The following is a 144179-nucleotide window of genomic DNA, read 5'->3' on the forward strand; positions in this document are numbered from 1 at the left end:
ACTCCTTATCATTACTTAGGGCATCTTATGTAATCTGGTCCCAAGCTAACCAGCTCTGACCTATCCTGTATCACATTCCTCCATGCTCTCGTGGTCCACCATAATAGCTTTCTTTCTTTGCCTGAAACTTCCCAAGCTCAAGGCCATCTTACTTGCTGTTCCTTCTGCCAGGTTCTGTTCATCCTCTAGGTCATCCTAGGATGGGCTTCACCTTATCATCAGGCTTCACTCAAATGCTCCCTCTTCAGGGAGGTCTTCTCTGACCACTTCTAAGAAGTAGTCCTTTGCATGCACCCAACATCATTCTGCCTTGTAGTCTCTATAACAGTTGCTAACATTGAAAAATGTCTCTTGTTTGTTTAGATTCTATCTTCTCCTCCACCAGAATTTTTCCTTTTTTCACCTTCTTACTATTATTTCCTTTATTCAGCTTTCCCACTCTCATTTCTCTTCTCCCCACCTCAGGCAAATATTTTAATGTGCTTACTAAGTATCTTTTTATTTTTATGTTTTTATAAAATGTGTATTGTTCTATTGTATGTATATGTATGCAAAGGGTATTGTGTTACATGTACATTATTTCATTATATTTCTTGCATTTTCCACTTGATACTGTATTTTGAGGTACATTATTTTGCTTTATCAGCATCTAATTCATTGCACCGTGTTGTAGAATATTCTGTGGTATATATTGACCAATGATTTATATAAGCAACTGTCAGAGATGGACACCCAAGTATCCTCTAACTCCTAATCATGACAACCCCAAAGAAGTTGCAGTAAACATCCTTGTACATACCATCTAATGGATCATTTGAGCATTTCTTTAGGATACAGGATACACTCAGAAGTGGAATTGGCGATGGACTCTAAGTATTCTGAGTTTGAGTAAACAGTGTCAGATGGCTATCTAGAATGACTTTGTCAATCTAATCTCCTACCATTGATCCAGAATTTTAAGTTGTATGAGAAAAGGGCCTTTATCTACCTATATCTACTTTGTTTCACTGTGTCTTAGGAAAGTCAGTGCCTGGCACATAACAGATGCTTAATAAATATTTGTTGAATGAATATAAGATTTTGTCTACCAGCACTCATTGCCAAGCTACAGAAGACAGAAGATGAGAAGTTGACTTCTTCCAAAATGGCTTAGTCTGGCTATTGCAAGGATTTAATTTTTGGTCAAGGTATGAAGAGTGTGAAATGATGCACAGCATACTAAACTGTGTGAGAAGCAGGGTAAAGACAGAGAGGAAGGAAACAGAGATTCAAGGAACTATAGGTCACTGTAAGGTAAAAAAAATACATGAAGAGAAAGTAAATGAGCAAATAAATTTGAAGGATGGAAAGCTGTGGTCACTGAGCGTGATGCTTTATCTTAGCCTGGGTGCTCCACAAAACAGAGACTGAGGCAAATTTCACATGCTATTATTTTGTTAGGGGGTGCTTTCTTAAGGGAGGCAGGAGTGAGGCAAAAAGAGAAATGAGGTAGAGAAGGAGAAAAAAATTCAAAGTACTGTATTACTAGCTGCGCACAGCTTCTTGAGAAAAAGCTGGCTGCTGAGTCATGCTAGAAAAGTGATGCATGCAACTATTTAATTTCTGAACAGTTTCTGAATGGGCAGGAAGACTGAGCAATTTATCTGCTTGTTTTTTCTTGCCTCATGTCTCTCAATGGTGAAAGGTGGCTCTACAGGATATTAGTTTCCCTGTGCTTCTGGGTTGTGTTTCCTGGTGCCCCAGGTCATCGCTTGGGAAGCCTGTGTAGATGCAGTTCATTTGGTCTGAGGCTCCCTCTAGGTCCATGTTACTGAGGCCATGCGAGTCTGACCCTCATTCCAGGGGAGGCTGGCTGGGTTTGTTCACAGTGGCAGCCTGGGCTTTACAACCACAGGAACAGCATGAATCATTTATGGGGCTACTTTGGCTGGCGGGGAAGGCAAAGGGCTGAAGACTGAAGGATAGGCAGGGCTGAGTTGATCTGGGGTGGCACATATACTAACTGAATCAGTGATTTTAGAAGGGATTCCAGGCATGACTATGAGAGTATATGACTGAAGCTGGGTGGAGATGGAGACAAGGGCATTGGATATGAGGAGCTACTAAGGAGTGGCAAGTTGAAGTTTTAGATGGCTGGTCCATATTGACTTTGAAATAGCACAGGATGGTGAGGTGACAAAGACTTTGGGCCTGGTGCATACTTAGTGTACACTGGCCATATTCTCAAATGAGCACCCACATCTAGAAAAAAAATCACTATTTAGGAAAGTCAGTGTGCTATGGATTGAAACTCAGTATATACATATAAAAAAATTAAATTTCTTTGTATTTTGGCCCTTCGTGATAAAATTTACCATTACCTCATTGCTCATTAGTTAGATTACTAATTTCTAAATTAAGTGCCATTATTCCAAGGGACTGTCATTATTTCAGAAGGAAAATCAAGAACATGCTTCCAATTCATTCTACAGTATTTCAGTTAATTCTTCTGGGTAGCAAGGTATGACTCTGGACAAGCCCTAGGATTTAGGCCTGTTGTGGGTTCTGTGGGGGTTACAGCAAAGATAAATCAGCTGTAAGCCATGACCTCCAGGTGTTTATAGTCTGGTCTGGTAATTGGCAGAAAAGAAATGTAGATAAATAACAATAAAACAAAGCAGAAAGTGATAAATACCAGCAAAAAGTCTGATAAAGAGATAAAGTGCAGTGCTGTGGGAATTCTGATGAAAGGGCAGGCATTGAGAAGTAATGATTGAAGCTATGAGAAGGGAGAAATAGATAGATGGAGGAGAGAGAGAGGGAGGGAGATATTGAGAGAATATGAATTGAATTGGAAAGGAGCTGAACACAGAATATTGGGAAAATTTAGAATAGGGTGGGACAGTGTGGGTAGAAAAGGAAGGACATTCAAGGAAAGGATGGGCAAGACTGAGACTGGTCAGTTCAAAATGTGGGACCCCACAGGGGCTCTCGTTGCTGCTGGAAGGAACCGGACACTGCCTGAGTGTGATGGGAGTTAATGTCCCTGGGGCTTGCCCTTCCTCCTCACCAAGGAGCAGTGGGGAGGGGGTTGATAAATGCGGGGCCACTGTTCTCTTGGAGAGAGAAGAGTGGAATGGAGATTTGTGCTCCCAGCAATGAGCCTGGAAGATTGTGTGACGTTAGTAGCGAGCGCCCACCAAGGAAGTAGAGACATCAAGTACAGGCTGCTCTCTCAAGTCTCTCAGAACTTGGTAAACATTTTTCTTTTTTAATAAAGACATTGGATTGAAGAGTGGAATTTTTGTTTTTGTTTATTTATTTTTTTAATGATGAAGGGACTTGAGAGTATGTATGTTCTGGGGATGTAAGAATAAATACATCAAAGCCCCTGTTCCGAAGCCTGATAAGGGAGAGAGACAAGTTAACACGTATTTATAACTTGAGGCAACACATTCTCTGGGATGATGGGTAAGAACCACTATCCTTACCCATACAGAGAGACTCCATGGAAAAAAGAATGGCTTTGAGGTGAATAAAGGGAAGTTAGATAACATGTGGTAAGATATGCAAATCAGAAGATAAATGAAAAAATAAGGGAGGGAGGAGAGCAAACCTGAAGAGGCGGTGAGAAATGAGTGTGGACCACCAGGATGGTGGTTTTGTCCGCCCACGTCCTCAGGAGAGCTTCCTCTGGTGATAACTATAGGGGAGCTCAGCTTGAGCCTCCATATGTCCCATGCTGAAGTTCAAACATTGTGAGCACAAAAGCTGATCTGATGCAGATGATCTGTGCAAGGGGAACCACAGAGTCTCTCCCTCTGAAAAGAAAGGTTCAGGCTACATTAGCACGAATCTGAAACCAACCCTTCATCATATAGGGGTTTGGGAGTCTGAGTCCAGCATGGAATCAACACTGGACTAGATCTCTGGCCCAGCCTCTTGGATGCAGGTCCCTGTCAGAATGAGAAAACTGTAAGCAAAACTCAGAAATTTCTGGAAAGTGCTGGAGCTGCTTGGGGACCAGCCTAAATGTGTATAACACAAGGAGGAGATAGGCGTTTTACCCTTGTCCCTACGTCCTCACCCATATCTCCACAGTGTACCTCTGAGCTTTGACATCATAAGAAAACCTAGTTTTGGAGAGAGTGGGTGGCAGAGACCAGGATGCCCAATAGAGCAGAGGCATACCAGGTGGGAGAGGGCTTATTCATGAACATGGTCCTGTGCTACAGGGGAACAGTGCAGAAAGGCTTGGAAAGGGGTGTTTTTCAGGCAATGGTGGGGAAAGGCCAGTGAATCCGGATTTTTCCCTGTCTCCATAGAGGCAGAAGCAGTCAATATTTTTTTTTTTTTTTTTTTTTTACATGGGCAGGCACCGGGAATCGAACCCGGGTCCTCAGGCATGGCAGGTAAGCATTCTTACCTGCTGAGCCACCGTGGCCCAGCAGTCAATATTTTACACTCTGGAATTAGATGGATTGGCTTTGCAACTTATTAGTTCTATAAACATGATCAAATTATTAAATTCTTTGAGCTTGTTTTCTCAGTTACACTTATCCCGTTGGGTTGATATGGTAAATGAGAAAATGGATGTAAAGCCTTTAACATCCATTGCAATCTCCTCTGCCTGAAGCAATTCCTTCTTACTCCTTGTCTAATTCTTACTCACTTAAATTTTTTTTTTTTTTTCTCATGGGCAGGCACTGGCAATCGAAGCTGGGTCTCTGGCATGGCAGGCAAGAACTCTGCCTGCTGAGCCACAGTGGCCCACCCTCACAAGTTTAAATGTCACTTTCTTCAGAGAAGTCACTCCTGACACCTGTAGCAGACCCTGGGTTACCTACCTAACATCCATTTCCACTTTCTTGTTCGAGTAATCATTGTTCAAAAAATGCAATACTGAAGAGTCAGGGCAAATCCTGAAGAGTCTAAACTGCTCACTGTAATCCCTTCCTAGCATTTAGGGATGAGCATGTGACTCTGTTTTGACTAATGACAAGTGAGAAGAAATCTGTGGAAACTTCTGAGAAATATTTCCCCACTCTCAAAGAATCACTGTGTGCTACCATTAGACATTGTAAAGGCTGTCTGTAATAACTGTAGCTGCTCCAGTTAATAACTAACAGTTATTACAGACAGCCTTTACAATGTCCTAGCACCATGGGTGGGGCAGCTCCAGGAATAAAATTGGCATGCTGGAGGTGGCAGAGGGAATAACGGTCACTACTGGGGTCCTTTTTCACACCACTGAACAGCTGAATTAAAAAACTGGAGCCTCCTGACCTTGGGACTTCTTATGATGCTATGAAACAATAAATTTCCTTATCATTTAAGACATTTTGAGCTGGGTTAATCATTAATTATAGTCTCCCATATCTAAATCATGAGCCCTATTTTTCTTTCCTCATATCGTATCATATGACGTTTCATGGCACATGTCATATGTGTAGTTACTTTTGTGTTTATTTGCCTAATACCTGTTTACTCCATTGGATTGTAAATTCTAAGTTGGAAGAGATCCCATGTTAATTTTGTTCACCATTGAATTCCAGCTTTTAGCACTGGGCCTGGAATATAGAAGCTGCTCTAAGCACATTTATTGAATGAATGAATATAGGTTTCAAAAATGGTTATGTTCTCCTCCTTCTCCTTCCCCTCCTCCTCGTTCTCCATAACTCAGTATTGTAGAGTTGACAGAGTAGAGGATTGCTGGGTGGGAACCCACATTTCTACTTAAACTCTGATTAACTGGTAGATTCTGGGCTGACATCAGTGCCTTTCAAGCTTTTATTTCAATGAACAGTAAGAAAATGCATATTTACATGGTCAACCCAGTACACATAGATACATGTATTTGGTGGACACCAAAGGTTTATAAAACACATTGACTATTGTGATGCACCTGCTATTTTTTATTCTAATCTACTATATTTCATTTAAAAAATGCTAACTTTGACCTGCTACATCAATTCTGTGTTCCATTAATTAGCAAGCAACCCATGGTTCAATGAAACAGGACTAAATGATCCTTAAGGATCTTGAAAATCTCTGATCTTCAACTCTTTGCGATTAAACTGGGTACAGAAATCCAGTCTATTATTATGGTGGCTTAGCAATGAATTAATTATTTTTTCTTTTCCTGTGGAATTCTCACACAACCCATCTCCTCTAAGTTGGCCTTTTTGGAGGCCTACATAAAATGTAGAGACTCTGGCAAAAGATCATGAAAAAGTACTTTATTCTTTTTTCTTTTCAGTGAGCACATAAACAAGACTGCGTTCTTCCTTCCCTGAAACTTAATGGCTCCATTCAACATGTCTTACATGCACCTCATTTCTGTATAAGTTTATGCACGTTATAATGCACACTAGCATTACACGAGCCTTACTGCCACTACGTGGTTTGAATCCCAAGAAGGGTGGTTTCCAACGTTCTCTAGATGAACACTGAAGAATAGACCCTCACTGTATTTCCCATTCCTCAACACAGAAACTGCCCTTGAACTCGGTGGATTTGCCAGTGGAATCCCTCTGGGTGCAGGAGGCAAGAGGGGTGGGGGGAAGCCACACGAACATCGCACAACTCCAGAGCACAGCAAACAATGCGGTGGGGTATATATATATATTTGGAAAACCATAATGCAAGCCTCAGGAAAAAAAAACAAGCAAACACATGTAATCAAAAAGCAACAGGGAGAGCATTACCTGTTTGGGTGATCAAGAAAGTTCTATGTTAAGACACCTACAGATTCGAAAGGTCTAACCTGTCCCTTAAAACACGGTTGAACCACTGCCCCAGGCATCACGAGAACTGGCAAATGACGCAAGTGATGGCTGCAGAGTCCCAGAAGACAATATCGCCAAGCTGCTCCGGGGTTACATGTCTTCTAGAAGGACACTGCTGTGACAGAGAAAAGCATGTCCAGGATACCTGCGCCTGTTTGCGCTCTGGAAGAAAAGGCAAGGTGTAGAAAACTCGCAGTGAAAAGGGACAAGAGGGGTAGAGGGAAGGAGGGAGGGAAGGAAAAATGAACACCTCCCTGAACTTTCCTCTCCCTTCTTCCCACACGCTCGAAATAGAAATAATAACAACATTAAGAAAAAAAAATGCTTACAGCCACGATGTTATCTCTCTACTTAAATTGCCTCACTTTAGAAGGTATGGGGTGTAAAGTGCAGACTGTCACTGCAGCCTTGTCTCAGGAGTAAAGGTTCGGTCTGGCGTGGGTGCGCACGCGGGTGACCCCACCTCCAGAGAACCCAGGTTCCCTGCTCCTTCACGCCATAGCCCCACTGACCCACGCCCTCTTCCTTCTCTGTCTCTCCTCCCTCCCTCCGTCGTTGCGCGCCTCCTCTGCACCGGCCCCCGCGGAGGAGCGAGGCGGCACTACCGACGCCGCCGCAGCTCCTGCCCGCAGCGCGCTCGCCCGCGCCCCTGGCTCCCACGTAGCCTCGGTGCCGGCAGTCCCCGGCCCGCGCTGCGCATTGCGAGCTTGGCCGGGGCTCGCTGAGCAGACCTGCGCTGGGATCGGGCGCCGCAGGCGGCGGGGGAAGGCGGCGTGGGAGAGGACGTGGGGACGCAGAGGCGGCTGCAAAGAGGTGACAAGCTGCGCACCTGGAAAGTTACCCGGCTGTTTGGTGAGGTTCGCGTGCGGTGGGCTTGGGAGCCGGGGGTGACGGGTTCTGGTCGCACGCGAGTTCCTGCTGAGCGTGCCATGCTTGGGCTGTGCCGTGTGCGCCTGTAATCCACACCCTCTCTTGCATGTGCTGTTGGCGTGTGGACGTGTGCTCGCGTTGCGTTTCCTTGGTGTGGTAGCTTTTCGTGAGCTCCTGGAGAAAGGGAGAGTCTACCTGTTTATGAGAAGCTTGATTGGGGGTAGCGGGGACGACCTCGTCTCCAGCGGGGAGCCCTCTGGGTTCTTAGAACATTAGCCGGGAGCAGCCGCGGAGGCAGTTGCTCCCGGCTGGGGACTAGGCGGTGCTGTCCATGTGTGCGTTCCCAGCTTCTTTTCGTTCGCCTAGTTTTGGGTAGCTGCTAGGAAAGGACTTTTACGAGTCCTTGTAAACTTGTGTTGGTGTCTTATGTCACTTTCTGTGCTGTGCGGTGCTTCTATGTTTCGGGCTCTGTATTTCCTGGGCATAATAAATATACAAGATAACCAAATAAAAACAACGTAGCCACATTGGGAGCGAGAGAAAAATAAATGGGTTCAAATTTGAGAAAAACTAAGGTGCAAAATCAGTAGTTGAAGCCAGTGAGAGAATGGAAACAATCTAGACTGAATTAACATGACAAATGGTTTTGTGCTTGATCTCTGCCTTGTTCCGGAAGTTCTCAGGGGCTTTATTATTGTTGCTGTTTACTATTATTATGATTATTGAAGAAAGCAACATATACCTACTCCCCCCATCCACTCATTTCCTTAGAAATATTGTCCCTTTCCTTGTCAATTTTCTGTTTAATTCATAGGGATGGCGATCATTCCGCACAACATATAGTAGCTGCTAAACTTCTTTAATTCTACGTATAGACATGAGGATAAGAGCTAATAATATGGTGGAGAATTTTCTTTGGAAAATTAGAGCATTGGAACATTGTGTGGTCAAGAATAAGAGACGTACTAAGAGGGTGCACAGCGATGACTCTCTTTTACGTGAAATAGTTAACTCCATTCCTCTGAAATCATTACAAGCGAGGCTAATGAGAATCTTTACAGTGGAGGCCTGGATCTGCCCATATCCTTAATCACTTTTTGTCCTGCTTCCTCTAGGCCGTTTTTCCTATCAGTTATCCCCTCTTCTGTTTTCAGTTTCTTTATCTTTACTGTTTCATTATCCTTGGCTTACGAATACTCGCAAGTTTCCATGATTCTAAAAGTCGTTTCCACGAACCATGATACAATCTTGAAATACTCACTCTCAGCAGCAACTCTTTCCATTGTCATTTGTACTTGTGTTTCTATCTTCACTCTTCCGTGAAAGGCTAAATTCAGTAATTTTCCCGCTGGTCTCATCTGCTTTGATATATCTGTGGGATGTGATATTGAAGCCTGCTCTTGAAAATCCTGTCTCCATAGTCTTTGATACTTTCTCAGATTTCTTACTTCTGCAGCTATTCCTCCTCGTTTTTGTTTGCTGCTCCTCCTCCTTGTAATACCAGGCATTACCTATACGTACATATATAACAAGAGAGGCGTTCCTTTCTTTTCATCCTTAGTGAGCTCTACAAAAAGTATTTCAGTTCTCATCTCTGTGAAGAAGTCTCTAGCATTGACTTTTCTTCTTTGCTACCGTCTGCCAGACATTTTCACCTGGAAGATGCACAGGCACTTCAAATTTAACATATTTAGATCCAGACTCATTACCGTCTCCATAAACCTTGCTCATTTTCCTGACATGGGCCAGTGCCACAGTGCTTAGCCTGTAGATGGTGTTCTGTGGGTCATTTTTGAATGAATTAACCAGTGAGCAAATAGTACTACCTTCCTCCAAGCATTCCAACATCAAAATATTGGAGTTATTTTCTACATTTCTCGTGTGTACACCCATTTAATTACCAATTTAGAAATTCTTCCTCTGCAATGTTGTTCCCACCCATTCTCACCTTTTAATGTAATTCCTTCTCTGTTCAGACTCCATTCGCTGTTCCCTTAACCAAAGCATTAGCTTCTTCTTACCATGTTCTTATGTTTCTTCCAAATCTTTTATAGACCCAAATACTCTGTTTTCAGACTAAACTACCCATATCATGAAAGATGATCGATTCTGCTTTTCAAGATTTACTAAAGGGAAGGAACATGCAGCTTTTCCTGTACCCATGGCTTCTCTTCTGGGTACCGTGGATATAGTCCATTTTTTAAGATTGAGTTCAAGGAGTTCAAAAAATTTCAAGACATTAGAGTAGATTTGGGGTTATTCTCTCATTCTCTTCATCCCATCCCACTTACATAAGTGTTCCTTGAATCCAGTTCTTCTGTTCTATTTCTGGCCTAGACTTCATCCTGTACTCATCACCTCTTCCTCAGATTGATGCAGTAGCCTTTTACTCTGCTGTACTTTCTCTGGGCTCTTTTACTCTATTCCATACTGATCGCCACAAAAATAGTTTTTTCTAAAGGACACACCTGCCATATATATGTGTGCCATATACATATATATGTAACATATGTATATATAGTCATATACATATATATATGTCATATACATATATATGTCATATACATATATATATATATGTAACAGAAAAAATGCCGCCCACATTAAAATTCAGATGCCATTATATGGCATATAAAGTCTTTCGGTATCTTCCTTTAAGCTGCTTTTTTAGACTCGTTTCTCATCATCCCCCTTCATCTATCATGTATTTCAGCCTCTTCCTTTACTGCGTTATCAGCTCTACCCTATTTATTCCTTAGCAGATGTTTTAGATGATTTTTTGGTCAATGAGCTTTTCTACTAAAGATGAGTTATTTTGTTTGGTAAATAATATTAATCATGATAATAGTAGTAATAATCATTTATTAAACTATACTATATGCCAGGCACTATGCTAAATTCTTATCATAGGTTGTTTCACTTAACTCTTCTAACAACTCTAAATAATATGCAACATTATTTTGTTTATTGTTGATCAATGTATTTGTCTATCTTTTTTATCATGCTTATTATATTATACTCTCTCTTCTATTAATATTCAAGGCCAGTATCTTGCCCAAGAGCACATAAGCACTAAGTAAAACCTTTGCTCTTAGCTAGTACTATACCATGCCCCACACTTCCAGACATATGTGTAGCTACCCATCTATATGTATACGTAAATGTGTGTGTATGTGTAAGGGTATTTATATCAGACTCCAGATGGATAGAGAGAGAAATAGATATTATGTAGACCAGAGCCAAGATTTTGGTTTCAAATTACTTTTAGCTGGAGGAAAAACAGACAACAAAACCTTATTTCTCTTACATTGGCTGGCAGGTGTTAATCTGCTTGCAAGAGCTTTCACAGTCAGTTTTACTTTTCTTGTATCTCTTCTAGTTTCCTCTTGGTAGATGATATTCTCTAAATGATGATTCAGTTAATGTAATAATGATTTATAGGATTATATGGTTTTCCTCCCTTCTTCCTAAATGCCACTACTCACTCTATTCTTCTGTCCTATCCCTGCCTACAGAAGATGACCATCTTCCCTTTGAACCATGTTTTCTTGTTGCCTTCAAAGATAATTAGGCATGCCCTTTTGGTTTAAGGATTTCACTGCAATAGGAGAAAATAGAGACGGGTCTGCATGAGGGAAATTAGAAAGCTTGAGGAGTCCTTGGATTCCTGGGACTAGGAGTGTGTCATTCATAATGGTTTTGTTTTGCTTTGGGTACATGGTCTGGGAATCAAACCCGGGTCTCCTGCATGGAAGGTGAGCATTCAACCACTGAACTACTCATGATGGCTCTGATCTTCCTGTTATAGAGAAAGTTTCCCAGGCTCTTTGTTCTAGGATACTCTCTTTTCTCAATGGAAGGTGTAATCCAGGCAGAATAAATCTTTTTTTCCCCCTTAAGGGAATAGTTTGCATCTCTAAAAATTCTTGTCTGAGGCATCCGATTTACTAGACTCTGTCCCATCCGGAAATGATCCTGCCTGGGCATTGTAATAAAAACAACCACTTATTTATGCCTGTCACACACCAGACATTGTGCTGGGTGCCTTCAAACACAATTCTCATAATAACCCTGGGAGATGAAGTCAATTATATCTGTTTTATAGATAAGAAAATTAGGACCAGGGATTCTAAGTAATTTATAGAAAGTCTACCCTGACTGCCCAGACTCTGCTGTTCATGGTTAATCCTGGTCTTTAATCCTGACTCATTTCTTGTTATATCATGTGAATATAAGAATGATTTTAATAATCAATAGTTGCTAGATTGATGCAGCAACATCCTGTGGTTCAATTCTCCTTGTGACCAGCAATTCATATTTGAGAGCTATTTTGGTATTAAGAAGCAGAATGAAGCTAATTAGGTTTTATGAAGTCAGGTTTGAAATCTTGGCCTGAGGGACAACTAAATTCAAAATTAAATAGGTGAACTAAGTAAGCAAGACTAGCATGATCTGTTCAATCAGTTACCTACATGGCTTAAATTAGTGACTAGAAAGATGATTTAGTTACTCTCGTTTCACTCACTTTGGAATTTTGAGTAGCTTAAAAGATTAATACTTCTAAAATGGTTTCATTAAAACCGAAGAACGGTTAGTATTTTGGGAAGAAGTAACATCCTCCATTTATTTGTGCTTCAGGTTTGTAAAATTATTGGATTGGTACAGGATGCTTTGAAAACCACGCATAGAACAAAATGATTCTGAACTTTTTCGTACTTGGAATGCTAGGACTGTTTCCTTTGTCCAATTGGACATCAAACTCAGAAAGGCCTCTGATGTAGTAAAAGATACTTACTAGGTCTTAGTAACTGAATTTAATAAAGAATTTAACATTTGGGGGCTTGCTTTTGTTCTTTATAGAGCAATTCCTTCTCCTTCTTCCCGCTTCTACTCTTCCCACTACCTCGGCCATGGTCTAGGTATGCTTGCCATGAACCAAAGGGCCTGTCTAGAAGATGGCTTGGTGCAGCATATTAAAACTTGTGCACACATAATTTAAGAATACCTTTGGCGGCACCTTTCTCATGCCTCTAACTCAGAATTTCATTGGAGTTCCTGCTCATCTCCCAATCTAACAGATTCTGAATTATGTATTCAGAATACAAGGATGTTGAGGGGCATTTCCTTGAATTCTCGTTTCTGCAACAACAGTCATATATGTTCTTTATATATGAGAATAATGTTGCCAAGTTAACAGATTCTTAAAGGTCATACTTGCCACATCTCCGCAACATATCAAAGGTAATTATCTGGATACGAATCTTTATTCATGACTACGTAGAATATGCATTCTATTAGGACTATCTGGGGGATGCAAGATCATCACTTTTATAAGTACATTTATTTTCTGTTTGTACTATACAGGTTAGGTGACCGGCATTGGCTATTTGGTTGCATCTGGTTGAAACTTTTGAGGCTGTTTTACAGCCATGCCTTTGTTTTTGTAGACGTCACAATTACCATGGTAGATATCATGAAAACAGTGTAAACATTTCATTGTGCTCTGAATTTGACATTTGGAGGGAAAGAGGGGCAAGGATGGGTGAATTACATGACTTCAAAGCTTCCTCTATTTCTTCTGATTTATGTAATGACAAGTAACTCAAGCTTAGTTTACAAGAATTTTAATGTTTCTAGGGTTATGGCAGTCAGAAATTGTAGAGGTAAAAGTATGATGTTTAAATATGTGGCCTAAAAAGATTTAAACTTACGAGAATTGATCAAAATGGCATTTACCAAATGTTCACTCATTCAACTTCTAGCTTTATCATTTTTCTTATGTGTACAATTACCTACAGATGGTCCATTTTCTATTTTCATTGAATTACTACAGCAACCTAAATACCTAATTTAGCTTCCACTTAAACAATATCAGTGAACTTACAGTTTTGTGGTGCAATTATCTATATTTCTCATAAATGTTAAAATGAATGAATACATAGCTTTTGAACTAAAAAATGTTTCTGAATCAACTAAAATCATCTCTCATTTTCCTTAATCTGCATATCACATCCCAAGGCTCACTGGATTTGTGATTACTTTGGGGCCTATAACTAGGATATTCTCAACAGAAAAAGAATGAAGGCCTGCACAGTAGGGCATTATTTTTTTGGACAACCTCAGCTTTTGGATATGAGGTAAAGGATGGTCAAGAATATCTACACCTCTATTTTTCCTTCTAGTGACTGCAATCCAGAAGCTTTTGAAAGTGAGCTTTGTCAGAAATCCAAAACTTAATAGATACCTAGGATAAGAGAAAAGTGCTAATAAACCAACACCAACTCTGCCTCCTCCTCCCAAGAAATGCAGATGTGTTATTTCTTACATCAGGGAAAGGTTTCTTACTGTAGCCGCACAGGGAGCTGTGAGAGTTGTGACATTCGCAAGCCTCTGCTGCTATAGCTGCTTGTTTGCCTCTTTTCTTTGCCATGCTGAAACCCAAATCACACTTTTGGTATAATACTTTTGACAGTTGTCCAGAGAGAATGAATAGAGAGAACAGCAAGTAATCCAGGCTGTTTGTGCAAAATGCTTAGGTATGATATTTATGCCGGTAAAGGAATGGTGATGAATGAATCCGGGTGATAACTCTCATTCATAGGGGGATAAAGGAAATCAATCAATAGCTTTCCTTCTAGAAGCATGGGAGATGCATTGCTTATCAAATGAAACAGATTGGGATGTGAGGGGTGGTGGAGACTTTTGGAAAATGAAACTGCACTAAATAATTCCCAATTCTGTGCTCTCTCAGACCCCTGAGCAAAATGGGAAATGGTTCGGTGAAACCCAGACATTCCAAGCATCCAGATGGCCTCACGGGGAACCTCACCACCGATGCCCTGCGGAGCAAGGTGACAGAGCTGGAAAGAGAGCTGAGGAGGAAGGACGCTGAAATCCAGGAGCGGGAGTACCATTTGAAGGAGCTGAGGGAGCAGCTGTCAAAGCAGACGGTGGCCATTGCTGAGCTCACTGAGGAGCTCCAGAACAAGTGCATCCAGCTGAACAAGCTTCAGGATGTGGTGCATGTGCAGGGAGGAAGCCCGCTGCAGGCCTGTCCAGATAAAGTGCCTCTTGAGGTCCACCGCAAGACCTCGGGGTTGGTCTCTCTTCATAGCAGGAGAGGAGCGAAGGCTGGTGTATCTGCCGAGCCGACAACCAGAACCTATGACCTTAACAAACCTCCTGAGTTTTCCTTTGAGAAAGCAAGAGTCAGGAAGGACTCCAGGTAAGAAGTCCTCACACGTTCTTTAACTTGACTGCCCCATTACTATGATAGAGTTATAGTTCTTAAGCCTCCTTTGTGATAAACAGCATATCAACCCTTTCAGATTTTAGAATATGGCAGCTTCTTAAATGGTTTTGTTTTTCAGAAGGATCTTCCACTATGTAAAACTTTTCTTTAAGGTGGGAATTTTGTTTTATCTGGCCTTTTGCTTCGTGATGTATAGAACTGAAGTGCTGGAGTAATGAAAATCATTTCCATTATCTTGAAAACCCTAGGAGTGTGAAAAGGTAGTTTTAGGAAGCCTGCCCTTTCTTTCTATAGGAGTAGACTCACAAATACACACAAATCATGATGATGTATTAATATGTATAATAAAGAAACAGTTCGTGGAAGTTAGTCTGCAAGTGTCATGAAAAAGGAATAAAATGGAACGTCAAAGGGGGTTGAATTCATTCATTTATTCTACATTTGATGTTGAGCCATCTGCCTTCTGCCAGACGCTGTGCTAGATGCCCAGTATACCTTATTGAATAAATAGACACAGAGCCTATCTCTTGAGGGAGATAGACAGTATACATGGAAAGAAGTAAAAAGTGTGTAATTATTAATTGGGATAAATGATATAAGGAAACCATCTGTAAGTGGGTGGTGCCTGGGGTTAGCAGGAGAGAAGGGCAAGGAGGCAAACAAAGCAGGTTTGTCATGAAGGTCTGTCGAGGTAGTGATCTTTAAGATGAGAACTGAAGGAGGTAAAGGAGCATAGACTAGGAAGAGAGGATTTCAGGCAGAGGGAACAACTAAAAGCTAGAATTATTTTTTTAGATGAGAAGTTTTAAGAGATCGTGTAAATATTTACCACCGTATCTTTTTGTGCATGTATTCAGGTGTGTGTGTGTGCATTTCTTTCTGGATTGAGGTTCGAATTTACTGAGCAGGAAACATTATTTAGAAAATCATAAATTAGAGTTCCCTTTCTGCATTATTTTTAAATGAGTAAGTGTGGATTAATGGACCTGGATTTCCATTGTAAATGGCGAGAACTCTGAAATTAAAACAAAATTTTAATCACTTCACAGACACAGCAATATAATCAAGATAAAACATGTGACTTAACCAAATAAATTATTAATTTTGATAAAATTATGCAGGGAGGTTTAAGTCATCAATTTGTTGACAGTGCTTGACATATAGTAGACAATCAGTAAATATTTTTTAAGGGAATTAGTCATGTTGGATTATTAATCATTGATATTCTGTGGCTGAAATAAATCTCATTAATATTGGACCTCTTAAGACAAAGCCAGAAGTTTTATTAGTTGATTTACAAAGGTTTTACCAGTTGAAAACTATTAATTATTTACTTCTACTGGCATCAATTCAGAAATTATTAATATTATAAACCATGCCTTTTTTTTTTTTTACAAAAATTGAATATCATACAGTGATTTTTGGTATGTCATATATATCTACATGTGGTAAGTTTATATACTATGACTGTATTACCATAAATATACTTATAATGTGTTTTTTATTCACAAAAACTTTTCAAATATCCACATTCTTTTTTTTTTTGCCATGGACACGCTCTGGGAATCAAACCTGGGTCTCTGGTGTGGCAGGTAAGAATTCTGCCACTGAGCCACCATTGTACCACCCATCCATATTCTTTTATATCTAGGAATTTTTATAATGGAATTTAAGAACAATTCATCTTCTTTGAACCTCTCTTTGCATATTCCTTTGCAGATTATTTTCCCCTGGCACAAAGGTTATTTAACATTACTTTATTCCATATCCTTATACCTATCTTGAAGCAAACACCGTTCTTTTGGTGCTAGGTATCTGGAAGTCTGAGTTAAGCATATTCCTTTGGATTCTTCATTAGTCCTGTTAAAACCAAAAAAAAGAAAATGAGAATTTATGCAAGTCAATTTCCAGGGCAAACCACACTCCTTTTTTCTGTCTGTAATGAGTTGGGACCCAGGAGAGTGGAGAGGCGTTCTGTCTCCTACATACATGTTAGTGATGATTTCCCTCACCATAAAGGCAAGCTAAATAGGTGCAAGTCTGTGTAGATGACATGATGCAGAGACTTAGAGACCAAATGAAATCATTCATGCCATGATAATCCTCATCAGCATTTTACAGAGCCATAATTGTGTTCTAAATAGAAAAATTAAATAGATTATGGAAACCACTCTTATTTCATTGACTGATTTGTGCCTCAGTTTTTCTTGCAAAAGTGCAAAATATACCTCTCCTTAAGTCTGGAATAACCAGCTAAACACAGATAGCTAGTATCATCAACTCAAAGTTTTTTAAAGAAACTTTCCAGTTGTTTCAAAGATGCTCAATTGTATAATTCATTCTCCATTTCCAAATAGTTACAGTTTTAGAGAAAATCTGCAAGCAAACTTTAGATATATCTCCCTATGTATTATATAGCCCATCAGAAAATTGGAGGAATTAATTTTCCTGAGGTTAAAACATTAGAAATGATAGGAGTGTCATTTACTGATGAAAGGATGATGTATGGTGTCCATTGGTTTGGCTACTTTTTCAGGCAGTCTCCACTAAATTTCAAAGAATTTAATATGTCAGTCAAGATTGTTCCTCTGTTTATCCTTAGCTTCTGGCGATTCTTTGTTGGACTTTTATAGAGTTTACTAGCTGCATTTACTACTAAATTTATTTCTACTAATACCTGATAACTAGATTTTGGATATAGTTCACCCTGCATACTGCATTAGAAAGCAATGGAGTGACTTTTCAGTCTTTTTATTGAATAGAAGTTGTGATGGGTATTTATTTAACCATGATCAAGAAAATGAGGGAAAATTCCCAGTCCTCCTACAATCAACAAAATCAGGGAAATATGAAATATTGGCAGAAACCAGTGAATACAATTTGGTGGAATGATAGAGTTGGAATGGAAGATTTATTTTCAGTAATTCATGAGCAGCTCTAAAACCCGTGACATGGTGGCCTGTAGTTTTTCTGAGGCTCCTATGTTCAAGTGCAGTATAAATGGTAAGTGGGTCACTTTAACTTCCATGCAGCCCCAGCTCATAGCAGCTGTGGTGTCCTCTACTTGTTGAGTATGCCTTTGGGATGCACCGCCATGATTCATGTGGAGGAACTCATATAATCTAATGGTATTGGGGGACTCTTGAAATTTGCCTCTTTTGAAGTTCAAGGGTGTACATTTTAAGGATCAGGTTCTAGAATAATTCAGTGCTGCCCAAGAGAACTTTATGCTGTGATAGAAACAGTATATAATCTGTGATGTCCATTATGGTAGCTTCTCGGCAAACATGGTCATTGAACACTTGAAATTCAATATAAAATTAATTAGGCACAAGTGTCTACCGTATTGCATATCATTGTACTGACTGTAACCACTGTTTCCTGATACAGGAATCATGATCAAGTGACATTTGAGTGAATTTAGAAACAAAGTAAGACCCATGTTTGGTTTTCGGACAAAGCCACAGAAAATACGAATGTTCTTGTCAAATAGAAGAAGGCACAAAGTGGACTCTCTCTTATACTGCACCAAATCTGCAGTTTATCATAGTACTTTTTAGTGACTTGGCTTGGTGTCCACTGACCATTTTAGATCTTCAAAAGCATAAATTACGTGGGCCCATAGCCTATTTGAATTGCAGCCGTTCTGAAGCATCATAAATCACATGGGGAGTCTGAGTACTCTAGTATCTTAAGTACTCTGCTCTCTGATTTAAATTTAATATGATAAGCATCAGAATAGAGCCAGAAGGTCCTCAGAAATTGTTTCCTGCTACCCCACTTATTGGAGAAGTGAGGAAACAGGTATTGGGAAGTTGAAGAATAAACCATGGTAAGTGGCAGAGCTGAGATTAGAATGCATGACTCTTCACTTTGAGACCAGTTCTTTCCCTTTGCAGTCCTGCTTGTAGTCTCCACTGAACTACCCCCAAGGCTGAAAGGCCTCATATCAGACCAGGTTGGGCACCAGCTGGCCTCATGACATGCCCCTTGATTGGTATTAAGAACGATGGTGCTTCCTGGTGCCAGGGCCTCTCCCATGCAGAGTGAGCAGAAATACCCAGTGCCTCAGTGTTTACCAAGTGCTAGACCCACAGAGCCTGTATGAAAAGGACACGGAGAATAAGTGTGGTCCATCTGATTGCACAGCCTGTGGAATAGTATATGGAGGGGCACATATACATTCCCGAATGAGTATAGTACTTCTTAAAGCTGAGAACTGAATTTCTGCAGTGAAGGAGGGTAAGGAGGAGCTCAGGTACCGTTTGTGCCCATGTCTTACCCCGTTGAGCACCAAGATAACCATGGATCTAGAGATCTGATCTTTTACTGAAATTAAATTTTCTGTTTACATAGATGTTGTTTAGTAGCAAACTTCAGCTCTGGCAGAGCAAAATTAGAAGCTTATGCTGAATGTCTGGTGGAACACAGGCAAATTAATCAGAGACATCTGGCAAGTTGCTGGTATGACTGCCTTTCTCTAAGAAAGCTTAAACTATCATTTGAAACTATTGTTTTTTTCATGAAAAGGAAAGATAAAACAAAGACTTGCCATCTGACTTCAGATGTTGACTCCAGTTTTAGGGGGGACAATTAGTCTCATTTGTCACTCCCACCCCAGGAGCAGAATAGGTAAAAGTGGAAAATGCTAGTGAGTCATCTATTTAATTAAGACAGGGAACAGGAGTGAGGAAGAGTATGCTTCTTATTATCTGTGCTTCCATTCTAAAACAGTACTCAGCATTTGAATGTGATGAAGAGTAACTTAGCAGTGCATTGTACAAATGTGGCTCCTTTATTAAATAGGAATTTTTCTATGGAAGAAATGAAACTATTAACAGTAATAACATATGTCACCACTAATTAAGTGTCTGTTCTCCTAACCATGTCTACATACCACTTTTTATTATTATTATTATTACATGAGCAGGCACCAGGAATCAAACCCGGGTCCTCTGGCATGGCAGGCAAGCATTCTTGCCTGCTGAGCCACCATGGCCCACCCTACATACCACTTTTTCAGGATAAAATTGAGAGGAGGATTCTTGATATTTCAGTTGAAAACCCTTGTAAAAACTAAATATATAATCAGAAATAGATATTCTTAAATGCTATAATTAGAAACAGTTCCCCTGTTTTTGTTATTTCTCCCTGAAATTTTTGCTTCCAGAAAGTGCTGCTCTATTACCAATTTTCAGTAGAAGGAAAATTTTTCTGGGGAAAGAAAGCTTGTTTTTTTTTTTTTAAACTTTCTTCCAGGAAATAGGGTTTTATCTGTGATGATGTTAGAGGTTCTATAACTAGATTTTACATAGAAAGATTATTAAAAGTTTTTAAGTGTATGTAAAGGCTCTGTTAATCATCAGTTATTTACAAATATTGGTACATATGCTTAGAAATACTATTGCTTTTAACTGGGTCTTCAGAAAAGCAAAATGACACTCTCTGTATAAAGCAAGAAAGAGAAAAGGCCAGTGGTGTGGTCATCTGAGAGCCAGAAACATGGGTGCATGCAGCTGGTTGTTTCTGATGAAAGTTGTTAGAAGGTTTGAAAATGGAAGGTTATGCTTTATAGCAGTCATTTGAAGTGGACATTCAGATCAGGGAAACCCAAGTACCTTAGTTTTTCAGTGCTACATAAAATATTTCCACAAACTCAGCAGCTTAAAACAACACATATTTGTCATCTTCGTGGGTCAGGAGTCCAGGCACGCACGGTTCAGCAGGGTCCTCGGCTCAGGGTCTCACAAGGTTGCAGCCGTGGTGGCCATTGGTCTACAGTTTTCTTCCAAGTTCCCATGGTCATGGGCAGAATTCATTTTCCTTGTGGTTGTAGGACTGAGGTCCACATTTTCTTATTGGCTGTCACCCGGGGGCTGCTCTGAGCTCCTAGAGCCCAGCTGTTTTATATTTTTCTGATGTTAGGTATGATTGTAGAGAGTTTGGATGGAGGGAGATAATCTGTATACAACACTCAGATTGGGTGAAAAGCAGAAATCTTTATTTCTTACAGCTCCAAATGAGAGAAGGCCACCTGGCAGGGCCGCACAGGGGGTTGGTTGTGTCTGGGGAGAGGGTTACAGAAAGCTGGAGCTGCAGGACACAGCTCAAGTATGAAAGACAGGTGGAGTTAGCTGGGTTTCATGGGAGCCCTGTGGATTGGCTGATTTGAATAATTTCCTGGGCTCTGGGGCATAGAGGCTGCTCCTAATTAAGGAAGTGGCCCTCAAGGGTAAGAGCCCAATAAAGGGAGTGGTGGGATGTGAACTTAATCAGCTGCTCAAGAAGCGGGATTTGCTTCAGAACTGGGCCTTGAAGAACTGACAGGACTCTAGCCAGAACCTCGAAACTGTCGAGACATCATCTCAAGGAAAATTCTATGACACCACCTGCAATTCCTTGCCACATGGCTCTCTAACAGGCCTCACAGATGCTCTTATGACATGGCAGCATGCCTCTTCAAGGCCAGTAGGAGAATCTCTAAAGTCTGCCAAGATGTTAATATAAATATAACTAAGATGTTAATGTAAGTAGCTATCCTACCACCTTCCCCATATAACATAACCTCACCAAGGGAATCCCTCTCCCTTCACCATGGCTATACTCTGTTGGCTAGAAGACAGGTAGAGGTTCCATCCTATGCTAGTGGCTGGAGACCAAGTGAGCATCTTAGAATTCCGCCTGCCACACCAGGCCCTGTTGCTTCTCTGGTATGCGATTCCTTGGATAGTAATGTTGGCTTCTCTGGGTAGGTAAAGCCATGATGGGGAACTCCAGAGTCCTGGGGCCCCTAAGGGCCAGGCCGAGTTTCAGCTTCCACAAAGGATGCTTGTAGAAGAGAGAAAAGAGTAATGCTTTCCTCGTTTCTGTATTTTTTGTTATATTGCAGAGAAGAATATGTCAAAGTCTTGTGACAAACACATATTAATTAGTATTATTAATTAATCAATCTGTTAATTATTTAATATTAATTGATCACTTGCTTGATGACCCTTCAATGGAGACCTGCTCCCAGCTCTGTGGAAAAATAAAAGGAAGGGGCAATTTCAAACTCTTCCTTACCCTTTTCTTGTTTATACTGTAATTCTTAACCATAACAGCACTTTGTAATCATCTGCAGAGAGAGTTTAATTTAATTAGTTTGAAGTGAGTGCCGGGCATCAGGATTTGTGAAAACGCCCTGAATAACCTGATGTGCAGCCAAGATTGAGAACTATCGTATTAGAGGAACAGGTTTCCCTGCAGCAGACTCCCAAAATATTCAGCTTGACTACCTAAGAGTAATACTAATTACAGACATTTCAGGGAGCTGTTTACCATTTATACCTAATTACATGTAGCACAATGACATGAAGCACAATGATGTTTATGCGTATCATTGAGTATGTCAGATAAACTTCTTTGTGAGTTTTGGTTGTTTTCAACATTTCATTATTAAACTCTGTACTCTGATGTTCATGGGAATAGGCTCATCTGCACAAATTTAAAAAAAAAAAAGAGAGAGAGAATTGTTTGTTGTGAATGTGAAGCATCAGTAAACATGATTAGATTACAACTGTACTTGATTATATGGGCAAAAGAGAAAGAGACTTGACAGGAAAAAGTCATGCTAATGTTCTGATCACCCGTGCAATTTTCTCATCTTCTTCATGCTTGTTTCTCAAATTATAAGCTTATGCATTTGTATTAGCTAGGGTTCTTTAGAGAAACAGAATGAGCAGGAGATATCTATAGATATAAAATTTATAAAAGTGTCTCACGTAACTGTGGGACAAGGTCCATAGGGCAGGCCCCAAGCTGGTGACTCTGAAGAAGGTCTTCAGTGAACTCTTAGGAGAGGCTGGCTGGACAAATGTGGGGATGGAAAAGTTCAAATCCGTAGGGCAGGCTGTGGAGCTGGCAGCTCCAATGAAGGGTCTGGATGAACTCCACAGGGGTTCACAGGCTGAAGCAGGAAGAGTCAGAAGTTTCTTCTGAATCCTCCTTAAAAGCCTTAAAAGCCTTCTGCTGATTTGATTAAGCATCACTTATTGCAGAAGACACTCCCCTTGACTGATTACAAATGCAATCAGCTGTGGATACAGCTGCTGTAATCATGATTTAAGTCCATGAAATGTCCTTATAGCAACAGACAGTCCAGCACTTGCCCAACCAGATGACCGGGCACCACCACCTGGCCAAGTTGACACATGAACCTGACCATGCCAGCATTTATTAGGTATTTTTTTTCCTGTGGGCAATTCATAACTCAGAAAATCTTGGTGGTGGTGGTGGGGTTGTTCTCCTTATTATCTGTGCCTTGTTTATTAGGTGACTGACATTTTCCATCTCTACTCTTGCCCCCGTACCCATCATTTTTAAGTTTGGAGAAAGAATTTGAGTGCTCTTTAGCATTTTTAATTGCATTTAGTTCTTACTGTGTGCTGGGCACAATGCTAGGTGTTAGAATAAAAGGACAAAGAAAACGTAGTCCATATCCTGGCAGTTTGCAGTCTTTTTGAAGCATTTAAAAATTTTTGCAGTCCCGTGTGATTAATATTTTAAGAGACATGGATACAAAGGAAGGAACGAATGTACTTTGCTTGGTGGAATCAGGGAACCTCCATAGAGGAAAAGATCTTGGTTTTGAAGGAGGAAATAGATTGCAGAGACGTGAAGTGGCCTGGCACCTTTTGGGAGTAGCACATTTGGGGAACTGCAGGTAGTTTGGTAGGCCTGGGAAACCCAGAGTGCAGGGGGACTGGACACTTGCCCATGTTGGGAAAGGGTCTCCCTAATGGATGGGAAAGCATGGGCTTATTCTTTGGTCCTGTCATTACTACTACCATACACCAACAAGAAGGCGAGTTCTAATTAAGTCAATCTCATGCTTTCCTTAGTCACATCCTGTGTAGTTGTTCCTGAGCCTGTGGCTTCCCAATTGTGACTTCAAGGCTGACACGGTTGCTGGAGAGACGTAGACCAGACACCAAGAGTGGCCAGCCCTCTCTTGGTTAAAATGGAATTATTTTTTTATTGCTGTTTTCCTTTAGCTTGTTAGTGGAGAGATGGAGGAAGTTTGTTAGAATACGCAAGTAGATGCCTAGTGTTTGCGCAGAAGTGTAGGTGAATTGAAAAGATTTCTGGTCTCCACTGTATTCCTTGGAATCAGTGCTAGCTGTCACGTTTGATATTTTAGCCCAGTACAGATTAAGGAGGACCTTGTATGGTGAACAAAGGAGTTTTGAAGCTAAGAAAAGAAACTGAGATTCTCTTAGAGCAGTGCCTGTGTGCTTCACAGTACCAGGTACCGAAAACAGGGTCCGGAGGCCCACGATACCACCGGCAGGGGTGTGTCAGAGTCAAGCTTACTTTACTCGACGTTGGTGTGTGTTGGTCACCTGCAAACCAAAGCAGACACCTTAATTTTCTGTGATCTGCGAGGTTCCATTTTTGTTGTTGTTTCATTCTTCCTTTATGTTAAAGCAGGCTTTAAGAATGCAGTATAGAGCTGTCCTAACTTAAAGGCTTATAAGTTGCTGGTAACTTGCCGCTTTTGTAGTGGTAATAGCTAATCCTTATGTAACACATTTTACGTGCCAGGCATGTTCTTACTGCTTCATATAGTTAATTGCTTTTATGATTATAGAAACCTTGTGACCTCTGGACTGGGTTTATTGTCATTTTACAGCCGAGGAAACTTAGGCATGGAGAGATTAAGTGACTTTCCCAGGTTTTTCACAGTAAGTGGCAGGACTGGAGATCAATCCCTGGCATCCTCGCATCAGCTCTTGCATTCTAAACAAATATGCTTTCTGCTTGTATGTATATTTAAGCAGTGAAATGCTGCACAGGTAAAGTGGCTGAGGCCCCTTGATAAGTAAGAAATTCGGGAGAAATCTTTGATAGATAAGAAAGAGCTTCATGCAATGAAAGTTGCAAGACACATGCTTTGGTCTGGCAAAAACGAACAGTGAGAACATAGGCCAAGAGGGAAACTTGAGGGCCCAGAATGATGAGAGAGCTGTCAGTGGACTTTGACCATTTAAACTTCCTGAAGCAACTTAGGGGACAAGAATTTATTACTTCAAGGAATGTTGATTATTTAAGCTGCAGGTATAAAATACTAAAACCACGAGGCTCATACATGCTACCTTTGACAGGCTTGAGTTAGAGATCCAGGCTGACTGGAGGAACTTTGAACTGAGCACAGGGTTTTGGCAGTGCTTCTGTTTCCCTCTGGTTTCTGGATCACTTCTCATCCAACTCTTCCCCCAAAGCAGCACACTATATTATCATTGCCAACGAATAGTACTGCATTTAATATGAATTTGTATTTATATTATCTGAGTTAATATAGATGATATTCCTATGAAATAGGTATGATTACAGATGACGAGTCTGAGATTCAGAGAAGTTAAAATAACTTGCTCAAGGTCACAGCTAGGAAGTGGCAGGGTTGAGATTTGCAATTAGGATTTTCTGACTCCAAAGTATTACACTCTTTTTTTAAATGAATGTATTGAAGTATCCAAATCGTGAGTGAGCCGCTTGATGAATTTTCACACCAAGTAACCCACCAAACGGATTAGGAAGTAGAAAATCACCAGCCTTCCAGACACCCCTTCATCTTCTCTTCCAGGCTCTGCCACTTACTGACTGAAAAGATAGCCATTACCTGGATTACTGTACTATCGTGGATTACATTTTGTCTATTTTCAAACTTTATATTAATGGAATTGTAGAGTATGTATTCTACTGAATTTGGTTACTGAAAAGATAGCCATTACCTGGATTACTGTACTATCGTGGATTACATTTTGTCTATTTTCAAACTTTATATTAATGGAATTGTAGAGTATGTATTCTACTGAATTTGGTTTCTTCTGCTCAGTATTTGTTTGTGACATTCCTGTGTGCTATTGTGTATAACTGTGGTTTATTACTCTCTGTTGCTATGTAGTATTTCATTGTATGACAGTATGACAATCTGTTTCTCCATTCTACCTTTGATGGGCATTTGGTTGTTCTCGTATTTAGCAAAAACCTAGAAGTGGCATTGCTGAGTGTTACACTGTATGTATATTCAAATTTAACATAGATTGCCAACTAATTTTCCAAAGTATTTGAACAAATTTATACTCTTAACATCAGTGTATGATTATTAAGTTGTTTCACATCCTTCATAATGTCAATCGTTTTCATTTTAGCCATTCTGGTATGTTGTGGTGTATCACTGTGGCCTTAGTTTGCTTTTCCTTTATGATGAACAAGGGTGAGCATTTTTTAATGTCTTTTTTCTGTTCCCCACCCCCATACCTCTAGAATGCAACTCTTGTCATAAATCAAGAATCCATGTATGTGTAGGTTGGTTTTTGAACTTTCTATTCTATTCCAAAGATTTTTTTGGTCCAATCCTGTGCCGATAAATGATATCATGTAGTTTTCTGTATAGAGGGCATATACATCTTTGTTACATAAATAATTCTCAATAGTTAATATTTGTCATTCTCTTGTGAATTATTTCAAATATTTAATTTCTCTTGTTTGATGCTGGAATACAGAAACACTATTGAATTTGTATATTGAACTTGTATTCAGTGAGATTCTTGAAATCACTTATTAGTTTGAAAGCTTACTTGTACTTTCTTGTGAATTTTCACATACCCAGCCACATCTTCTGAAAGGAATGGTGGTTTCATTTCTTGTTTTCCTATATTTATGTCTTCTTATTTGTCTTCATCTCTCTTTGCTTTTTTCTTTCTTTATTTCTTTTCATTTTCACCTTACTAAATTTGCTTGTCCCTCTGGGTCAGTGTCTCACTGAACTGTCCAATTTTTGACCTCTGTAGAAAAGCTGTCAGTATCTAACCATGTAATACGATTTTTGCTGGTGAAAAGTGCTGAATACCAAATTGTGTAATGTTGATTTCCTTCTATAAGCAAAAGGGTTTTTCACAGTACTTCCATAGATTAATAGATGTTAAGCAAACAAACAAACAAGCAAACAAAAAAATCATAAAAAAGGCGTTAACGTTTGGTAAACATTGGTTTAAACAGATTTATTTACTGCAAGACTTCTTTGATACTTTAAATTGTATTCTGTGAATTTCCAAAATGGCTTAAACTCAGTCCACTTTTATATATAAAGAAATTGCATCTCTTGGAACATACTTTTAGAAATTGGGATATGTAGACATTGAGGAAACAATGGATAAAATGTTATGTTATCATGAAAAGTTAAAAGTGCTGAGGCAATTTTTTGGGTATTGTTCACTGCCCTACCACTTCTATCACTGCATCAAGAACAGTACCTAACAACGATATGCCCTTATATATGTATTAGTTGAATAAATTGTCTTTTAGTGGATGAAAGAAGAATGGGGTCAGTTTTGTAGCACAATAATCTGCTAGTATATCAGGAGGAATTGTGGTAATATCCCTGACAATGGAAAATAAAATGGATAATAATGTTTCATTAAGAGAATTGACAAAGGAAAGAAGGAATCCTTGTGTTCAAGTGTTGAGTGTGTTTCATGTAGTTTAATGATTTGAGAGATGGCGTCAGGAAGGAAGTATCTGATGCATTGAAATTTTATCTTGTGTTTGAAAACCTTTTGTATTGAAAAAGATGACCAGTTTTCAAAGTGTAAAGCTACTGATGGGAGAAATTTGAATGGAAAACAGAAAGAAAAAACACCTCATTATACAGAATCATGCTGAAATTATGAGTGAGAGTAAATGTATTTTGCAAAAATTCTCACTTGGCCTGTTGGACTACAAGGCATCTTTTCTTCCAGCTCAATAATTCTATGAGATCAACATATAAAGGTGGTTAATTAAAATATTTGAAATGCATTATAATGAAAAGTGACTGCGGAAAGCATTCTTTCTAGGATTATCAACAAGGTAGTCCTTGGATTTGAAGAATGAATACCCTTGCTAGCACCATCACCCTTTATGTCTCATCCAGACCTAATAAGCTCCAAGTGAGCCGACTTCACCTTTGGAGAGGCGGTGGAGTGAAATGGAAACAACACAGACCTCAGAATCACAGACTTAGATTTAATTCCCATGATAAATAATTAGCTTCTTACCTCTTAGTCTACTTATCCGTAAAATAGGAATAGTAATTATTTCATAGGAGATTAGTGAGGCTTAAGATAAGTTATAAAATAGCTAGTACCATAGGCGCTATGCCTGGAAGCATATATCAATGAATGAGTACTTTTGCAGTTCCTTAACACAATTTCTTTCCATCAACTAAATTTATTTTCCATCTGGAAATCATGTATCTGTTTTTAAGGGCATCTGGGGAACTTGATTTGTGATGATGAAAATTAGAAATGATAGCAATATCTGTGTAATAAGGATGACCAGAAAAATATTTTAAATGTTTTCAAATGTTTTACATGTAAACTATGGTAACAATAAGGGTAAAGCATTTGGTCGATCTAGAAAAACTGCTTGCCCTTACGGAAAGTAGTAAGAATGCATGGAGTAATATCAAGAATCAAAATGAAGTTGATCTAAATAGCAAAGTAAGTTTTTCATTAATTGTAACTAACATCTCTTTGCCTTTACACCAGTGAAAAGAAACTCATTACGGATGCCCTTAATAAAAATCAGTTTCTGAAGAGACTGGATCCTCAGCAGATCAAAGACATGGTAGAATGCATGTATGGAAGAAACTACCAGCAAGGGAGTTACATTATTAAGCAAGGAGAACCAGGAAACCATATCTTTGTGCTGGCAGGTGGGTTTCACAGATTTTCCCAGTTATCATGTAACAAATATTTTGCCTATTGTCTTACATGTTTTTCCCAAACATTTATAAAACACACCACCGGCTTAACAGATTGAATTCATGAAATAGAGAAACATTGCTGATCTAATCATGATGATGATAGTACTTAATATTTACTGAATGCTTTCTGTATTCGAGTCATCCTGTTGGCGCCTTAGTTAATGTATCTCATTTTATCTCACCAACCCTGTGAGGCTGGCACAGTTAGTATCTCCATATTACTCCACGTGTCACAGAGAGGTAAAGTAACTTACCCAAGGGCACGCAGCTTATAACTGATGGAGGTAAAATGCACACTTTTTACAGTCTGACTTGAGTCCACACTTTTAATTACAGTGTCCCTTACTCAATGACTGCCAAAAGTTGTTTCCATTCAAAATACTATTGTTTCTATTGACATTTTTGGTAGTTGTATCAAGAACAAAACAGTTATTTTGGTGGTTCTGTAGAATATTTCGGTTGTATGCCAATGACTTCAAAAGATAATTTAAGTATATTTTAACTAATAGACGCATCAAGTGAAATGCCCTGAGTTTGAAACTGATGCTTTTAGAATCACTTAAATGATTTTCTCCATTTATGATAACTTGAACATGCTTACATGCTGGGAAGATAATAATGGTCAGAAAGGCAAAGGATTTGCTTCTCAAATGCATGTCAGATGTGCAGATCTTATATGGAATAGTCATTTTCTTCTTTTTAAGATTTCAAAGCAAGAACTTATGTGAACAGGGTCTAAGGTTATTGAACTCTTTCTCAAAATATGAATGTTACAGCTTTTTGAGTTTTAGGGAAAAAAGTTAAAATGGCTCACCCAAATGGAGTGATAACCTGAGATGTGCTGTGGCCTTTTGTTTTGCATTTTCTTTCCTTGTGCTTTAAGCAATGCTTTGATTATTTTTGTCTCCTTGGGCCTTAAGTGTGTGTAGGGCAAAAATTGCCAATCGAAATCAATAAACATGTACTACTCTATTTATAGCATATAAAAGATCATTTTCATATACTGTGTGATTCTTTATATATTCCAGCTTTGTAGTTATTAGTATATAATTTGCCATATACAACTTGGTAGGAACCTTTTAAATTATACAGTCACTCCCAAGTAGTTATTATACCCAAGTAGTGAATTAATTTAGCCAGCCTTCCAATTTTTAGGGACAGATGATCCAAAGCAATTTTCCCTCTTGCAGATTGTCTCTTAGCCATTTCATTTCCACTTTAGCAACACTAGAGCATTCTGACAAAAAAAAGATAGGGCATTAAGACAATAAATATTTATTGAACCTTCTAGGAGAGAATGAGAAACTCCTATCAGCCTGTATTGCTTCTAGAGTAGAGAAAGGGTCAACAGAAGTCAGCATCACTTTAGCCGTTGGAACCAGGGATATAGCAAATATAGAAAATGAAAATTGAATAAGTTCTTATTTTAATTAATTATGGTGTTGACTAAAGACTGAATTTCCTGGTTTAATTATCTGACTGAGTAAATTAATTTGATAGTTATAAATGTCTCCTTTATAAGACATGAATGTGAATAGCAAATAGTAAAAGCATATTTAGCCTAAACGTTTTATGTGCCATACAGTTTTTCAGTACAGCTCAAGAACCATGAGCCACAACCAATTAGAAAAAAACTTGAAATATATTAAGATCCATGATATTAACTCAACAGTACCATGAAGTAGGTTTTGATGAATAGGATTTAGTTGTAGTGAGAAATTTTAAATTGCATCTCTTATCTATAGGACTTGGAGCTTTATCAGGGTTTGTTATTTCCTAAACTATAAGTTTTAAGAATAGGTATCGTTTTTGTCTTGTCCATTCTGTCTTTCTGATAATTGGAACAGTTCTTGCCACTGTGTAGATATTCAGATTAGATTTGTTGAATGAATGAATGAATGAATGAATGGAGAGAGATGACCCAGTAGTGGTAAATTAAGAGGAGAGAAGACTAGTCTTCAAAGAAGTTGAAGAAGTAAACCATTGTTTTTCTTTTAACTATTTAAGACCTTTTTGAATATGATTTTGGTTAGGTCAGATTTTGCATGCATTCACTGGAAGGGAAGAAAGAAGAGAGTTGCTAGGACAAAAGAATTGTGAAGAAGTTGCTTGATGTTCTGCTTTCCCATATCTTAGCCTTAAGATTAGTGCCAAACTCTGATCACTCATTTAGTGATTTCTGTTTATTTATTCAGTGCTCTAAAAGGATCAGATAGCAACTGAGACAGCGTGAAGTAACATGTCCCAAGATCACACAGCCAGTGACTAGAGGATCTAGAACTCAGAGGCAGGCAATCTGACTCTAGAGGCAGTGTGTTATCAGTTATGACGGGTTGTCCTTCACTCAATGTCAACAGCTGTGCTGTGTTTCAGGCTATGCAGTCATTCAGTGCATTCCATTTTTAATGGAATAGAATGAATTCTAAACAAAATGCTATCCACTGTTTTGAGGAAAGAGCTTTGTAACAATGATAATTTTAACAATTGCTGACCCATATGGCATTTACTATGTCCTAGACGTTATTCTAAGTTCTTTACCTGTGTTGTCTCATTTAATTCTCGCAACAGCTGTATGAAGTGGATATTATTATCTGCACTTATCCATGAGGAACCTCAGGTGCAGAAGTAACTTTTCAGGTGATGCAACAAGGAGTGGGTTAAGTGGCATAACTAGGATTTGAATCCAAGCAGCCTGGTGTCAAAGTTTGCATTCTTAGATGCTGCATTATAATGAGAAGCATAAGATATTTTACCTGGATGCTCTGCGTGCTTTCTGATTGTTTTATTTTTTTTTTAGTTTGTGAAATGTAGGCACGTTTTGATTATCTGTGATCTTCTTCTTCTTGATAGAGGGCCGACTAGAGGTGTTCCAAGGGGAGAAATTGTTGTCATCCATCCCTATGTGGACCACATTTGGGGAGCTAGCCATTTTATACAATTGTACAAGGACCGCCTCTGTGAAAGGTAACTGCAGATGAAGTGCTCTATCTTTGAATTGTTATATTAGTTAAGTTACTATTGCATCCCGATGTAGAGTCTTTTTGTCTTCTATTTTGCCTGGTATGCTCTTATTAACAGAAAGGCTATGCTTATAAAAGATAGTTTATATTGAAGCATTTGTCTACATAATTCCAATTTAAAAGAACTTTCCATCGGATACTGGAATAGAAAATATGAAAATGGATTTAAACTGAGTAATTTCAGTATTGCTTTAACCACTACTTTACTTTTTATTATGTAGACATCTCCCTTTGCTTCATCTAGAATGTTTGCTTTCTAGTCTCCACAAGGTTCTAACCATAGTATAAGCTAGAAATATTAATTAAACTAATAAACATGTATAAATATCAAAGGGGATATGAATAGTGAGCACTTATTTCCATTAATGACTTCCAGGATTTTCTTTGGGTTTCCTATTTTTATTGACCTTATTTATAGAGATGACCATAAGAACATTTTTCTTAGTTTTCTTATGAATTATTTAGATATGTCATTTCTCAGTAGGTGGGTCTGGGTTATGTCTGTCAGCATTGCTGAGGTACTTGATAAAAATTCAGGTTACCGGATGCTACTCCAGCCTAGAATCAGAATCTCTGGGGATAGGATACAGAGATTTGTATTTTTAACAAGAATGTCAAGATTATTCTAATTCACTCTAAAGTTTGATATAGAAGTGCTTTGCATTTTGATGTATTTTGAAGGTTCTCATTTTGCCCTTTTTTATCTTACAACCATAATTTCATCTAGACCATTTAGAGCTGCTCCTTTTGCTCCTCTGCCTTTCCTAATGTCTGTGCTTTCCTTTAAAAAAATTCCTTTCAAAAAGAGCTTTTTTTCTGTAATAGCTTGAAAAATGATTTGTATACATTTTGCACAAAAGTAACCATAGAGATCCTTAAAATATATTAGTTCCCTTTAGCAACAGTATTTGAAGCAACATAAAAAGATACACAGCACTCAGATATATTTAACTTTCAATCATCTGCTTGTGAGCTTTTCCCTATCTGAATTAGCTACAGACTGGCTGACATGAAGTACATGCTGATGATGTAGTATGTAATTGGGAATTGCAAACTAATTTTTTGGGGCAGAGAGTGCATGGTTCGGGAATCAAACCTGGGTCTCCCACATGGAAAGCAAGCATTCTATCACTGAACCACCTGTGCAGCCCGCAAACTGATTTTAATATCACCCTGAGCAAAGCATAATAAGAAAGATACTTTTTTGTTACCTACTCCCAAATCATGGTATATTTCAAAGCCAAAAAAAACCAGATTTTATAAAACTAGCCATAAATATCTCTGTTTCCTTCCATTTGCATGTTTAACTAATACATTTTCCATAAAAGTATCATTTTATGAGAATATATTAAAAATTCATTCATTATTATACTATTGTCTTTTGGAAAGTTTTCTTAAAATTGGGGCTAAGTGCTGTTTTGTTAAGTTCTTTTTTCGTTTAATCTTTCTGAAGCTATTACCAATGTAAAAACTTGGGCACTAGATCGAGAGGTTTTCCAGAATATAATGAGGAGGACAGCTCAAGCTAGAGATGAACAATACAGAAACTTCCTCAGAAGGTAAGAGTAACACATCGCGGGACTGAGCAGCAGATTAGGCATCCATATTGTGATTATGTTGATTTTGAAAAATAATCACAGAACTTCCGCTTTGGAACCCGTAAGATGTATTGACTGGCTCTGCAAAACTTTACCAACATTTTATGAGAATAGTTTACAAAGCTTCTCCCTTTTAAGCATTTTCCACACCACTAAACCAAAAGAACAGTGTAATGTTTTGCAATAAATGCCACTATATATCAAAATTATATTTAATTTCCTTTAGGTTTATGCATTAATTTATTTCTCTATTTTTTTTTGCCCTTGTATTGATGGAATCATAGTGTTCAAATATAGAAAAATGTGCACAAAAATCCTAACATATTCACTTTTGTGTTGCTCAGTTGACTTTAAAAAACATTCTATAATTTGGAAGTGGGTAGGAAAAGAACCTTTCTTATAATGCTTTACCTAGGAACATGCTAAAATAAATTTATTTTATTTTCCTTAATTTATCTATGATGTTCTTTTCCTCTTTTTCATAATCCTCCAAATCATTATTATTTATAGCAATTTAACTTGTCAGAAATGTTAACTGTACTTGCATGATGACATGTATAGTTGAAACATATGCATTTTGTGGCTTGTCCTGTACCCCATAGCTTGGAGACATCAGTTTTAGGGAAACAGCTTAAATGTTTATTTAACTGCAAAAGCCAGTTGAACATTCTTAAAAAAAATGAAGAGTGTCAGTTCCTTGTTTAAACTCTGTGTACCTTTTGTGGGATTTTTGATAGTCTTTGAAACTGTGATACATATTGTAATATAATGTTGTCTATAATAAGTAGTAGCAATAGAAATACATCATATGATTTCCCCCAAACAATTTTAAATTCTTTTTCAGCATAGTGCTTTTATATTGCATAGTCATCCTGGAAGCCATTGATTTTGTATGATAAGTAACCTTATTTAGAATTGCACACTGTCTAGCATGTAATGAAGGACCAATAAACATTGGATGAGCTAATTGTTAATAAGTTAAACACTGCATAAGTTGAGACTTCTCATCAGTAAAATTTTGCCGGTTTATCCTCCCAGAGGTAATAATGCCTCCTGGCAGAGAGATGCATTAATGATAAGCAGTGTTTTCCCTGTGTGACCACCCAGTTACTGCCATGACATCAATTTGTGGGGTCTACTTGAACATGGGTGCTCTCAGAATCCAAGAACTGAGCAACACAGGTCAGCATTTAAAGCTTTTGAGCTACACTTATAGAAGGGGGGAAAAGGTGATGAATAAACAAGCCAGTGCTCAGAGATAAAATATAAACCATAAGGCAGGCCAGTTCATTCATTTGGAGTCTTATATGTTCTATCTTAGTTGTAGCTCAGATAATTTACTAGTACATTTTCTTTCTTACTTTTTTCTTCTTTCCTCCCCTCCCTCGTGCCCTTACATCCCTTGTTTCTTTCCTTCCTTCCATCTCATTCTTTGTTCATTCAACAAATACCTAATACTAGGCGCTAAACGTGGATTCAGTGGTGAACTAGATAAACCTGTTCCCTGCCTTCATAGAAGGAAGACAAAGTAATTTCCCCCTTATCTCTGTTCCCAGACATCCCCAAAGGTAATATGTTTACAGGAGAGCGTTTTCACTAACATTATAGATCCAAGATTTGGACCAGAAGTAGAACTTTCATGATGGGCATGCATCAATCAATGACAAACTCAGTTTGCATTTGTTTTCCCTATTACCAACCCATCAATAGGTTGATATATTAGGGAAATACATTTCCCTTTTAAAAAAATTAAATACACTAAGATCTTTCTTCTTCCATTCACATTTTTTACTATGAAGTATGTCCTATGCATAAAAAGAAGACGTGTAGTACATGTGTAAATTATAAAACATAGTAGTAAAATGAACATTCATGAAGCTGCTGCCCAACCTAAGGAACAAAAAGTTATCAGTATTGTTGAAGTTCCCCTGAGTTCCCCTTTCATTTCCCTGCCATCCCCTTATCCTCTCCTTAGGGATAGTCAGCATTTTGAAGTTTAGTAATCATTCTCTAATTTTTCTTACTAATTTTGTATCTAACTTTATTTTTGAAAAAAATGGTGTTACTTTTGTGACTCATTTTTCACTCAGTATTTTTTCTTATGATTCATTGAATGTTGATCAGTTAACTCATTTCTCCTGGTATAGAATTCCATTACATGACTCTACCACAATGTGCTTATCCGTTCCCAATGGAATTGTGTTCAGGTTGTTTTGCAGTTATGAAGAGTTCTGATGCGGACAAACTTACACACATCTCCTGATCGCTTGCTTCCTGGTGCCATGGGCAGGAATCATTCTGGAGCCTTCTGTCTTTTCCCAGACTAGATCCAACATGTGCTTTGGGACTAGCATTTTTTCCCCTTAGGAGTGTCAACTTTTAGATGGCAAAAAAGAACCATTTATCTTATGGAAGTTATATTAATAGTCCTAATTAAAATTGAGTTAATTAGGAACACGTGAAAGTTGAATTATGATTGGTTGAAGTAGAATTTCTAATTTTTTTTAATAATAAGTTTCAGTATTTTGTTTCATTCTCTGTATATTTAAAAATGTTTCCATTTCATGCATCTGGCAGCTATTGATTTTAAAAGACAGTATAGTAAGGATAATTCAAGATAATTTCAGTGCTAATTCCCATGCCACCCTGAGTCAGTCTTCACTTAACTTTCAAGAATTTAAATGAATTTGACCCTCCGATGGAAGCAGAGTTCCTTGCTCATGCTAATAAAGAGATATTGAGATGTGGGGAAGGACACATTTGGGGATGTGAGTCACTTAGAAAATTGACAACAAAGGTTAACAAAAATGAGAGAAATTCCCCAAACAGACCAAATTTGTTTTTGTTTTTCCCTTCTCTGATATTTTGCTATTTTTGTATGCCTGTGATAGATGTCTGCTTTGTATATACAACTTCCCATTTTTTTTGAAATTCAGTTATTTACATGTGGTATAATTATAAATTTGCTTTGGAAAAATTACTATATATTTTTAAAATACATGTAAAGATTTTAAGAATTGTGTTTATGTCTGAAATTATAATTTCTTTTAATTTTGAAGTGTGTCCTTGCTGAAGAATTTACCTGAAGATAAATTAACAAAGATCATTGACTGCTTGGAAGTGGTAAGAAATTTTTAAGTGAAAAAGTTATTTCATTAAAGGAAATTGTAATCTGGTCATATTATTACAGTGTAATAAAAAATAAGGAAAAGAAGGTAGAGCAACAGTCTACTGAGACCAGGACTTTTTCTATTGTGAAAAACCTCAGGTCAAGTCATACTGAATTAAGGTGCTGATATGAGTTTAGGTGATTCTTTTGAAATGTATAAAAAAGAAATTGGATTTGCATGTGTAAAGGGAGTTTGATTTATGTATCTCAGTCTCTTAGTATATTTTATAAAATGAATTCTGCATACTCAAGAGGCCTTTGATTTTCTACAAGTAACACCACAGTCCCTTACAGAGACTTCATAGTAGAAAGGAGCCGGCGATGTATAATTAGGAAAAGGGAGTAGAGAAAGGGTATGTTGGTATTTTTGGTGACAGTCTCTGATTCAGACTATAAAGCACTTCATTCTTGAATGCAGTAGGCCACGAAAATACATTTTTAAAAACTGAACTTAAGAAGTGCTTTACCTATTTTAACATCTAGGAGAAACAGCTTATTGGAATGTACTCAAAAACTTGTTTTAGGCATCACCCAGATGGTTGGTTCTAGTCCAAGGCTAGTCAAGTCTTTCTGTGAATAATGCTTTTATGACATGTACCTTAGATTCTAATTATATGCATTATATGAAAGCCTCTTCAGATTTCAGAGATTAAAATTCAAAGCAAATAACCTCTCCCAAACTTTTTTTTTTGATCAATTTTATTAAAACCAAAATGGCTTTTATTGAACTGAATGGAGGTAAGGAATAGTATAAAGGAGAAACATTAGACTGTAAGCTTTTATAAAGCTGTTCTCAGTGGGGAAGAAAACACACTGCAAGACTGTTGTTGACAGATTCATGTCTCTGTCAATCACAATATACAGTGTAAACTAATATCTGTGGAGAAGGGAGTGCAGACCATATTATCCTGAAGTGTGACACCAGTAATGTTTCCATTTATGATTCATGGAATCCATCCAGCAGTTTATTAAGGACAGACCATGATGACACAGTGCCTGGCCTTGTGTCCCCGGAGAGTTCAGACATGAAGTCATTTGCAAGAGGGCTGCCTGCGCTGCTTCTCTTGGGATTGTCCCCAATGTAACATAACCCAATCACAGATGTTACAAATTAATAATTCATTCTAATTTCTGAGAGATTTTTTTTCAACTGGAGAGGTCCTATATTTTTTTGTTAACCAAGGAAATCTGTTTTTAATATAATACTAATAGAGTAGGTTCACCAGAAGGGAATTCCATGCTGACAGCAAATATTAAAATTTAGTATCATTAAAAATAAATGGTAAAATAGACATATTTATAGTAGCCACGGGCAATAGCTACAGGATATATAGGTGGGGGGTTAAATCCAGTATTAATTAAAGCACAATTCAAGTTTGAAAGTCCCATCTTTTAAAATACCCTAGGAAGGCTTTTGTATCTCAGCCTTTGCAGACAGCAACTCAGTTTATAAAGGGCTCTTTATTCATACCTGGCAAACAAATGTGCCTCTGTAACGCGTGAAAATTCTCAAATGCAGAAGTGATTAACAACAGAGTAATGGGATCCATTTAGTTCTAGAAAAGCACGCAATTTACCAGCATAGCCTGGACCAGTGACCCCTCAACAGGGTCCCAACAACCTCCAATCACTTATGTATGGAAGCTATACAGAGCACATGCTGCCTCCCAGGACCAGCTGTCTCACAAACTGGCTTCATGATCTCCCAGAAAAGCAGGCTGAATCTGCAGAGCTGTTGGGAAATTGATTTGGGAGGGATTTTTGGTGGTGATAGGGGAAGCGGGATCAGAATTCCCCATTGCCAAGCAGTTATCTGATGTGTTTGTTAAGACTTAGACTGTTGAACTACAGTAGACCAGACTGTATGGTGGTTCCTGTCACCTCTACTACTATCGCTTAAATCACGAGGAACATTCAGTTCTGTATGCAGACATCGCCCTTAAGCCTCTTGTCAGGTTCTGAAGGGAAAATGAGAGTGTTACTAATGCTAATATGATTGCCAGTGCGCTTGAAGAGTTAACCCACGAAGGTGGGCTGTGTTGGCTCAGCAGGCAGAGTTCTCACCTGCCATGCCAGAGACCCGGGTTTGATTCCCGGTGCCTGCCCATGCAATAAATAAAAAAAAAAAAAAAAAAGAGTTAACCGATGAAAATTATGAAGCATTAATACAGATTCAGAATGCAGTGTAACTACTGATGATAATGAAAGTGATCATGGGACTTACGTTCCTGGCATTTGTGACGTGCAGGAGACAGGAGTGGAAGGAGCCAGCACTCCCTCCCATGGCGTTCAATCAAGGAAGCATGGGATTTGACTGTGCTTTCCCAAACTACAAAAGTTGGGATTGACAGGAAAGCCACCTCCCTCTTTGTTACAGGGCTCTGGTAGCTGACCTGCTAACTCCCCGTGCTGTGACTCTGCCGTGCCATGTTTCTCGAAGCCGGGCCTAGGGTTGTGGGTGGGATGGAGACTTGTGTGGGATGTCCTTTTCCTCATTCAGATCGCCCGTGGTGCTTAGTAAACGATTCTCCGCTATCATCCTACACTGGCTGAATCAGAAACTCCCACTGGTATGGGCCCAGAAATCCAAATTTTAACAATGTGACTCTTATACTCTTTATAATTTTGAGAACCACTGGTCTAAAGTTATGAATGGAATGCACATATTCAGAGTTTGCCACAATCTGCCTTTTCCTTCAAGAGTTCTTCATTTATATTCATTTATTTTACTATTATTATTTTTTTGCATGGACAGGCACCGGGAATCGAATCTGCATCTCTAGTACAGTAGGCAAGAATTCTGCCCCTGAACCATCAGTGCACTGCCCATACTCATTTTTATAATGATATTTTTTAATAAAAAAGTCATTTTTTATGAAAACTTAGACTCCATTTCTAACAGTCCCTACTATCACTTGCAGAAACCAGAGAGATTTTCTCATTTAAATATTACATCCAGAGTCATAAGAAAGTTGAAATAATTGTAGGTTTTACCCGGTTTATGGGCCAATGAAAGGTGGGGCAGGGAAGTGTGTTGGAAAGTTCACCAGTCCAGTCTGGAAATGAGGATTTGTGGTCTTACTGCTGTCATTAACAGCTGTCAATTAATTGTGGTGGGCATTAATGTCTCCTCAGCTACAAAATAAGGGACTCTAGACTATTTCAATATTGAAATTATAGACCTTTATACATTTGCCCAAAAAGGAATCATTTCTTTTGCTTTTCATTTTGTAAGGTCTGATTCCTGAAAATGACAAGTTAGGATTTGTACTAAATTATGCCTGAGTTTAAAAATCATGCTAAATTTGTAAAGCAAATTTTAATTTACTTTAAAATTTTTAAGGTGTTCTTAAGCTTTGCACTTAGGAAAACAAACAAACAAAAAATAACTGATAAGATCCCAAATAAGTGCCTGCAGTTACTTTAAACAATCAATTGCTTACATAGTCACATGATCTACTTAGGTAGGTGTATGCCTGTGTGGGTGTATGTGTCTGGTGTCAAACATCTGATCATACATCAATACTTCTTTGTAATATGGTCTTCCAGTCCACAAACTAAAGATTTGATGGAAGTGTTAAGCTTGCTTCTTTGTTCTTGTCCTCCATCACTCTCTTGGATTCTTCTGGTCTTATCTGTTCTGCTTGCACTGATTTAGGTGCCAGCATTTTGCTCCGTTAACTGATTATCAGAGAATGAACATTTTCTTTACAGCAAAAAAGTCTTTTGATCCTTTGCTGTTAGTTGTGTAGTTGTATAGTTTTCTTCTGACTGCTACTGCTCAGTCTACCTCGGAATTTATTTTATTTTACCTTCTTGCCCCACACTAAGTAATTACTCTCAAGGTTTCTAGAAGTTTTCCTTTTTTTTCTTTTGCATGGGCAGGCATCGGGAATTGAACCGAGGGCTCCGGCATGGCAGGCGAGAATTCTGCCATTGAGCCACTGTCGCACCGTCCTCTAGATGTTTTCTTTTAAAACATCTTTTTTAGGCCGTGGTCCACAGCTCAGTGGGTTATGAAACAAATTTAATGGGGACATTTTTTATATCAGAGTAATAACTATATTTATTCATATTTATTACTTTGGAAAATGTGTTTTGATTTTATGCAAGTGTCTGTATGTGTGCGTGCTACATGGATTGGGTATACACGCAAAATTATTTCTTACTGTGGGTCAGAGTAAAAGATGTTTGAAAACCATTGCTTGACCAGGTAGGTTCTATGGCTTTCTGGTCCTCTAAGGGACCCCTCTGCAGTGTAACCACAAGGACGATAGCCACACTGTTTGCATTTCTCTTTTTGGTCTCGGTGACCGCCGTGGCCAGCCTGGATGCACTCCCGAGTTGACAAACGCTGCCAGCCTCGCATCACAGCCAGTACTCACCACTGTGTATTTTTGGTCTGACCTATTTCCGTAGCCTTTTCTCATCTATGAAGTTAGTGTCAGCTCTCTGGGTGGTCTTATTTATCTTCCTCCCCTGGTTTTGGGTGACAAAGAACCATCCCTGGGGGAAAAATACCGCTAGGAACATTGTCCCTTAAAACAACAAACTCTTTCTCAGTGTCCTCTTTCAGGCTTTCTCCCTTTTACCTGAGCTGGTTGGCGAGAATGAAAGCCATGTCTCTGTACGTATCAAAAGCTTCGTAATACCACAAGAACTGCCGAACGGCACTTCAGAAATTCTCCATTTCAACCTCTGCTCCATGTGGGCTGTGAGGACTGAGGTTGAAATGGGAACAGGAGGAACCGAAGAACAGTCTGTCTTAAACAGGAAGCTCTAACACGACACAGGCGGTTTAGTAAAGAGAACTGAGCATTCGATACATAATAAGGATACCTGGACTGTGAGATCTTGGTCACTTACTTAACCTCCAAGGATCACAGTCATCTCAGCTGTAAAATTGAGCTTGTATAGAGCCAAACTAAATTAGTTTTGATAAATAGTTTATCAAAACTATTTTAGTTTGTGATAAAACTAAAATGAGAAGGAATCAAAAGAGTTGGAGTGGAAAAATTGGATTGCAAATAAACCCAAAATAGCATTTTCAAATAAAATAGAAATTTGTCTTTTGTTCACATATCAGTCCAGGGAAGCTGATCCCCACGATTATTCAGGAATCTACACTGAGGGCTGCACTGCCGTTTCAGCGTGTGGCTTCCAATTGGGTGAAAAGTATGTGAGAAGGTTCATGGGCCTGACCTGGAAGAGGCACACATCACTTCTGGCCAGATGCCTTTCGAGAGAGCTTAGTCAGTTGGCCACAGCTAATAGCAGGAAGCTTGGGGAGTGTAATTTATCTGGGAGGTCATAGATTACTGTGGATGAGCAGCCAGCAGCTGTTCATACCAGGTGTCTGGTATGTGTCAAATATACAAGCACGTGCTTTAGAAACACTATCTTACCTGGTTCTCAAGCAACATTCCTTGTGGTAGTAAATACAATTGTAATTTTACAAGAAAGAAAAGTGATCTACAGAGGATTTAAGTAACAGCTAAGCAAACCTTCATCATCTTCCTCCTTAACATGGCAGTCATTAATTATGTATTTACTATGTTTCAGACCCGCTTAGATGTTTTACAAACACTGTTTTTAATTGGCTTATTGTAGTAGATAGAATCCTTCCTACCTCCCGTTCCACCCCACAGACAAAGGTCTGTACCCCAGTCCCTGGAATTTATGAACATGTAACATTACCTGGCAAAAGGCACTTTGAAGATGTGGGTAAGGTTTGGAACCTAAGATAAGGGACTACCCTGGAGTATCCAGGCAGGCACAGCGTAATTATGTGAGCCCTTAAAAGTAGAGAATTTTCTCTGGCTGGAGTCTGAGGATCTGACAGAAGAAGCAGCGAGAGAGACGTAGCAAAAGTGGAATCCAGAGAGAGATTCTAAGTATGAGAAGAATTTGATGTGCATTTGCTGGTTGTGAGATGTAGGGGCTGTGTGCAAGGACTGGAGAGAGGCCTCCAGGAGCTAAGAAAGTCAAAGAAACCTTGTAGCCTTCTGCTAACAAGAAAAGGGGGGCCTTATCTGACAACCGCAAGACACTGAATTAGGCCACCAACCTGGATGAACCTGTAAGCAGATTCTTCCTCAGAGCCTCCCAAGGATCATAGCCCTAATACTGTGATTTCCACCTTGAGAGACCGTAAGGAGAAAGGTTCAGTTGAGTCATTCTGTGCCTGGACTTCTGACTCATAGAAACTCAGATAATAAATGGGTGTTGTTTTAAGGCATGAAGTCTGTGATAGTGTGTCATGTCAGCAATGGAAAACGAATATACCATCCTTTCGAAATCTTTGAGGGTAAATGGTCTTATTTAAGGTTTAAGCTTTACGGATTGATGAAAGTAAAATTCGGAGTCATTAGATGTACCATTAGAAAGTTGCAGAAGTGGGATTTGAATCTAGATATGTTTGGTTTCAAAATACTTTATTCCCTAAGCTATACTTCCTTCCATGAGATGTAGTGATGTCCTGTAAAATGTATATGCTATGTAAATAGAAGGTTAGTTTATTAGCACTAGGGGAAATATTTACTCTCTATTTATGTGAATGTCTTATAAGACTAAATGACTAAAAAGATATTGAAAAGCAACTACAGTGGTAGTCTGGTTTGGAATTTATCTTCAAGTCTAAAAGAAGAACATGAGAGGCTGTTATATTGTCAATGGTGTCTATTTCTTTATTTAAACATGTACATTTTTGTTTGCATAAATAATGAAGAAATCCATTTTAGTTCTATGACTGAGACAAAATGAAATTAAAGCAAAATAAGGGTGACAGTTTAATCAGTTTTTTGTTTTCTAAGATACTGAGTTGCTCCTTTGATCTAACAGATGTATACATGACTTTTCCTTGCCCAAGGATTCTCCAATTACACGAATATATATGAGGGAAATACACCTTAATAAAAATAAATAAGTGGTAATTGGAGATTTCAGGAGGACAAAACTACAATTAGAATAGTATTTACACATAAAAAATTCTATTATCAATCTTTGCAAAGGCTTCATCTGAAAGAGCTTCTTATTGTATATGTAGAATCTTCACAGCTGTTTTTGCCCAGGAATCAGAAAATGATTCCAGTATATTCCTAAAATCCATATGGAATAACATTTTCAATTTATTAGTTAATCATATGTTCTTTTTCTAAGCACTATGCACATGAAATACTTTCTACGTAGATCAACATTCATTCAAAGCGACAAGAATTTCTATTTCAGTTATGTTTTCAGGTGTACATCTCCACTCAAGCTAACGTTTTCTCTCACTCTGTCACCCCAATAGGAATACTATGACAAAGGAGATTACATCATCAGAGAGGGGGAAGAAGGAAGTACCTTTTTCATTTTAGCAAAAGGAAAGGTAAATATTAATTAACCCTTATTTAAAAGTAGATTTTAACAAGTCTTTTTCAATCAGCTTGCTGGAAATGCAACAATGCTCTATACCCCAACACAGAAAGTTCTCTGCATTGAACAGGTAAAGGAGCTTCTACCAGAAAAGTCTCCTGGGGTTCAGTTTGAGCCATGGTTTGGGAGACTGGTAGCCGGTTCCAGCTAAGACTGTCATTTCTGAGTGAGTTTAGGCAAGTCATTTAATGTTCTTTAGACCTTGCTTCATTGTGGACAAAATGACTGGATTATTTCTGTGGTTCCCTCGCTTTGAGTCTAGGTTCAGGGTCATAATATTTTCCCTTCTAACAGATGTGACAAGCGGCAGGTAGAGGAGAATGAACTCAGTAGTGGAGGATGGAATTGGCCAGGCATTTATTTATAGCACCAATATGGCTCAGAACTTCAATTCATGTACAAAAGCTCAAGTTGATGTAGATACTGATGCAAATTTTATCTTAATATATAAAAATAAGTAGGCATTTTTAAACTAGGCTGTGAGTGGGTATATAAATGTTGCCACTTGTTCCTATGCTGACTTTTAATGTTCTTCAGAGGTATGAAATAGTATTTGTGAAATATTGAAGGCAAATATTATAAATTCTTGTGCCTATAAACTGTTGGATGTTTACATATGTTCTTTCTTCCATGGAAGAATTTTAACATCAGAGAGCCTGGCACTACCCTTTGTAAACTGGTTTGTGGTTCAACTTTGAATTGGGCTCCCAGTGAAGGAAGATATTAACAAATTAGTTTCACACCTCCTAAGCTCTTTCAACATACTCAGAACCACTTCTTATCATTTCTCCCCAGTGTGAACTCAGTGCTTTGAAAGAATAATGGCTAATAAACAAATTGCATCTATTATTATTATTTTCCATTTAATTCATTGTGACATGCATAAATGCCAGTCCAAATTCCTAGTCAGCATTGAGGTAACCTTTGTTACCAATGTGACTTGAAATAATTCTAGCCCCAAACAAGGAATAATAATGTTTGAATCGTTTGATCATGTGAAGCAGCATTGCAGTTTACCCTTTCCCTCAAAGTGAGCTGAGTGTAGTTATACTGTCCTAACTACAGCAAACAGAAAGCAAAGACTCAGAAATTGCCTTGTCTTTCATGTTATTCAATTAAATTTATATACATCTAGTGGGTTTGATTGAATGAATATGCAGATATGTACTCAACTTCCCCTTCCTTTCCTTTTTTTTTCCAACTGTTTAATATTGTCTAGGTAAAAGTCACACAAAGTACAGAGGACCACGATCAGCCACAACTGATAAAAACATTGCAGAAAGGAGAATACTTTGGAGAAAAAGCTCTTATCAGGTGACTGCATACGTTTATATATATTTAAGTAATTCTCTAGTTATTAAATGGAGCCACTGAACTAATGGCATCCAAAATCCAGAAATTTTTTAAAACATTAAACTGACTTTTAAAATCATGTAAAATTATTTTTTTAGGCAAGAAACAAATATGCTAACTTCTCCCAGAAAATAAATTGGAAAATGTTAAGTTTGCTAGTAAAAATAAAATCGTATTCTATTTGAATTTTTAATTTAAAAGAAGTCAGAGAAAGAGGTACAAATGTGAACATCATACTTTCTTCTTAAGAATGACTTTTTTTAATGTGCTCAATGTTTGAAATAGTGCCCTGTTCAGAGCTTTCCCCTTTCTAAATCATCAAATAACGACTTGCGTATATATTTTGGATGTTTTTTAAATCACTCTGCCAAAGGTAATATTTTCTTAAGAATTTCTATCAGCTCATTTTGCAAGGTTTAGAAACAACTCAAAAGAGTATATATGAAATTTCTACCTGAAGCTCAAGCTTTTGAGGTATGAGTTTATTTATTATTGATATAATTTGCAGAAGAAATACTTTGAAGGCTAATAAAATGGCTCAGGGGAGATTTTGCACTTCCCTGATCCCACAAATAACCATAAATGTGAAGAAATGCATTTTCCTAAATATAAGTGACTTAGGAAAGATCAAGTTAAATTTGGGGGCAGCATCCTTGGATGCTTGTGTATGTTTTCATATGAATTATTTAAATGAATTAGTTAAGAAATCACTTAAAATTTCTAACCAAATAACTAAATTATTTATTTCAAATCTATGCTTATTTTTAAGAGTAGTATTCTTGTTCATCTTCTTCCTAATTTTTGCCTATGAAGTTCCAGTTCTGCTGAGTTGTATGTCTGATTTAAGGAAGAACAGAGCAAAAATATATATCCATAAATTATCTGACAACAAATTTGATTATTGAAAAATCATAAAGCTCTTATGAAAAACACTAAAACGTAATAAGTTGTAGCTATTATATTAACAACTGAAAAATAGAGTTTAAAGACAAGCTGAATTTTCTTTTCCATTTTCTACCTGGTAAGGAACTTGTTTTAATAATAGGGAAATAGCTTTTTTTAAATCTTTGCCAAAGAATATGAATACATGCATGCAGTATAATCAGTTAATATATAATCACCCCGAATGTCAATATATTTGTTCTTAACATTTACATATAATTTTTCTCTTACTTCCTAGCAAAATCACTGAAATTGGAAAGTGCAGAACTATTTTGTAAATGACCTATGAAATCAGAATAACTCTTGAAAAGGGAATAAGCTATCTGGTTTTGTAAGATTTGAAATAATTTATGCTGTATGTTGCAGCCAGCCAATTGTAGTGTTTCCTCAAGAGAAACATAGGAATTTGTGTTTCATACAGACACCTAACTCCCTAAGCCTTTGAAAACATGAAGCCATAACCCATGTGAAGGAAAGTTGGCTACAAATATTTTTTTACATTTTGTGCCTTCTTGCATTATTACTTTTCAGGGCCACAAACTGTGGCTCAGTATTCTTTATATTCTACATATTTCCTCGACTTCACACTAAGTAGTCCCAGGAGTTCCTTCAGAAGTTTGCATGCAAAAATAAATCCATGGCACCCACTCAATTATTATAAAGGAATATAAGTGTACTTATGAACACTTAACACTTGTAAAGTATGTTCAGAGAATATTCCAAGTCAAAATCATGACACTGACAAGTGAAAGGAATGCCATATCTCTTTACTTTTCCTGAGTTCACAAATCAAATAATTGGCCCACAATCCAAGATGTATCTGTGTTTATATTGTATCATCTCCACACACACACAAAAGTTGAGGACAGATTACTCTGTCACAGACTTGAAAAACCCATGTAATGGAAATATTTTCACTCATGTATTCATTGGGTTAGTTTATTATCATTGGATCATATAACATGATTCCATTATATCTAAGATATCATTGATTATAAGATGTTCCATTATCCTCCTCAGAAAGAGAGAAAATGCCAATTGTATTATGACTTGTCATCAATTGTAAGACACACTCTGACTTCAGAGATTTTAATGGAAAGTGTGCATCTTAGACTCTATGAAATAGTATTGTAATATACAATTAATTGGGTAATATGGCATTAAAACACTTTTTGGGTTTTATTTTTGGTTGATTTATCATATGTTAATTACTTGAATATTTTCCCTATAAATTTACATGATTGATAATTTCAGTTTTATCTCGTCATTAATTAGTATGTCTCCTTTGATCAGAGGAGAGCTATTTTATTTTACTGACGCAAGGCTCAGAATTAGATGCCACATACAACTGCAGCCATTGAAACGTCTATGCTCCGTGTGTCGTTTTCTTCTCCTCTGAATTTCTTGCGTACATAACCATTATTTGAACACATTTCAAATGCTTTTTTTTAAGAAAGGGATTTAGCATAAACCATGATATTAAAAAAATAGTCTTTGGGTGGTTTAATAAAAATGGATGTTTAATTGACTTTCCTGTTTTTGTATGCAGTGATGATGTCAGATCAGCTAACATTATTGCTGAAGAAAATGATGTTGCATGCCTGGTTATAGATCGAGAGTAAGTATGCTGATGATGTTGGAGAAAGCAGGCTACAAACACCTTTGAAGCCTTAGTCTTTTGCTATTCCAAGAGTTGGTCTCTCATTCATCACCACTTGGAAATGCTGGCTGATCCTCAGCTGCAAGTATACTCCATTAAAATTCATGTGAAGAAACAGGGCCTTCTGATCTGAATCTGTGGCAGTGGCAGATGCTGGCAGGCTAAATATTTTGCGTGCAAAGTTTGTACATAAATATCAGCAATAGACTGATTTAAATTCTGCATCTTCCAGAAATAAGCTTATTAGTCCTCTCATGGATTTTCTTTCTGCATAACAGTGAAAGACTTCGTAATTTATTTCTAAACTGCCCTAATCAGTCAAAGAATTTTTTTAACTCTCCCAGTCAGAGTATAAAATATTTATTAGCTATATACACTTCCAGGGCAGTTTTAATTTAACATTTGTAGCAATTTACAAGTGATGTGTGTCAACATTAATCTTTAAATGTTTTGGGTTATTTTTCAGGATAAGTCTCATTTTGTGTACTTAACTCACATCGAATCATATTTGATATTTTATTAATGAATTAAACATTTATTGATTATTTACTAGATGCAGTAAAGGAAATTCAGATTTGTCATAACATTGTCTAAGAAAATTCAAATACAGTCAGGGAAATAGGGCATACTCATATGAAACGTTAACAAAAAATAATAAATAGGGGGTATATAGTTGACTGCTAATTTATATACAAGTTGTTAAATGTAAAACCATAGGATCTAGAGCTGAAAAGAACCTTTGGGCATTTAAAAAAAAATCTTTTTATTATGGAAAGTTTCGAACATAACCAAAAGTAGATAAAATAATATCATGAACCTCATAATGCAAGGTGAACAATATCAACTCATGCCTGATCTATGTTTGCCACTCCCTGCATTCCCCACACTATTTTCTAGCAAATTCCAAACATAAAATTAATTCATCTATATATTTTAGTAGCCTATCTAAAAGATGTGTTATTTTTAATGTATAACCATAATACCATTAACATACCTAAAAAGTTAACAATAATTCTTAATACCAATTAGAGTTACTTTAATTCTCTCCTTTACAGTAAGAAAAGTGAGTTCCAGATAGGTTAAAGAATTGCCCCAACACTGTCATCTCTGTCCAGGGTTCCTGCTTCATTCCAACAGGTAGCCCGATGCCATTTTGGCTACCATAGCATGCATTCAGAAAAAGAAGCAGCCACCATTCGGTAAAGTGGTCAACCTTTGTGAGTGTGTTTATGAGGGAATAGGGCTTAAAGAATTAATAGGATTGTTCTAGGCAAAGAAGGGATGTGGAAAACACTCCAGGTAAAGTAAAACACAAAGGCAAAGGCATCGGGCTAAAAAATTGTAAGATACGTCCAGGGAAAAGGTAATTTTTGGATGCCAGCTCTCGAAAGGAAAATATATTGGCATAGTATTGTCCAAACGATGCATGTTTGTATGTAAGTTCCTTAAATTTATATACATGCAGTGAATGGTATTGCTGTTTGGTAGACGCCTATAAATGGCTCCAAAATACAAGGACTAAAATGTTAGAAAAGAACTACATTGCTTTTTCTTAATTGTAATCACATGTATCAACTATTTATGTAATATTTCATGTATGCATATTCTGTGAGGATGCAGTGATTCTATATAATTTTCAGATTATTTGGAGGATTATAATTTTAAAATGTTTAATTAAAGATGTAGACTTGAGATCCTATACTATACAAAGTCTCTGTTAGCCACAATGAGATTTAAAAAGCTACATGGGTTATGGAAAATGGGTTAGGGAAGATGAATAGTCAAATATGACTAGGAAGACTTATTTCCCGGATTTCCTGGGACAGTTCTGGTTCTCTGAACATATTTATTGTTGGCACCCCATTTCAGTCTGAAAAGCATCTCAGTTTGGATGATAAATTATATGATCACCCTATCTTTTAAGTCATAGCTAAGATTAAGATCCCATGATAATGCTCCCATAGCATCCAGTATACTCTTATTTATTAATCACCCTTTATTTAATTGCTTTATTTAACATCTGTCCTCTCACTCTTCTATAAGCTTCATCATTACAGAAACCAGGGTAGTCTCGTTCACTGATGAAGTAGTGCCAGCATGTGACATAGTACTTGGCACACAGGAGGTACCACCAGATGCTGGCTGAATAAATGTCACCACCCTGACAAGGAAGATACAGTGACTGAGAGCTTATGGCTTTTTAAATTCTTTCCTAATTCATTATTGTAACAAATTTTACAATGAACACATTTTAAGAAGGAGAGTTAGAGTTTGAGGTAACATTTCCTATTTTTAAAATGTGATCAAAGTTGTGGAAATAATTGTGTAAAATGGCAATGGCTCTAAGAAATGGGAAGTGTTATTAGTGTCATTTTGGTCATTGTTTGACTGTTAGGGTAAATCTGAAAGGAGTTTATTAATTACCTCTCAAGCTATAAAATTCAATGAATAGGGGCTGTTTGAATGTTACAGCTAGAAGGTTCAAGCTTGACTCTAAGATTAGTTAGCTGAGAATTTCTAGGGACCTGCAACATCAGTGTCATCTACATTAAAAGAAAAATATTTACTTGCAACAATACTTCAGTTTTTTAATAAGAAACAGAATAATGCTTAAGTAACAGTAAAAGTAAAACAAAATATAAGAAGTATCTCTGTTTTACTTGAATATTTCAACTTTTGGAAATTAGAAATTCGGTGGTAATATTGTTTCATTTCTTGCTATTTTGCATTCCACAAAAGTTAATCTACAGAGCAAGGTAGGAAAGAGCAGAGAGTAGAGCTGGAGGGTAAAATGGAAAATACCAAGCACGGGGTGTAATACATACTTACCGACATAAATAGAGAGAGACAATAAAGTTGGGAGTCCATTGAACGTGGATAGATTCTTCTGGGCTAGGCAGGCAGTCCCTTTAAGTTATTTGGAGATAAATTTTCATTCTTTCATTCTACTATGTACCAGCTGCTTAAGACATTACAGAGATATAATGTCTTTTACGAAATATACTGTTTTGTAGTAGGGACAAGAAGTAAATCTAGGAAGACTGCAGGATATAGGGTTGGGGGAGCACTGGAAGGATAACCAAGAAAAAAAGGTTTCACTGGTGAGGAAGGGGATGATTTCACCTTATGGGGAGTGTAGTATGAAATAATTCCCAGGGACACTGGATGGGGGTAGGGGACCAGAAGATCAGGTGTGTCTCATGGCCAACCAGTGATCCATGATGGTGAGGGAAGACAAAAGAAGATGTTGGGTCAGTCTCATAGAGAGCTAAGTTTAGGTAAAACATTTGGAATTCATGATAAAGGTATGTGAAATGAGGAGTATTAACCCAGGAAACAAGAAGGGGTGAACTTCATGTGTCTAACTTTGGTTAATTAGACCTGCTGATTCAGTAAACAGATCATGTAGACTGTTTTCTTTCCACTGTCTTCTGAATAAAGACGCATTTATTGGTAACCTGAATAGAAAAACTCAGATAATGGTCCTCCTTCTTTTTCCTTTGCTTTCATAAACCCCAAGGAATCAATTATATAACTCCTAACAACTATTCTACATATTTTGGCAACTTTAATATTCCATAAATGACTGAAAAACAGTTTACAAAGGCATAAATAACCCCAAGTGGTCATTTATGGGCTTGAAGGAAAATGTCAAGTTGAAATGGTAATTACCAGCACAGAGTTTTTATTTTATTTTGTTATATTTTATTTTATTTCTTTAGAACATTCAACCAGACAGTTGGGACATTTGAAGAACTGCAAAAGTACCTTGAAGGATATGTGGCAAACCTGAACCGTGATGATGAAAAAAGACATGCAAAGTAAGTGGAGGCATTACAGAGATATAATAAGATATAATAAGATGCAAGACTAGTTTCTTACCCCGGGTCTGACTTCTGATAGGTGTGAAGAAGGGAGCTAAGAGGTATGATGTGCTGTGTGGTGACTTCTAATGCTCCTGGACGAGAGACTTGGAGGAACTCTTTTTAATGCTCTTATCAATAGTATGGCTATTTTTTTTTTAGCCTAGAAGTTTTCATTTGGTGTGATGAGTAAGAATGTTAGGGGGAAATTTCCCAACAGCAGGTCTTAAGAAAGGGACCTTTTCTCTTGTTTGGTGTCTTAGCTCAAGAGGACATAAATCCAGGAAGGAAGAATCCTCTCTTGCCTGTCTTTTGATGGTCATTGAATAGGAATGCCAGGGCACTAGAGCAGCATATTCATTCTGATTGCTGGCTAAGAGCTAAGGGTAGAGTAGGAATTATTTCACTATTTAAAGGATCTCTTGCCTTAGGGTATTTGTGTGTCAGTGGGGGAAGGGGTTATGGCCTCTAAATGTGTTGACAGTAATGAAAAATTTTCATTTTAATAGAAAACACTGGTTTGTTAAAGGAAAATTATTTGAAAATCCTTTGCTGAAACATTTTAAGCATATTTGACCATACTGTAATACCAAAGTTATATAGTCAAATATTCTAGAAAACCGAAGTTTGAGTTGTTAGAGCATTCAATCAGAACCTCCTAAGTTTTTTCCGAGGAATTTTATTGCAATTTTTCTTCTGAAGGCCTTTCATAGTAACAACAATTTATGAATATCTAACCCAGAACAGTAAGCCTTAATTAAAAGAGAAAAACTGACATTTCAAAACAACAATATTTGGACATAAATTAAGTAGTACTCTTTCATGTTTTAAAACATTTATTCCGGTTCAGCCTTAGAAAGCTTCAAGATCTGACAAAACACAGCAAAGTTTCTCAGTGTGGACTTCTTTGTAGCAAAGGAAATCACCCTTCAGTTCCATTCCCTTTCATTGACTCCTTCTGTTTTTCATTTTTTGTTTTCTGACTGTAGCTTTATTGAAGAATATTTTGCATAACATGAAATTAACTGCTTTACCTCTCATTGTCTCAGTTTAACTCGTGTTCTGTGTGTAGGTCCAATTTTTTGTGTATTGAATCACTTTTCTCCTTAGGTGTACTTGCATCTTACCTATAAAAATTGAAATAACCTTTGTAGCAACCAGAGCAATAATTACCAGCAGAATTGGTTGTTCTCAGAGTGGAATTGATGTTTGGCATGACCTTAGTTGATTGAGGGGATGTAAGTAAAGTGTCCCATGTCTTTTACAGGAGGTCCATGTCTAACTGGAAGCTCTCTAAAGCACTTTCTCTGGAGATGATTCAGCTGAAGGAGAAGGTGTCCAGATTTTCCTCATCATCCCCATTCCAGAACCTTGAGATTATCGCAACACTGGGCGTTGGTGGGTTCGGAAGAGTTGAGCTTGTAAGGGGTTTACGTTTCACGCATCTGAGAGAAGCCTTTTGATTTTTTTAGTTTGTTTTATATTCCAGTGTATCTTAGAGGAACATATGAATTACTGCTATCTAGAAAGGTGCTCTGAACTGAAATTGTGAAGAACTCTATATATTGCATAGTAGTAGGTATTTTAATAATATAGCTTCTATTTCAGCCTTCTTTTAGCATGCCCTTTTGTGAATTATTTGTTGATAATAATCATTAGAGTATGTAGCAAGTAAGCAATCCCAAAAGGCTATGAAACCAAAAAATATACATTTCCAAAGCACAAAATATGGCATACGTACGTGTATTTAAAGGAAAGAAAACTGTTTTGAGTGGAAGTGCTATATGGAAATGAAATATTTAATATTACAGTTGTCTTTTAAACAGCCTCCAGAACCATGTCTGTATAGATTTATTTGACTTTCATTATCCTGTTTTTGGGCTGTTCAAAACTTTCTATCAGAATAAAGAAAAGAAGCTGAATGCAAGAGGATGTTTGAAGTACAGCCTTTTGTAGTGTTTATCAGGACAGCTGGGAACTTAGGGCCTGATTTCAGTTGTATCTTCCACATCATCACCTCTCTGAGCTTTATATGCAGCTTCCAAGGAGAAGAAGTGGTGTTGTCAGATTAAATATTCTGAGGAAGCAGAATGGAGCTCTGTGACCTTACTGGGTACAGATGGCTCTGAACTCTTGGCAATTACCAAGCCCTTCTTTGCCTGCCAGGTTTTTAACAATTCACTGTACATTAACCTCCAGGAACTCTGCTGACACCTCTGCTGGGCAGCCCTGGGCACACAGATCTGAAAGACTGCTAAGAGATCTGGAGAGTCCACTTCACACCTAGTCATACATCATCTTTGATATCTGAGGTGGGGGGTGGGGGGTAAGTACACAATTTCTTACTAAGGAAAAGAGTATTTGTGACGTTTCTCAGGCTATGTGGAACGACAATGGAAATATCCATCTGCGGTGGTATTTTTCACCAAAGATCTCGGCAAAGGATTGAATTATTAGTACTGAGATCTTTTTTTACTGTAGTTAAATAATAATAATTGAAACAGCAAGTCCACCATTACTTTAAAAGTCATTGCAGTAATAACAAATGAGAGCAAAATATGGAGTGCAACCATTTGTGCAATCTAGTTACTTGTCAAATATAGTCTGCTTTTGAACTTTTAAGCCTATCAGAACAAATATCTGTTATAAAATTTTATTTCCTTTTAAATGAAAACCCTGACTATTCATCTAGAGTACTGCTCTCCAACCGAATCTTCTGTGGTGATGGAAATGATACATATCTATGCTATTAATTAAGGCAGCCACTGGCTCATGTGATTGTTGATCATTTAAAATGTGCTTGTGATTGATGAACTGTTCTTATACTAACTCTTTCTACAAAGCCAGAACCTTTCTGATACTAAAACCAGATAATGATATCACAAGAAAAGAAACAGACCATTATCATTTATGAATCTAGATATAAGCATCCTGAATAAAATTAATAGCAAACTGAATCCAATGGCAAATTAGAAGAATTCTACACCAGGATCAAATGGGATTTATCCCAGGTGTGCAATGGTGTTTCAGCTTAAGAAAATCAATTAATATACTACACAACCTTAATAGAGCAAAGGAAAAAAATCCATACAATCATCTCGATTGATGAAGAAATAGTATTTGACAAAATCCAGCATGGCTTTTTTTTTCATGGGCAAGCACCGGAAATCAAACCCGGGTCTCTGGCATGGCAAACAAGAAATCTGCCACTGAGCCACCATTGCACCGCCTCCAACATGCCTTTTTGAAATACAGAAAACTAAGAATAGAAGGAAGCATCTTTAACATGATAAAGAGTGAAAATGAGAAACCCACAGTTAACATACTCGATGGTGAAAGACCGAAAGCATTTTCTTCCTAAGTTCAGGACCAAGACAAGGATGCCCACTGTCACCATACATTTTAGGATTGTATTGGAATTTCTGGCCAAGGCATTTAGACAAGAAAAAAGAAATAAAAGACAACCAAACTGGAAAGGAAAAAGTAAAAAATTCACTATTTGCAAAAATTTCACTATTTCTACATGAGCCTATATGTAGAAAATCCTGAAAACCCACAACAAAGTTATTAAAGTTAATAAATGAATTCAGCAAAGTGGTCACATACACGTTTAATTTGCAAAAATCAGAGGTGTTTTCATATGCTAGTAATGAACAACCTGAAGAAGAAATCAAGGGAAAAAATTCCATTTACAACAACAACTAAAAGAATCAAATATCTAGGAATAAATCTAGCCAAGGATGTAAAGTACTTCTACACAGAAAACTACAAAACAATGCTAAAGGAAATCAAAGAAGACCTAAATAAATGGAAGTACATTCTGTGTTCATGGATTGGAAGACTAAATATCATTAGGATGTCAGTTCTGCCTATAGTGTTTACAGATTTAATGCAATCCCAATCAAAATCCTAACAGCCATGGATCAAAATGGTAAGGGCTCTGAATAGCCCAAACCATCCTGAAAAAAGAAGACCAAAGTTGGAGGACTCACTCTTCCTGATTTTAAAGCTTATTATAAAGCTACATTAATCAAAACAGTGGGATACAGGCACAAGGACAGATTATTCTCTGTATGGTTTGGGCTATTCAAGGCCCTTACCTTACCAAATGAATTTAATGATTGGCCTTTCTACTTCTGCAAAAAAGGCTGTTAGGATTTTGACTGGGATTGCATCCACTAACAAGGCTACTATTTCAAAAATGGAGAAAAAAGAAGTATTGGACAGGATGTGGAGAGACAGGAACCATCATACATTTTTGGTGGGAATATAAAATGGTGCAGCTGCAGTGGGAAACAGTTTTGCAGTTCCTTGGAAAGTGAAGTATAGAATTACTGTATGACCTATTGTTAGGTATATACCCAGAAAAATTGAAAGCAGGGATTTGAAAAGATGTGTGCACACCAATTTTCATAGTGGCATTGGCATTATGCACAATTTCCAAAAAGAGGAAGAAACCCAAGTGTCTATCAATAGATGAATGGATAAATAAACTGTGTTATACACACACGATGGACTGTTGTTCGGCTGTGAAAAGGAATGAAATTCTGATGCATGCTATAATATGGGTGAACTTTGAAGGCATCATGTTGGTAAAATAAGCCAGACACAAAAGGACACATTATATGGTCTCATTTTTCAGGTTCATAGATTCATAAACTAGAATACTGTTTACCAGGGGCTGGGTGGGGATAGGGAATGAGGAGTCAGTGCTTAATTGGTATGTAGTTTTGTTAGGGTTGATGGAAAAGTTTTGGCAATGGATGGTGATGATGGTGGCACAATGTTGTGAATGTCATTAATGTCACTGCATTGCGCATCTGAAAACGGCTAAAATGGGCATTTTTAGATTTTATGTATGTTACCAGAATTTAAAAAAAAGGAAAAAGAAAAAATGTCTTAATGTGGCTAGTGACTACCATATTGATAGAGAAGATATGGAATTTGATTGTGTGCTTTATTTTAAGAATCAAGGAAGTGAATATTTTAAAAGAACAATTATTTAGCAATTCCCGTCAGGGTTTTTCATGTCACGCAATCAAAACTGAATAGATTTCCCTAAATTAAATCCTTTAACCTGAGTTTTTTTCTTCTTTCAATACAAACGTTTTAAAACCATATGCAAGGTTTGTGAATTATTTTGGAAATTTTGTTGTAAAAGGAATGTGCAAACCTGATGGAGCTCAAATCTCAGAGGGATAAGTGATAAAATATTTACATATCATTTAAGTGTGAAAAAATTTAACTCTCAGAAATTAACATTTCAGATATATTGATATAGAAACATAAATATAGGTATTGCAAACCTTTTCGGTAAGTTAATTTTGAGGGAACTTTCTATTTTTTTTTTTTTACATAGGTTAAAGTGAAAAATGAGAATGTTGCTTTTGCTATGAAATGTATAAGGAAGAAACACATAGTTGACACTAAGCAACAAGAACATATCTACTCAGAAAAGAGGATACTGGAAGAATTATGTTCTCCATTTATTGTAAAGTAAGTGAGCCTGTGGCCTCCTAGGACTTCATGATTTGTAGACTCTTCTTTTGAATATTTCTGTGCAAGACAGCAGCAGGAAAAGTCAATGGAGGCCCCACTCTGAATTCTTCATTCTGGTCACGGTAACCATGCTTAAGTTGTTAGAAATTTGAAGTTTGGATCCAGGAGTTTTCCAGATGTTTTTATTCTTTTAAGTAATTCTCAGGAAAGTATGAATGTGCCTGTGTATATGAATATAAAATAATTACAGAATCGTTTGAGCTATTCAATCTGGACCTAATGCAGAATTTGGTGATAGAAGAATAAGAATTCATCAGAATCCCTGTTGGTATGTGTGGACTGTCGAAGGGGCACCAAAGCTTGGTCTAGGCCTCTCTGCCTGGATACCAAAAGATCCATCTCCTAATAATTAGTAGTAACACCAGAGTTTGGAGGAGAAATATAAATTATTCTAGGCTACAACTTCTACAACTTTTTTTTACCTGTTAATTCATGGGTTAAAGTAAGCCAGTTTATGTAACCATTTATCATGTTTTAATATCCTAGAATGTAGCTTTAGTAATTTTTACATGATATGAACTGTCCCTGTAATGATCAGAATTTGTGCTTTTTGAACAAAGACCCTTTCTGCCCATCACATTCCCATGGGTGTTGTTTTTTCAAGATTGTGAAAGAAGTTTGAACCTAGGCAATGCAAGCAATAGAGTTATCCAGTTATGCATTACTTGTGTTCCGAGAACACCCTTTTATTATCAATATTTTATTGACAAACTTTGATGAGCACCTTTAGGAAATGGATTAGGTTTTATTCATTTTTTTCACTTACAGCCTTTGCAAAGTGCTTGGCATGCAGCTGGATAATAGTAATCATATCAAGAATAAATATTGACAGCTTAAAATATGCCAGGCACTCTTCCATGAAGTAATATGTAATATTTATTTGATCCTCATAATAGACAAGAAGTGAGGCAAATGTTATGATTATCATCATTGTACACTGAGAAAACTGGGGCCACATACCTGCCAAATGCCCAATCTAGAATTCAATCCTAGACAACTTGGTTCAGTAACCCACTCTCTGAACCACTTTACCAGAATCTCTCTTCTGTCTGTATGTGATGTAGTTGCTCTGCCATCTGCTTTGGCCTGGGAATAGTGCTAGGGTGGAAAGGGGTGTCTTGATCATGAAGACACAAAAACTGCTTTTACCCGATTTTGAAATATGGCATCTTGCCCGTATCACTCTCCGGGTCTAAGGTACTCATTCTCCAAGCTTCCGGGAGTACTGCCAGCTGTGGGCTGAAGCCCAGTCCCTCTCAAGTGAAAAGTGAACCAAAATCATGCCCTGTCCCCAAGGACACTTTGCATCTAGTGACTGGTTGATGAGGTGGAGGTTGTCCTAGCAGATCTCCTTGAGGCTGAAGCTTTTATTGCATCTACATCTCAGCCAACCTCTCCCTTTGCCCAAACCTGCTTCCTTCCTTACCAAGGCTGGCGTTCCTGAATTCATTCCTCACTGAACTTACTGCTTATAAATCTTTGCCTCGGAGTCTGTTTCCAAGGAAATCCAACCTAAAGTAAAGAACTATGGGACTTAAGATATGGACAAAAGTAACTGTCATGCAAGGCCTATCTTAAAGGAGATACATGCAGAAGCCTCAGACTTTTCAGAGGAGGGAGAGGTCATATTTGTAGGTGAGCTAATGAGATACTATTGTAAAGGTGGCCTCTGAACTTGGCCTTGAAGAATGGATGAGACTTTTCCTGTGAAACTGAGATTAAGGAGTTCAGTTTGTGGGTAGAGGAAGGGCAGTTTAAGTAAAGGGATCCACATAAGCAAAAGCAAGGCCTTCGTAAAGATCAGAGAGTATTAGGTGCAAAGTCCTTATAGCTTTAGGATGTTTGTAAGGAGTTATGAGGGTTACTGGTCAAAATGCTATTAATGATATTCTTAAACAACTGTAAAGAGGTTTTAAAACTAGATTTCTAATAATCGCATTTTTAAATTTGTTTCCACAGATTATATCGTACTTTCAAGGACAATAAGTATGTATACATGCTTCTGGAGGCCTGCTTAGGTGGGGAGTTATGGAGTATATTAAGGGACAGGTAATGTAAAAGAGCTTATAAACTGTAAGCTTTTGGCTCATCACACCTTGCTTAAAGCATCTAAAGGATGCTATCTTCATGATCATTTAAAGAATCATGAAATGATTATAAGAAAATATTATCAGATGATAAAATAAAGTAGCAATAGTGATATTTCTTAGCTAACATTACAGTGGTGTCATAATCATCCTGTAAAGTAATTGTTTTCATCACCATAGGGATTCATAAATCCCAGGCTTAGAGAAGGTGTGAATTGTCCAAGGTCTCATGGTCGATATGAGTCACAATCAGGGTATCGACCTAGATATTTCCGATTCTGATTCCAATTCTTTCTAGGGGGAAATAAAGAAATAATGGGTATGTGTGTGTGTGTGTGTGTGTGTGTGTGTGTGTTTAAGCCCTCACTGAGAAGAAGAGTAAGATGTGCACAATAGTTAAGTTTTACAAAAGGGTGATTTCCACACAATCACAACCACAGATATTTACTGAACATCATTTATATACAAGTTTCCAGAGTAAACAGTGTAGAGATTTTCTAGAAAGGTAGGTTTTTGTAATCAAGAGTATAAAAATACAAACTTTTCCTACTATGAGATTAGAGTTGATTTGGAGAGATTAATATCTGCAAGTTTTAAGACATTTTATTATTATTAAATAATAAATTAAACTGACAGAAATTAAACTGACAAAGAAAGTTGGCAATATGTAATTAAATGCCAAATGAATGTTGTAATAAGAAGCTCAGGGGAGGAGGGGGAGAGAGAAAAACTTGATAGTAGAGGATGGGCTTAAACTAAATTTTAAAGATGACAAAAATTGGGGAAGGCTGGAAGAAAGGGAACTGGTATAATTTGGGAAAGTATCAGGTCTTCTTATGAATAATGAGCAAACATTTGAGTGAAAAATCAGGGCAGCAAAAGAGGAGGTGGGAATATAGTTTGGTGCGAGGTTGTGGAGGATAGGCCTAAGCATTTAGTTGCTACTACCTGGGCTAGGGATTTTCAACTTTACGTCAGAATCGGTGGGAAACTTCTAACACATAAAAATGCTGGGGCCTAACTTCAGACATTGTGATTCAGTTCTTCTAGGACAGGGCCCCAGAAGTTACTTTATAAATGATTCTCAGACAGTGCTAATGTGTATTCCTGGTTGACAATCTCTGATGTAGGTGGTAAGAGACCACTGCTCATTTGAGTAGAAGATGAGTGTGTTGTGTTAGGAGCATGTTGTTGGATGGACTAGAATGGAAGAAACGGAAGGGATGCGGAAACTTTCATGATACGTGCAAAAGCAGAGGCATGCTCCATCTTTGCTTTAACATGTAAATCTACTTAGAAAACAGTTCCTGATACTGTTAGGTGCTGTGTCTAACCCTCCGTGAAATATACAGCAAACCTATGTCATGGATATGAATTCAGTGGGTCAGTTCAGGTAAACAACTTGCCCAAGGACTTAGTAAGTGAAGATGTAGGATTTAAACCCTATCTCTCTCACTCTAAAGCCACACTCCTCTGTTACACCAGATAGCAAATCTCCACCACATTTTAAGAATCCAGTTTGTGAAACTGCACACAGTGGTAACACAGAGCAATTCTAATATGATCAAAAACACCAGACAGGAAAGAATTATAGGCCACTTTCTCCCTGAGTTACTATTACATGCCATACAAACAAGAAAGTGATCATGATCACTTGAGTCATTTTTTTTCATCAACAAATAACTTGCAAAAAGCTGGTTCAAGCTCTACATTAAAATAGTTGCATTTTCTCTAGACTTTCTCTACAATTATTTGGGTATAAACATTTTTATTTTAATGAAGTAATTCTTGTTAGCATTGGGTATTTCCCCCCCTTTTTTATGATCAGCAAACAGCCTAATTTATCTGTTTTGTATAAACAATTTTTAAGTGGTGAAGCTCTGCAAAGCATTTATATTGCACAAGTTTACCAATTGTAATGATTGGTAAACAATGATTGACACCGAGTACAAATATTCCAGCATGTTAATAGGGAAACTGCTTTCCTTGCAGAGGCAGCTTTGATGAACCCACTTCCAAGTTCTGTGTGGCATGTGTGACAGAAGCATTTGATTACCTGCATCGACTAGGTATTATCTACAGAGACCTGAAACCAGAAAATTTAATTCTAGATGCTGAGGGTTATCTTAAATTGGTAAGACAAATTCTCTGACTTACCGTGTCATATAAGATGTTTCCAAGCACAAAGTTCTGTTGTAGAGTGATTTTCTTTCTCATCATGGTTATTTTCATTTTGGGGCTATGACCTTTGAAATTAGTACACTTAGACAGGGAGCTATTTACAAGCACAGTATTTTTGTCTAGAAACTTAAATATTCCACCCATATTCATGATGACTGTGAAGCATTTATATAACAGAATTGGACTTGAACATTGGATTTTGTTCTTAACTTGTGTAATAATTTTAACTAAGTCTTAGTTGATTTCTGCTATGTATTGGAAATAGCTGTAAGGAATAATGAAAGAAGATGGTATTCTCCTGCTCCTGAGTCTATGTAGGGGGAGAAGATAAACAAATAAATGGTATTTTTTAAAAGAACTCTTTTTAGGTGATTCTAATGTGCAAAAAAGATTGAAAATCACAACATAGCTATAGGCTGCTTGAGGACAGAGACTTTCCTTGTTATCCCTCTTTGTCATCTCTTGATGCCTAACATGGGCCTCTTTGCATGTTACAGTACAGAAAATAATGCTACCAGACAACCTTAAATTTCTTTCAGAGAGAAGCTATAATAGAATGAAAAAGTCATGGTTGAGGAGAAATCAAAGCACTTTTGTACCTCAGGAGGGGAACACATGAGGCTGGGGAACCCAGGCTCCACATTTCAGGGTCCATTTGTCAGTACCTCAGGGACGTTAAAACATCTCTGAACTTAATATTTGCAAAAATATTAAACATTTCTCACATCATAGTTTTTATATGAAGAAATAATAACTATTACCATTTAATGAGCAGTTACTATGTGTAAACCTATTATGTTAAACCCTCTTACAATTAATCTCTTCTAACAACCTGTGAGGTAAGTTTAACCACCCACATATTACAACTGTGTAATTTAGGCCTGAGGAATTCAATTTATTATGTGTAATTGCAAGATTTCTCTCCATGGTAAGGAATGAAATAAAAACCCTTTCATGTGGATAGGCAATGGTGGCTCGGTAGCAGAGTTCTCGCCTCCTTTGCTGGATACCCGGGTTCGATTCCTGGTGCCTGCCCATGCAAAAAACCCCAACAACACAAAAACCCTTTCATGTGAAATTTGGCCAATTTCCAAGAAACATTTTGGTCCATTCAAGCTTTATTTATCCATGAAAGCCATCTTTGGGAACTGGCAAGGTACTAACGCAGGGCGTCAGTTACTCCTCTTCTTCAATGCCCTTCATTGGTTATATCCCTTTTGGCTCTTAGAGAAACTGTTTTGAATAATCTTGAGGTAAAAACATAATGAGGGATGCAAGATATACATTAAATTCATCCCTTCTCTTAGTTGTTTTTAAAACTCTAATGGCATTTTCAGTATTTATAGAAATGGAAGGCAATAAGTAACTCCTCTGTTAGCCATTGAAACATTTTTCCAAAGAGTGATGTGAAGAATAATATTTAAAACCTGTGGAGATTAAAAAGTAAATGTTAAACATTTCAACTTCTAGCTACATCAGGCTAGATATCCTGAAATCTTTTCACCACAAAATGCTTGAAAACTCTGGTTCACATATAAAAATCAGTATTATAAATGCAGCTTACAGGAGAGTGTGGGCATTCACCTGGGGTTGGGAACCAAGTTTGGACAGTACTGTTGGGTGGAAACCAAGCATTGAAGGTAGCTGTCTTCGGGTATCAAGCAATGTTCGCTAGCCTAAATGCTTAATTTTAATTGCTGTGCCATGGGGAACAGAAGACCAAGTTTTGGACCTGTGAAATGTGGGAAGCTGAATCACAGACCATGCAGAAAGCCAAGAACCCACAGATTACCCTCACCGGGAGACAGAAAACAAGAAAACAAAATTCAGCTCACAAAGACAAAGTGCAACTTAGAAGGACAGGAGGTACCATCACCATCGGTTGGCATTAAAAAAACAAAGAGCAGAAGCAGACGCATAGGCATAATGCCTCCTATATTGCAGTAGTGAGTTACAGAATGGAAAATAAATACATCTAAAACATTTAATAAGGGAGGGAATTAAAAAATGAGTAAGGGGGCAGGCCACGGTGGCTCAGCAGGTCAGAGTGCTTGCGTGCCATGCCCAAGGACCCGGGTTCGATTCCCGGTGCCTGCCCATGTAAATAAAAAAAAAAAATGAGTAAAGAACAAGAGATTATCAAAAGAAGACCAAATATACCTGGGGGAAAAGCTAACAGATTGAAATTAAGAATATAATAATCGCAATTAAAATACAGTAGAAACCTTCATTACATTGGACTGATCCTTTTCCTGAGATTAATTGTAATATATGTAAAAAAAAAGTCTGAAAGCATGTGAAAGCAACGAAAAGTAAACATTCAAACTTTAAATAAACGACATTCAAATATTAAAAAAGAAGAAACACAATGGATGATATTCTTCACATTTGTACAGCTGTTATGTGTGACTGTTCAGGACACTTCTCAGTATATAAGACATGGGAGGTAAACATCTAGGTAATATCATATTTAATGGTGAAGTGTTGGACCCTTTCCCATTAGATTGTCCACAACGCAATCTAAGAAAGAGAAATGAAGAGACTTGGTGGACAGAAGTTCTTAAAATGTTTAATTGGAGTCTGAGATAAAAATAATAGAGAGAATAATTGAAAGGCTATATCCAAAGAAATAATGATTGAGAATGTTCCAGAAATTAGAAAAGACACCAATCGTCAAATAAAGGAATCCCAACAAATCTCAGTTTTCTGGGACAAATTTTGTTTATTCTAGTTCCTGTGTTTGCATAACAAATCACTCCAATCATAGAGGCATAAAATAAGAAATTATCATTTATGATCTGTCACAATCTCTGTGGGTCAGGAAGTTGAGAGTGGTTCAGCCTTGTGGTCCTGCCTTTGGGGCTATTGTGAAACTTCAGTCAGATGTTTGTTTGAGCTGCAGTCATCTAGAGACTTGATGAGTAGAAAATCCAAATCCAAGGTGACTTGCTCACACGGCTGACAAATTGGTGCTGGATGCCTTATTCTCCACATGGGGCTCTCTGCAGGCTGGTTGGGTGTCCTCATGGCAGGATGGCTGGCTTTCCTCATAGTGAGCCACCCAAGAGACCAAGCAGAAGCTACAGTGACTTTTGATACCCACTCTCGGAAGTCACATGCCAAGCCGACACTTCCTCTGTATTCCGTTGGTCATGCAGGGCCAGCCGTGATACCCTGTGGGAAAGGATGCTATCAGGGTATGAATACCAGGAAGTGTGGATCATTGCAGCCTTCTTGGAGGTTGGTTTTTGCAGTTGCAAAAACAGAGTCTTAAAAACCATCAAAGAGAAAAGACAGCTTTCATATAAAGGAATAGAATTAGATTTCAATGGACTTCTCAACAAAGATAGAAGACTGCAGTGGAGTAATAGCTTTAAAGTAAAATAACCGACAATACTGAATTATACGACCAGAGAAACGTTTTTTAAAGGAGAGGGCAAAATAAAGACATTTTCAAACAAAAGAAAGGGTGTTTGCCACCTACATTCCCTCACTAAAAGAACTGCAAAAGGATGGACTTAAGGGAGAGGAAAAATGATCCCTGATGTAAGATCTGAAATGCAATAAGGAATGGTGAACAAGGAAAAATGGTAAGTATGTTTTTAGTTTTTGAAAAATGTAAATTAAGTAATAATAATTATTTTTTATGCAGTGTTAAAAATGAGAATGCTAAATAACCGAACAACAGCAGCATGAAAACTGAGAGTAGGTGTAAGTGGAATTAAAATAAGAGGGGGGAATGTCAATCATTTTAAAAGAAGGCAGCAAGGAGAAGCAGGAAACTGTAAACCAATCATACAGAGAGAAAGCACAAAGTAAGACAGTGGAGATAAATCAAACATATGTAAATTAATTAAACTCTTCATTTAGAAACTGAGGACTATCAAATAGATTTAAAAAATAAAAATCAGCTGTATGATGTTTACAAGAGATAGACATAAAACATGAGGATACAGAAACATTAGGATTAAAAGAAGGCCTCTGGCTAATGCACACTGTAGGCAGTCCAACCTTGGACACTGTCTTACAGAGTTTGCCAGAGCTACTCTGACAAACATCACACATGGGTTGACCTAAACAACAAGCATTTATCGTCTCATAGTTTTGAAAGCTGTGAGACCAAACTCAAGATGTTGTTAAGGCCATGCTTTCTCCCAGGGGTCTGCAGCCTTCTGGGCAGTCCTCTGTCTCACAGCCTCTCCTTTCTTCTTTCTGGCTTCTACTGACGAACTCGGACTGATTGTGTCTGAATTTCCTCTCCTTCTAAGGCCTCCAGTGATATGGAGTGAGGCCCACCTTGATTCCATATGGCCACACCTTGACTAACATTAAAAGGATCCAATTTACAAGTAGGCTCACCCCCACAGGAACACAGATTAAGATTTGAACATGTTTTTTGTGGGGAACATGATTCAGTCTCCAACAAACACGAACATCTCGGAGGGTGAAGGTTTCCTTATATTGCTGACCCAAAGGTCACCACTTTCTAGCATCATTTTCATCCTCCTCCACCATTTTTTGCAAGTATTTATGAGAGGTCACATATTTAAGGAAGGCAAATTAAGGGTAGGGTTTTTCCCCAGCAGAGAAAAAGTAGTAGAAACCTGGAAGACCTAAAGAAAGGTCTGGATTTTAGAAGTGTCTCTCTGCAGTCTGTAAAGGTATGCCCTTCCCTGATAATTACCACGGTTGAGTTTACATTGACTGATGAAGCCTTCATTCTCTTCTCTCCGGTCATGATTTAGATTGCCCACCTCATCTATTCCAAACGGGGTCTACCTGGGCCTAACTTGTCTCCACAGGAAACAAACACACAGGGTTGGGATGAAGGATTATCAGATATTACTCAAGTGCCCTAAAGACTCACCTCACTACCTCCCACCTGCCTATCCAATATTCTAAATCTTTTTCCAGTTTCAAGGCGAGGAAAGCTGTTGAGGGCAATAATGGTTAAGGGCCCATCTTCTGGCTATAGGACAGTATTTAAAGAATTATTAACAGCAGCAACAACAAAAAACATTGTTTTCGATTTAAGCAGAACTTTATATAATTGCTAGTTTCTTTGGGTTGATTGGGAGACAAATTGGTTATAATCCAATAAATATCAGCTGTCATTCATCGTTAAATATTCTGTATAATTGTGTATGTGGTCTTACATAGTGCACTAAGATATAAGTAAAATTAAGAGATGGATTAATAAACAACAGAACTTATTGTTCCCAGGTGATATGATTAATTATACAGAAATCCAAAATGTAACAACAAATCATTAGAATTAAGTAGAGAGTTTAGTATGCTTGCTGGATATAAAATAAATATGCAAAACCTCAGTGTATTTTTAAATACCAGAAACATAATTAATAAATAGAAATACAAACACCATTTACAAATGTACAAAAATATATCTAGGAATAAATGTAACAAAACAGGTATGAGGGCTTTGTAGAGAAGCATATAAAGTTATTAAGAGACATTAAAAAGACTGAAATAGGTAAGTAATGTGACTCATTCTCTTTACTTCTGGGCATACAGCTAAACAGTATATCCCAGCCTCCTTTGTAGCTAGGAATGCCCATGTGGCTTAATTCTAGCTAGTGAAACATGACTAGAAGTGACTTTCATCACTGTCGGACCCGACGTATATAACTTTTCGTACCTGATCTCATTGTAATCATTCTGGCTTGTTGTCAATGAACATAACAGAGCCATAAGATGGAAGGAACCTGGGTCCCTGAATTGCAGTGTACTGGTTTGAATCTGTTATGTTCCCGAGCAAAGCCATGTTCTTTTAATCCAATCTTGGGAGCAACCCATTGTTGGGTGGGATTCTTTGATTAGGTTCTTGCCATGGAGATGTGGCTCCATCTATTCATGGTGGGTCTTAATCCATTTACTGGAGTCCTTTCAGAAAGCTCAAGAGAGCTAAGAGAGTTTAGAGAAGAAAGAAAATGCCCAAGAGAAGCAAAGAGAGGACCCATCTACACTGAGAGAAAGAAACCCCCCCAACAGAAGGCAGAAGGACCTGCAAGAGCCAAGAGAGCCATTTTGGAAACCAACCCAGGAGAAAAGGGCCAGCAGATGTCGCCATATGCCTTCTCATGTGACAGAGAAACCCCAGACATAACCAGTCTTTTTTGAATGAAGGTATCCTCTTGTTGAGGCCTTAATTTGGACATTTTCATAGCCTTAGAACTGTAAATTTGTAACCTAAAAAATCCCCTTTGTAAAAGCCAATCCATTTCTGGTATATTGCATCCCAGCAGCACATGCAAACCAGAGCACAAGGCTGGGAAGAGAAGCCTCCTCTTGTTGTTCAGGAAAACCCTTTATGTTAGGAACAAGGAAATTAATCTAGGGTTTACGTTTTTATACGTTCTTAGATATTGTTTGATGCTGTAGCTACAATTACCTCAACTAACTCCAAAAGATGTACTATGTTTTAAAATAGCGAGTTTCAGTATCCTAAGGATATTAGTTACAGTCCAAACAGATCTACAGATTTGATAGATTTCCAGTGGAAATTCCAGCAGGTCTTTTCATGAAGCTTGGCAAGCAGGCATTTTTTTTTTTTTTTTAATTATGTAGAGTAACCAAGGATCAGTAATTGTCAAAGCATTTCTGGGGATAAAGAAGAACAGGGTAGGAAGAAATTGCTCTCTCAGATATCAAAATTAACAGTAATGCTACAACTCAAACTAATTACTACTGGGGGAAATGCAATTTAAAACAATAGTGATTTTAAGCTTATAGATGGCAAAAAATAAAAGCTTATATTACTAAATTGTGGTATGGATGTAGAGCAACGGAAACTTATATGCTGCTGGTGAAGGGGGAAGGGTAACCTAAAATAAACCTTTTGGAAAATAATTTGCCAATATCTAAGTTCAAGATACCATATCTTTGACCTAGAAATTATAGTCTATGCACATATCCACTAGGGAACTTGGAAAATAATGTTAGTAGAAGTGTTTTTGTAACAGCACAAAATTGGAAATAATGCAAATGCCCATCAACAGGGTAATGGACAAAAAAAAACCATGGCATGTTAATTCAATGTTGTATGTATACAGCTGGGAAAATATATGGCCTACAGTTTGGGTTAAATATAAGTGAAAGGTATAATTTGCCCAAGAATTAGTATAAGATATACCTAAATTAAAAAAATACAATTCCATATTATTAATGGACATAATATTGTAAAATTAGAAATGAATACAAGGAAAGGATAAACACGAAAGTCACAGTCTCCTCTGGTGATGATGGGGAAAGGAATGTTATAGGAAGACCCCATCATCATCAGTGTGCTGTTCTAGCTCTTAAACTGGTGGTGGGTTCAGGGTTGTTTTATTCTGCTGTATAACTTACAGATAGGTCACATTAGTTAATAGGCATTAAGCATTTCCTAAATTGAAAAATAAAATTAATCTTCAGGGCGGGCAGCAGTGGCTCAGTGGCACAGTTGTCGCCTGCCATGCCGAAGTCTGGGTTCGTTTTACGATACCTGCCCGTGCAAAAAAAAAAAAAAAAAAAGGAATCTTCAGCTCCAACCGTATTGCCAGATCACTGTTAGTTATACTTATTAAAAAATCAATTAAGCTTTCCCACCAATGTGCGTAACATATGCTGCTTCTTATCCCGTAGGTATCTTCTGCTTCCTCACAGATTTACCTATAATGACAAGGTTCCATTTGAAACCTGGTTCAAATTTAACCTCATACAAGTATCCATGACATTCTTATACCTCAATTTTCTCATTTTTAAAATAGGCACAGTAATCCCTACCTCACAAAGTTACGCATATTAAAATAATTTATAGTTTGTGTGTGTATATATATGTGTGTGTGTGTATGTATCTTATTGAACTTGATGTTAATGGTTATCTCTTTATTCAGTTTCTTCATCAAACACATGTTGAATACTTGCTGTGTTACAAATACTGTGGAAAACACAGATTGAATAAGATATAATGATTTTCCTGAAGTAGCTAGATCTATTCAGAAACTACTAGAAGGTTCTGTGCTGGTTGATCCAGTCATGGAATATAAACTGTGTTAGAGAACCTCATAAGAAAAAGGAATTCGTTCTGTAAATTCAAGGAACTCTTCAAGAAGGTGGTGACATAGGACATGAACCTTGAAGGATTTTTCCAGTTTGTCTGGAAAGCTCCCCTCATCTTGCCCAACCTCTGCTAAATATTCTAAAAATTTCTGGTAAGTCACCACACCCCCTTAAAGGGTAGTGGTTGCTATAAAGGACTCATCCACCCCATACCTTAGTGTCTCTCTCTCACTTTACACCATGGAAACCATCCACATTTGCCTGTTTCAGTGGATTGACTTCAGTGTCAAAGGACATTAAATCAATTTTGGTTGTTGGTGGGCAGAATAAACAGATTTCTTTTCATCCTTGTCTAGACATGGGTAGAAGTTAAGTGCCCCTAAAATGCCACATAAATACTTTTTTGGAATGTTCTGTCTCCATGAATCATCTGACTTAATTGGAATGGTCACTTTGTATCCATTTTTATGTGACCAGGAGAACCCATATCTGAAAAATTAACTGACCCAGAGAGAGAAACTTCTGGGAAGCAGCTAATACTTACTGGACACTGGCCCTAGTAAGCCACGACGCTGATTTTTTTTTTCTATTTCTGAATGATGCAATCATACTTGCAGATTTAGGAGCATCTTAAAGCTTTCTAACTTAGTAAAATTGTTGAGTGTAAGCCACCTTTAAGTAATGGGAATACCCCATTTGCAGCTTCTCAAGAGATTCTTTCAGAAAGTCCAGTTTTGCTGGTGGAATTGGTGGGACGGGGGTGGGGAGGTAGGAGAGTCCATTTTCTTTTCTTCTAGAATGATCCTATTAAAACATAGATAAAATTTCCAAATTTTGTACTGTGGTTTGGAAGGCCATGATATGATGCCCTCACTTCCTGTCTCTTTCCCTTGCCACACTCTGGCCCAATTACACTGACCTTCCTGCCAGTCCTTGAACTTGCTGTGTACGTTCCCATCACAAGACCTTTGCACTAGCTCTTCCTTCTGACAAAATCATTCTTCCTTATTTTTTTTACAGGTCTCTCTTTCATATTTCACTTGAACTTCTGCTCAAACACTACTTTAGAAAGACTTTTCCTGATCACCCTATTTAAAATACAACCCCTATTGCTCTCTATATCTAACGTGCTGTATATTTCTTCAAAGCATATGTGACTATCTGACATTATTGTAAATATTATGCTTTTATGATTACTGTCTGTCCTTTTTCTTGAATGTAATCTCTATGAGAATTGGGGCTTTGTCTGTATTCTGTGCTTGGTACATAGAAATGCTCATTAAATATTCATTGAATAACTAAATGAAGGAACTTATTTGAGTATCTACAGCGGGTAGGGGTAAAAAAAATGAAGACTTAAATTTTGTGGAGGTATCCACGGTGGTATAAAAAGGTGGCATGGATTTTATAGAAAATGGAACTTGACATCAGAAGACCTGAGGCGTTCTACAATAAGCACATGACTGGAGAATTTTGAGTCTCAGTTCCCTCACATCTAATGGATTAAACTGAGGTTGATATGATTAAAAGGGTTAAAGTAATAAATATTCATAAATCTTAAAAATCTAATACAGTTAGTGTCATCTCATTGGGCCAAAAGCAAAACCAACTATTCAAATTAAAATAAACCATTTTTCAGAGAAAGAAAAGCTCCTTTATACATCTAATGCACTACCGGATATCCTTAATAGGAAATGTTAAATGCAATGAAAAAAAGTAAGTTGAAATGTTGTTATAAATCAATGAAATGTAATATTTCCTTATATCTGTGCATACAAATGCAATTATAAAGCATTGCTTTCTTGTCTTTTAAATTTCAGCTTTTATTAAATTAGCTAGGATTTTCATATTGGTTCTTTCTCTGAGGAGTAAGTAGATATGCTAATCTCAGATGTTTACAAATTTTGATTTCATAATATCACCAGCCTTTCTCCCAGATATAATCTTTATGAGCATTCTGTGTTTATGAAAAAAAAACAGTAGAAGCCAAATTAGGTTTTTTGAATTCCTTTTTTTCTAATAAGGGGATCCTTGCTGTTATGTGATAAATACTAAAAAGCATCAGTGAAAAGGTAAATTTCTAGCAGATTTATCTAAGGTAGAGCACAGATTTTGAATATTAATATTTAGATAAATGGGGGATGGGTTTTAAAGTTCACTGTCTCACACCTTTTTAGGTGAGGGTTTATGTTGATGTCATAATCTTATTTGTTTAATTTAAAAGCCAAGATTATTGCCATATTATTGAGATAATGCATGCATAATAAAGCAATTAAAATGTGCATGCCAGTGCTAAAGTACAATTTGAGTGTCCGTTTACTTGAGAAAACTGGACAGGCGGTTTTATGAACACGTTATCTATATATATATATATTGGAGATGAAAAGTGTGCGCTAAATAACCCCTGCAGGAGGAAACTGCAGGGCAGGATTTCAGTTACATACCCTGTCTCTCCTCAGTGAGTGCGCCTTCTGTTGCTGCAGCCTGCTTTCTGTCTCTGTTCTGCGCTAGATCCCTTGAATAGATTCACAGAGAAGTGAAAGGGCTAATTCTGAAACATTAGCTCAGGGAAGCCAGCATTCATTACCCCGAAAGGGTTCTTCGTCCTAAATCAGAGCCACGTTCAGATGTCACCTCATTAATGGCATCTTCCCTCACCATCTTCTCCTTTGTGTTCCAGAAGGATGTTTTTCCACCCTCTGACCTTATACTTTGTAAAATCATCTGTTAAACTATATTTCACATGACACAATATTAATCATGACACAATTAATTACATAATTAATATGTAAGTTTTCCCAGGACTCTGAGGTTCTTATGGCCAGCTCTTTCTGTAGGTCTAGCACAAAGCCTTGCCTGCAGTAGGCGCTGCATGTGTGTTTGCTGAAGAAATCAGTTAATGCAAATGCTATCAACCACTTCCCTGAGAAATGAGAGAGGACAGAGCTTAGGCAAGGTTGGGATGGGACAATCCTGGCTCTGCCTTGGACTGCTGACGTTTAGAGGATGCACATATTGTACATGATGGGTTTTAAAGGCCGTCCAGATTTTTCATTCCCCAGTCTTCTCAGCAATGGCCCTCAACCCAAACTCTCAATACTGCCATTATCTGTTCTTCCTCGATGGAGCTTTAAGTGCACAGGAGTCCATTGCTTCCCCCTTATCTCCTTTACCTGAGCTTCAGTTTTTTATTTTGTTATGACTTCCCTTTTCTAAACCACTCCTCTGTTCTTCCTAGGGTGTATGAGTGCAATTTTCTCTAATGTTTTATACGATATTTACTCTGAGCCTACTAGGGAATAAATGAGAGTGCCTGTGTGTATGCGTGTGTGTATGGCCAGGTGTCCACACAGGCACGCAGTGTGAAAGGAAAACTGAGGATATAGAAAGATTGGGGTAGAGGGAGTTTTTAAAGGAAAGTGAACTTTATGATCGCTGAAAATTTCTTTGACATTCTTTGCCAGGTTGACTTTGGCTTTGCTAAGAAAATAGGATCTGGACAGAAAACATGGACATTCTGTGGGACCCCTGAGTATGTTGCTCCTGAAGTCATTCTCAACAAAGGGCACGACTTCAGTGTGGATTTCTGGTCCCTGGGAATCCTAGTGTATGAGCTCCTGACTGGCAAGTAAGTGGCTTCAAGTTTTAGTCAACCTCCTCTTCAGAGATGTGACAAAATAACTTACTAATGACGAACTAATACAAGTTAAGAAATGTTTTCTTATGTAAGTACGGTGATGCCTTTTTCTCTTTGTATTGCCCCACATACAGCATGTTTGCTAAGTTTATAACATGGAGAAAAGATTCAAGAAAAGGCGTGGAGGAAAAGGAGGATAGAATTGTTTACCTAAAATGGAAAGATCTGTTATTATATATATATAACTTACTAAGTTTTTGAAGGGTTTGATAGTCTAGAATAAGAATAATGGAAGGAACTGAATTTGTGGGCTATGTTATAATCTCATATATTTTTCTGTAATTGAGAAAATAGCAACCAGAGTTAAATTAAACGCATTGATCGATTAATGTAAATTTAGCCATGTTCTTCATCCGTCTTCCCAACAAATCATTAGCTAGAAATGCTAGAGAAGGCAATGTTGCTGGATTTAAATATTAATTCCCTTGTCACCTCCTCCTTGCTAGAGGTGCTAATGAACAGCGACAAGACACAACAGGGGTTTTAGCAGTTAAAATTGAGTTGTCATTCTCTGAAGAGATTAAAGGGCTGCATTAACAATTCCGAAATCTCAATATTTCACACACACACACACACACACACACACACACACACACAAATATACATATGCAAACACAACACACACACAAATAAATGCTATATGTTCTGTTACCTTACATTTGTAAAGCACTTTTCAGTTTACCAAGCACTAGCATGTGTATTCTTATTGTTTTCACAAACGTATGTGAAAGATAAGGCAGTGATTTTTATTATTTTATGATATAAGTTTTTATTATGACTATTTTATGATTAAATTTTATAGATTAGAAAACTGTGCCAGAGAGCAAACTGTCCAAGATCAGGGATTTGATCCCATGTTTTCTCACTCTGTTATACTCTCTCTATTACACATGTGTACCATATACATGTGTGTTTATAATATAAGGCATAGAACACACACTGGATTCAGATAATTTTCTTTCCAGTTTTCTACCTGCATTTCCCATTAACTGATTTGACCATCTTTATAGCCCCTTATAACTGAGTATCCCGAGTCTTAATTTCAGGGAGGAGTCACATATGGAATGGCATGAGAAGTCCTGGAATGAGCTCATTGGTAGAGATACAAGTCTCAACACATGCTCTAGAACAGTGGGATTTCATAGAATTTTCTTGAACTTTTTTACGCAATATACCTTAATGTTAAAGTACCTGTGGCTGCATTCTACTTCCTTTTCCACGTGCATTGAGTATACAGATGTGAGAGTTTTACATTTAGTGTAATCAGTTTAAAATATGCACTCCCTAAGATTATGAAGGAAGGAGGAGAAGAATTTCCAGGCAGTCATTCAGAGAAAACATTGTTTAAGATGTTTCAACAAGGAAATTCTTTTTCAAGTATTTGTTTCCTCATTCTCCCTGGGAAAATCATCAGCCGCATTTCAAAGAGATACATGATGTTTTCTGTGGGAGAATATTCAGCAATCTTCTTCATCATTTGGAATAAATTGTTACAAACCATAAGGAAATAAAGTGAGGGAATAAGAGACAACAACAACAACAAAAACCCCAATGACTTGAAGTTGATAAGGTGGCCTTAAACTATCATAAAGAAGTTGTGAAATTGTTTTCATAAAAGTTTCAGAGTAGGGCATGGGAAAAATTACATTTTAATGTCCTAAACTCCAGAGAGTCAGGTGGTAAAGAAAAATGAAAACAGAACTAAAAGCCTTAAAAGAAAAAATAGCTGTAAATATATAGGTAAGTTGAAAACAATATAGCAATGATTTTTGTTTCCTGCCTCATTTTCTGTCCAAGCGATACAGATTATTAAAATGCTGGTTCACTGATTCTGTTTTGAGTTTATTACCAAGGGTGGGAACTTTCAGTATCAAAAAGGTCTCAAGCATGACCAAGCCACAGCAGATTAGTTCACAGGAATTGCCTTTAATTTTCAAAAATTTAATGTCAAAATAGAATCAATATGAAGTGTTTTTAAAAGCAAAGTGTATGCTTTAAAATATTACCTAAATTCAGTGATCTATTCTCCATCACCATCTCATTCATTTTATCAAGTTTCCCTGAGATGTTCTCTTCCATTAGCTTCTAGGACATCCTTCTCTCTCACTCTTTCCACACTGGGACTTCATTTTTGTCCCCATTATTGCATCCTTGTCATCTTTCTGGTTTTTCAACAGGAGACCACTTCAGTCCTTGACTTCTTTTTTATTCCTCACTCCCTGAGTGACATCATCAAGCTCCACAGCATAAATATTGCCTGATGACTCCCCCAAATCACATGTCCAGCCCTGACTTCTCCCTTGAATGCCTCACTCATAAATGCAACTGCCTGCTTAGTACCTTGTTGTAGATATTAAAAATATAGCTCTTAATTCGTCTCCCTACAACTTGCTCCACTCCCATTCTTTCTCCTCTCTCCACCTCCATTCTTTCTCCTCTCAATAAAGGACATCTCCTTTCTTATAAGCACATAGGCCAAGACACTTTAAATCTGTTCTTTCTTCCACAAACCCCAGTCAGCCCATTAGCAAATCCTGTTGGCTTTACTTAGAAGTAGACCCAGAACCAACTTCACCTCACGGCCTTCTCCACTACCATCCCAGTCCAAGCTTCCGTGCCTTACTCCCCCATCCCCCACCATGCCCATAGTTTCTTCTCCACACATTAAAAAAAAGTTCTCTTTGACCGCTGTAATTATATCGTGTGACTCACAATATGCGCCCAGGTCCTTACCATAGCCTGCTAGAGCTGCATACTGCCCTTCTCTCCTACACCCCTCTGCTCCTCACTCACTCTACCAGCCCTGCTCCCTGCTCCAAGTACATATCACACACACTCTAGACTCACACTTTTGTACCTGCCATCTTGGAACTCTTTGCCCACATATATCAGTGTGGCCCATTCCCTCCCTCTCTTCATTCATACCTTAGCTTGATTGCTGACTTATCAGCGAGGCTTCTCCTATCCATGCTGTCTAAAAAGTCATACCTCTCTCCATCACTCTGTATCCCCTCCTTCATTTTTCTTTTTAGCAATGATCACCATCTGACAACTTATGTTAGGTATAAAGAAAGAAATAGAAGAAATAGAGAAGGAGAAAGGAAAACTTCTATATGTGTCTCAGACTCTCATTTTATTGTGTTCTATTTTGGATTTTTTTCTAGTCCACCCTTTTCTGGGATTGACCAAATGATGACCTATAATTTAATTCTCAAAGGAATTGAAAAAATGGATTTTCCCAGAAAGATAACAAGACGACCAGAGGATTTGATTCGAAGGCTTTGTAGGTGAGACTGACAATAATAGGAGGTGGGCCTTGAAAAACCCGTTACCTTGGGGAAAGGGTGAAGGCTTCCAATTTCCATTTTCACACATTTTTTTTTCCTTTTATAAAATTATTTTAAGATCCTTTGTTCATTAATGTGCATTTTAAAAAACTTTTCTTTTTTTTTAGATAGCAAAAACACCAAGCAAATGCAAACATTCATAATTTTTGATCATTCCGTTCTACATAAATCAGTAATTCACAATATCACCACATAGTTGCATATTCATCATCATCATCATTTCTTGGAACATTTGCATCTATTCAGAAAAAGAAATAAAAAGAAAACAAAAAAGAATCATACATACCATACCCCCCACCCCCCCTCACCGATGACCAGCATTTCACTCTAAATTTATTTTAACATTTGTTCCCCCTATTATTCATCTTTATTCCATATGATTTACTCATCTATTGATAAGGTAGATAAAAGGAACATCAGACACAAGGTTTTCACAATCACACAGTCACATTGTGTTTTTACACATTTTTAAAATGGGTTTATGTTTACTCTTTGTACTTTTATATGTGTTTACCTTATATTTAAAGGAAGTGACTTTTTTTATTCCCAGCCCATGCACCACCACCACCCCAAAAAAAACACACAAAAAAATGTGAACAAAATTCCTTATGATATACATATCACATATCTGCCTCCGTGTGTCTGTACAGATATAGAAATACATATATGTAGGGAGACATAAAACATTTTTTTAAAAAGTAACTTTTTGCAGTCTAACTTAGGAGTTTGAGTTTACCTCATGTTCCGAATTATGGTAGCTACTTACAGAGGGAAGGAGACCTAAATTTTTCAGATTAGTCTTGGGAATCAACTTTATCAGGTATAGAGCAAAACAGAACCACCAACCTTAGGTTAGGAAAAGAGTAATTTATTTTATAACCTTGTTATTTTGAGGGAAAATCAATGGTGATGATAAAGTCTTAATATATCTTCAATCTTTCAATCTTGATTTTAAAAAGTCCTCCTCTGGCCTTATTTTAAATCACCCCAAATTGCTTGCTAATTACTATTAAACATAATTCAGCAGAGAACAGAAAAGTTCTGGAATGAATCACTATAAAGATAATTTAACAGAGAACAGAAGAGTTCTGGAATTTTTGTTTAAGCTTCAATTTGCTGCTGTTTCTCGTGCATTTGAACAGTTTTACAGTATTAAAATTTAACAGATGTACAATGAGAAACCTCCTGTATGATCCTAAAATCCCAGCTCAGATGTAAATGATTCTCTGAGCTTTCCTGAATTTTCTGAACAGCATTTGTAAAATGGCACCCTCTTATTCTTTGAAGCATTTAAAGCACTAGGATTAAATATAACATACATGTTATAACCCACACATATATACCACATATAATAGACACACCTCTCTCCGATTCTACTGTGGGCACCTTCAGTCTACCAAGATCCATGACTTTTCCATCTCCCCAAACTCAAATATCTGCCCTACTGCGATGGTAGGAAGGTTCTTGAATAAGTGGAATAAGTGGATGAATGGATAAATAAATGTTAACATTTAATTATGATTTACTCAAGCATAACTATTATGAACTACTTTTTAAAATTATTTTAGGCAAAATCCAACAGAAAGGCTGGGAAATCTGAAGAATGGAATCAATGACGTTAAGAAACACAGGTATCATCATTACTTCTTTGCTCAGAAAAATATAGAAAAATGTGGAAATTTTGACAACTTCTCCCAGTAGGTCAACTGGGCTTCGGGTTTCCTCTGTGTCTTACTATATACAGTTATTATAATGAATGTCAAAGTGATTTTCTAATACCAAAATTAATGAAGTTTGTTTTAACTGCTAGAAATTCATATTAAGAGTGAGTGGAGGACTCAGGGGAAAGATGTTGGGTAGGTAGCTTCAGAACTCACTCCCCTTCCAAAACCAGCTAGTGGACCCACAGAGCCTATCTGGAACAACCGTTCTGGAGTTCCAGAGGGCAGGGGGAGCATTGTACAGCCTCCGGGGAAGAGTAGGACAAAGAATCTTAGACCCTGCAGGAAAAAACTGTGAGTGAAATAGTCAGTGGTGACTGCCAGTGCCCACCCCCACTCAGGAGGCCTCCGTCTGGGTCCTAGTACAATGAGACATGTGGAGGCACTCTTCTCCAACACAGGGGGCCGTGGATAACTACACATCACAGCTTTTGATCATCAAATTGGAATTTCTGGGTCCAGATTTAGCCATGGTTTTAGCCTACCCTGGGCTGAATTGCTGGCCATTGTCTCAACCAGGCCCTGACAAGGGCAAAGGTGGTGAAAGTTCAAAGATGCAGGGCCACCTTAAGGCTGTGGGGAAAGGCTTACTGAAGAGTACTATCTGCTGGGCAGGCCAGGGAAGTACAGCTTCAGGAAGCTATCAAAAAGGCTTTTTGACAACTTTCCTGATCCTCTCCACTCTTTGGAACTGATCTGCACCCCCTTCATGGTTCCTGGCCTTGTTTTGGCTGGGAAATACTGATTTGGAGCAGTCGTCTCTGCGTGACCTTCTTTCCAGAATTTGCTCTCCAGAGTAAAGCAGGTAGAGGCAATGAAAGAAGAGTTTTAAAAAAAGAAAAGAAAAAGATAGAGGCAAAACAAAAACAGAACAGATCAAGACTGTGGGAGAAGGAATAGAGGAAAGGAAGCTTTCCGTGATGGAGAAACAATTGCATAAATAGTGCAATCTAAAAAATTTTCCCACATACGTAAGAATCAGACAAAAAAAGAGAAAAAAAATCTGAAGTTAAACATGGGAAAGTCTAAAGGTCTATAATAAGTTGAATCGAGTGTCAAAGAAGAGCCTAACACAAAGCCTAGCAAAAATAAAATCTTAAAGCAAGAGAGAGAAACTGACCTCCAAAGTAAACTCATCAAGATGAACTCATCAAAATTAAAAATTACAAGCCATACTAAGGAACAAGAAGATATGGCCCAGTAAAGGGACAAATTTGGAACAACATATTAAAGAAGTTCAAACAAATCCTCTAAATCAATTCGAAGAGATGTAGTAAAATATGGCTAAAGAGATAAAGGGTATTAGGAAGACAGTATGTGAGCATAAAGAAGAATTTGATAGTATAAATAGAAAAATAACAAAGTATGGGGATGAAAGTCATAATACAAGAGATTTAAAATGCACTAGAGGAATGCAGCAGCGGATTTGAACTGGCACAGAACAAAAAAAATCAGTGAGCTAGATCAAAAACTCACAGAAGAACAGATAGAGAAAAGAAAGGAAAAAAATTAGCAGGGTCTCAGTATGAAGCACACAAACATATGTGCAGTGAGTGTCTCAGAAGAAAAAAAGAAGGGAAAAGGAGCAGGGAGAATCTTTGAGGAAATAATGGACTCAAATTTCCAACTCTATGAAAGACATAAATATACATGTCCAAGAAATACAACAAACTCCAAAGAGAATAAATCTTAATAGACCTTCTCTGAGACACATACTAATCAGAATGTCAAATGCCAAAGATAGTGAGAATCCTGAAAGCAGCAGGAGAAAAGTAAGTCATCACATACAGGAAATCCTCAGTAAGATTAAGAACTCATTTCTTGTCAGAAATCTTGGAGGAAGAAGACAGTAGTATGATATATTTAAGGGAGAGTTTAGAATATTCACAGATAAACAGAGCAGAGAGTTCATTAAAAAGAGATTAGCTGAACCAGAAATATGAAGGGAGTTCTGCAGGTGTAAAGAAAATAAAAGCAGGAGAGAGAGGCCTGAAGGGGAATGTAGAAATGAAAATTATCAGTAAAGGCAACTAAAAATTAATAAGAGAAACAAAAATAAGATAGGACCTATAAAAACAAAAGGATAAAATGATTGAAGTACTGCCTTTAGAGTAATAGTAGTGAACATTGATGGATAAAACTCCATTAAAAAGACATAAATTGGCAGAATGGGCTAAAAAAACAGTATGATCCATTTATGCGCATCTACAAGAAACTCACCTTAGACCCAAAGACACAAATAGGTTGAAACTGAAAAGTTGGAAAATGATATTCCATGAAAACCTTAACCAAAAAAGAGCTGGGCTAGCTACATTAATATTGGACAAAATAAACTTTAAATACAAAATTCTTATAAGAGACAAAGAAAGACAGTATTAATAAAAGGGGCAATCCACCAAGAAGAAATAGCAGTCAATATTTATGCACCTAATCAGGATGCCCCCAAATACATGAGGCACACACTAGCAAACCTGAGGGAGAATGGATGTCTCCACAATAATAGTTGGAGAATTCAAAACATCACTGTCATTATTAGATAAAAGTTCTAAACAGAAGGTCAATGAGGAAGCAGAGAACTTGAATAATATGATAAATGACCTAAACCTAACAGACGTACACAGAACAGTGCACCCCAAAGCAGCAGGACATATATTTTTCTCAAGTGCTCATGGATCATTCTCTGGGATAAAACGTGCTGGGTCACAAAACAAGTCTCAATACATTTTTTAAAAACGGAAGTTAGGCAGAGCTCTTTCTCAGACCATAATGTAATGGAGCTGTAAATCACTAACAGGCGGAGAACTGGAAAATTCATAAATATATGGGTTAAATAACACACTCTTAAACAATCAGTGGGTCAAAGAATAAATTGTAAGTGAAATCGGTAAGTATCTTGAGTTGAATGAGAACAAGAGCAGAATTTATCAAAACTTATGTGATGCAATGAAGGCAATGCTAAGAGGGAAGTTTGTAGCCATAAATACCTACATTAAAAAGAAGAAAGAACTAAAATCAAAGCCAAACTGCATACCTGGGGGAAATAGAAAAAGAACAGCAAACTAATCCCAAAGTAAGCAGAGGGAAAGAAATTAAAAAAAAAAAAAAACGAACATAACTACATGACATTGAGAATAAAAAACAACAGAATTAGCAAAACAAAAATTAGTTCTTTGAGAAGATCAATAAAACTGACAAAACCTTAGCTAGACTGACTAAGAGAAAAAAAGGACATGCGAAAAAATAAAATCAGAGATGAGAGGGAGGACATTACTCCTAACCCTACAGAAATAAAAAGGATCATTAAGAAGATACTACAAACAACTGTATGCACTAGAGAAATACAATAAATTAGGTAACTTCAAAGAAATGGACAAATTCCTAGAAACACACAACCTATACTAACTCTAGAAGAAATAGTAGACCTCAACAGACCATTTATAAAAGATTCAATCAGTCAACCAAAACCTTCCAACAAAGAAAAGCCAGAACCAGGTGGCCTTACAGGTGAATTTTACCAGTCATTACAGGAATGAATACCAATCCTATTCAAACTCTTCCAAAAAATTAAAAAGGCAGGAACACTACTCAACTCATTCTATAAGGCCAGCATCACTCTAATACCAAATCCAGATAAAGATATTATGAGAAAAAAAAAAAGATCAAGATCTGTGAATATAGATGTAAAAACCCTCTACAAGATACAGGTAAATTAAATCCAACAGCACATTAAAAGGCATACACCATGATCAAGTGGATTTTAGTCCAAGCATGTAATGGTGATTCAACGCAAGAAAATCAACTAATATGCCATCCTGCATAAACAAGTGGAAGGGGAGAAACCACATCATCCTCTCAATTGTTGCAGAAAAGGCGTTTAACAAATTCCAACATCCTTTCCTGATAAAAACACTTCAAAAATAGGAATAGGTCCTGTAAGTTTGAAAGCATTTCAAAATAAAAAAGTTTTTAAAAGATGAAAAAAGAATTACTATTAAGAAAAATAAGAATAGAAGGAAACGAATGCAACATGCTATGGGCATATATGCAAAACTTTCAGCTAACTTTGTACTCAATGGTGAAAGACTGAAGGCCTTCCCTCTAAGATCTGGAAACAAGACAAGGATGCCTAGTGTCACTCTGTTATTCAATATTGTCCTAGCTAGAGCAGACAGGCAAGAAAAAGAAATAAAAGACAAAAAAATTGGAAAGGAAGAAGTAAAACTTTCACTATTTGCAGGTGACATGATACAATACATAGAAGGTCCTGAAAAATCTACAGCAAAATGATACTGGACCTAATAAATGAGTTCAGCAAAATAGTGGGATACAAGATAAACATGCACAAATCAGTAGTGTTTCTATATGTTTGTAATGAGCAATCTGAGGAATAAATGACGAAAACAAATATCTAGGAGTAAATTTAACCAAGGATGTAAAGTACTGGTATGCATAAAACTAAAAAAAATTGCTAAAAGAAATCAAAGAAAATCTAAGCAAATGGAAGGACATTCTGTGCTCATGGATTGGAAGAGTAACTGTGATTGAGATATCAATTCTACCCAAATTAATTTACAGATTCAACACAATCTCAATCAAAATTCCAACAGCCTAATTTGCAGAAGTGGAAAGGCCAATTATCAAATTTATTTGGAAGTGTAAGGGGCCTCAAATAGCCAAAAACATCCTGAAAAGAACAGTGTTTGAGGAATCATACTTCCTGAATTTAAAACATATTATAAAGCTACAGTTGTCCAAACAACATGGCACTGTTATGAAGATAGATGCAAAGACCAGTGGAATTGAAATGAGAGCTCAGAAATAGGCCCTCACGTCTATAAGCCAATTGATAATTGACAAAGCTGCCAAGTTCACTCAACTGGAACAGAACAGTCCATTCAACAAATGTTGCTGGGAGAACTGGACATTTGTATACAAAAGAATGAAACTGGGCCTCTATCTCAAATCTTATACAAAAGTTAATTCAAAATGGATCAAAGACCTAAATATAAGAACCAGGATCATAAAACTCCTAGTAGAAAATGTAGGGAAGCATGTTACAGATCCTGCGGTAGGCAGTGTTTCTTAGACTGTGCACCCAGAGAACAACCACAAAAGAAGGAATAGATACATGGACCTCTCAAAATTAAAAACTTCTGTGCTTCAAAAGACTTTGTAAAAAAAGTGAAATGGTAACCCACATAATGGGAAAAAAATATTTGGAAACCACATATCTGATAAGGGTTTCATTTCTAGAATATATAATGGAATCCTCCAACTCAACAATAAATTAAATAATTAACATTTAATTAACAAATAATTAAAATAAATTAAAAACAGGCAAAAGACTTAAATAGACATTTGTCCAAGGAGGAAATACAAATTGCTAAAAAGCACATAAAAAAATGTTTAACATTACTAACTGTTGGGGAAATGCAAATCAAAACTACAAGGATATATAATTTCACACCTATAGAATGGCCATTATTAGAAAACTGCAAGTGTTGGAAAGGATGTGGAGAAATAAGAACACTCATTTCTTGCTAGTGGGAATCTAAAATGGTGCAGCCACTGTGGAAGACATTTTGGTGATTCCTTAAGAAGCTAATTGCCATATGATGGGGCAATTGTGGTGCTAGGTATATACCCCAAATAGCTGAAAGCAGGGACTCGAACAGACATTTGCACACTGATGTTCATTGTAGCATTATCCACAATTGCCAAAAGATGGAAGCAGCCCAAGTGCCCATCAACCAATGAATGGTTAAACAAAATGTGGTATATAAATACGATGCAATATTATTCAACCATAAGAAGGAATGACATCCTGATGCATAAGACATTATGGATGAAACTTGAGGACATTATGTTAAGTGATATAAGCCAGACACAAAAGGAAAATTGTTGTATCATCTCACTGATATGAACTAATTATGATAAGCAAACTCACAGTGTTAAAATCTAGGCTATAGGTTACCAGGGGAGATAATGGGGGTAGAGAAAGGAGAACTGATGCTCAATTTGTGCAGAATTTCTATTTTGGTTGATTGCAAATGTTTGGAAAATGGATAGTGTTGATGTTAGCACATTATTGTGAGTGTATTTTAATAGTGCTGCTGTGTGTTGGTGAATGTGTTTGAAAGGGGAAGTTTTGGGTTGTATATGTTACTAGAAGGGAAGTTAGAAAATAAAACATGTGACCGCATACCACAGTGAACCTGTTGTGGATGGTGGACTGTGGTTAATAGTACAAATAGAAGAATTTTCATTCATGAATTATAACAAATTTACTACACTATTATAAGATATTAATAATGGATTGGTATATAGGAAAAATATACCTAGTATAAACTATGGACTATAGTTAACAATATTTTAATTTTTCTTTCATCAATTGTAGCAAACGTACCACACTAATGCAAAGTGTCAACAATAGGAGAGTAAAAGGGAATGTTGTATTTTTTACACAACTTTTCTGTAAACCTACAACCTATCTAATTGAATAGCGATAGTAATAACAATAATAAAGGATAAAAAAGGAAGGGAAAAAAGGAATGGGTAAAGTTATAAAACAGGATGTATGATCATATCTTAAAACGATAGCAACTTAATATTTTATCCACTGGCATTTTTATTGTTATTTTACTACTTACTTGAATTCTGTAAAGGAATTAAGTTCAAATTTTGATATTTGATTTGTAAATATGGTAGGATATAGTTGTTCTGATATTAATATTCAAGAGAATGGGCCTGCTAAATAAATGATTAGACAGCATTCTCTTTCAGTCTTAATGTATTTATTTTAAAAATAATTTTCCTTTGTAGTTCTCAAAATTCTGAAGTCTTATATTGTATTTCACTTTTGTTATAAAGTACATTGATTTCCACAAACCTCAAACAATGTTTTACCCATATGCAGTTTTACTCAGTTCTGTGAACTTCCAAACCTCGCCTTCAAATCATTGGCAACTTATATAAGATATTCTTTCTGGTGTGCTTAAATATTCAATTATGGAAGTTCAGGCCTTCAAGATTTTTGTTTTTTTAAATCAATGCGTGGGTAAATCCTGCAAGCCTCAAGATGTTCTAATTTTTCTTATGGTTTATAGATATAAAATACAAGTTATAAGAATAGATTGATGTAACAAAAAATAAATTTGAGAATTTTATTACCATATAACTTTGAATACATTGAAGTGTTCTCTTTCAGAAATTAAAACATCTTTTGATATTTCATTTCTATTTCATTTCTCTGTGGATATATTTACTAAGAATTAGGAGCACATCAACATTTCTCTGTGTGGAGATAGAGAGATGCACTGAATAGAAACACTGTTCATTTTCCTTAACAGTAGCAGTGCAGCTTCAAAAAGAAAAAGAAAAAGAAAAAAAATCCCTTGAGCTGCCAACCCTGTTCTATCTATTCATGAACTTACTTGAAATGAAGCCACGTATTCAACTTTGTAAATTTATATGTGCCTTTGCCTTTGGGGTATATTAGGAAGGGAGAAAGGGAGAAAGGGAGAGGGAGAGAGAAAACAGGCTCCAGCAAGAGGGAGAGAGACACATGTGGATTTCATAGTTTTCAAGACGTTTGTAGTATTTTAATGTTCTTTGATGCTCTCTGTCATCCTTTAGATTATCTTCAGTTTGTAAAGCCTATTATTCGTTTTAGATTCCAATTTCTTTTTCTTCCTGTACCACATGCTGTTATCACAATGTCTTTTCTCATTATAAAATGACACATAAACACACTTGTTTAGGAAACAAATGGCCTGTCAATGAAAGTCATTGTTCAAATGTATTTTCCTCCTTTCTCTTATAAAAGAAGTGTCTTCATGTTTTGCTTTGGGGTAGTTGAGAAACAGAAGTGATATAATTGTTAACAGGCTCCAGCTGTATACCTGAGGCTCATTTAAACATAGCTGTCAAATTTGTGACTAGATGTACATGCAAATTGATGCAAAGAATTGTCTCACTTCAACATGGTGATACAGAATTTTGAAATTCCTTCCCTGTAGGGATTAATTTGCCCTGACTTTCTATCCCCCACCCCCACCCTTTTTTTTCTTCATTAGAAAAGTTGAGGATTTAGAGAACAGTCATGCATAAAATACAGGATTCCCATATACCGCTGTATTATTAATACCTTGCATTAGTGTGGAACATTTGTTACAATTGATGAAAGCCAATTTTTATAACTATTTATAACTATTAACTATAGTCCATGATTTAATTTAGGGTTTACTGTCTGTTTAACACAATTCCATGGATCTTTTTTTCATTATTTTTATTCTACCATATATTCAACCTTACGTTTTCCCTTTTAGCCTCATTTAGATATGTATTTCAGTGCTGTTAATTATGTTCACAATATAACCTAACTACCGCCAGTACCATCCTTACCAAAACATTTCCATCATTCCCGATGGAAACCCTGGATATTTTACATCTTAGTTTCCCATTCCCTATCCCCACTTCATTCCATATAGTCTAGATTCTGACTCTGTGAGTTTGCTTGTTCTAATTCTTCCATATCAGTGAGATCATACAATATTTATCCTTTTGTGTCTGGCTTATTTCACTCAAAATAATGTCTTCAAAGTTCATCCATGTTATCACATGTATCAGAACATCATTCCTTTTTTTATGGGTGAATAATAATAAGTAGAATGTTCTGAATGTTCTTTACTACTTACGGTAGAGTACAGTCACAGATTCTAGGGTGAGTTCACTAATAAAATAACCCAGATTTACATAGTGTTCCCGTGAGACCAGAGAGCTTGTGGACATTATTTCATTCTATTTTCATGTGGTTTTTTAAGGTGTTTAGGAGGGAGAAAAAGCCTGAAAAATAGATCTCTCGGCCTCTAAATAGGAGTGCATGAAAACCTTCTATAATAGTTTCAAAGATAGATAGTTTCTCTACTGAGTATATGCTTGGAATAAAAAAAAACAACAGATTACTTTTTTTTCTAAAGTTTTACATCAGATTTTCTCATTTTCCCCTCAAGTAAAATTTATTTTTTTCTTACAGAACTATTCACTTTAACTTGGTAAAAACAGTTAAATGTGCCATATCGTTATATGAATTCATCCATTCTAAGTGTTAAATCATCTTTCCTAAAAATAATTACAGAGTTTTCCGCTCTGCTACATATGAGCTAATTTATAAACTAGGCACCAGTCCCATCTTCCAACACCTGCTTCAAAAGAAGGCTAATGCAATTGTAGGGTACAATTAAATATTTCCTGTTAGGTGGAGGAATAACTTGCTGCTAGTGCTTTACTGTTACCTTTAATTTCAAGTTTCTGAAATTACTTTCAAGAATAGCTGCTACACATCTCCTAAAAATGAAGATGTAGTTTATGTGCTGTTGCAGCCAATATTTCTTTGATGAATATTTTTCTCACACCAATGCATGCTGCCACTTGCAATACTTAAAATGTGGTTAATGTCAAAAGGCCAAGTGATAAGTGAATAGTCACTCATCTTACATAAATATTGCCATAAATCAAATTGTAGCAACTACTCAGCAAGAAACGCGCAAGCTCTTTGAATCAGTAGATTAACAGTAATGATTTTTATTAATATTTATTCATGGAGCACCTTCTGGGTACAGAGCATTGTAAAATATATTGAAAGGAATTGATTTAGGATTTGATGGAAAAAGATAAGAATCTACAAAACTATGTACCTAGAAATACCTATAAATTGGGCCTCAATGGGTGCAAAGGAGCCTTTGGAATCCCATGAAGCTGAGACAGGTGGATCAAAGAGAGGACTTCTGTGGTTTCCCAACAAGGATAGAAGAAGCCATACAGCTGTCATTGCTCTCTGACTCTCTCTCTGACTAGAGTGACAACAGATTACACCAAAATGTCACTCTGGGTTATGGATGACATATGAAAGAAAAGGATAGGGTTGGGTAGGGTAAGGTAGTTCTGGACCTGCGTTCGCTGCTTTCAGTTCCTTCTCACCTGCTAAATTTAGACTTACAATGCAAAATACAGTGAAGGACTGAACCAAAGCCAGCTCCAGGGCATAGAAGTGGTTGAGAGGGGTGGAAGAGCATAACTCCTGGTATGCTGACAGAGGACCGTGCAGTCTCCTAAAAGTTCCCCTGTTTCATCTGACACCCCCTTGCTACCCCCACATGGCCCCTTGTAGTCCATTCTCCATGTAGTAGTGAGAATTATCTTTTGAAAACATATCTAGATTGCATCATTTCCTTGTTTAGAACTTTCGAGTGGCTTCCCATTACACTGGAGAATCCTGATTCTTTATCATGGTCTTCACGCGCCACATGGTCAGGCACCTGGCTCCTTCTTAGCCATCATTTCCTTCCAATTTTCCCTGTATTTGCCACACTTCTGCTCATTCCTGACTTCTGGTGTTACATTTCCAGCCCACCACGCTTTACCTTTATGCCGAAGACCAGGTCAGCTCTTAGTTACTGAAACAGAAGCAACGAATAAATGACTCCAGATATCTGGGTATCAGCTTGATTGAAAATCTCAGGGATTATTATAAAATCCTTTTCTATCTTGGCGCTTTTTAGATCTATATCACTAAAAAACACCACCACCATGGCAGTGTGATGCTATGGCACAATACAGAGAGTTTCCTTGTAAATGTGTTCTCTTGAAAAGTGATTCAGTTACTCAACAAACATTTGTTGAGCCTCTATTCTGTGTCAACTACTGCTCCAAGTGCTAGAGACACAGAAGGGAAGAAACGGACAACAATCCCTGCCCTCAGGCAGCTTACATTCTAGTGGGAGAGGCAGAAAATGAACTACACAACTAGACCAAATATATAACAGGTGTATTAAATAGTGGTAAGTATTAAAGAGAAAAACATAAAGCAGGGAAGGAGGATAGGAAGTTTGTGGGAGGGGAGAGTTGCAATTTTTTATTGGCTGGACAAAGACCTTTGTTGAGAAAATGACTAGTGAGGAAAGACATGAAGGTGTCAGGGGAATGAACCATGTAGAAATCTGGGGAAAGAGCAATCCAAGCAGAAGACATTGAGTGCAAAGGCCTTGAATTGGAAGTGCCCCTATCTTGTTGGAGGAGAGGCAAGGAGACAAATGGGCAAGGAAGAGAGAAAGAGAAAAGTAGGCAGTACTAAGACAGGTGGAAAGGGCATTTTGTAAGGCCCTAGAGGTAAGGTGAGAATTTTGTCTTTAATTCTGAGTGAAGTGAAAAGCACTGGGGAGTTTTTGACAAAGTCACAATGGATAAAAGCAGGAAGCTGTTGTAATAACAGAGGCAACAGACAGTTGTCACTTGGCCCATGCTGGTAGAATAAAGGTGTTGAGAATTGGTCAGATTCTGGAAACAGAACATATTTTGAAGGTAGCACTGACAGGATTTCTTTATGGACTGAGATAGGATGTGTGATAAAAGATATCTCCAGGACCTCTGGTCTGAGCAACTGGAAGGTTGAGGCAAGTTGTGTGGAGACAACTTGGAGCTTCAATTTGCACCTGATATGTTTTAAATGTCTATTGGAGATACAGGCAGGAGATGATGAATGGCCATTTTATATATTACCATTCAAAGCAAGTGGGTCTTAGCTGGCAAGAAAATGGGAGTTTAATCAGTCTGTAAATGCTACTAAAGCCAAGACACTGAATGAGGGTCCCTGAGAAATGAGAGCAATTGAAAAGAGAAAAGGACTTCTCTTTCAGGTGAATAAAACCTTGAGTACTCCCACTTCATAGGGAGATAGCAGCAGAGAATGAAATAGAACAGCTAGAAAGGTAGAAGGAAAGCCAGAACAGCCAAGTAAAGAAAGTCCTGGAAGCGAAGTGAAGAAAGTTCAGGAATTCAGAGTGATGAGCTGAATGTGATAAATGCTAACCAATAAGTTAAATAAGATGAAACCCAACTTAAGTGTGGTTAAGAGAAAACAGGTAAATAGGATGATTAGATAAATGTTCCAATGACTTTTCCTTTAATGGGAAGGAGAAAAATGGAGTGAGAGTTGGAGGGGAACTCAAGTCAAGGGAAGACGTTTTACTTTTTGGAAGAAATAGTAAGAATAGTTTGTATACTGAAGGGAATGATCCAATAGAGAAGGATATGTTGAAGATTCAAGAGAAAGGAGAGTTGGTGGAGCACATTTTTAGATAGGCAAGAGTCAGTGGGATCACGTACACAGTAGAGAAGGTGACCTTAGAAGCAAAGACTGTTAAGCCACAGTAGAGGAGAGAAGACAAAGCATAAATATGGGTAGTTGGGAAGATGTGTGGTAGGAGTTTGTGGGAATTCTCTTTTATGCTTCAGCTTTCTCAGTGAAAGCAAGATCATTAGTTGAGAGTGGGGATGGGAAGGAGATACTGGAGTTTGGAGACAGAGGTCAAATTATGAATTATAAGTCTAGAGAAGAAGCAGAATGAGTGGAGCAGGGAAATGTCACATGATTGCTAGACAGCATTAAGTGCTCACATAAGGACCTGACTTGAACGTGAGACCAGACAACCAGCATGGTTGTGTGTTTTCTTCTGGCCACTTTCAGCTGCACTGTTGCTGTTAATAATATATAAAGCAAATAATATTTCTCTGTACTTTTCTAATTTTTTTAGGTGGCTAAATGGTTTTAACTGGGAGGGCCTGAAAGCACGAAATCTTCCATCACCTTTAAAAAGAGAGGTATGGTATCTAGTGTATTATACTGTGGAATTTTTTCCACTAGGAATTTGTTTTTGTAAGCAGAGGTTAGGTTTTTTTTTTTTTTAAATTAAATGAAAATGTCATAGTAATGGTGATTATAAGACCAGGTAGCCTTGCCTTTTAATGGGCATTAGCACATGGGAATCAATTACATGTAAATATCACCTAAGTCTCAAAATAGACAGTGTTGGTCAAGTTAACAGATGGCTCTAGAAATATAATGCAACACCTATATGCAATTTTAAAAAGGTAAAATAAATATGTGAAATTCATTTTAATTATTTAACATGATATATCCATAACATTAATCTTTCAACATGTAATCAATATAAAATATCAGTGCAATATTTTATATTTATTTTTTCATACTACATCTTTGAAATCAAAGAATTGGAAACCACTTACTTACAGCATATCTCAATTCAGACTAGCCACATTTCAAGTGCTCAACTGCCATAATCTGTTATCAGTGGAGTTTGGGGGTGGGAGTAGGGGTCAATTTAAGAATGATCTAGGTCAGCACCCTACAAACTTAATTCTCATGTGCTTTCTAAAAGAATTTTGAAAAGGATCTTCCTATCCTCCCTTGTACATTTTAGATTGAAATCTGAATTTTGTAATCAAGTGAAAATAGCTGTGGAAAATGCTATTTCTACTATGCTGTAAATATTGACATTTTAAAACAAAACTTTGTTACTTCACTCCTTTAAATATACCCAATATAATCTAAATGTCACTGACATTTGATACCTGGCAGTTATTTAAAAGGCACAGACAGAAATATTTTATCATTCCCTTTTCTCCCTAATCTTATATTTCCATTCCATTTTTTCCCTATAAAATTTCACCCTGCCCTATAAAATTCCAACCTAATATAAAATATTTTTATGCTTTAGAATCTTTTATTGATCACCCTTTAAATGTCTTTAATTTTGGTTTTCAAAATTTAAAAATTTCTGTAACAACAGAAATGTTTCTTCTGGATGCAGTTTAAATTACATTTTTATAATATGCAGTATCAAACAACTTAAACATATTACAAATTTTAAAAAGTGTAAGTTGTAAACAAAAATTTTTTGAAATAAAGTATTTAATTTAATCATGAATAAATATTATATATTAAAAGAATGGGATGAAATTTAGTACCAGTTCTAGTCTATGCTTTTTATTTATTATGATTATTGAATTATATAGACTTAAGTGCTAAGAGCCTTGTTGCATTAATCAGTAAATGACATTGGAAGGGTTTCATTATAAGAATGTCACTTTAATTCTTTTTGAGATACCTCCCCCCAAGAAAAAACACATTGTAATTTATCATAGGTAATATTTTTAATGATCTATGAACTGATAATTCAATTAGGTCCAACTTAAATTTGTTTGAAAGCAAAGAATTGGAAACCACTTGATTTGAAAATAATTTGCTACTAAAGTTATTTCACTGTTTCAACAAGATCATTAATATTTTAAATTATGCCTTTGGCATCCGGGAGATTTATATGGGGCAATGAGAAACTTTTATAAAGAAGAAAAATTACTGAAAAAATTTGATTTTTTAAAATATTTGCTTTTAAAATGTTTTCTCTTCAATTTGAAAAAAAAATAAACATCATTTCTGTCCCCTTTTCTTTAGGAAATAACTTCTCACACCAGGTGACAAAGAACAAATCCATTTGTTTCTAAAAGGGAGCTCCCATGAGGCTGAGATTGTGATTTATGAATGATAATTGGTCATTTTTTTCCTTGTCTGTAACTTAAAAGTAATTGTTGTATAAAACCAGTGTCAAAGTAATAAGCTCTCCCTGTCTGTAATTGCATGCTTAGTCAGTGTTCTCCTCACCTTTGTTTTAATCCTTTCTGCATTAGCTTAATGGACCCACAGATCACAGCTACTTTGACAAGTATCCTCCCGAAAAAGGAGTACCTCCAGATGAGCTGTCAGGCTGGGATAAAGACTTCTGACAGAAGAAAAGATGATTCTGCCTATACACTGCAGAAGAGGACTGTAAGGATCAATAATCCAACATAGATTATTTCTCTCCTGGGAGTAAGATAATATCTTTTAGAAAAGACCATTAAAAAAAAGGAAATTCCTGCCTATGAGTTGTGGGTGGAAGATGGTGGTATGGTGGTGGTTATGAATTATGTCTCATTTAGATGCTGTGAATTATTCATGTATTCCATTTTTTTGCTTTTTACACATGTTGACAATATCCCTTCTCCCTTCTCACAGTCAAAACTATTTTTGTTGAAGAGATGTCATTTTCTACACACTCTACTGTTCCATTCCAGTCATACTTCTGTTCTTTGAGTCCTTAATAAGGTTGAAAAAAAAATCATGCCTTTTAAAGAGCAACTAAGTCATGCAAACAGAAGGAAGAATAAGGCTGACTTTTGGAAAGCTTCCCAAGCTCTCATTTCCAAGGAAGCATTATGACATTTTAGAATGGTGGTTTGCAGAAATCTTGGCAGTAAAAAGAGGCTCTTGACTTTCAGTTGTATTCAACCTTGACATGTATTAATGTCATGCTTCTGATACTAGTCTGGGGAAAGGAAAATTTGATTATTAGTTAGTGGTACCTCTTCCTGAAGTAAATGAGTTAATTAACCCAACCAGGTAATTAGATTCTTGGAGGAAACTTAGAAGTAAAATAAAAAAAACAAAGATAAATTACATTTTCACCTCCTGTAACCAGCTGTGATACCTCAGAAAGTTTTCAAAACTCTTATTAAAGGTGATGATTGTGTATGGTAAGTGATGGGCCTTTGGAAAGGTTTATCTCACATGCTAAATTTTTCCAAAATGAAAGTAGAAAACATATAAGAATAAAACTATGAAGGACTTTACTTCCCATTAAATATGGAGGAGAATATATTCTAATAGGGAACAACACTGACTCTTTGAAACTCTGAAATATTTTGGCCAATTCTGTGATTGTTGTTGTTAATAAACCAAGAGTATAGAACAACCACCGTTAATTTCTAATGAAATTCCAATTGGCAAATGTTTATACACTGTAATCGCTGCTGAGATAACTCTTTTTAAATACATTTGAGTCATGGATGTGTTCATACTTTTAGATTGTTAAGGCAGGCAAGTCTCTGGAAAAATGCTAGGGTTTTAGAAATAAAGGGTCATCCAACTTTTGCCCTCTTCCTGCCTCCTCCTTGCAATTTTCCAGAATAAGAATTTGGTAGTTTCAATAGCATTGAAAGCCAGTATCTAAGAACTTTATAGTGAGTTGGTTTAGGTACTGCTCATAATCACTCCTACACCTCCCTTTCAAAGTGGTTGGGATGCAGAGCTTTCTCTGAATTTTTTGATCAGAAAGAATAAATGTAACACCTAAGTTCCTGCATTACCCAGGCTTCTGGTTATATTTTCATGTGCTAATATTCTGTGTGAAACTCATCCTCTGCCCACTCCCCACTCATATTTGCAGCGACAGAGGAACTCAGTTATATACTTCCTGAGGAGTTATAGTACATAGGTGGGACCCAATCCAAGAAGGTACAACCTTAACAAACTGAATTTCTACATTTAGAATCTTTTGCTGAACCAAAGAGTTTTTGTTTTCAGGATTAGTATTTTTAAAGATTACGTATTGTACATAGAAGAACCATTTTTAATAGGATCAACATAACCTGCTTTAAAACTTTCTAAGATTTTTAAAAGATTTTTATTTGCATTTGATTTGTATGTACTGTATGTTTTTCTGTGTATATATTTTTAAATTACCAACCTATAAATGTAGGGCATTTATATATTGGGTGGATATTAGAACTGTACAGTTGTAATATCAATGTTACTCTCAAAGGAGATCAATAGTTGTAATTCAAAATAACCTACATATATAGAAATAAAAACCAACTTAGAGCACTGCAGGTTTATTTTGCCTGTGATTAGCCATATCACTATATAATCCCCATGTTTGATTTCATTTTGTTTCCTTTAGAGTACTTCATATAGATGAAATAATGAGAGATTGGGCGATCATATAATCTGACTCTACTATTTCCTAGCTAAGTGGCCTGCTCAAAATTACTTCACATTTTTGAGCACTGGTTTTCTCCCTTATAGAAAAAGGCACAGTAAAGTGATACCTACTTTAGAGTCTTGTTTGGGAGATTAAATATCTAGAGAGTCTTTTGCACAGTATCTGTGAAAAAAAAATAGTACTGAGTAAATAGGAGCTATTGTTACTGTCTCAGTTAAAATTCAAGGAGCCTTAATAACTAGTTAGTCCTGAACCTTATGCATCACTGGTATATGCGTACAGAAATATACCAATTAAATGTACCAATTAGTGCTTTTTCTTATAAATCATGAGGAAAAGATGGGTGATCACATTTCTGTAGGTGAGTTGAAGTGTTAATCCTTCCTATAATTAAGTTCTTCTTTAATTTTAATTTTGATGAATTAAGGATATTTGCATTTATTTATTCTTTAGGCATTGTAGAAAATTATCCTCCTACATATGAATTTATCATGTTCCTAATCATCAAATCATTCTTAATCTCTCTTTTTTAGAGTATAAAGTTACTTTTTCAGCCTTGAGCCTCTTCTGTGGGACTGACTTTTCTTAATTATAGTTTCTTAATCTTTTCTCTAAATATTAACATAGCTGCAGGAAGGAGGATGTAGTGGTTAAGAGTAAAGGATTTAGAGTGAAAAAGGACTGGATTTTAATTCCAGCTATTCCCAATTTTGCGTGGCCTAGATCGATAAACTGCATCTTTATTATCTGCAACTTGGAAGATGTATACTAAAGCATTGAAATGTTGAGCCAGAACATTATTACTAACAGGTCATTGGTTTCATTTGGAAGTAAATACATACATATATTTCTTTTCAGTATAGTAAAAAGTCCTGGTCATTTATTGTTTAGAACAGTACTGGAAATATTTACATCCATTACCACATTTGCCCAAGATTCTATAATTATAAACACATTGACTGTTGACTGCCATCAGCTAAATTTTGGCCTCAAATACACATTTATTCACAATTTAATGTGAAAATTTTGCATAACTTGGTCCTAGTTACTTAGTGTAGCAAATTACTCCAAAACCTAATGGCTTGAAACAACCATTTTTGTTTTATTCTCCTGATTCTGTGGGTCAGGAATTCAAAGAACACACCACAAGGATGGCCTGTATATGCTCCACAATAATTTGGGCATCAGATGGAAAGAGTCAAAGATTGGGGATGACTCAGTGGCTGGAGGCTAGAATCACCTGAAGGCTTGCTGACATACATGTCTGGTGCCTGAACTGGAACTATTCAAAGAGTAAGACTGTGGATCAGGGTGCCTACACATGTCCTTTACATGGCTTGGATTATGCACAGCATGGCAGTCTTAAGATCTCAGACCTCTTTCATGATAGATTAGGGCTCCAAGAGTGAGTGTTCCAGTCAACAAAGCTGAAGCAATGCTACCCTTGGTAAACCAGTCTTGGAAGTAATGTATCCCTTCTGCCATACTCTGTTGGTGGAAACACAAACCCACCCAGATTTGAGGGGAGGGAACACAGACTCCACCTCTCAATGAAAGATCAAAGAATTACAATGTGTCCAATACACAAAATAAATTTGTTTCCTTCCAAGAGTCTCTCTGAAAGTATCACCTCATTACAAAACCAGATTCAGGTTCAAGGTCCAGGTTCTTGTCTGATTCAGGTATGGTTGAGGCTCCTCAGATATAGTTCCTTGGATATAGCTTCTTGAGGACCATCCTTTTAGGTCTGAAAATCTGTGAGCTAAGGACACAACACATCCACTCCAAATACAACATTGACTGATGAGATAATCAAAAGATAACCACAATAATACTTGCATTGAAAGAGGAAGAAAATGGGAGACTAACGGCAGTCACTGGTCCATAGTAATTCTGGAATTCACCCTGGTAATGTTGCCATTTCTCCACTTAGGGACCTATTCTGCTCTCTGGGAATTGGTCTCCATAGCTCTTGGCTCCACCATGTGGAAAATTGCTTCTCTTTTCTGAGTTACCCCTCCTTTTCCATAAGAAGTGACCTATATTTGTTACAAAGTAGACTGCTTAGCCTGTCTTCTGCTTGTAGAAGTGTAATAGTCAGACATGTATCTTTTTATTTTGTATTGTCTGTGTCTTTATTCCAAGCTGATACGTTTCCTTTTTTGTGTGAGTTTTCCTGTCTATCTATTTAAAATCCACTCTATTAGACAAAAGCCACACTCACAAATCTCTTCTGTCAATATGCTATAGGAAAATTGTCTTAAGATTCTCAAAAGTTCTAGTGTTCAAAAAAGGAGGGTCTGCTTGGTATATGCTTGACAATCTTTTGTTTTTTTGAAAGCGTGCAATAGGCAGCTTCAAAAATGAATCCCAATGCCTCAACTCTTGTATAGTCCCCTACCATTGGGTGTTGACTGGACTTATTGGCTTGCTCCTAACAAATAGTATATAACAATAGTAATAGGATGTCACTTCCAAGATTAGGTTACAGTAAGACTGGCATCTGTCCTACTCATTCTTCTTGTTTACTCATTTGCTTGTTCTGATGGAAGCCAGCTGCCATAATGTGAGCTGTCCTATGGAGGGGCCCACATGGCAAGGGTCAGTGGGAGGTCTCCAGACTGAATCCTGCCATCAATCACATTCTTCCCCTGTCAAGCTTTCATATGAGATTACATACAGTCCCTTCCAACACCTAGTAAAAGACCCTGAGCCAGATTCATCACTCACAAATTCCTGCACCACAGAAACTGTAATGTACAGAAAATGTAATAAATGTTGTTTTAAATGATTAAGGTCAGAAAGGAAAGATGGACATCAAGTGGGGGAAGCAAGAACAAAATAGACACAAGAAAACAAGCTGGAATCCTTGAGAAAAAATTACAACTTGTGATGACAAACCATAACCCATAAGCACAAACCTGCATTTGTCTTTCATAACTGCCAACCTTGGTCATATAGGTGACTTGCAAGATAAGCTGATACCTTTCATATACTGGCTTAGAATTTGAAGAAAGTGAAGGAGAAGTTTGGCTGGAGCTAGAGGAACCACAGGCTTGACTGCTGCCCTATACCAACAAGGTGAGACTGCAGATCAACAACAATAGGTATATGTTGCAACCGTGCTTGCTCCTACACTGATCTCCGGAAATATGGCTGTTCCTCACTTCTACCTTTCAGATCTTACCAAAATTTCTTTTGTGGTCAAGGCTAACTTAGAACCATACAGAAAAGGAAATTCTGGGAAGCATTTTTCCAGCTCAGCTAAGTTGACCAGTATAAAGTCACTTCAATTTTAAAACTAGTAAATTATATAATATTATTCTTTGTCACTTACTTTGAATTTTTAAATAATGAAATTTGTTTTCTCTCTTTCTACCCAATATTCATCAAAATGTGGAGAGGACACAGACCACATGAATCAACTGAGACCAGTTAATAAATTTTTTTTCACGTGATTTACAGGTAAACTCTAAAATGAATTAGAGCTGGAACACTTTCAATTTTGGAAGATATAAAATCAAGATATTTTGTAGGTGTTTAGCTGTTGGCTGCTAAATTTAAGAAATGGTACAATGAAGAGTAACACCGAAATTTGTTTTGCTAAGTATAAATTTCTTCACTGAGGAAAAAGGAAATGGACATGCATTGAGAAAAAGAAGAAAATATGATGTGATGAAGGAAGAATACAGGAAATTCATCAGTTTTGGAAACTAAGTAGAGCAAATGTGGCTTACTATAGTGGGAAAAAGCTAGGTATCACATTAGAACACAAGTGATTATGTACCAACTATCTAATTCTGCTGTTTAAAAAACAGGAAGATGCTCAGATTGGCAAATGGATGCAAAATGCAAGATCTGGAAAGTTGTCTATGATGGGTAGGTCCATGTGTCAACTTGGTAAAGGTTTGATGTCCAGTTATTTGGTCAAGCAAGAACTGGCATGACTGGTACTGTGAAGGCATTTTGCAAACTTAAATCATCAGTAAAGTGATTGCATTTGTGGCTCATTACACCTACAATCAATTGAGAAGATTGCCTTCAACTATGAGAGAAGTCTCATCCAGTCAGTTCAAGGCTTTAAAAGGAGAAGTGATGATTTCAGCAGTCAGAAGAGAAAATTTCCATCTCTATTTCAGTCAGCTGGCTTCTCCTGGAGAATTCATCAAAAAGCTTCATCAGAGTTCCCAGATGTGGCCTGTCCTATGAACGTTGGATCAGGTTGAATTTATTGATATGGATGCACTAAGCAAAGAGTCTGGATTCAGTGTTGTAGCTCAAGAGGTTAGAAAGAGCTCTAACAGTTTGTTTAGGTGGTTGGCTGAAGCATGGACCAAAACTTAGCCTACATTTTCTGAAGTTAAAATGCCAACACTGCCCTGGTATAATGTAGAGGAAGGGATCCAAAGGCTTAGAGTGATAGGAATATTAGAGTAAATATTATCATGTAAGACCTGCTAACCCACCCCAGTAATGTTCAGAGGGCACATTTTTAACCAGAACTGTGAGGAATAAATGTGTTGGAGCAGCTCCATATCCCTGAAGAGCTCTGTGTTTGCTCTTGTCTGTAGGTCAGATATTTTTACTGTGGGAATTGCTTCACTGAACTTGGATCCTTAAACACAATGAGGATGATCAGATCTGGGGCTGGCAGAAGCCAGGTGGCAGTACTTACTCACAAGGACAAAGTGGGTATGGCTATCACAATGGGCAGCAGAGTAAAAGCAGTCATCAAAATAATCAGATTCACATACATCTATGGTGTGGGCTGGTAGATCATGGGATACCTGGAAGTAAAATAGATAAGCTTAAGTCTACCAAATTCTTACTTGATCTGTTTAAGCAGAAGAATTTTAGGTCAAATGAAAAAAAGTCTAACATGAAGTATAAAAACAAAGTCTTGGCCCATTAATCAGTCCCCAGACTTGAGAGAGTTTACAGAACCAGAGCCATTTGAGTTAAGGGAAGGCTAGGTCCCTTTGGAGAAGGACCCTGCTGCACTGCCAAACATTTATACTGTTAATCTTCCTCTCAGCCATCCCCAAAGAGAACTGTGGCCTTTTACTAGGGTAACTGTGCATTGGGGAAAAGGAAATGTTCAGACATTTCTGGGATGACTAAATACTGTCTCAGGAGTGACATTAACTCTAGGGGACCTTAGTGACACTGTGGTCTACCAGTCAGAGTAGGGGCTTATGGAGTCAGGTAGTCAATGGGGTTTTCGCCCCGATCCATCTCAAATGGGTCTAGTGGGTTCCTAGACCCATTCTGTGGTTATTTTCTAGTTCCAGAATGCCTAATTGAAGTAGACATATTCAGCAACTGGAAGAATCTCCACATTAGTTCCCTGACTTGCGGAGTAAGGTCTATTAAGGTGGGAAAGGCCAAGTGGAAGCCACTAGGCTTGCTCCTAACTAGCAAAATAGTAAATCAAAAGCAATACTGAATCCCTGGAGGGATTGCAGAAATTAGTTTCATCGTCGAGGACTTGAAGAATGCAGGGGTGGTGATTCCCAACACATCCCCAGTCAACTCTCCTATCTAGCCAGTGCAGAAAACAGATGAATCTTGGGGTATGACAGTGGACTATCATAAACCTAACTAGGTATGACTCCAGAGCAACTGCTTTTCCAGATGTATCATTGAGTAAATCAGCACCTACTCTGGTTCTTGGTATGCAGTTATTGATCTAGCAAATGCTTTTATTCAATTGTTGTTATTAAAGTATTTCAGAAACAGTTTTCATTCAGTTGGCAAGGTCAACAATGCACCTTCACTGTCCTACCTTAGGTGTATATCCACTCTTCAGCTCTGTATCATAATCTAGTCTGCAGGGACCTTGATTATCTCTCCGTCCAACAAGAATCACACTGGTCCATTAAATTGATGATAGTATGTCGACTGGACCTAGTGAACGAGAAGTATAAATAATCTACACTTATTGGTAAGACATTTTCATGTCAGAGGGTAGGAGATAAATCTAACAAAAAAGAAGGGCTCTTCTACCTCAGTTAAATTTCTGTATGTTCAGGGTTGTGGGGCAGTTCAAGATATCCCTTCTTAGTTAAAAGATTAGCTATTACATCTGGTCCACCTACAACCAAAAAAGAAGTATATCACCTGTGCTGGTTTGAAAGGAAGTATGCCCCCTAAGAAAAGCCATGCTTTAATATAAATCCCATTTCATGAAGGTAGAATCATCCCTATTCAATACTGTATATTTGAAACTGTAATGAGATCATCTCCCTGGTTGATGTGATTTAGTTAAGAATGGTTGTTAAACTGGATTAGGGGATGAAATGTCTCCACCCATTTGAGTGGGTCTTGATTGGTTTATTGGAGTCCTATAAAGAGGAAACATTTTGGAGAATGAGAGATTCAGAGAGGGCAGAGAATGCTGCAACACTACAAAGCAGAGAGTCCACCAGCCAGCGACCTTTGGAGATGAAGAAGGGAAATGCCTCCCGGGGAGCTTCATGAAACCGGAAGCCAGGAGAGTAAGCTAGCAGATGACGCCGTGTCTGCCATGTGTGAGAGAAGCCCTGACTGCGTTCGCCTTGTGCCTTTCCAGATGAGAGAGAAACCCTGAACTTCATCGGCCTTCTTGAACCAAGGTATCTTGAACCAAGGTATCTTTCCCCGGATGCCTTTGATTGGACATTTCTATAGACTTGTTTTAATTGGGACATTTTCTCGGCCTTAGATCTGTAAACTAGCAACTCATTAAATTCCCCTTGTTAAAAGCCATTCCGTTTCTGGTACATTGCCTTCCAGCAGGTAGCAAACTAAAACAGATTTTGGTACCGGAGAGTGGGGTGCTGCTGCTGCAGTTTGCAAATACCAAACATGTTGGAATGGCTTTTTAAATGGATATGGGAAAGATTCTGGAAGAGTTGTGAGAAGCTTGATAGAGAAGGCCTAGATTGCTTTGGAGAGACTGTTGGTAGAAATGTGGACTCTAAAGATACCTCTGATGAGGCCTTAGAAAGAAATGAGGCACATGTTATTGAAAACTGGAAGGAAGGTGATCCTTGTTTTGAAATGGCAGATAATCTGGCAAAGTTGACTAATGGTATTGGCTGGAAGGCAGATTTTAAAAGCCATGAACTTGTATATTTAGCAGAAGAGATCTCCAAATTAAATGTTGAAAGTGCAGCCTGGTTTCTCCTCACAGCTTATAGTGAAATGCGAAAGGAAAGAGATAAGCTGAGAACTGAACTCTTGAGTAAAAAGAAACCAGAAATTGAGGTCCCAGAAAATTCTGGGCCTACAGAAAGGGAGACTACAGAGTATAGTGTGGATTTAACCAAATGTGGAACTAGCCAGCCATTTCAGAGAAAGTCAGGATCAGACATGGAGTTATCCAGGAAAGATTTGTGGAAACTCCTTATGTCTGATGGGCATGATCCAAGGCTACTGCATAGAAAGCCGACGAGAGTGCTGTGGGACCTGTATAAGCAGAGCTGCTGCCAGTCTGGACTGAAGGGTTCAGAGAAGGGACACATTGGAGGAAAAATAACTTCAGAGGCAAAACCGTGGAGACTGAGGTCTGAAGTCAAGAAGCCTCGGGCAAGGAGAGCGGACCCACCCAAGCCCATGGAGAGGGTGAGTTTGCCCCAAAGGCAGAGAATGGGCCTTCCACCTCGTTGCAGTGGAAGAGTCATGCCGCCTCAGGCCTTGGAGAAGGTGAAGCACATTCCTTGGGGTTTGGGGAGAGCCTGGCTGCCACCACATGGAGGGGTTGAGCGTGTGCCCTGGAGATGGCAGAGAGCCCGGGTGTGGCCCCAATGCTTGGAGAGGGTGGAGCCGAGAGAAAGGTGGTCTCCCCAATATCCCCCAAGGTTGCATTCAGAGAGAGGCAGACGTAGGCATTTGGAAAGGGTGGGACTGCCACTTTCTGAAACCCTGAGGATAAATGACTCTCAGACTTTGAAAACTAATGGACTTTGCCCTGCAGGTTTTCAAAACTGTACGGGTCCGGTGACCCCTGTGTTCCTTCCTCCCTATGGAAATGTGTATATGTATCCTATGAATGTTCCTCCTTTATATGTTGGCAGCAAATAATTTGTTATGAGTTTTCAAAGGTCCAGAGCAAATGGAGAGAATTTTGCCTTAGGACGGACCATGCCTGTAACTGACTTGATGAGATTTTATACTGTCTTCAATTTTGTACTTCATTTGTATTGCTATTGAAAGGTTTAAGGTTTCTGATATTGTTATGAAATTAATGTATTTTGTATATGGGATAAACATGTCTTTTTTAGGGGCCAGAGGGTGGAATGTGCTGGTTTGAAAGGAAGTATGCCCCCTAAGAAAAGCCATGCTTTAATATAAATCCCATTTCATGAAGGTAGAATCATCCCTATTCAATACTGTATATTTGAAACTGTAATGAGATCATCTCCCTGGTTGATGTGATTTAGTTAAGAATGGTTGTTAAACTGGATTAGGGGATGAAATGTCTCCACCCATTTGAGTGGGTCTTGATTGGTTTATTGGAGTCCTATAAAGAGGAAACATTTTGGAGAATGAGAGATTCAGAGAGGGCAGAGAATGCTGCAACACTACAAAGCAGAGAGTCCACCAGCCAGCGACCTTTGGAGATGAAGAAGGGAAATGCCTCCCGGGGAGCTTCATGAAACCGGAAGCCAGGAGAGTAAGCTAGCAGATGACGCCGTGTCTGCCATGTGCGAGAGAAGCCCTGACTGCGTTCGCCTTGTGCCTTTCCAGATGAGAGAGAAACCCTGAACTTCATCGGCCTTCTTGAACCAAGGTATCTTGAACCAAGGTATCTTTCCCCGGATGCCTTTGATTGGACATTTCTATAGACTTGTTTTAATTGGGACATTTTCTCGGCCTTAGATCTGTAAACTAGCAACTCATTAAATTCCCCTTGTTAAAAGCCATTCCGTTTCTGGTACATTGCATTCCAGCAGCTAGCAAACTAGAACATCACCTAATTGGCATCTTTTGATTTGGGAGACATATTTCTCATCTGGGTGTGCTACTTTGGCCCATTTACTGAGTGACCTGAAATGCTGCTAATTTTGAGTGAACAGTAAGAGCAAAGAGAGGTTCTGTAGTAGGTCCTGGATGCTATGGAAGCTGCTCTGCCACTTGGGTTATATGATGTTGTAGACTCAATGGTGTTGGAAGTGTCCATGGTAAATAGATATGCTGTCTGGAGCCTTTGGCAGGCCTCTATAGGAAAATCAGAGTGCAGTTCCTTAGACTGTTAGAGCAAAACTTTGCCATCTTCTTCAGATCATTACTCTCCTTTTGAGAAATAGCTGTTGGCCTGCTACTGGGCTCTAGTAGAGACTGAAAGCTTAACCATAGGCCACCAAGTTAACCATGAGACCTGGATTTCCTATAATGTATTAGGTGTTGTCTGAGCCACCAAACCGTAAAATTGAATACGCACAGCAGCACTCCATCATTGATGGAAGTGGTAAGTACAAGATAGGGCTTGAGCAGGCCCTGAAGGTACAAGTAAGTTATATGAGAAAGTGCCCCAAATGCCCATGGCCCAATTAACATCACTTTAACTTCTCTTCCCAGCCCACAGCTATGTGGTCTTTGGGAGTTCCTTTCAATCATTTGACTGAGGAAGAGAAACCTCTGTACTGATTTACATATGGTTTTGCACAATATACAGGTACCACCCAAAGGTGGACAGCTACAGAACTACAGCCATTTTCTGGAACATCATTGAAGGACAGTGGTGAACGTGATTGGAAAATTAGTGACAAAAAGGTCTTGGGAAGAGGTATGTGGACAGACCTTTCTGAATGGGCAAAAAAAAAAAAAAACCATGCAGATATTTGTGTCCTGCATTAATGCTCACGAGAGGGTGATTTCAGCAGGGGAAGATTTTAATAATCCAATGGATAAGATGAACCACTTTGTTAGTAACAGTTGGCTTCTTCCCCCAGCCACTCCTGTCATTGCCCAGTGGAACTATTTAAAGACTGGGTCATTGTGGTAGGAAAGGAAGTTTTGCATGGGCTCAGGAACATGGATTTGCACTCATTAAGGCCCACCTGGCTACAAACACGGCTGAGTGCCCAATCTGCCAGCAGCAGAAACCGTCACTCAATCTCTAATATGGCACCATTCCCTAAAGTGATCAGCCTGCTACCTGGTGGCAGGTTGATTTCATTGGACTACTTCTATCATTTCAGGGGCAGAATTTTATTCTAACTGGAATAGACACATATTCTGATTATGGATTTGTCTACCCTGCATGCAATGCTTCTGCCAAAACTACCATCTATGGACTCAGAGAATAACTTATCCACCATCATAATATTCCATACAGAATTGCTTCTGATCAAGGAACCCACTTTACAGCAAACAAAGTGGAGGAATGGGCTCATGATCATGGAATTCACTGATCTTACCATGTTTCCCATCATCCTGAAACAGCTGGTTTGATAGAACAATGGAATGGTCTTTTGACTCAATTACGGTGCCAACTAGGTGTAAATACCTTGTAGGACTGGGGCAGTCTTCTCCAGGAAGCGGTATATGCTCTAATTAGCATTCTCTCCATGATGCTTTTTCTCTCATAACCAGGAATCAAGGGTGGAAATGGGAGTGGCACCACTCACTATTACCATTAATAATCCACTAGAAAAAAATTGTTTTCTGTCCCTGCGACCTTAAGCTCTGGTGACCCATAGATCTTAGTTCCAAAATGAGGAGTGCTTCCACCAGGAGACACAGCAATGATTCCACTGAACTGGAATTTAAGAATGCTACCTGGTTACTTTGGGATCCTCATGACTCTGAATCAGCAGGGAATCACCGTGCTGACTGAGATGGTTGATCCTATAAAATGGAAATAGGACTGCTACTACATAATGGAGGTAAAGAAGGGTTTGCTTGGAATGCAGGAGATCCCTTAGGGTCTCTCTCAGTACTACCACACCCTGTGACTAAAGCCAATGGAAAACTGCAATAACCCAATCCAGGCAGGATTTTCAATGGCCCCGAAACTTCAGGAATGAAGGTTTGGGTCACCTCACCAAGCAAGGAACCACAGCCAGATGAGGTGCTTGCTGAGAGAATATGGAATGGGTAGTGGAAGAAGACAGTTATAAATATGGACTATGACCATGTGACCAGATTCAGAAATGAGGACTGTAATGGCTACGAAGCTTTCAAAAGAGAAGTGATGATTTCAGAAGTCCGAAGAGAGAATTTCTCTCTCTACTTCAGCCAGCCAGCTTCTCTTAGGGAATTCATTGAAAACCTTCATCAAAGCTCCAGCTTGTTGTTTGCCTTAAGGAATTTGAACGTGCCCATCCCCACAGTTGTGTGAAACAATTTTTATAGAACTCTCATAATATTTACATACATCCTCTCTCATTTCTGTTTTCCTAGAGAACCCTGACTAATACATTGCTGTTCGCCATATTCTGCTTGGTCAGCCCATGTTAACATCTTGCGTTCAGTTTTGTGTATAGAAAGGACAGTAAAAAATTAACATGTGCCTGGAAATATAAAACCCGTGAGTGAAGGTTAAAGAAAATAACGTAATAAAAGGTCAAGAAAAATTTTAAAATAGATACATCTATTTTTGAAAGCCCATAAAGATCAAAGGGAGTAAGGGCAGTCTCTTTATTACAATGGATACTGAATATGAAGACAAGTATATAATACATCTATTAGTTGATTCATTCCACAATTATTTATTGAGCACTTTGGCTCTAGGTTCTGAGGATATAGCAGAATAACAAAAATCATGTTCCTGGTATATATTCATATTTACTAGACCACTGTTAGCAGTGATAATCTCCAGGGGGTATGATCCTGGAAACTTTCCTTCAGTCTCTATTTTCCCAGCCTAATATATTAAGCTTGTATTATAGTTTGTAATAAGGAATAAAAGTTCTGAAAAATAAATTTTAATCAGTGAGGTAGATCACATATCAGAAAGATCACCGAAAGAAAGGACAAACATCAACTACAAATTTGAGCTTATCTACATGTAGTCAAATATGTTGCACGAATTGCAAACTGGAGCATGTGCAGAAACATAAACTCTTGTCCCTCCGATGGCTTCTGAGACTCTAGGAACAAAAGTCACCTTGTAGGAAATAAGATTACAAGGATGAGGAGACATCAGAAGTAAGTAAAATGCAAGGAGTCCTTTAACAAGGAAGATCTGGTCCACGGGCATATTTCTACCATATACGGATAATTCCATATACAACCAATCAGAATATGTCCCCACCTTCCTTTCTTCCCATCACATAAAACTCTCTTAATTCTCAGATTGGGGAGACAGATTTGAGCTTGCCTCTTGTCTCCTTGCCAGTTGACCCCACAATAAAACTCTTTTCTCAAAATCCTGGTGTTATAGTATTAGCTTTTATGTACATCAGGCAGCAACCAATTGTTCACTAACAGCAGCCAAAGTAAAAAAACACAGAACCTTCCAACATCAAGTGCCTTTATTTGCTTCAATCTTTGAGTCAACTGTTTACAGACTTCTGGTGGTTCTCTTTGTTGCTAACCCCTCAATTCTGATGTATTTGCACATCCAAGAGTATATCTGATAGCAGAGGACAGTTTTATTCTTCTAGTGCTTTTGGGTATTTTTGGAAAAGATTTAATTCTGTTTCTGCCAGACTTCCTATGCCTTATTCCTTTACCTCTCCCTCACCTCCTGGTATAGTATCTCCCAAGACCATATTTTCTCTGCTAAATGCACATGCATCAGTTAATTAATTGTCTAATTGATTGTCTCAACAAGTATTACCGTGACTATTGTGTGCCAGGCACTATTCCAGGCACTGGGACAGAAAGCACAGTGTAGTTCGTAAACAACATAGACAAGGTCCCTTCCAAAATGAAGAATATATTCTAATTGCAAGAGGACAATAGCAAATAGTTGAATAAATGAAGGGCATAAAATTTGAATGTGCATAGAAAACAAATTTTTTAAATTCTGTGTAGCTTATCTTGTCTTCTTCATGAGCTCCCACCTCCTGGTTAGTAGATGGGAGTGGGGAGATAAACTAAAAGTCTCATCCAGCTTAAAGTGAATTCAGTTAAATCTTTTAAACATTCCCTCAAGGGCAATGTTTCTCAAAGTTTGGGGGTATTAGAATCACCGGTGGGGTGGGGGACCTGGTATCCATACCGAGCCCAGGCCCCCATCTACTTCAATGAGGCAAGGCCTCTGTGTGTGTGGTCTTATTAGCTCCCCAGGTGGTTCTGATGAACCAAAAAGTATGAGAGCCATTGCCTATAACACTTTCAGACTCTTTCAGACAAAATTATTCAGATTCTCAATTAGCCTCTTTTCTAGCTCTATCCTTCACCAAGTGAAGGAAGAGTCAATGTTCTAAAACAAGACGTGGCTACTTTGCTTTGCTGAAGTTCATGGGTGAAGTCTGTGCCTGAAGAAACTCCTTATCTGTCCTCCCTGTCTGGAACAGGGATCAAAGACCTTTCTCGATGACGTGGCACCCCCTTGATTACTGCTGATACTAGCATTCCTCAGGGGTTGACTGTGGGCGACTTTCAGCCTTAGCTGAAACCTGCCCTTGCTGTGATTCACTATAAAGCCAGCTGGTCCCTACTAAAGTAACGCCCTCTGATAAGTTCCCTAGCTAGACCCCAGAGATTAAGGCCCTAATTTCACAACATGGAAGCAAAGTCAACTCAGGACAACTATAGCTCAGGGTCTGCTGCTGCCCAGCTGTGCTGTGCTACCAAGGTCACTCTAAACAGATTCTGCAGTTTGCTTTATGGTAGCCTGAAAAAGTACCAAACACTGAAAGAAGGGGCTTCCTCCCCTCCCTCATTCCTTTCATACTTTCCATGAGAATAAAAAAGTATAGTCTTTCTCCTCCTCTTCTGTCTAGATTTACCTTACATGCATAAACATCTCTGGTTTCTTCCAGTAAGCCTGATCCTTTAAAAGCTAAAGGAAGAGATACGGAATTTACATAATCCTTTCTCATGACCAAAACTTGGCTTCTGAATTTCAAAAGTTTAATATTACCCATAACTTTCTCATGCGACCCTTCTGTAACTAATCCTAATAGTCAGATGCATGATTCCAGAAAAGAACCAAGGTCTATTCTCAGGAATGCATAAAGAAAATCATATTAATAATTTAGAAAGGGAATTGTTTCACCATTGCAAAAATAAACCAGGAACTATCATCACAGTGATAAATACAATTAAACAGGACTAATATGATAGAGTGGGGCTGAGGAAGGGTGGGAAGGGTTTTGAGTACGTGAGAAGGAAATGCCTTCCTGACTAGGTGACGTCTGAGCTGAGACCTAAATGGTGAAAAGGAAACAGCTTTGAGACAATCTAAGAAAAAGTGCTCTAGGCAGAGAAATCACATGCAATGACTGTGGGATAATAACGAATGTGGTATGTTTGAGAGACAGAAAGAAGTCTTGTCAGATCCCAGGATAGTGAGAATTCTGGGAGGTAGGCAAGTCCAAAGCATGAGAGGCTCATCATAGGCCACGGCAGAGAGTTTGGGTTTTAACTCAGGGGCAGGGAAGTGCTTTATTCTGATTTATGTTCTCAAAGGATCACTCTAGTGGCTGTGTTATAACGGAGCATAGATAGGGGATTAAAGGAAGCAGACAGACCACTTAGCAATGAATTATGTAATTCAGGGGAAATTGATGAGGACTGGTTCAGAATGGAGTGTCAAGTGGATCATGTGCAAGGAGTGATGGGTAGATTGGGACTATGCTTTGGAGATACAGCTGAGAAGATGTGACATGACAAATAAGAGAAAGAGGAAGCAAGTAAGGATGATTCTTGGAGTTTTGAAGGTTTTGGGTGATTAAATATATATATGCAGGTAAGTATATGCATATATATGTATAATTATTTTAAAATATACCTTCCTTCTCTAACAACAGCTTGCAAGTGGTCCAGTTATTTTTAAAGTAGGATTGAGAGATAGTAGTGATCACAACTGTACAAGGTAAAAGAGGAAGAGAATAAACGTGTTAAGCACTTACAGGGCAGGCAATATGCTAAGTATTTTATATATGTATTCACTTGGAATTCATTCCTCAGTTTTATGAATTAGTTGTTGTTTCTGCTATTTAACAAATGAGGAAACTCAACCCTGAAAGAAAGAAAATAAGCTAACACACATTAAAAATTTTTATTCAAACGACATTTCTAAAGTACTCACTTGTGTGCATTATATTTATTGTTGGCGATCAGAATGGGAGTATCATGACCATTACTGCGACTATCTATTGCAGAAAGTTTTTCAAATCCTCCTTGTTTTGTGGGGAATTTTCTGGGTGTGACACTAGTTAAAAAAAGAACCTTGCTTTTCATGCAACAACTTAAACATAACAGTAGTAATAGAAAATACTCTCAAATATACACTGTACCAAGGTGTTGGTCAAAGCATATATTTTATGTGTACGTACTGTTGTAATGGGTATAGGTAGTGGAGTATGAAGAGGATGGGAAGGTTTTAAACTTAGTTTTTTATCTCTCTTCATATCTAGTTCAGCTTGTGTCTTTAAATTTTTGCTAGAACAGAGCAGTTGGGGGATGCCAGCTCTTTCACGCAGCTGTCCTAACAATCTTCTTCCCTTGCAGTTACAACGTGTCCTTGCTTCACAGAAGTCTACACCACCTCCCTTCCATGGAATAGACCAAATCCAGACTCAAGTGCAGCTTTTATAGCTCACCACGATTAACCTGTCTGTACTTTTTAAAACTCAAACTTAATTCTGATTCTCCCCAGCAGGATTGAACCATCAAGTTTTATCCTCTATTCTTCCCCTACTTATTTTTGTTTCTATGGTTTGCAATCATGGCGTGAAAGTAAATAAATGAGCAGCACTGTTTTTAATGGTAGTAGGTATATAGTCAAAAGAATGTCAGCTACTAAGAGAAGTCACCTAAAAAAATCATGTTAATGTATCAATGCATTCTGTATTTCAATTTCTTTATAAATATGGAAAGGACAACCTGAGGCTATATGGGAATAAATCAGAAATCCATACAAGCCAAATCTGAGATTACAGAATGGAAGGAAAGATAAGCAGTACCATTTTGGTTCAAAATAATGAATTCCTATGAAGAAATTAAATGAACGGTCTTGTAAGCTGGGGAAATGCAAAATTTTTTTGAGTAAGGATACAATCTCCTGAGGGAATTACTTTAGGTATGGAAGGCAACAGTCATTTAGAAGAGTAAGTTCAAACATCCTTGCTAAATATTGGGTTATTTTACCAAACTCACGCCTTCTTTTTCTGCTTGCCAGATTTTATTAGCCTTTCCTATTTTTTTTTACCACCTGATTTAAACTTTACTACTCTTTAATCAAATTCTCAACATTCACATTTTTAACTTCTACTATATTATTTTGAACTTGTTAAACACATCTAAGGCACAATTGCTCATTCTTTCACTGCCAAATCCTCTTTCCTGGTTCTCCATGGAGAGGACCAAAGAGCTGTCAAACTCAGCCTCCATGGTTTATATGGTCAACTTACATATGAAGATACAACTATAATTTCAGGTCAAGTTCATTGAAGAGGGGTGTGTTAAGAGTTGAGAATCCATGAAAGAAGAATGCTTTGGATTTTCCTCTTCCACTCCATGGATATTGTGGTAAGCCAGGCAGATGATTATGAAGATGGAGATTGAGTAAAAAATTCCATAAGTATTAGATAGCATAACGAGAATTTGATTGGATGTAAGTGAAAGGGATAATGGGAAATCCAACAGTGACTCACAAATTTCTGACTTGGACCACCGGATGCATCAATTACAATTCCTTAATATAAGAACAAGAGGGGCAGGTTTGGGAGAGAAAATTAAAAATTCAATTATAGCTATGTTGTGTTTAGGGTTCTTGTGAAACTTAAATGGAGGTCTGTTGTGTTGCCGAGTTTAAATCTGGTGGCCAAGGCATCCTTTTATCTTACTATTTCTATTCTTCAACCCCTTTAGATTACTGATCCATCAGCCCTCCCTCTCCTGTTCTCACTCTCTCCTATATCTTAATGATTCTTCACTTAAACTTATTCTCTTGCCATTTAACCTATTTATCATCTTAATTTTCTTTTTAAAACAGAATCCTAGCTTGCAACAATACAATCACATACTCCAACCCTACACCTCAGTTTCTAAGTAGACCACCAGAAAGCACAGAATTATGAAAATTACAAATTCAGACTCCAAACTTGGCTAAGCTTTCAATACTCTATTTAGGACTCCTATATTCTCTCTCTCTCTCTCTCTCTCTCTCTCTCTCTCTCTCTCTCTCTCTCTCTCTCTCTCTCTCTCTCTCTCTCTCTCTCTCTCTCTCTCTCTCTCTCTCTCTCTCTCTCCCCCCCCCCCCCCATCCTTCTTCTACTTCTTAACAACTGCTGTATCAAATAAAATATTTCCCACCCCACTCTTCTCAATTCCTTTGGGCCATCATTCCTCCATCACTCCTTAAAAATAACTTCACCTCCTACTTTATTTTTAATATCACCTGTGTAACTGTATCTCCAGCCCATACTTTCTGCAGAGCTCTAGGTAAACAGAGGCCTGTTTACCTCATACCCACCTGAATGTTCTAGTTACTACAAATTCAGTTGAAAATTGAACTCATCAGCTATTCCTCTGCATTTCCTATCCTAGTGAGCAGCTCTATTAAGGCTAACACTAACTCTAGCTTCGTTATTTTAGCTAGTTATGATTGCTCTCCTTGTCTCTAGCCCAGATTTTCATCAGTTACTTTTTATATTTTTGTTAGAATGGTTTCCAAAACACAAATTTAATGGGAGAACACCATTTTGTCTGAATTTATTCTGCTTAAAAGCATGTCATCCAAAATAAAATTGTGTTAATTTTTTTTTTGTATGCTATATGGCAGGTTCACACTTCATTCTTTTTCCATGTGAGTATCCCATTATTACAGCACCATTTGTTGAATTTCTGTTTGATTTTTCTTTATTTTGTTCGCTTGTTGGTTTTTTTGTTGTTGTTAAGGGGAAGTGCATGGACCGGGAATTGAACCCAGGTCTCCCGCATGGCAGGCGAGAATTCTACCACTGAACTACTCTTGCACCCCTAAATTTTGAGTCTTTAGATTCATCAAAGAGGAACTTGTATTCAAAAGCAGATTAGCAAAAACAACCAACCAAGCAAGCAATTAAACTAACGCCAACAATAGGACAGTCCCCAAACAACTATTCAGCAGGCAATTAGACAAGTTTTTCAAGTGGATCTTAGTTTTTAAGGATGACTTCAAAATATAAATTTTGAGGTAGAAAGTAACAACAACATGAGCAGTATATTTCAAAAGTTATGGAATTCTGTATGGACCACCCACAACCAAGCCCTATTTCAGATACCATGTAGGCAGTTTTAACTGCCAAATGCAATCTTCTAAGCACAGTGAAAAATGGCTCATTCTTAGTAGTTGACAGTAGGAGTTTTAATATAGCTGTTAAATGAAAATCTGTTTCTGCCCAAATTCATCCAAAAATACACTGGGATATTATGAACTTCAGATGTCTTGTACTTACCCTCCTCATGTTGTCAATCTGAAAATTATTTCTCAGCTCATACTATGGTCAGGACACTGCTACCTTGGGATGTTGCTACTCCAATTATTCTGGCCCTACTTGCCCAAAAATCATAAGCCTTTCTGCAAATGCCACCTGCAAGCTTAATCAGGGCCCATGATTACGTGTTTCTACTTTTTCATACAGGTTTATTTTTCAAATTCAGATGGAAAGGCCCCTATTCTTAATTTAATTTCGTTTTTCTTCTGTAAACTAACAAACAAGAAACAAAAAACAAGTAAACAACTGCGGGGTATTGTCAACTAGTACTCAAAGGAAAATATTTATTCTTACACGCACTTATTAAATAACCCTGGAAGCACTGAAAAATTATTGAACTACATTTTCAACCCAAGAAGCTAGAGAAATAAAAAAGGCCAAAGAAATTAGAAGAAACTATTTTAATGGATTAAAGCATAAATTAATGTAAGAAAAAAGAAGAGGTAGGTCTTCTCTAAAGACAAATGTTAATTTTTTTAAAAGACCATTATAACAAAAAAAAATGATAAGACTCAAACAAGAAAGATAGTAAGAAAATTTTAAAAATGATACTAGGAATAATAATAAGAACTACAGATTTGGGATAATTTAAATGAGAAAACAAATGACAACTTTTTAATCAATTGCTTAAGCTAGAGATAAAATGGATCATTTCTAATAGCATGTATTTAGATTTACATCACTAACACTTAACTCACATAGAGGTAGAATATCTGAATTGGTCAAAATGAAATGATGAATACCTACTCTCAAGGCAATTGGCCCATATAATTAATAGGGTTCAGACAACAACCCTTACACTCTTTCTGTACAAAAAAAGATGAAATACCTCCCAATTTATCCTACAAATTATTGTAATACTGTTATCCAATTATAATGTATAGCAAAAAAGAAAAAAGTGTGTATCAATCTTATTTACAAAACTGGATGCAGACCAAGATGATAGAAGGAGACACTCCTGGGTTCTGTCCCCCAGCACACTTTTGAACAAGCAAAAACTGGCACAGACACCTTTCTGAGAGCTCCAGAAGACAAAGAGTTCTGGTAAATGGGTTAACACTGAACCAAGAAAAGGGCAACTTAAAATAGTAGGAATTTATTGTGGCACCCTTGAAGGCCCTTCTTCTGTGTCTTTCTTACCTCATTACAGAGTAGGCCTCTGGAGGGAACAGAAAAACCCTTGTGCCTATATTGGATGCATTTATATCTGAACCAGTTTTTCTGGTGACAGATTAAGGACTGAATCAGGTCACTCATTGCAGGATTGCCATCTCAGAGCTTGCCCTGAATGTGAAAGAAAGCTGGCAAGGTAGCTGGAGTGCTGCAAAGAGTGGTCACACTAGGCTGCTTGGGGCAAAGGAGCGCTGACATTGGGATATGGTTCCAGAGTTGGAAGATAAACTGTGTTTCCTGGGGAAGGAACTCTTTCAGATATTGTATTGATAGGGTGTCCGCGACTTCTCGCTCAGCGTCAAGCCCCCGGCCGGCGGGTGAGACAATGAGGAGAGACAGAGAGACGCAGACAAATCCGCGCTGGTGAGAAACACAGATCCAAGACACGTAGCAGTTGTAAGCACAGACCTTTACTGGAGTTAAGCTTGCATTCTCTGTTACAGGTTCCGCGCGGGACAAGATACCCCGCGGGGGAACAACCTCTATGCGGCCGTCAGGTACGGCTCCCTGTGGGTCGTCTCCACCCACCCTGTCCGGGTAACCTCTTATATACTGTGCCCAAACCCAATAGGTTAGTGCCACGTATACAGAGGTGATTGGAAGATAGGGTTGGTGGGCGCGTACGTCATACGCGGAAACAGGATGCGGGCGCCATCTTGACTCACTCGATGGGCGGGGGGAACTCTAGAGCAGGCCGCAGCGCGTCCACTAGGCCTGACCCGGGAGGCGGCTCTCCACATCTCCCCCTTTTTTATTATTTTTGGTCCGTAGACCCTTTCTTAGACCCAGTGTCTCCATTGATGAGTGAGCTCCCGTGAGCTTGAGCTGCCCACTACGTGTTTTGGTGCTTTGGGGAGTCTGGACTAGGCTTGCTAGGCACCAACCAGAATGCCTCCTCATATAGAGACCGGAGAGCCCGTGAACTGGAAACCACGTGACTCTCCCTGCAGTGCTTCGCCTCGCAACTGGGCTAAGCGGGGCTCAAGAGAGCGGCAACCAGAGTCGAGAGTGTCACTAGATGTCTCTGTGCAATGGCCAGAGTCTAGTCTGGCCAGGACCGTGACTCTGCCTTAGAGATCATCCTTTAGACAAAAATTATGACTTCTGGTGCCGCCTTTTACACCCGGGACACGGCCATAGGCTTTGCAGCAGATCCTGTTTTCGAGCGCCCCGCCCTGAGTGGCCGGGACGGGTCATACAGTAAGGGGAAGGACTGGGTAGCGGGACGGTCGTTGCCAGGAGCATCAGGGGCGAGCGACATAGCCAACATGGTAGTGACACGTAATTGCTGCTGTGTCTGGAGCAAGCGTTCTAACAAACATTTAACAGTGACTAAACCCACTAATAGTCCCACTGCCACGAGGATCCAAGTAGTCAAATTGGGCCAAGAGAACCATGAGGTGACTCGGTTCCACAGACTTTGTACAGTCTCGCCCAGTTCGGAAAGGTCGAAGGCAACGGGGGTTATTAAAACTGGTCCCCCTTCTAAACAATCGAAGGGTGACCGGCGTTTTCGTTGCCATCTCGTCAGTCGCCGCCGTCATCAGCAGAGTTGGAGACCGGATCTGGTGGCTCTGGTTGGAGGCTTATCAATTTTCTAGGCAACAGTTCCTTGGCGTCCTCGGGCGACGTCACGGTTCTCACCAGTCTTTCCGGAACCCGCACTGGTTGACGTCCTGGCTCCTGGGGAAAAACACAAACAGAGCCTCTGGCCCAGCTGAGCACTGGGTCAGGGCCTTGCCATTGTCCTGACAGGACATCCTTCCAACGGACTAGACCTCTATGTGGAGGACTCGGAATAGTGTGCTGAAGAGCAGGTGTCATTCCTAGTGAATTTTCATTTAAAAAATTATATGTAAATAAGGCTACAGACAGTTGAGCCTTCGGGGACAGGCCGTGGCCTATTCCTCTAATGGTTTCCTCCGCCTTGCACGTCGGCCAGGCGGAGGGCCATTCCTGTTGTCTTATGATCGACCAATCGGCCCCAGTATCTAGCAGGCCCATGAAGGGTCTGCCTTGTACCTTAATAGTTAGCATGGGTCGAGACTCCAGGGACATATGGAGGCCTTCAAAAACTTCTCCAGTAGATCCAAACCCTTTATTTCCTCTCTGTCTGGTTCTACTCGGGAAGGATGCATGTAAGCTGGGCAAGAGCAGGAGCTGTGCCAGCTTATCACCCTCTGCAATGATTAGGGTGCCTTGCTGAGACTGAACCATAACCTGGGCAAAGCCTGTGAAATCCGAATCTACAATGCCTGGTATAACTGTTAGTCCTTTCAGGGCTGTGGATGCTCTCCCTAATATGAGCCCAACAGTCTTCGTTGGTAAGGGCCCTTTAAAGGAGGTCCCCACCAATTGGACTCCCATGGAGGGGGTCAGTACAAGCCTGGAGGTGGCACAGAGGTCCAGTCCTGCTGATCCAGGGGATGCGCGAATTTGGACGGGTGTTGTGTCGCCGGATGGCATGCAGGGGGGTCCTGTTCAGGGCGGCCAGAAAGGCGCACACCCTGCGCATTGAAGGCTGACCTACAGTCTTCTGCGCGATGGGGTCCCTTGTGGCAACGGCCACATAGCCTGGTTGCCGCATATGGTCTACCAAACTGTTGAGTGGCAGGTGGTTGGCCTTTATTGGGACAGTTTCTCTTAATGTGTCCCAACTGGCCACAATGATAGCATCCCTTTGGTCTTGTTCCTAAGTCTTTGGGTTTCTTTGCAGCTACTTGTAAGGAGCTGGCTAGCATGGCAGCTAGACCTGCATTAGTTAACGGGCTACCAGCATCTCTGCAGAGCCGAACCCATTCCGTCAGGTTTTTTCCTCTGTTTTGTGCTAGGATAACTTTACATTCCTTGTTGCACTGCTCAAATATCATTTGTTTAACTACAGTCTCTGCCACTCCTGGATCTGAGAAAATTCTCTCAGCCGCAGTTTGCATTTTGGCTACAAAATCCACGAAGGGTTCTGTGGGGCCCTGATGTATGTTGCTGAGTGAGGCTTGAGCCTCTCCCTCACCTGTCAGCTTTTTCCAGGCTCCTACGAAACAACGGAAAATCTGGGCGTAGACTTCTTGAGGGAACCCTGTTTGATTCTGGGAGTGGGCACCTTTCCCCAATAGCATATCTGCATTCCACCCGCCACGTCTCCCCGCTGCGTTTTTTGCGGCTTGTTCCTCAGCTAGCTCCTCAAACCATGCTTTCCAATCTATATATCGGCCCTGTGGTAAACAAGCACGGGCCAGCTGAAAAATATCTGCGGGTGTATGATTCAGGGCGGAAAGGTTTTCAACCATATTCAGGGTAAAAGGGGCATTGGGGCCATACTGATGGACGGCCTGCCTCAATTCCTTTAAAATTTTGTAATCATATGGCTCATGCTGATTGTTACCTTGGGGATTGATAATAACTGGGTACATTTCTGAGGCTGGCTGTGGCTCAAGTGGTTGGTAACCACCCAGCATGCCAAAAGGTCTAAATGTTGAGAAAGGGGTCCACTTCCAGAAATGTCTCCCTCTGTTACCTGATGACGAAGAGTTCTGAGGGCCTGTGTACTCGGGCGGGGGGCACGGCAGTAACTGCCCCTCCCCCGACCAGCCTGTAAGGGGTTCCGGGTCTCGCAAAGGAGGGCCACTGTAATTACCTGATTCGGCCACCAGAGGGAGCCCGTGGTGAGGGTTTTTGGCGAGATCACCAAAACCATTCACCGGAAGCCGCCGCGTCCCTGCAGCAGGCGCTGGCGGGGCGGAAGGCTGCGTGGGTGAGACAGGGGGCCTCCCCCAATCGATCAGCGGAGGCGCGTCTGCACCCTCGGTCTCATCACCATCTGACTCTGAGTCAGAGGTGTCTGAACTAGCGCCAGACTCTGGCGGCTTACAAGTGGGCGGCTCACTTTCACAGGAGCCGTCCGCTAAAAGGGTCTTTAAGGGAGCTAACAAAGGTAAACTTCCGGACTGCCCCATGTTTGCAGTCGGCACTGTACTTTAATCACTCGGAGAGCTCTTCCGAGTCCCCGGGGCTACCTGAAAGCCCACGGGCCTTAACTCTCACGTAATAAGAAGTACTCACCTTCTCGCGGTGATCAGGCGCGAGAAGTCCGCTGCGAACTCAAGAAGCACGTCCTCACCAGCTCGGGGAAAGGCAGCAGAAGGGTTCCCCGTACGGGCCACCACTTGTCCGCGACTTCTCGCTCAGCGTCAAGCCCCCGGCCGGCGGGTGAGACAATGAGGAGAGACAGAGAGACACAGACAAATCCGCGCTGGTGAGAAACACAGATCCAAGACACGTAGCAGTTGTAAGCACAGACCTTTACTGGAGTTAAGCTTGCATTCTCTGTTACAGGTTCCGCGCGGGACAAGATACCCCGCGGGGGAACAACCTCTATGCGGCCGTCAGGTACGGCTCCCTGTGGGTCGTCTCCACCCACCCTGTCCGGGTAACCTCTTATATACTGTGCCCAAACCCAATAGGTTAGTGCCACGTATACAGAGGTGATTGGAAGATAGGGTTGGTGGGCGCGTACGTCATACGCGGAAACAGGATGCAGGCGCCATCTTGACTCACTCGATGGGCGGGGGGAACTCTAGAGCAGGCCGCAGCGCGTCCACTAGGCCTGACCCGGGAGGCGGCTCTCCACAATAGGGGATCCCTAGGCCATGCACACAAGCACAGGACAAGATGTATGTGCAGAAAAAACAAGGGAGGAACTTATGCATTCACCTCAGTTTGTTCTGCAGATGCATTGTTAAGCAGTCTAAACTCTGAAGAAATCATTCCCATTGGCTAATATGCAAAGATTGAGAAAGGTGGCTTTTTCTTCTTTTGCTAGTTCCTGGAGCATTCAAACAAATCCCTGTCATAACAACAGAAGGATTCAAGCTTAAGGAACAGACACCTCAGTGACTAAATTCCAGAGATAACATTTTAAAATATTAACATATCCAAAAATAAAATAAAATATTAAGATATCCAGTGTGTAGCAAAAGACTACCAAGCACATAAAGAAACAGGAAATGAGGGCCCATACAAGGCAGCAAGAGAAAGCATTACAAACTAGCAATAAAGAAGACCAGATTTTGGAAATACCAAAACAGGACATTTAAAAATACATCTTACAAATGCTCAAAGAGCTGAAGGAAAACACAGGCAAAGAATGAAAGAAAATCAGGAAAACAATAAGTGAACAAAAAAATAATTTTAATAAAGAGATAAAAGTCACAAAAAAGGATCAACAGAAATAATGGAAATGAAGACCACAATAATTGAAATTAAAAACTCCTAGATTGGATCTGGTCAAAGAAAGAACTAATGAACTTGAAGATAAGACAATTGAAAGTATGCAGTTTGAGGGGTAGAAAGAAAAAAATAATGAAGAAAAGTGAATAGAGCCAAAAGACTTAAGAAATATCATAAAGAATACCAATAAATGCACTATGGGAGTCCCAAAAGGAGAAGGAGAGAGAAAAAAACAGAGATAATATTCCATGAAAGGATGACAGAAAACTTCCAAAATTTGACAAAAGACATGACTATACACATATGAGAAGCTCCACGAACTCTGAAGAGAATAAATTCAAATAGGCCCACAGCAAAACATGTAATCAAATCTCCAATTGGCAAAAACAGAGGGAATTTTAAAAGCTGTAAGATAGAAGCATTATGTGATGCACACATTAAGATTAGTACAATAAGATTAAGTGCCAAGTTCTCATCAGAAACCACTGAGGCAAGAAGGCAATGAAACAGAATATTTAAAGTGCTGAAAGAAACAATTGCTAACTTTGTCATCAATTTTCCAATCCTCTTCCAAGTCCCTGACAATCTAGCCAAACTTTTTTGCCACAGCCCATGAATTACCCCATGATTGGAAGTTCCAGTCATTTCTTCCAAGCAAAATGAACAACTATGCACTCTGCTTGAAGTTCTGCCCACTGGGAGGATTTCCCTTCACCACTGTCCTTCAGTGACGTCCAGAAGGAGGTTGAAGTTCTGCAGCTGTCAACTTTTGGGTGGTGTTTTGGTTTGCTAAAGCTGCCAGAATGAAATATACAAGAAATAAAATGACTTTTATTAAGGGAATTTATTGAGTTGCAAATTTACAGTTCTAAGGCCATTAAAATGTCCAAATTAAGGCATCCAGAAGAAAATACCTTGACTCAAGAAAAAGAGGTGGGTCTCGAACACCTCTGTCAGTTGGGAAGGCATGTGGCTGGCATCTGCTGATACTTTGGCTTTTAGTCTCAAACAGCCTGGGGGGCATTTTCTTTCTGCATCTCCAGAGGTCTCTCTCTGTGTGGACTCTGAAGCTTTTTTCCCAAATGGTTCCCTCTTAAAGGACTTCATTAAGCAACCCCACCTTGAATAGGAGGAGACACATGTCCATAGAAACAGCCTAATCAAAAGGTCCCACCCACAATTGTGTCAGCCACATCTCCATGGCAACAATTTAACAAAAAAAAAATCCTACCCAATAATATTGAACCAGGATTAAAGAACATGGCTTTTCTGGGATACACAGCAGACTCAAGCCAGCACATTCCACCCTCTGGACCCCAAAAGGACATGTTCTTCCCAAATACAAAATACATTCATTCCAGGTGGTGCAACAGTGGCTCAGTGGCACAATTCTCACCTGCCATGCTGAAGACCTGGGTTCAATTCCCAGTGCCTGCCCATGTAAAAAAAACAAACAAAACACTACATTCATTCCGTTACAATATCACAAAGTCTTAAGCCATTTCAGTAACAATACAAATACAATACAAAGTCAGAAACAGTACAAAGTCTCATCGAAATCAGCTATAGGCATGGTCTGTCCTAAGGCAAAATTCTCCTCTGGCTCTGGACCTGTAAAACAGAACAAGTTATCAGCTTGCAACATACAAAGAAGGAACATTCATGGGTTAAATATCCCCATTTCTATAAGGCGATGCTGTAAGGAAAGAGGGGTCAAGGTTCCCAAACAGTTTGGAAAAACTGCAGGGTAAACTTCATTAGATTTTAAAGTTTCAGAATCATTTATCCTCGGGGCTTAAGAAAGCAGCAGTTCTGCCCTTTTCAAGGGCCTGTGCAGTGGCCTTGCTCTCTCCAAATGCTGGGGTGAGGGTCTGCAATTCTGGGGCTTGTTGGGGAGTGGAAGGGAACCACCTTTTTCTCGGCTACCCCCACTCCAAATATCAGGGCAGCACCCAGTCTCTCTGCTATCTCCAGGGCCAATGCTTAACCCCTCCAGAAGAATGGAGTGGCCACCAGGCTTCCTTCAATCCCTGGTTTATGTGCTGCACCCTTTCCAAAGCCTGGGGCACTGAAACTCTTCCTATGCAACAAAGCAGTAGACCCACCCTCTGCTTCCTGGGCAAACTCACCCTCTCCACATGTATGGCTAGGTCACTCTCCTGGCCCAAGATTTCCTGGCTCCAGACCTTAGCTTCCATGGTTCTGCCTTCAGAAGTCATTTTTCCTTCAATGTGTTCCTTTTCTGTCCCTTTCAGTCTAGACTAGCAGTAGTACTGTTTATACAATCCCACAACATTCTTGTTGGTTTTCTATGCAGTATAGGGGTCATACCCATCAGAAAATAGGAATATCCACAAATCCTCTCTGGAAAATTCCATCTCCAATCCTGGCTTGTCCTGTAATAGCTGACTGGTTCCATGTTTGGTTCAATCCTCACATGAAGTACTATTCTCTGAGGTCTCCCTTTCTAGAGGCCAAGAGTTTTCCAGACCATCAATTTCTAGTTTCTTTGTACCTAAGAGTTCAATTCTCAGCTAATCTCTTCCCTGTTGCATTTCATTATAAGCTGCAAGGAGAAACCAAGCTGCACTTTCCACATTGAATTTGGAAATATCTTCAGCTAAGTATCCCAGCTCATGGCTTTTAAATTCTGCTTTCCATTCAATACTAGTCATCAATTTTGCCAAATTCTCAGCCACTTGAAAGCCAGGATTGCCTTCTTTACAGTTTGCAATAACACATGCATCATTTCTATCTAAGTCCTTATGAGAAGTATCTTTAGAGTAAGCATTTCTAAAAACAGTCTCTTCAAAGCATTCTAGGCCTTCTCTATCACACTTCTCACAACTCTTCCAGAAACTTCCCGTTATCCATTTAAAAAGCCGTTCCAACATGTTTGGTGTTTGCAAACCACAGCACCTCACTTCTCTGGTACCAAAATCTGTTTTAGTTTATTAATGCTACTGGAAATACAATATACCAGAAATGGCTTTTATAAAAGGATTTATTAAGTATATAAGTTTATAGTTCCAAGGCCTTAAAAATGTTGAAATTATCGCATCTTGAGTCAAGAAAGATATCTTGACTCAAGAAAGGGCCAATGATGTTCAGTGTTTCTCTGTTGGTTGGAAAGGCACATGGTGATGACTGCTAGCTTTCTCTCCTGGCTTCTCATTTCAAAATGGCTTCCCCAGGGCATTTTTCTTCTGTATCTTTGAAGGTCCCTTGTCTGTGTCAGCCTTCTAGCTTTTTCCAAAGCGGTTCCCTCTTAAAGGACTCTAGCTAGCAACTCCACCTTGAATGGGTGGAGGCACATCTCCATGGAAACCACCTAATCAAAAGATCCCAGCCACAATTGGGTGGGTCACATCTCCATGGAGACAACTTAATAAAAAGATTCCATGCAACAATATTGAATTAAGATTAAACAGCATGGCTTTTCTGGGTACATCACAGCCTCAAACCAGCACAAATGGTATCTGTATGTTGTGCAGAACTATCTGTAAACCAGGCCTGAGTTTTGTCTTCCTCAATCAACTCATTGTAGGAACTCCCAGTGAAGCTACAGCTATGGGCTGGGAAAGAGATGGTAATATGGCAGGAGTGGGAGCCATGGGCATTTGGTCAACATGCTCATGCAACTCACTTCTGCCTTTAAGGCCTGTTCAAGCCTGATCTTGTATATACCACTTTTACTTGGCTATGGAGTGTTGTTGTGCATACACAACTTTATGGCTTGGCGGGGTCAGACAACACCTAGTTCTGATAGACAACTTAGGTCTTATGATAACTTGGTTGATCTATGGTTAGGTGTCCAGTCTCTACCAAGGCCCACTAGCAAGCCAAAAGCTGTTTCTCAATAGGAGGTCATTGTTTGTGGAGGATAGCAAGGCTTTGATGAAGAATCCTGAGTCTGAACTGTGAAGCTCTTATAAGAAACTGCCAAAGGCTCCACGTATTTGCCACTGAAACTTTTAGTACCGTTGGATCTGCTGGATCACATAGCCCAAGTGGCAGAGCAGCTTGCACAGCTGTCTAGACTTGTTGCAGAGCCTGTGCTTGTTCCAGACTACTTAAATCAAGCAGATTTTCAAGTCCTCAGTAAATGGGTGAAAGTAGCACACCCACCCAAGGAATATGTTGTTTCCAAAATCCAAAGAGCCCAAATAAATTATGTGCTTCTATTTTATTTGTAAGGGTGGCCAGATGCAACAGCTTATCTTTCACCTTAGAAGAGATATCTTGACATGCCCCAGAAATCTGTACACCTAGAAATTTCACTGAAGTAGAAGACCTTTGTATTTCTGTTGGATTTCTCCCAACCCATGACACACAAATGACTCACCAATAAGTCAAATGACTCACCTCCATCTCTGTTACCTACCTGAAATCATCTTCTACTTCTGCCATTCACTCATTTCACTCCTATCAGAGTGACCTCCTTGCTCTTCCTCAAACATGATTTCCATGTCACATTCTTTGCTCTTACACCTACCTCTTTTTATGATGCCTCTTCTCCAGATATATATGCCTCCCTGGTTCTGACTCAAACATCACCTTCTCAGTATGGTTTTACTTAATGATCTTATTTAGAGTTGCAAGCCCAGTGGTACTCTTTATCCTGCTTCCCTTTATTATTTTATTCCCTAGCATTTATCACTGTTTAACATAGAATACATTTTTTTTTCCCATGGGCAGACATTGGGAATCGAACCTGGGTCTCTGACATGGCAAGCAAGAACTCTGCCTGCTGAGCCACCATGGCCCACCCGATATAAAATACATTTCATATATTTTACCTGCCTGTTTTATTTTCCTACCAGTAGAATATAATTATGATAAGGGTAGGATGCTCTTTTCCTACTGTCTAGAACAATGCTTGGCACAGTATAGGCACTCAACAAATACATTTGGATTGAAGGCATGAATGAATGAATGAATTACAGAGGAGGTAACTGAACCCCAAAGAGTTAAATAACATCACCCTGTGTTAGCAAAATTACAGTTAGAGCCTCTATCTTCTGTTTCCCTAATCCAATACATTTAGTAAACCACTCAACCACTATAATATCCTTATAGTGAATTAAATTTAAATTAATTTTGATGGTCTGTTGCTTTTTAAAATCTCCAAATAAATAGATTTTGTTTTCTCACATGAGAACTGGAGATTATAGAATATGACGTGGACCTATTGGTTCTTTAAATATTTTCTTTTTAGGATTTGGATTTTTTTAATATATCAGAACTATTACCTAAAAGACCCCCAAATATTCAAATCAGCATGTTATATGGAAGTGTGTTTTAGACCAAGTTATGCACAGATGTACAAAATACCATTTTTATATATGTAATGGGATATATATAAATTATATAGAAATGCCACAATTTACAGCAAAGTCAGCATATTTTATCCTGCCGTTTTTATACATGACCATTAACATTATCCAACATTTGACCTTCTGACCTTCAGTTGAAGCTGCAAGGCCCAATCTGTCCCCATACATTTTGCCTGAGAACTTTAGTGTTTATCAGGGACTAGAAAGAAAGGAGGAGAAAATAAAGGTGAGTCAGATTATTTTTTTGCCTGGATTATATAGGTCAAAAGAAAACCTATAACTCTAGGCAATTTCATATTTTAAAAAGTATTAAAAATATATTAGGTGACTTTTGTTTTTAACTAAAAGCTACTAATGTATTGGAGGACAGTCTCATGGGACTCAATATAGCTGCTTAGGCGGTCAATTATTTTCCCAAGCCTGACTTAAATAGTTCAATCATTCTTAAGCTAACAGATGTAAAAGTTGATGCAGGGGAGCCTTGTAATATTTGTTAAGATCATTGAACTGTTTATAAGAGAATAATGTCTAAACCTATTAGTATAAATCCATAATATGATACTTCTTTCTACTTCTAAATAAAGATTAGGTGAATTTGACTGATGGTGAGCCACTTAGAGGAGCTTGTAGAACTCATTTCTGCACAGGTGAAGAGTAATGGTCTTGATTTTTAAAAAGCAGGACTGCTCAAGGTATTAACTGCTATTTCATTTTGAATTTGTCTTACTTTCAGCCATGCCTCACTTGTGTTCATATTTGATGGGTCAAGGAGATTCAGGCGACTATTACAAACTGGGAAAATTTAAGAAGAATCCAAAGCATAGAAAGGATGGCAGTTGCTAAATTGACCATGTCCTCTGTGAAAACCGACTGAAGAATAAATAACGTGATAAAAGGCATGCCTGCATCTTGTTGCCTGAAAAAGTTTCAATTGAACATGAAGTCAAAGCAGAATCCCGTTCTGGATCCATTTGACATTTAATCCTTCTGGTTAAATTAAAAAGTGAAACTAGTTCTTGATTTTTCCCATTTCTATGCAGTAATGTCCCTTACCAGTCAAATCTAATGCATCAGAATGCCTTTGGGGCAGAAATATCCAAGGGTAGGGATGCACAGAACACTCTTTCTCTTGAGAAATAATAAAGATATAGATATAGGGTAAAGGGATTGTATCCTTTGGAAGGACGGGTCACCTAAGAATCATGTCTATATCGTAGGAAGATCACATTCTAGCTAATCTGAGTGTGGCTGGCTCAGACAAGCAGGGATACACAGAAGCATGTAATCTGTTCTCTTCAGGCTAATAACTGGACTCCATCTAGTGGTCACAGTAACAAACTGGGACCTAACTGCTTAGGTAAAAAGGCTTTAAACCGAAACAACCAGAATGGAACTGTTCTTGTGATTTGGCATCAATTTTACTGCTGCTGCTGTTAGAGGGACTGAGGGGGATTAAATAAAACAAACAAACAAACAAATAACCCAGGATCCTTCTGTAGAACCTGTCCATGGAAATTGCTCTCTGCTCAGGGGTTCTGATACCTCCTTTTTACCAGGGAGGGCGCTATTGTACCTGAGACCTTGTACACCATGCAATGTTTCTGCTCAATTGAAGCCAGTCCTGCTCTGATGGTTGTTGTGTGATGCATTCTACTGTTACTGGAAACAAGGGAGGAGAGAGGAGAGAGCACTGAAAGGCATCTGCAGAATTGTCTCTGCTGCATGACACTCGACAGGTCTTGGGATTCAACTTCCATGGGATTTAGTTTCCTCATGACTAAAATGAGAGGATGACATACAGAGCTTTCCTTCATCCATTTACTTAATACCTGCCAAGTGCTATGTTGGGTGCTTTATGGGGCTCAAGGAGTTTCAAGTTCAAGAGAAGAGATAAAATCATAATATGAATATCTAAAATACATTATAGAAAGTGCTAAAAATTCTATGTAAGAAAGCTAAGAAGGTATATTATATATATATATACATATAGAAGTCTGAGAGTTAGAAAATTAGTTGTACGTGGTAGGAATGAGGAGGTGGTATAGAATATTGATCTGTGTCTTTGTCTTTGACTTTGCATGGGTATCAGTGTCTATTCACAACTATATCTGTGCCTAAATCTATTCTGTGAGTGTATGAGTGTGTATATACACATACATATATATATATATACATATATAAATATATACATGCCTGAATAGTCAATAAAAAAGCCCACACTCAATAAACTTAAACTACAAATAATCACCTGGGGAAAATCCCTACAGTATGAATCACAGATCAGAGTTTCATATAGTCAATGTACCAACATTTCTTTAAAATGAAAAGTAATGCAAATTTCTCAGTGATAAGTGGACAAAGGATATAAACAGGCCACTCTCAAAAAAAGAACTACAGAACTGCTCCCTTTTTGGCAACAGTGGCTTAACAAGCAACAGGACAGAGGTCTCCTGGAGGACAATGGCACTGGAGGAGCAGTTAATAAATATTTATTACAAAAACAAAAGACCTACAGATACCCAAACATATGCCAAAAAATATTGAAGCTTACTAGCAATTAAATAAATTGAATCAACTTTTAAATTAAGTAAATTTTAATTGTTATTTATTTAATTAATATCTTCTGGTTAGAGCAGCAAAGTTTAAAAGGATTGATAATCATTAGTTTGGGATGGGCCATGGAGGAAATGGGCTTGCATACACTGATGGTGGGAGAATATATTGGTAGTCTACCTAGAGAAAAACCTAGTGATATGAATCAAAATATAAAATAATTAGCTTAAGGATATATCTAAAAGAAACAACTGGACTGAACAACTGCACAGAAATATATGTGTAAAATCCTTCTGTGGTAGTTAGATTCAGGTGTCAACTTGACTAGGTGAAGGTGCCTAGTTCTATTACTGTGGACATGAGTCAATGGCATGTGAGCCTCATCTGTTCCTGATTACATCTGCAGTCGGCTAAGAGGTGTACCTGCTGTAATTAAATATGTTTGATTTAATTGGCTGGTGCTTAAATGAGAGAGCTCCAAGTAGCACAGCCCAAGCAGCTAGGCATACCTCATCTTAGCACTTGCAGCTCAGCCCAGGCCTTTGGAGATGCAGAAAGGCATACCCCCCGGGAAAGTTGTTGGAACCCAGAGGCCTGGAGAGGCCAGCAGAGATCGCCCTGTGCCTTACCACATAAGAAAGAACCTCAGTCGAAAGTTAGCTGCATTTCCTCTGAAGAACTATCCGTTAACTAAATAAATCCCCTTTTATTGAAAGCCAATCCGTTTCTGGTGTGTTGCATTCTGGCAGCAAGCAAACCAGAACACCTTCTTTGTAGCATTGTGCCTAATAGCAAAAGGAACAGCAAAACCAAAACAAAATCCTGAATATTTGGCTATTTGGAAGTGGTTAAATCATTGGGTGTAGCCATAATAATAAACTATTATGCTATAATATAAATTTATATAGATCTACATTTATAGCATGCAAGTATTTACAGTACATTTAGGAAAGACTAGCTTACAAAAGAATGTGTACAAATTGACACAATTTTATTAAAGTGGTAAATTATGTTCTACATTGACTAGTATGAAAAAATATCTGGAAGAATATAAATTAAAACATTCCTGGTGGTTACCTTTCAGTGGTAAAATTATAGGCGATTTTCACTTTCTTTTTATATCTTTCTCTATTGTCTATATTTTCTGTAATTGTGATAAATTACTTTTATTATTAGACAAACCAATTAAGCAATTTTCATTGAGGGTAGGAATAAAGCCTGAGCAAGTCAGGCAAATTCCCATGAATATGTTTTACTATGCCTTACACAATACTTCTAATCTGAAAGTAAAACTTCCTGCTTCAATTTATAGTACTGCAGAGGTAAATAAAGGGACTAACAAAAGAGATGCATCTTTTCACAGACCAAAAAGGTTCCATTTCACTGGTGAAACTTTCTCTCTTCTCATATCCCCTTAGCGTCATAAGGCTCCATATGGTAGAATGTAAAAAAAAAAAAAAGGCAATGAAAAGACACAAAGACCATCTTTGTAGGAGGTGGGCCAGCAAAGAGAGCCAACATGCAGACCACATATCCCTTTGCCAGCAGTCATCTCCCCAGGTGATGGTGCATGTGCTGTGGTCAGAAGCAAGGTGTCAGAGTGAAGTAAGGGTTGGTGATAAGTGAGCCTGGGCAATGGGAACTCAACGTGGCTGAGGACTACAGTCCTTTCATGGGCTCAGTGACATCCATAGATCTCCTGTCACTGCACTTGCAGTTCTGGTCCTGATTGTCTCCCACCTAAGCAAGTAGCATTTTACCCTGTTTCTCTGCTTTTAGTCCTTAATATTGTTGTCAAACTTATCTTCATCTGTAGCCACAGTGGAGCCAGACATTCCTGTGTTTGAACCCTAGCTTTGCCATTTATTATCTGTGTGATTCTTGGGCAAGTAACTTAAATCTCTAAAATTTCTAATTCCTCATCTGTAGAATGAAGGATAATTCCATTGCATGTTATTCTTGTGAAAGATGAGTTGGCATAAATATAGTGCCTAGCACTAGGTTTGGCAGATAGTGTTCCAGAAATGAAAATTAAACCATTACTTGGCTCTTAAAACAAAGCATATTTTAATTTCCATTAGCCATAAGTTGGGTGACCATATCATATATCAAACCTTGAGATCATTTTCGAGGGTGAGAGGGGGTGGTTTAGGAAATATGTGATCTGGAACCATCCCAAGCACATTGAGATGCATGGTTATTCTGGTTATAAGTTTCATAATTTGATTTTTTCAAACTATACACCATTTGCACTGTTGGTGCTTTATTGTAAGTACTGAATCATGATGATAATAGGGATAGTGGGTTGGGAGAGTCTGATGATGCCCTGAGCACATCTCTGTGACACACTTTTGTTACATTACCATTATTTACTCACATGTCATTGTCCCCATGGTGTGTTATGTGACTTCACATCCCTGGTGCCTAGCATATTGTACATGGTCAATAAATATTTATTGAATCCATGACCAGATGCTCTGGAACTATTAGTCTCATATGCCAGGAAATGGCCCCTATGCTTTCCGGGTGGTTCCCTGGCAGTCAGCCCAGCTTTCTAGCAGAGGGATAATTGTACTCTGATGGTCAGCCTCAGGCAACAACAATCATCTCCACTGCCTATTGGGTCAATTACAGAGGTTGCTGGTAGGTCAACATTGTGAACGTAATTAAGAACACTAGGTTACATATTTGAATGTGGCTAAATAGGGAAATTTCAATTTATATAAATGTTACTAGAATAAGTTAAAAACAGTAGAGGTTGCTGATCGCTGCTCTTCAATGTACTAGGACTCTCTGAGGGGGGACAGGACTGCTTCCTGGCCTTCCTGGCACATGGTTGTATGCCATCTCCACTGCTTTCACTCTGCTTTGCCTACTGAAACACCTGTTGGCTCCATGTACTGCAAACCCTTTCAGAGTAAGCACCACAATTATCTTGCTTGTGATTGTATTCCCAACACTTAGAGCATACCTAGTACAGAGCTCAATAAATATTTGTTGGATTAATAAATGAAAATGGAAACAATGAAATAAAGAATAAAACAGGATGACATGGGAAGATTTTAATTAGCTGTGTAAATTTAGAAAATTCATTTATCATCTTTGAGCCATGTTTTCAATATCTCCAAAATTAGAATACAAATAATACCTCACAGTAGGGCATCATGTATGTCAATTGTCATAAGTCATAAGAACTATTAACACAGGGCTATGCTTTTAGCTTTTTAGATTCGGATGATCAGAGTTCAAAATGGCGCATCTACCTACTTCTTTTATTAGAGAAATCGTAGGTTTACAGAAAAATCAAGTATTTCTTTTTTTCACTTTTATTTACCTCTTATTATTCTAGTAATATATATAACCTAAAATTCCCTCTTATAACTGCAATCAAATATATAATTCAGTGCTGCAAATTACTTTAGCAAAATTGTGCTACCATCACCATGATCCATTAGCAAGACTTTTCTATCAAATAGAAATTCTGTACAATTTGAGCATTAATTCTCCATTTCCTACATCCACTTCAGTCTCTGAGAACCTATATTATAGTTCCTGAATCAGCAAAATTGCTAATTTTAATTATTGCATATCAGTGATATCATGTAATATTTATCCCTTTGTGTCTGGTTTATTTCACTCAAAATGTCTTGAAGATTCATCCATGTTGTGACATGTTTCCAAACTTCATTTCTTTTTATGACTGAATAATATTCTGTTGTGTGTCTATGCCACATTTTAAAAATCCATTCATCAATTGATGAACAGTTGGGTTACTTCCAACTTTTGTCAATTGTGAATCATGCCACCATTAACATCTTTGGTTGAGTCCCTGCTTTCAATTCTTTTCAGGTATATACCTAGCAGTGGGATTTCTGGTCACGTGGTAATTCTACACTTGACTTCCTGAGGAACCACTGAACTGTCTTCTGCAATAGCTGGACTATTTTACACTGCTAGCAACAATAAATGAGTGTTTTTATTTCTCTATGTAATCTCCAGCACTTATTTTCAGATTCTTAAACAGTAGCCATTCTAGTGTGTGTAAAATTGCATCTTGTTGTGGTTTTAACTTGCATTTCCCTGATGGATAATGACAAGCTTCTTTTCATGTGCTTTTTGGTCATTTGTATATCTTCTTCAGAGAAATGTCTATTCAACTATCACCCACTTTTAATTGGGTTGTTTGTCTTTTTGTTGTTGAGTTGTAGGATTTCTTTATACATTCAATATATAAAATGCTTGCTGGGTATGTGGTTTCCAAATATTTTCTCCCATCGAGCAGGTTGTCATTTTATAAGTCTATAGAAATGTCCAATGTAAGGCATTCTGTAAGTCCAGGATGGTAGTTTTAGCAGAAACATTGCATGCAGGGAAAGAAAACTCATATCCAGAGTATGTATCTATTCCAATTAGAACAAATCACTGCCCCTTTCATGATGGAAGTGGTCCAATGTAATTAACCTGCTACCATGTAGCTGGCTGGTCACCTCGGGAAATGGTGCCATATCAGGGGCTGAGTGTGGGTCTCTGTTGCTGCCAGATTGGACATTTCTATAGACCTATTTTAACTGGGACATTTTCTCGGCCTTAGAACTGTAAACTAACAACTTATTAAATTCCCCTTTTTAAAAGCCATACTGTTTCTGGTATAACACATTCTAGCTAGTAAACTAGAACAGATTTTGGTACCATGAATGGGGTGTTGCTATGGTTTGCAAATACCAAGCATGCTGGAGTGGCTTTTTAAATGGATAAGGAAAGATTATGGAAGAGCTGTGAGGAGCTTGATAGAGAAGGCCTAGAATGCTTTGAAGAGACTATTGGTAGAAATGTGGACTCTAAAGATACCTTTGACCAAGCTGGAGACAGAAATGAGGCATGTGTTATTGCAGACTGGAAGGAAGGCAATCTTTATTTAAAAATGGCAGATAATCTGGCAAAGTTGACGTTGGCTAGAAGGCAGATTTTAAAAGCCATGAACTTGGATATTTAGCAGAAGAGATTTCCAAATTAAATGTAAAAACTGAGGCCTGGTTTTGCCTCACAGCCTACAGTGAAATGCATCAGGAAAGAGATAAGCTGAGAACTGAACTCTTGGGTACAAAGAAGCCAGAAATTGATGTCCTGGGAAATCCTGGGCTTCCAGAGAGGGAGATTTCACAGAATGGTGCCTGTGTGAAGATTTACCCAAATGTGGAACCAGTTAGTAATCTCAGAGAAAGCCAAGATCAGACATGGAATTATCCAGGAAGGATTTGTGGAAACTCCATATGTCTGATGAGCATGATCCAAAGTTACTGCATAGAAAGCCAACAAGAGTGTTGCAGGATCTGTATAAAAAGAACAACTGCCAGCCAGGACTGAGAGGGACAGAGAAAGCACACATTGGAGGAAAAATAACTTCAGAGACAAAAACATGGAGGCTGGGGTCTGAAGTCAAGAAACCTCAGGCCAGGAGAGCAGACCCACCCATGCTCATGGAAGGGTGAGTTTGCCTCAAAGGCAGAGGATGGGTCTTCCACCTTCTTGCAGTGGAAAAGTCATGCTGCTTCATGCCTTGGAGAAGATGAAGTACATTCCTTGGAGTTTGGGGAGAGCCTGGCTACTACCACATGGAGGGGTTAAGCATGGCCCCAGAGAAGGCAGAGAGCCTGGGTGCAGCCCTGATCCTTGTAGAGGGTGGAGCTGAGAAAAAAAGTGGTCTCTCCAGTGTTCCCCAGGCTTGCATTTGGAGAGAGGTGTGCCACCAGATAGGCCCTTGGAAAGGGTGGCACTGCTGCTTTCTAAAGCCCTGAAGATAAATGACTCTCAGACTTTGAAATCTAATGGACTTTGCCCTGTAGGTTTTTGAAACTGCTTGGGTCCTGTGACTCCTGGGTTCCTCCCTCCCTATGGAAATGAGTATATGTAGCCTATGACTATTTCTCCTTTGTATGTTGGCAGCAAATAACTTGTTTTGAATTTTTACAGGTCCAGAGAGAGGAGAGAACTTTATTTTAGGACAGTCCATGTCTGTAGCTGACTTTGATGAGACTTTGTACTGGTTTTAATCTTGTATTGCATTTGATTGTTACTGAAATGCTTTAAAGTTTTTTGATATTGTGATGGAATGAATGTATTTTGTATATGGGGAAAACACGTCTTTTTTAGGATCTAGCAGGTGGAATGTGCCAGTTTGAAAGGATGTGTGTATCCTAGAAAAGCTGTGTTTTAATCCTAATCAATCTTGTGGGAGCAATCCTTTCTTCTAATCTCTATTCAATAGTATAGGGCGGAAAGTTGATTAGGTTATCTCCACAGAGATGTGACTCAATCAACTGTGGCTATTAAACTTGATTTGAAGGAGACATGTCTCCACCCATTCTACATGGGTCTGACTAGTTTACTGGAATCCTATAAAGGAAGAAGCATTTTGGAGAAAGCTTCAGAATGACATAGCCACAAGAAGCAGAGAGTCCACTAGTAGTGACTTTGGGAGGTGAAGAAAGAAAACACCTCCTGGGGAGCTTCATGAAGCAGGAAGGCTTGGAGAGAAACCTAGCAGATGGTCACCATGTTCACCATGTGCCCTTCCAGCTGAGAGAGAAACCCTGAACTTCCTCGGCCTTCTTAAACCAAGGTATCTTTTCCTGGATGCCTTATATTGGGCATTTCTATAGACTTACCTTAACTGAGACATTTCATGACCTAAAACTGTAAACTTGCAACTTATGGTCTTTTTAAAAGCCATTCCATTTCTGGAATATTGCATTCTGGCAGCTAGCAAACTAGAGAATGAGGGAGAAGAGAGAAATGAGACAAAATAAAGTTTCAGTGGCTGAGAAATCTCAAACAGATTAAAAGGGTTGTCCTGGAGGTTATTCTTATGCACTATATAGGCTTTTTAGTTTATGGTGTATTGGAGTGGCTGGAGGAAAGTACCTGAAAATGTTGAGCACACATGTGTCCCCCAGTAGCCTTGACTCTTGAAGACAATTGTATCACAATATAGCTTTGACAATGTGATTGTAAAAACCTTGTGTCTGATGCTCCTTTTATCCAGGATATGAACAGATGAGTTAAAAAAAAACAAACAAACAAGGATAATAAATAAATAAATAAAAGGAGACATAAGGGATAAAATAAATTGGGCAGATTAAAATATTAGTGGTCAATATAGGGGGGAGTAAGGGGTATGGGATGTAAGAACTTTTTGTTTTTTCTTTTTATTTCTTATTCTGGGGTGATGCAAATATTCTAAAAATGATCATGGTGATGAATAAACAACTATGTGATGTTATCATAAGACTATTGATTGTACACCATGTATAGACTGTATGTGTGTGAAGGTTTGCCAATAAAATTATTTTTTAAAAAAGAAAAAGCAGCTAGCTTTAAATGTGAGGGTTTATTCTGAACTGTCAGTTTGAATCCATTGGTCTATCAGTCCAATGCCCTGATGCCAGCGCCATGCCATTTTGATTACTGTAGCTTTATAATAAGTTCTACGATTGGAACCTGTAACTCCTCAACACTGTTCCTTTTTCAAGATAGCTTTAGTTGTTCAAGGCCCTTTACCTTACTATATAAATCTGATGACTGGATTTTCCATTTCTGCAAAGAAAGGTATTGAACTTTTGATTGGAATTGAGTTGAATATGTAAATCACTATGGGTAGAATTGCTATTTTAGCAATATTTAGTCTTCTAATCCATGAACAAAGAATGTCCTCTCATTTATTGAGCACTTCTTTGATTTCTTTTGCAATGCTTTGCGGTTTTCTGTGTAGAAGCTCTTTACATCCTTGGCTAGATTTATTTCTAGATATGTGATTCTATTAGTTGTTATTTTAATGGAATTAAAAAAAAATTCCTCTCTAAGGCTGGAGGGAACTGCCTGAAAGTGTACAGCTGTGTTCCAGTAGCCATGTTTCTTGAAGATGATTGCATACAGATATAGCTTTCACAATGTGACTGTGTGATTGTGAAAAACTTGTGTCTGATGCTCCTTTCATCTACCTTATCAACAGATGAGTAATTTCATGGAATAAGAATGAGTAATGGGGGAACAAATGTTAAAATAAATTTAGATTGAAATGCTAGTGATCAATGAAAGGGAGATGTAAGAGGTATGGTATATATGAATTTTTTTCTGTTTTCTTTTTCTGAATAGATGCAAATATTCCAAGAAATGATCATGATGATAAATCTGTAACTATGTGATGATATTGTGAATTATTGTTTATATATGTAGAACGGAATGATCAAAAGTTAAGAATGTTAGTGTTTGGTGATTTTGGTATTTTAAAAAAATTTAAAAATTAGTAAATTTTTTTTCCTCTCCAGATTGTTCATTACTAGTGTATTTCTAGTATCCCACTATGTTGCTGAATTTGTGTATTTGTATGAAAGCCTTCTTGTGGCTTTTTCAGGATTTTCTGTAAACAGGACCATGCCATCTGCAAGTAGGAAAGTATCACTTCTTCCCTTTCAATTTAGATGCATTTTATTTCTTTTCCTTGTTTAATTGCACTAGCTAGAACTTCCAGTACAATGTTGAATAACAGTGGTGAAAGTGGGAAACCTTGTCTTGTTCCTGATTTTAGAGGAACAGTTTTCAATCTTTCAAAATTAAGTATAATGTTAACTTAGTTTTTTTTGTATATACCTCTTATGGTGCTGAGGAAGTTTCCATCTATTCCCATTCTTCTGAATGATTTTATCAAGAACATTTTGCTTTTGTCAAATGACTTTTCTTCATCACTAGAGGTGAACATGTGTTTTTCCCCCTTTGTTCTGTTAATTAAGTATAGAATATTAATTGATTTTCTTATGTTGATCTACACTTGCTTAACTAAGTAAATCCTACTTGATCATGGTATAGAATTCTTTTATTGAGCTGTTGGATTTGGGTTGCTACTTTGTCGAAGAGTTTTGCATCTATATTCATAAGAAATATTGGTGTCTAATTTTCTTTTCTTGTGGTGTCTTTCTCTGGCTTTGGTTAAAGAAGGTGATGTTGGCCTTGTAGAATGAGCTAGGGAGAATTTCCTACTCTTCCATTATTTGAAAGGCTTTGAGTGGATTGATGTTAATTTTTCTCAGAATGTTTGACAAAAAGTGCCAAATTGTCTTGGAGTTTTCCTTGTTATAAGTTTTTATGTTATTATTATTTCTGATTCACTCTCTTCACTAGTTATTGGTTTGTTGAGATCTCCTATTTCATTTTGCATCAATGTAGGTGGTTTGTGTGTTTCTAGGAATTTGTTTATTTATCTCTGTTAATTAATTTGTTGGCATACAGTTCTTCACAGTATCTTCTTATTTTTGTGGGGTCAATAATAATGCCCCCTTTTCATTTCTGATTTCTTTTTTTCTTTTTCAGTCTAGTTGAAGGTTTGTTAATTTTGTTGCTCTTTTCAAAGAACCAACTTTTGGTTGTGTTCATTCTCTCTATCTTTTAATTCTCTATTTCATTTATCTCCACTATAATCATCATTTTTTCAGTTCTTCTGTTTGCTTTGGGATAAGTTTGCTCTTATTTCAAGATCCTCCAGTTTAGAGGTTAGGTCTCAGATCTTTCTTCTCTTTTAATGTTGGCATTTAGAACCATAAATATCCCTCTCAGCACTACCTTTCCTGCATTACAGAAGTTTTTCCATGTTCTGTTTTCATTTTCATTCACCTCAAGACATCTCCTAATTTCCCAGGTCATTTCTTCTTTGTTCCATTTGCTGTTTAAGAGTATGTTGTTTAATTTTTACAAATTTATGAATTTTTCATTTCTCCCTCTGTTATTGATTTGTAGCTTCATCCCATTGTGGTTGAAGAAGATACAGTGTATGAATTCATGACTTTTTCATTTATTAAGACTTTATTTTGACTAACATATGGTCTATCCTGGAGAATGATAAGTGCAACTAAGAAAAATGTTTATTATGTTCCTGGTAGATGAAGTGTTTTGCATATGTCTGTTGGGTCTAGTTAGTTTAGAGAATTGTTCATGTCTCCTATTTTCTTATTGGTCATCTGTGCATATGGTCTATCTATTATTGGAAGTGGTATATTGAAGTCTCCTTCTTCCTTCAAAACAGTCAATATTTGCTTCATGTATTTTGTGGCTCTGTGGTTAGGTGCATATATTTATAATTGCTGTCTTCTTATGAGGTTGATCCTTTCATCATCACACAATGACCTTCTTTGTTACTTGTAACAGTTTTTCACTTAAAATCTATTTTATCTGATATTTAGTATACTTACCCCAACTTTCTTTTATTTACTATTTATATGACATATATTTTTTTCTTATCATTTCTCTTTTACCTACCTATGTCTTTGAATTTAAGGTGAATCTCTCATAAAGAATATAGAGTTTGATGAATGAATTAGACCTAACAGACTTATATAGGTCATTGCATCTCAAAACACAAGGATATATATTCTTTTCTAGTGCTCATGGAACCCTCTACAGGAGAGATCATATGCTGGGGCACAAAATAGGTCTTTATAAATTTAAAAACATTGAAATTATTCAAAGCACTTTCTCTGATCACAACAGAATGATGCTGGATCTCAATAACCATCAAAGAATGAGAACATTCACAGATATATGGAGATTAAATAACATATTTTAAATAACCAATGGGTTAAAGAACAAATTGCTAGAGAAATCAGTAGTTATCTGGGGACAAATGAAAATGAGAATACAACATATCAGAATTTAGGATGTGGCAAAGGCTGTGCTGAGAGGGAAATTTATTATCTTAAATGCCTAAATTAAAAAACAAGAAAGAACAAAAATCGAAGACTTAACTGCTCACCTGGAGGAACTCAAGAAAAAATAGCAAACCAACCCCAAAACAAATAGAAGAACAGAAATAACAAGGATTAAAACAGAGTTAAATGAATGGGATTACAAACAAACAACAGAAAGAATCAATGAACCAAAAATTGGTTCTTTAAGAAAATCAATAAAATTTATGGGCCACTAGCAAGATTGATAAAGGAAAAAAAGAGAGAGAGGATGTAAATAAACAAAATCAGAAATGAGAATGGGTGCATTACCATGACTCTGAAGAAATAAAAGAAATCAAAAGAGGATACTATGAACAGCTACACGTCGACAAATTGGACAACTTAGATGAAATGGACAAATTCCTGGAGAGACACAAATAAGCTACACTGACTCCAAAAGAAATAGAAGATCCCAACAAATCAATCACAAGTAAAGAGATACAATCAGTTATCAAAAGTTTTCCGGCAAAGAGAAGCCCAGGGACAAATGGCTTCATAGGGGAATTTTATCAAACATTTCAAAAGGAACTAACACCAATCCTGCACAAACTTTTCTTAAAAAATTGTGGAAAAAGGAACTCTACCTAACTATGAAGCTAACATAGTTTTAATATCAAAACTGGGTAAAGATGCTATAAGAAAGGAAAACTACAGATCAATCTCCCTAATGAACATAGATGCAAAAATGCTCAACAAAATATTAGCAAATTGAATCCAACAACACATTAAAAGAATTATACACCATGACCAAGTGGGGTTTATACTAGGAATTCAGGGATGGTTCAACACAAGAAAATCAATTAATGTAATACAGCACGTTAACAAATCAAAAGGGAAAATCACATGATCATCTTGATTGATGTTGAAAACGCATTCAACAAAATTCAGCACCCTTTTCTGATAAAAGCACTTCAAAAGATAGGAAACAAGGGTAACTATCTCAACATGATATAGGTAATATATGAAAAACTGATAGTCAGCATCATACTCAATAGAGAGAGATTGAAAGCTTTCCACCTGAGAGCAAGAAGAAGTCAAGGATGCCCACTGTCATCACTATTATTCAACACTGTGATAGAAGTTCTAGCTAGTGCAATCAGGCAGGACAAAGAAATAAAAGTCATCCAAATTGGAAAGAAAGAAGTAAACTTTTCATTATTTACAGATGACATGATAGTATGCTTGGAAAATCCTGAGAAATCTACAGCAAAATTACCTGAGCTAATAAACAAATTCAGGAAGGTGGCAGGGTATAAAATTAATGTGCAAAAATCAGTAACATTTCTATACACAGACAATGACCTAGGTGAGGAGTCAGTTAAGGAAAAAATTCCATTCAAAATAACAAAGAATCAAGTACTCAGGAATGAACTTCATTAGGGATATAAAGGACTTGTACACAGAAAACTACACAACATTGCTAAAAGAAATCACAGGAGATCTAAATAGGTGGAAAGACATTTCCTGCTCATGGATAGGAAGGCTAAATATAATTAAGGTGTCAAGTCTACCAAAATTGATCTACAGATTCAACAGAATACCAATCAAAATTCCAACAACCTACTTTGAAGACTTGGAAAAACATTACCAAATTCATCTGGAAGGGAAAGAGACCCCAAATAGCTAAAAGAATGCAAAAAAAAAAGAAGAACAAAGTGGGAAGATTAATACTCCCTGACCTTAAAACCTATTATAAAGCCACAGTGGTCAAAACAGCATGGTGCTGGTGCAAAGACTGAAGTATTGACCAATGAAATCAAATTAAGAGTGCAGAAATAGATCACCAAATCTATGATCTACTGATTTTTATGAGGTCCCCAAATTCCATAAATAGGATGGAAGAACTGGATATCAATATCTAAAAGAATGAAAGAGGACTCCTATCTTACACCCTATACAAAAATTAACTCAAAGTGGATCAAACACCTAAATATAAGAACTAGCACCATAAAGCTTCTAGAAGAAAATGTAGGGAAACATCTTCAAGACCTAGTAATAGGAAGTAGCTTCTTAAACTTTATACTTAAAGCACAAGCAACAAAAGAAAAAAAAAAAAAGATAAATGGGAGCTCCTCAAAATCAAATGCTTCTGCATCTCAAAAGATTTTGTCAGAAAGATGAAGAGGCAGCCAACTCAATGGGAGAAAATATTTGGAAATCACATATCACATCAAGGTTTGATATCCTGTATAAACAAAGAGATCATGCAATTCAATAAAAAAGAACAAACAACCCGATTACAAAATGGGCTAAAGATATGAATAGGCATGTTTTTGAAGAGCAAATACAGATGGTTCAAAAGCACATAAAGAGATGCTAATTTTCATTGGCAATAAAGGGAAATGCAGATCAAGACTACAATTAGATACCACCTCACACCTATAAGAATGGCTGTTATTAAACAAACAGGAAACTATAAAGGTTGGAGAAGATGTGGAGAAACTGGGTTATTTATGCACTGCCAGAAGGAATGTATAATGGTGCAGCCTCTGTGGAAGATTTGGTGATTCCTTAGGAAACTAAACATTGAGTTGCCCCATGACCCAGTAATAGCACTATTTGGTATATACCCAGAAGAGCTGAAAGCAATGACACAGACATTTGCACACCGATGTTCATAACACCATTATTCACAATCGCCAAAAGATTGAAACAAACCAAATACCTATCAACAGACGAGTGGATTAACAAAATGTGTTGTATGCATACGATAGAATATTATGCAGCAGTAAGATGAAATGATGTCCTGAAACACATGACAAGATAGAGGATCCTTGAGGACATAATGCTGGGTGAAATAAGCCAGACACAAAAGGATAAATAGTGTATGATTCCACTTTTATGATCATGGTAAAGATAAAATCAGAGGCTTATAATGCAGAATGTAGGAGATACATAGAAGCTAGAGATGGGAGAACAGTTCGCTAACGAGGTTGAACTCCAAAGTAAGGGAATAGATAAGAATGAAGGTGGTTCTCTAGTGGGTTTATAAGTAATATTACCATATTGAAGATGAACAAGATTGAAAGGGGTTGTACAGACCTATGTGTCCCACTGATTAACACTAGAAATATGTTAGTTCTTGCAAGAACTACTTCTTTGTATATGATTCATGTACAAAGAGTGTTTAAGTCCAGGGTATGGGGGAAAACTGCTATTGCATGCTATGGACTATGTTAAAAGGAAAACATCAGCACTACCACAGCATCAGCAGGGGTAAAAAATTGGGGGAGGGACAAGAGGTAAGAGGGAGTTTTAGATTTCCTATTTGGTGAGGGTGTGTTTATTGGATTTCTTTCTCTTGGGAAAATGAAATTATTTAAAACTGAGAGTATTGATGGACTGTGGACTTTGAGCACTATACATGATGCCTGATGAATGCACGTGGCTGAAAGATGCACTGATTGAGAAGTAGATTGGTGAACAGTGGTGTATACTTATGAATGAATGTTGTGCTGCTAAAAAAAGGAATGAAGTCGTGAGGCATGCAACGATGTAAATGAACATGTGGGGCATTTGGTGAGACAAAATAAGCCAGAAACAAAAGAACAATTGTGATATGGTCTTCTTTAGAACATGCTTACAAGAAAACAGGGGTCTAGATTATAAGCTTTTATAGCAGACATATTTACTTTGGAGTGGTAATTATTATTTCTGGATTTTGAGATATATATAACCTGATATTTAGAGATAAGAATGAAGCTGATAAGGTTGGAGCAAAAGTAATTCAGAACACAGGGGTAAGGAAGACATTGCCTATATTTTAGAATCACACATACTCTTTGAGACCAAAGGAAAAAAGATGTCTTTGTTCTGCAGCCAAAATTTTCTGTAGCATATAACCTGACTCAGTTTATTCATATAGCTCATTTGAACAACTGAAACACAGGGAGCCCCAAATAAGAAAGAGGTCCTTTAATCCTGAATAGCTTAATATTATGCTTGGATACATCCTAGAGTATATTAAGCAGATAATCAAAAAGTATTGGCAAAGGCCCTTGAGGGATAGGAGAAAAATATGGAACTTTTAAACTTTACAATCAGGGAATCCCCTGATACTTTCAAATTTTAGGGACAACCAATTCAATAGGCCAAGCCCCTGATCTTGAGGCTTACTCTTGTTAAGCTTATGTAGGTAGTGTAGAAGCTTAGCCTACTTATAGTTATGCCTAAGAGTTACTTTTTGAGTACCTCTTTTGTTGCTCAGATGTGGACTCACTCTCTCTAAACCCAACTCTGCAAGTGAAATAATTGCCCTCCCCATTATGTGGGACATAACATCCCTGGCAGCATAAGGGATGACCCCCAGGGAAGAATCTGGCCCTGGCACTATGGGATTAACAATTCTATTCTGACCAAAGGGAGGAAAAGAAGTGTAACTAATAAAGTATCCGTGGCAGAGAGAGTTCAAATAGAGTTGAGGGGCTACTCTTGGTGGTTGCTCTTACACAAGCTTCAGTTAGACCTTGCTGTCTATCATAACCTGCCAAACCCCAACCAGGACTATTCCAGCCAATCCTAAAGAACACCTACAGCAATATATAATATTCCACAAGGGTTCCATGCACTAGAGTAACTTTCCAGAAACCTACAACCTCCATATGGGTCCCTGGGCCAGATAAGTCCTGAAACCTAGAGGGCCAAGTCTCTCCAGAATATCAGATAGTTCCATCTCCCTACCCCATATTATTGACAGACCCTTCCAACATGAAAAAGTTAGAATGTCCATAGCCCAAATACCCCTAAAGAGAGGTATGGAAGCATCAAAGGTGATGGTGAAGTTACACAGATAAGATAGGATTTAACAAATGAATATAATTGCTGAATCATTATATTGATATCTTCAGCATCTTAGAGCAGCTAGAAGTAAAAACCTAAAATTGTGGAATTGTAACCCATGTCAAACTCTAAAATATGTTCTGCAACTAATTGTGGTGCTGTGATTTGAACTTTATTGCTTTACTGTATATATGTTATTTTTCACACACACAAAAAAGTTGATTGTGAGGATAAAAAAAGTATTTATGTCTTCTAGCATCCTATATTCTGGAGCAGCTAAAAGTTAAAATCTGAGAGGATGGTATGGTAACCCATGACAAATTCTGGAATCTGTCCTGTAACTACTGTTGAAGAGTACTTTGAAAACTATTGCTTTTTTCACTTCTTTGCTTTGTATATATGTTATATTATACAATTAAAAAGTTAAGAAAAAAGAATATATAGTTTGGTAATGCATTTTTATCTACTCTGCTAATCCCTGCCTTTTGACTGAAGAGTTCAATCCAATTACACTTAAAGCAACTACTGATAATACAGGACTTTCTTGTAATTTCATTATCTAGCCTTTGTAAGACTTACATCATTCTTCCCCTCAATTCTTCTGTTAATGATTAATTTTATATTTATTTGGCTTTATGTTGTGCCATATTAAGTCCTTTCTCATTTTTTTTAATGTATTTTTCAAGTACTTCCTTTGTAGTTACCATGGAGTCAAAAGTTAACATCCTAGGCCTTAT

The 144179-nt window shown here is 37.9% G+C and overlaps 1 protein-coding gene across 2 annotated transcripts; it reads left to right on the forward strand.

The window, feature by feature from the left end:
- The first annotated feature begins 7537 nt into the window (after nt 1-7537).
- On the forward strand, nt 7538-95486 carry PRKG2 (protein kinase cGMP-dependent 2). 2 transcript variants are annotated; one of them, XM_077143037.1, is made up of 19 exons: nt 7538-7619; nt 14389-14862; nt 28458-28624; nt 31526-31639; nt 33149-33254; nt 36353-36416; nt 43754-43831; nt 45098-45192; nt 47723-47791; nt 51556-51654; nt 52964-53117; nt 57056-57192; nt 59215-59304; nt 61335-61476; nt 73046-73209; nt 76443-76565; nt 78194-78256; nt 90937-91003; nt 92891-95486. In XM_077143037.1, the coding sequence occupies exons 2-19, from the start codon at nt 14402-14404 to the stop codon at nt 92984-92986; spliced, it is 2289 nt and encodes a 762-aa protein (XP_076999152.1). In that variant the 5' UTR covers nt 7538-7619; nt 14389-14401; the 3' UTR covers nt 92987-95486. The 2 variants fall into 2 exon arrangements, with proteins under 2 accessions (XP_076999152.1, XP_076999153.1); XM_077143038.1 differs by lacking the exons at nt 7538-7619; nt 14389-14862; nt 28458-28624; ... (5 more) ...; nt 47723-47791; nt 51556-51654 and having other exon boundaries at nt 52984-53094.
- The last annotated feature ends 48693 nt before the right edge of the window (nt 95487-144179 follow it).

Source organism: Tamandua tetradactyla, chromosome 24 (assembly GCF_023851605.1).
Source record: "Tamandua tetradactyla isolate mTamTet1 chromosome 24, mTamTet1.pri, whole genome shotgun sequence".
Classification (NCBI taxonomy): Eukaryota; Metazoa; Chordata; class Mammalia; order Pilosa; family Myrmecophagidae; genus Tamandua; species Tamandua tetradactyla.

Excerpts from the sequence above, each read along its gene's own strand:
- PRKG2 (XM_077143037.1), top strand. The coding sequence starts at position 14,402 with ATGGGAAATGGTTCGGTGAAACCCAGACATTCCAAGCATCCAGATGGC. Across the intron at positions 28,625-31,525 it reads CCATATCTTTGTGCTGGCAG|AGGGCCGACTAGAGGTGTTC; the intron begins GTGGGTTTCACA and ends TCTTCTTGATAG. Across the intron at positions 51,655-52,963 it reads GATGAAAAAAGACATGCAAA|GAGGTCCATGTCTAACTGGA; the intron begins GTAAGTGGAGGC and ends TGTCTTTTACAG.